The sequence below is a fragment of the Cricetulus griseus genome, chromosome 4 (assembly GCF_003668045.3).
Source record: "Cricetulus griseus strain 17A/GY chromosome 4, alternate assembly CriGri-PICRH-1.0, whole genome shotgun sequence".
In the NCBI taxonomy this organism is placed as follows: Eukaryota; Metazoa; Chordata; class Mammalia; order Rodentia; family Cricetidae; genus Cricetulus; species Cricetulus griseus.
This window is the reverse complement of record NC_048597.1, coordinates 169,790,062-169,931,720: the sequence shown is the minus strand read 5'-3', so window position 1 is coordinate 169,931,720 and position 141,659 is coordinate 169,790,062. Positions and strand designations below refer to the sequence as shown.

General features: G+C 47.8%; 5 protein-coding genes across 11 annotated transcripts; 4 read left to right on the top strand and 1 right to left on the bottom strand.

Annotated features, from left to right (window-relative positions):
* Positions 1-11,634: 11,634 nt before the first annotated feature.
* On the top strand, positions 11,635-12,285 carry LOC100753503 (transcription factor BTF3-like). Its single transcript, XM_035443738.1, has one exon. It carries the CDS (start codon positions 11,725-11,727, stop codon positions 12,178-12,180), a length of 456 nt encoding a protein of 151 aa, XP_035299629.1. The 5' UTR covers positions 11,635-11,724; the 3' UTR covers positions 12,181-12,285.
* A 7,097-nt stretch (positions 12,286-19,382) lies between these two features.
* Positions 19,383-41,976, top strand: Loxl1 (lysyl oxidase like 1). Its single transcript, XM_027414915.2, has 7 exons — positions 19,383-20,963; positions 33,300-33,408; positions 36,449-36,586; positions 37,018-37,174; positions 37,680-37,775; positions 39,672-39,787; positions 41,657-41,976. The coding sequence occupies exons 1-7, from the start codon at positions 19,766-19,768 to the stop codon at positions 41,661-41,663; spliced, it is 1,821 nt and encodes a 606-aa protein (XP_027270716.1). The 5' UTR covers positions 19,383-19,765; the 3' UTR covers positions 41,664-41,976.
* Positions 41,977-65,817: 23,841 nt separating this feature from the next.
* On the bottom strand, positions 65,818-73,615 carry Stoml1 (stomatin like 1). Of its 2 annotated transcripts, XM_027414916.2 has the most exons (7): positions 73,418-73,615; positions 71,954-72,060; positions 70,028-70,177; positions 69,603-69,806; positions 67,859-68,054; positions 67,240-67,458; positions 65,818-66,755 (listed from the first exon to the last, which is right to left on the bottom strand). In XM_027414916.2, exons 1-7 carry the CDS (start codon positions 73,548-73,550, stop codon positions 66,562-66,564), a joined length of 1,203 nt encoding a protein of 400 aa, XP_027270717.1. In that variant the 5' UTR covers positions 73,551-73,615; the 3' UTR covers positions 65,818-66,561. The 2 variants fall into 2 exon arrangements, with proteins under 2 accessions (XP_027270717.1, XP_027270718.1); XM_027414917.2 differs by lacking the exon at positions 71,954-72,060 and having other exon boundaries at positions 73,418-73,553.
* Positions 73,616-76,578: 2,963 nt separating this feature from the next.
* Positions 76,579-109,858, top strand: Pml (PML nuclear body scaffold). 6 transcript variants are annotated; one of them, XM_027414918.2, is made up of 9 exons: positions 76,579-76,832; positions 78,587-79,047; positions 94,142-94,722; positions 95,627-95,697; positions 98,825-98,962; positions 99,368-99,629; positions 100,027-100,079; positions 105,989-106,139; positions 107,127-109,858. In XM_027414918.2, exons 1-9 carry the CDS (start codon positions 76,704-76,706, stop codon positions 107,909-107,911), a joined length of 2,631 nt encoding a protein of 876 aa, XP_027270719.1. In that variant the 5' UTR covers positions 76,579-76,703; the 3' UTR covers positions 107,912-109,858. The 6 variants fall into 6 exon arrangements, with proteins under 6 accessions (XP_027270719.1, XP_027270720.1, XP_027270721.1 ...); XM_027414919.2 differs by having other exon boundaries at positions 107,132-107,275; XM_027414920.2 differs by lacking the exons at positions 105,989-106,139; positions 107,127-109,858 and adding an exon at positions 101,279-102,036.
* A 14,638-nt stretch (positions 109,859-124,496) lies between these two features.
* Positions 124,497-129,431, top strand: Islr2 (immunoglobulin superfamily containing leucine rich repeat 2). Its single transcript, XM_035443737.1, has 2 exons — positions 124,497-124,747; positions 126,056-129,431. Exon 2 carries the CDS (start codon positions 126,061-126,063, stop codon positions 128,302-128,304), a length of 2,244 nt encoding a protein of 747 aa, XP_035299628.1. The 5' UTR covers positions 124,497-124,747; positions 126,056-126,060; the 3' UTR covers positions 128,305-129,431.
* The last annotated feature ends 12,228 nt before the right edge of the window (positions 129,432-141,659 follow it).

The window sequence follows — 141,659 nt, the reverse complement described above, 5'->3', positions numbered from 1 at the left end:
GAGAGAGAGAGAGAAGACCTGGCAAGCCCATGCCCTGTGACACACTTCCAACAAGATCACATCTACTCCAGCAATGCCATACCTCTATCCTTCCCAAACAGTTCCACTAACTGGAGACCAAACATTCTCATTCAATGAATCATACACACACTGATGCATTATTGGTTGACTCTGAGTTTATTATTAATGCTTTCCAACAGAGGAGGAGAGTCTAGAAATAATGTATGAGAAGAGAAACAGCAAACAAGTGAAAGCCTTCAGCCTACCTCAGCTGGATTCAGCCAAGAGAGCATGTTCAAAAGGCTCTTGTGAACTTACTGGGTGGGTTCTATGTAAATGATCCTCAAAAAGTTATACAGCCCTTCCCCTAGCCCTCTCTCCAAGAGCCCAGGCACAGGCCAGGTCTCACATACCTACCTCCAAGCTGCTCTGTATTTCTCCTTTAGACACTACCTCCTTTCCTGTAACTGTCCACGTGTCTCTGCACACTCCAACAGTCACCATCTGGACTGAAATCCCCTGTAACAAGAAGAGGAGCCAGGGAGACCCAGGTGAGGGGTGGAGGGAAATACTCGAGAAAAACATCTGGAAAGGGTTTCAGGTCCTCCAGAACCTTTGCCCAGGTTATCGGCTTTCTTTCTCATGTCTTCAAGTGGCTGGAATGTGATAGCTACAGAAGAAGGGTGGGGGGCCAGTTCCACAAGTCACAGAGAAGAGACAAGGTTTGGTGAGGAGAAAAGCAAGTGAGAGTTAGGGGACCACAAAGCTCAGTGTGGGAGAAGGCACCTCTCCACTCTGTTCCCCAGGTAAGTACCTGATTGGGCCAACATGCCCCAGTTCATACAGAGCAAGTGTCTTCCTCTCCACTTGTGAGGTAAGAGAAGGATATCCTGGCCCACAAGGAGGGAAAACTGAGATAAGGTAATTAGAGGGACAAATCCAACCCTGAGCCCCCTTCAGGATATACTTGTAGTGCTGAGAAATTGTTTCTTGTGTCCTAGCTGTGCTAAGTGTTGGCCTACAAGGCCTCAGGGCCTCCCACACTCAGAATGAATCACAGACCAATGTCAGACATGTGAAGACGTGACCCTCAGACCCAGAAAAGTCTCACCTGCCTCACTAGCTTGTGACATGGTCAGGTATGTCCCTCATCAAATGGTCCTGTCCATTATTGTTCCATACAGCAGAGACAGAACCCTGAGAACTAAGGCCTTAACCATTTGGTCAGGCAGAAGACAAGTGGGTCTCATTCCTTTCTCTTCCCTCCTCCCTCTCTCTCTCTCTCTCTCTCTCTCTCTCTCTCTCTCTCTCTCTCTCCTCCCTCACTCCCCAGCCCTCACTCCCCTTACTAGCTTAACTAGCCCACAGCAAACAGCTAAATATAGTCCCTTATTCTTTCACTCCTAAGAACTGTCCATCAACATTAATTTCTCAACTCAGTCATTCTCCCCATGAGCAGCTGCTGCTCCTGGAATGCTCTGAGCTGAACTCTGGCCCATCTTTGCTGGGATGGAGAAAGCACAGCTTGAAGGGGCAGCCTTTGGGAGTGTGAAACCAGCATAGACTTTGCAACCAGAGACTAGAGTTCAAGTTTCGTCTTTGCCATTTCCTAGCCATTCATCTTTAGGCAAGCTGCCAGATCTCTCTGAACCCTGTTGTCTCCATCTATATGGTAGGGCTAATATCACATGGCTCACGGGACTGTTAGGATGGTCAATTATGATAACAGACATAGAGCTTCTAGCTGAGGCCTGGCACAGGAACAGGGATAAACAGCTGTTTGTTCCCTTGCCTTTATGGAGAGCCATTCTTGCCTGCTCCACAATAGAACAGAATCTAGAGTTAGGCTGTCTAATAGTGACTTCATTGAAATCTGAGATCATTTGTAACAAAGTTTCTGTCCCAGACTTTCCTCTTTGACACTATGTAGCTGTCATATGTGCTTCCTGGGAAACCAGATACCCCGGCCCCATCCCCACCATCCACACACATATGAAACCAAGCAAGCTCAGAGATAGTTGCTACATGCGACATACAATGCCAATTCACATACAAGCATCCTCAGATATTCACCGACACACAGGCCAGGTACATCCAGCTATTCAAAACCACATGCATAGACTCATACCAGAAGCCACAAGAATGGATACAAATGATTGATACCCTGATACACAAGCTGTGTGGACTCACAGAGATACAAACAATGCACACAGAGGCACATACAAGAATACATGCATATTGACTGGCTTTGTGCAGGTACACTGTCCCATTGGATAGTAAAAAATCTGAGGCATGGAGGCATAGATCCTTGGAACACAGATCCCTAGCGTGAATGCCTGAAGCAGAGAGTCTTAGCTTGGGTCCTGCTCTCCCATCCTTGGCCAGGCTTGGACTCTGGTGTGAGAAGAGGCTTTGGCGCCCTCTGCTGACTATAGTGTTTACTGCAGCCTACATCAGCCTTAGGGAGAAAGAAAACCAAGGCTGCAAGCAAGCCAAGATGCCTAGGATAGAAAGATACAAAACAGAAAGGGAGTGAGGAATGAAGAAAAATGAGAAGAGAATCTGGGAACACTTTGTTCCTAAAGTCGCCATGGTTAGGATATACACCTACCAACCCCTCAGGAGCTCAAAATGGCCTTCTGGAGACTTCTGAGTAGCACAATGGACAGTGTGACAGACACAGGCCTCCGGTTGCAAATCCAAATGACAGAACTATACCCTGAGCCAGGCATCTTTTCACTTCTTCCAGAAAGGCCAAACCCTGGCCAGACTGTAAGTCTCGATGAAACATATGGACAAGGAGCCAGACAGACATAGGGATGGTGCCCTCACTGCCCACATTGTCTGTGTGGTTGGGTTCCTAGCCTGTGTCCTCATCTGTAAAGATCAGGAAGCACATAGTTGCCATAAGAGTGAAATAATTGCCACATAGTAATTCAACCACAAGTGGGGCTATTATTATGGTCATGTTGCCTTGGCCATGGGCTTCACACAAGGTGAAGGGTGGAGTTTTGTCCCAGGTCCTGCAGGTGTCATGACACCCCAAGAGGTGGGTGATGGATGGACAGTGTCACATGTCTGCAGAAGACCACAGTGTCACACTACCAGAATTCTGCTGGGAGTACCAGTCATGTCTGGCTACCATGCTCTTCTGCATGGCTCCTCTCTCACCCTCAGTTGAGGTTGCGGCCAGGGCTGTTCTGCTTACCTAAGGCTGTGTATCTGACCCAGACTCCACCAGGAGGTGGTCCCAGAGGCACTTCTTCCCCTTGACAGGACCCACAAATTGTCCCATGGACTAACACAGTCTGTGAAGAAAAGCAGCGCAAGATCTAGAAGCCAACAGGATGTACTCAGTTGACTTAGTCTTTCTTGCTGGGTGATGGGGATCCAGATGACATCTGACATTGAGGCTGCATCCCTCAACTCTGTTGTCACCTTCAGCTATTGCAACAGTCTCCCCTCAATCCCCAAATCTATTCAACTTCTCCCACCATTGTCACCCATACTCTCTTAGTTACTGTTCAATTGCTGTGAAGAGACACCATAACCAAGGAACTCTTATAAAAGAAAGCATTTAACTGAGGGCTCACTTACAGTTTCAGTGGTTTAGTCCATTATCATCAGAGTGGAGGGCATGGCGGTGTACATGGTGCTGGCGCAATAGCTGAGAGCTACATGCTGATCATCAAGCAGATAGAGAGGGAGAGAGAGAGGGAGAGAGAGAGAGAGAGAGAGAGAGAGAGAGAGAGAGAGAGAGAGAGACTAGCCTGATGTAGGCTTTTGAAAACTCAAAGCTCATCCCCAATGACACATTTCCTCCAACAAGGCCATACCTCCTAATCCGTCTAATCCTCCTCAAATAATTCTACCCCCTGATTACTTAGGAATCAAATATATGAGCCTGTGGGGGCCATTCTTATTCAAACTACCTCCTGTATCTTTGTTCACACTGGAGCTGCTTAACCCTCACCCTAGCTACACAGCCCAAAGCCATGGCATTCTGATCTAGACTATCCTTCCTCTCCTTCTAGACCTCTCTAAGACTGGGGAGGAAACAGGAGCCATATGGCTGCCTTGTTTTGGGTCCTAGTTCTCTGGTTGTTTCCCTCCACACACTCTGTGATTTGCAGCTTTTACATAGCCCATGAGAGAGGCTCCATGGTGAGGACATCAGCTGTCAGCTCCAGTCAACAATTTCACAAAGCACTCTCTTTCCACCGGTCATCTGTCCCCTATTTCCTCTCCCCTGGTCAGCAAGCTCAGAGGTATAGCACCAAGTCCCCAATGTAGCAGCTCTACCCAGGGAATGAGAAACATGTTTCTCCCATTACGAAATGCCATATGACTACAGGGAGCCAGTTCTACTCACACAGCAAGGGGAACAAGTGGTCACTGGCCAAGCCCTGTATTGTTAACTAAAAATTGAATACTATTGAGTACTGTAAATACTATTAGGCTGCTTCCCATGCCTGCTCCCTTTCTTGTCCTTTCAGAAGTGATACCAGGGACCCTCTAGTAGCCTACAGGCAACTCTGAATGCCCAGGACATGGCACCTTGGTTTTTTGCAGCTTTGGCATTCAGTTTTGGGTTCCAGCTGCAGTTCTAGAACAGGTGGAAAATCCAGCACAGCACAGAGACACTCCTAATGCCACAGTACAATCCCACAAAGCCCTCCTCCTGACCTGCAGAAACCTGGTCCTCCAGATACCCGTGGTGCTGGTGAGAAGCTTGTACCAGCAGGGGGAGCCAGTGGGCTTGGAAGCCAGGGGTGAGCATTCCCATGCCAGGACTGCCAAGATTCTGTAAGATGTGCAAGGTCTGGATGGAGAATGGTTTCTATTGTCCTCTAGAATGGAGTCGTGGTGCCAGTTTCTGAGACAGAGAATTGTGTCATAAGTCATAGGTGAGATCCTGGTAGAATTTACTGTTCCTGAGGTAGGAGGCCTAGGCTTACTGAGAACACATTATCTGGCAATATCTCTTGGGACAGGACTCAGTTTTTTGAAGGAGCTGACCAAGAAGTCTGAGAGTGGAGACCCACATGGCTGATAAGTCACTGTAACCAGGGGTGAAGACATGCTCCAGTGATGACCACTTCAGAACAACCCAAAGATGGGTTCCTTCCAGATACCATATTCCTCCTTCCCTGAAAGGGAAGGCAGGATTCTAGAGGGACTATACCTAGAGGAACAGCCTGGCAACTTGGGACACTGGGCACATGGAACTGGCCCTGCTAACAGGTAAGGTACCTTGCTGAGCAGACCCCTGCCACCTTCCTTAATTACAAGCTTCAGCCCTTAGATGGTGATGGCACTTGGAAGCCCTTACATGAAGTGAAGAAAAGCAGGGGATATGTTCACACACACACACACACACACACACACACACACACACACACACACCTACAAATGCTGGGAGCCTTTGAAAAGATTCTGCATCATGAAAGTAGATGGATGTGTCTTTCAAAGTGAGATAGACCAAAGGGACCCACCTCTCCTCCCTGGCTGGGGAGTTAGTTGAATACTGCTAAGTACTGTGAAATGCTATTAGAGTTGTTAGTTCTGTTTTGGATTTCCATTAAGTCTTTATTATAACACACTTTTAATGCTTTCTATGAATGACTAAAACTGTCAAGAGCAGGAATTTGACAGGGCCTTCCATTATGCCTGGTAGCCTTGAGTGGGGTGCTGTCAGTCAAGCAGCTTTCCTGGCAACCAGCCAGATTACCATAAAGGCAGCTTAGCAGCTTGGGGCCCTTACAATCACTCTGAGGTTGCTCTAACAGCTCCAAGGCCCACGTAAGACATGCTCCAGTCATGATCATTCCAGACAGTCTATATAGGATTTAAAAGGCAGCAATTTAAGATGAGTGTCTGTGAACTCTAAATGACCCTGCAGCCATATTCAGCTAAACTAGGGTGTGTATGTGTGTGGGGGGCGGGCAAGGTACACCTTCCCTGATGGCCTAGCAAGAAGGCGTGTGATTGATGCATACCACAATCCTGTACTTCCATGATGAACTATGCCATGATTGGTACATTGTTCAGGTCACTTTAAACATTTTGTTTGTGTGTGTGTGTGTGTGTGTGTGTGTGTGTGTGTGTGTGTGTGTGTGTGTGTGTCCATTGTGCACACGCATATGTGTGCAGGTGCTATCTGAGGCCAGAAGAGGGCGTCAGGTCCTGTGAAGCTAGACTTAGAGGCAGATGTGAGCCTCCTGATGTGAGTGCTGGGAACCAAACTCAGGTCTTCTGTAAGAGCAGCAAGTCTTGTTAATCGAGAACCACTTCTCCAGCCCCTCAGCTTAGCTTTCAAGTCAGCTAGAGACGTCTTCCCATGCCGCTCCAAAGTTGCAACATTATGCCCTTTACAATGCTTCTCTCTAGTGTTTTTCCTGCTTGATTATTTTTATCTTTATCATTAGCAGAGCAGGCTGAGCCAGAACACAAAGAAGAGATGTGGCAGTGGCAGCTGCAGGGGAGGGGAGGGACAGCAACAATGGAGGTGGCAGTGGCTGCCCTGGCAACAGCAGTAGTGTTGAAAAGGTAGCTCCAGAGAGTGATGGTGGTAGAAATGATGGGGCAGGAAGGCAAAAGAGATAAGGGGTCACAGAAGCACAGAGAAGGGATGAGGGGGGGCAACGGGGCTCAGTGGGTAAAGGTGCTTGCTGCCAAGCCTGCCAATCTGAATTCAATCCTTGGGCCCACATGGTAGAAGGAGAGCACCGACTCCAACAGTTCGTGTGTGCTACTGCTCATGCCCATATACTATAAATATTTTTTAATTATGAGCGATAGCATGAGAGGCAAAGAGCCAAGGGAAGGCTGTGAAGGGTCAGAGATAAGATGATGTATACTCCAGTCACTGGAAGCGTTCCCAGGAACTGCCCAAGCCTTATGGGCCAAGGATCCCAGGGATGTAGGCCTGAAAACTCTATTGGAGGCTGTAGGAGCCAAGGGTCCCAACACCCAAAGCCCACCAGGAGCTGTAACACTAAGCGGGATCTACTGCAGCCAACATTACAATAGTCACCAATAGTTAAAGCCTGGAGCAATCAGCCTCCAACTGAAGTACCCAGAAAGGGCTCTGACATCCAGAGTCTGGAGCTGCTGGCCTGAAGCTCTCAGGGCTCTCCACGTCCCTCAATTGCTTCCCAGATCACAGACACTGTACTTTGGGGCCAGAGATGGACAAAGGGGAGAAGATTCTCCTTGCATATCCACAATCTCTGTCTGAGTAGAGCAGAAGCCCCTGCCAACCAGGTGGGGACCAACAGGCAACAGAAAACAATTTCCAAAGATTTATCACGAAAATATGAAACCTTTCAGATGACATCTGCTTTGTACGAAGGTTGTTCTGTGAAATCCTGAGCCCCAAGCACTGAGTGTTGAATTCGAGATGAGAAGGCTGCTGGCTGAGGGGCCTGGGGAGGGACAGACAGGAAGCCTGTAATGAAGCTGGAAAGGCGGCAATGGGATTTAAAATTCTGTCACGACGGCAAAGAGCAGAACTGAAAGGACAGAAAATTGAATCTGAGAATGTGGAGCACCAATATGAGAAACTCGCTGAGAAAACAAAAGAGAAGCCCAAAGGGATAAAAAGCAAAGCGAAATATCTGATAAACAAAGCGAGAACCAGGAAGAACAGAGAAAAAAATAACATTCCTGAGCTGATGGAATAAACTGGAGCCTGAGCACTGAAAAGTTCCTTGACTTCCAAACCACACTGATCAAAGGACATGAACAATAAATAGCTAGGCGCAGTGGCCCCTGCTTATAATCCCAGGACTAGGGAAGAAGAGGCAGGAGGATTGCTGCTAGTTGCACGCCAGTCTATTCTACACAGTGAGTGTGCAGCCAGTCAGGACATTATAGTGGGACCCTGCAAAAAGGAGGAGGAAGAGGAAGGGGAGAACTTACCAGAAGAATCTCTTAATTTCAATGACAAAGAAATCATTCTGTCAGCACCATGTATCCCCATGTAACATGGGGAAAACATCTACAGCATTTCTTTTCTTTATTTTTTTCTGGGATGTGTATGTGGGGGGCAGGCTCTTTTATCCTGTAGCCCTGGTTGACCTGAAATTCAATAAATAAACCAGGTTGGCCTTAAACTCACAGAAATGCACCTACCTCTTTAAGTGCTGGGATGAAAGGCATGCCCCAACACTTTCTCTCTTTCTCTTTCTTTCTTTCTTTCTTTCTTTCTTTCTTTCTTTCTTTCTTCCTTCCTTCCTTCCTTCCTTCCTTCCTGTCTGTCTGTCTTTCTTTCTTTCTTTCCTTTTCTTTCTTTCTTTTTTTTTTTTTTGATTTTTCAAAAACCAACACAGCCCTAGCTGTCCTGGAACTCACTCTATAGACCAGGCTGGCCTCAAACTGACAGAGATCCTCCTGCCTCTGACTCCCAATACTGGGATTAAAAGCGTGTGCTATCACTGCCTAGCTTCTACAATAGTTCTTAAAATGTATATTTGGGAGAGGTATTCCACAGAATGAATTTGGGAAATGCTAAATTAAGCAAAACAAGACCAAATTCTACACTGAGACTTTCTTGGGGTTTTAAAACCCCAGTCCACATGTTACTAAATTGCCAGTGTAAAGAATAGTCCTCCAATCTAAGTTGACTATAAAACCTGATTTTACAGTTCAGGCAGGAGGACCCGTGCTGAGGGCAGGACACTCTGATGACCAGTCTGCTACAGGGTTTACTGTTGGGATGTAAAATATTAACAATTTTCCAGGTGTGTTGATGAATGAAAACAGCAAAACAGGTCTTTCCTACATGCCAGAATGTAAGGTATATGTCATGGATAGTTCTGGTGTTAATGGAGAGAAAATTCAGCTTTGCTCTTAGTAAACAAACAAGAATCCAAATAACTAAAACCATAGTAACAAAAATGATTGGGTGGGAAATTACTATATAAGAGACCTGGAAATAAATGTTATAAACCTGCTGAACACATGAGTTTGTCAGGGGCTCAGATTCACACCTGAGCCACACCCTTTGCTGTCAGCCCTGTGCCACAGGAGGCTGACACATGTGAATTGCATCTGTCCCCTGGGGCCCTGGTTCCTGGATGAGTCAAACTCTGGATGAGTTTGACATGGGAGGAAAGGATTGGTGTGTTCTGCTTGCCTCTTTGGGTGTCCCTTATCTTGGGTACTCAATAGCTTTGTTCCTTCATAGCATCAGCCCTTCCTTGAACTCTAAGGTGTCCATACTTCCTGGGCTCTAGTCACACAGGTCCCATTATTACTGGTCCCCAAGTGCCTTGCCATCTCCTCTTTGACCCTGTAGCCTGAAACTCACTAGTATAGCCTGCCTCTTTGTTAAGGTCTCATCAGTTAAACAATTGTTGGTGGGTGTTTCTTGACAGTACCCTGCCTCAAAGATTTCCTGGTCCTTTCTGTAGTGTCTAAATAAGCCCGATGCTAAAACCTAATAAATGGCACAAAGCACAGAGTGAATGAATGAGTCATAGAGCAATCTCATTCACCAGGATGCCAAATTCTAGTAAGAACACAATCCGATTAAGTTCAACCTATATCCAACAATATGTGAGAAAAATACACTCAGCAAGCATTGCTGTGTGTTTCCATAGGGGACTGCAGCAAACTGATTTATCACTGCCATAGGTCAAAAGAGAAAAGACAATCTCTCATACTGAATAGAAGTTTGGTAAACTTAACTATTTCTACTCGTTAAGCCAAACTATACTTATCTTACAAAGTAAGAACTATAATAAATTTCTGGCTGGGAAGACGAGCTTACTGTGCAAGTGTGAGGACCTGAGTTTGATCCACTAGAACTCATACAAAAAAAAAAGCCTGCTAGGGCAGTGTAAGCCTGTAATCCCAAAATGGAGGACACACACAGAGAGAAGGAGCCCCAGGGCTTGCTGGCTGGACAACCTAGCCAAATTTGTGAGCTCCAAGTTCAGTGAGAAATCTTATCTTAAAAATCAAGGCAGGAAGCTGGGAGTGGTGGCACATGCCTTGAATTCAGTGGATTTCTGTGAGTTCAAGGTCAGCCTGGTCTAGTGAGAGCTATATAGTGAGACCCTATCTCAAAAAAAAAGAAAAAGAGAGAGAAAGAGAGAGAGAGAGAGAGAGAGAGAGAGAGAGAGAGAGAGAGAGAGAGAGGAAAGAAAAGAAAAGAAAAGAAAAAAATGGATCTGGCTGTTAAGAGCACTGGTTGTTCTTGAAGAGGACCTGGGTTCAATTCCCAGCACCCATCTGGTGGCTTACAACCTTCTGCAACTCCAGTTCCAGGGGATCAGACACCCTCTTCTGGCCTCCCCTCAGGAATTGCATGTACACAGTGCACAGGCATATATGGAAGCAAAACACTCACACATATAAAATAAATATGCATAAATCTTAACAAAAATAAGATGGAGAGTGATCAAGGAAGGCACTAGGCATAGATCTTTGCCTCCACATACATGTACATACATGTGCATGCACACACAGTGCATACACACATATACACACAGGAATACAATAAATTCCAAACTGATAGCTAAAACCAACAGAATAAAGAGCAGAAAGGGTTCCAATTAAATATGAGTTGCTTGCTGCCATCTTTTATGTAATACTGTTCTAAAGGTCCTATTTAATGCAATTAGGACATAAATGGAAAGATTGGTGACAATTATCTGCAAATGTGGCTGCTGTGATATTGTAAAATACCCGCTTGGTCACCTGCCATATTTCCTGCCTCAGAAACCCCTAAGACCCTCAGGATCTCCCAAGTGATATGTTTTTGGTGTAGTAAGGAGTTGCTCATGGTTGGGATTTTTAGGTAGCTTTGGGATGAGAACTGATGATCACTGGAAAGACCTAGCATGATGACTTATGACTTTCAGTCCCACCTGCCAATGTACTAGAGGAGCTGAAGATTGGGTTGATCACCAATGGTCATGTCTACATAATTAAACTTCCATGAACCCCCCAATCCTGGTTTTGGAGGGCTTCCAGCTAGCTGAACATGTAGAAGTTCCAAGAGGGTGGTCTGAGAACATGTCATGGGAAACCCTGTAGAGCCTGGTCAGGGAGAAGTTCCAGAACTCTCTTCCAGCTGGTGTTCGAAGCAGGAGACAGTCTCATGCAACTGAGACCTCCACTTGTGGGAACTAACACTACCTCAAGGTAGAGAGCACCAGAACCGATGGGACCTAGAGAACAGCTGGCCTCACTGAAGGCCAACTCTCTCTCCTGGTGTTCACATTTCTGTATTGTGAGACTACACCTGGAGAAACTGGTTTTGTTTTTCTTCTATATCCTCAAATTTGCCTTCCTAGAAAAACAAAGAAAATTAATGCAAACTAATAAAAGGAGCAGAGTTGGGAAAGTGGTTGGTACAACACAGCTGTGGGATAGCTTCTGGCTGTTTCATTTTCTACAACTTGTCAGAAAACATATTGAATAAAAAGGGCTGTGAGTTGTCCGTTGCTGTATAACTAGTTACCTCAAAACTGAGCAGTTTAAAACCCCAGTACCAATGATCTCACAGACACTGAGTTCGGGAACCACAGCTAGGCCTCTGACTCATCTGTATCCAAGGTATCAGTCAAGGTCCAGCTGTCATCTAGAAACCCAACTGGGCTCTAGCTGCCATCTTTCGTCCCCGCGTGTGTGCGTCTTATCTCAGCTGGTCTGCCCGAGACCCCTGAGCGTGAACCCTAGTCCCCCACGCAGCCCCATTTCCACTCCGACAAGATGAAAGAAATGATCATGAACCAGGAAAAACTGGCCAAGCTGCAAGCACAAGTGCGCATTGGGAAAGGAACTGCTCGAAGAAAGAAGAAGATGGTTCACAGAAAAGCCACAGCAGACGATAAAAAACTGCAGTTCTCCTTAAAGAAGTTAGAGGTGAGCATGTTTACAAACCAAGGAACAGTGACCCATTTTAAGAACCCTAAAGTTCAGGCGTCTCTAGCAGCAAACACTTTCACCATTACAGGCCATGCGGAGACAAAGCAGCTGACAGAAATGCTTCCCAGCATCCTAAACCAGCTTGGGGCAGACAGTCTGACTAGTTTAAGGAGACTGGCTGAAGCTTTGCCCAAACAATCTGTGGATGGAAAAGCACCACTTGCTACTGGAGAGGATGATGATGAGGTCCCAGATCTGGTGGAGAATTTTGATGAGGTTTCTAAGAACGAGGCAAACTGAATTGAGGCGACTTCTGAAGAAGGTGACACTTGCAAAAGCCACAGGAGCTGCTATTTTATATCATGACTGCTTTTTAAAATTCTTTTGTTTATGGATCTGATAAAATCTAGATCTCTAATTTTTTAAGCCCAAGCCCCCTGGACACTCCAGCTCTTTTCAGTTTTTGTTTAAACACAATTCATTCTTTGCAGCAAATTAAGCTGAAGAAGCCTGGGAAGAAAGTTTGGAAAAGGGTTAATAAAATTCTTGGCCTAGTAAAAAAAAAAAAGAAAAAAAGAAACCCAACTGGAAGAGGACTAGCTCCCGAGTGCACTGCCATGGATTTATTGCCCAGTGCCTCATTAGCCACTGGCTGGAGGCCACTTCAGTTCCTAGCCACATGGGTTTTCTATAAGGCAGCCCATACAACATGGCAACGGTTTCATCAGATCAGAGTGGGCTGGATGGAGGGCCCGGGAGTCTTTAGAATCTAACCTCAGAAGCAAAACCTTAGCACTTCTGCCATATTCTGTGAAACTAGTCACCAGGTGTAGCCCCCACACAAGGTAGTGGCTCCCATCAGGCAGGGTTCCTTTGGAGCCATAAAGAAGACCAAGCACAAACATTCATCTATGAAGCACCGCACTAAATAACCACAAAAAGGAAAACCTCAGTAGTGGGAGATACATTGTGCTCTTGGGTGGAAGTGCTGTTTCAAATAAGCCAATTAACACTAAATTAATCTACAAATTAACCCAATTGAAATTCCCAGAGATACTTGTGTCTGCTCATGTGCATAGAGAAAAAAAAACCTAAGGCAGGTATTATGGTATACATCTATAATTCCAGTACCTCAGAGGCTAAGGGAGGAAGGTTGTATGTTAGAACACTCCATTTCAAAAACAAAAATTAAAAACCCAACCAAACAAAACACCTCATCTAGGGGCTGGAGAGATGGCTCAACAGTTAAGGGCACTGGCTGCTCTTCTGGAGGACCAGGATTTGATGCCCAGCACCTACATGATGGCTCACAAACAGCTGTAATTCCAGTTCCAGGAGATCCAATGCTCTCCTCTGACCTCCTCCAGCACAATGCATATGATGTACTTACATTCTTGCAGGCAAAACACCCATACATATAAAATAATAAAAAAATAAGATTAACAATAAATGAATATTATCTTTAAAAACAAACTCATCTAAGAAAACTAGTTTGAGATGTATCCAGGTGCCAAGAACAACTTGGACCATCTCCCTAGAAATTGCTAGCTGAGGACCAGGGAAATAACCCGAAAGTCTGAGGACCTAAACTCAGAAGCAGTAAAGCGCTTACCTTGCAAGTGTGAGCATCCAAGTTTGATCCCCCAGAACTCACATCAAAAAGCCAACCATGGCAGTATGTGCCTGTATCAGCATTGGGCATGCAGAGAGGAGAGGATCCCAGGCCTGCTGACCAGCCAGTTTAGGCAAACTGCTAACTCTGAATCCGGTGAGGAATCCTGTCATATATACACAGGGCATGAGCATACAGGGAGACAAGAACAGGGAGGGAGAGGTCAAAGGGGAACAGAGTGGGGGGAACAAGAATGGTTAATGGGGAAGGCAAAGAAAGACAAAGGTTCCCTCTCATATTTGGGAGGGACATGGAAGCAGAAGGAAGCCTATATGAATGGAGAGAGCCAATGGACATGTGTGGGGGAGGGTTGAGGTGGGGGAGCAGAAACTATGAGCAGAGTTCAATGATATATGTATGGGAATGCCACAATGAAACTCATTGTTTTTTATGCCAATGGGGAAAAAAGCAATGAAGAAGACACCTGCCTCAGAGGCCCTCATAGCCACTTGGCATCAGCCTGCAGGCTCAGGATCAGGTTCTGATGGCTGAGCTAAGGGTGATCTGAGCCAGTCCCCTGATCCTAACAGAGGGCATCTGGGGGAACAAAGGCTCAGACTCCCCTTTACTGAGGTGGCCCTGATCCCCAGTGATGTCCTGATGGAGACATGGAGACACGTTCCTTGGCTGGTACTCTACAGGCTGTAGCCTGACCTTATGGCCTTGATGATTGCTTGAGGGAGTCGGAGGAAGGGCCTAGAACAGTGCTTCCTATCATGTACAGAGGAGGCTTCAGGGTATTTTGTTTTCCTTATTTCTTACTAGGAATTTTAAATTTCCTATAATTAACGGGTTTCTTCTGTGATCAGAAATAAAAATTTAATAAAAAAAAATGAAGGGAAAGGGGCAGGGGAAGTGGCTCAGGTAAGGTACTTGCTGCACAAGTATGAAGAGCTGTACTCGGCTTCCCAGCGCCTGTGTAGAAAGCTGGGGCTCGCTGGCCGGCTAGTCCAACGAATCCATTGGCTTCAAGCTCAGTGAGAGATTCTGCCTTAAAAAGTGAAGTGGGCCAGTGAGCTGACTCAGTGGGTAAACGTGACTACTGCCAAGCCTGGTGACCTGAGGCTTCGATTCCTGAGACCCACGCGGTGGAAGGAGAGAACTGACTCCAGCAAGCTGTCCTCTGACCTCCACACACACAGATTCATATCTATTCATACATACATTCAAAGGTCACAGGGAGCCAGTGCCACGCCCATCTTCACCTCTCCCTAGGTCTGTCACTCTCACTAGACGGGGGCTCTTTTGGAGACCTGGTGGTTCTGCCCTGTCTCTTTAACTCCTATGGCCAGCACAAAAGCCACCCAGGGGGCATACTGAATGAGAGGACTAAGGAAGGAAGATGTGAGAGAAACCAGGGCACACAGAAGCAGTGAGCATGGGTGATGGGAACAAATGGGGATCGAAAGACAGAGAGACATGGAGGAGAGACCACGAGCAAGTGAATGGATGGATGGATGAGTCTGGAGACGAATAGAGAAGCCCAGAGAGATCTGGGGAAAGGTTAAAGACACAGAGACAAAAATCAAAGTGGGGGGAGGGAGGGAGGGAGGGAGGGAGAGAAAGAGAGAGAGAGAGAGAGAGAGAGAGAGAGAGAGAGAGAGAGAGCCTTAGTTTCTCTGCTTTCCCAAGAGTTCTGAAAGTTCTGCCTAAGGGCCTGGTATCTTATTTGATTTTTGCCAGCTCTCCTTTGGACAGGGAGCTCTCTCGCCTCTTCATTCTACACTTGCTGGCCCATGTCCATCCCTAGAATTTTGACAGATGGGGCTCTCCCACCCAGGCCCCAGCAATCACACCAAGTACCTCCACCAATACAGGCTTCCTGAAAGTGACCCCTACCTCCTCCTCACCAGCCTCCTTTCTGCAATTCTGGGTGGGGTGAGAGGTCAGGATTGTTACCATTGTTCACCAGGGGAGTGTCTCAAGGGAGAAGTATGAGGACAACCAAGAGGGCTTCCTGCCTCCTTGGAGTCTGGCCTTGATGCTCCCTCACTATCCTGTTCCAAGAACCCTCAGGAGGGGTCCAAGGAGAGCTGGGATGGAAAACCTAGTGGGAGTGGTCAGAATTACAGAATTCTCTTGGTTCCTAGAGGAGGGTGGGTTCCCCCATCACTTCGTCAGCCCTTGAAAAGGGCTCACCCCCCCCCCCACTTCTGTTCCAAAGTTGCAGCCCTAAAGAGACATTTCCAAACCAAAGGGCCTCAGCCCCCTCCTTGGCCCCCTCCATGACTGCCTTGGCTCTGGGGACCAACCAAAGTTCCCCCCACTTCCTCAACCATTGCACCAGATGTGGCTGCGGGGGATGGGCGGGCACAGGGCCCAGCTGGCAGTGGTCACTTGGTGGTCCTCTCCCTGCAGAGTCAGCATTTCCTGTGCCAGCTCCCTGGCCTCCTCGCTCAGCACTTCCTCCAGCCCACTTTCCAAAGGCAGCAGATGGGGCAACACAGTCCCCAGCCACCAGCTTTGAGTCCCAGTACAGTACAAATTCCATCCGTGGTCTTTCCTGAGCTGACTAAACTGGGCAGTTAGTGACAGGGAGGACAGGAGACACAGCAGGCCAGTGTGAGTGACAGACAACAGTAGACTCTCAGGGCTTGCCCTTATCCCTTCAACCACAGAAAATTCTGATGCACAATTGGTTCCCTGGTCCCCTCTTCTACAAAGCAGTGGGACATCTCCCAGCTCCGATGTCTTCTCTGTCCCCTAAACCCTCAGCTGAGCAAGCCTGCTGCTGCTTTCTTGTTTTTCCCCAGCTCTAGGATCTCCCAGAACCCAGAGCTTCTTTCATGTGTGTGGGGAAGCATGTGTGCGCAGTGTGCGTACACATGTGTGCATGTATTTGATGACCAGAGATGTTGTCCACCTTTTTTTAAGGACAGGGTCTCTTCTTGGCCTGGAATTTGCCAGTTAGGCTAGGCTGGCAAGCCACAAAGCCCCAAGGATCCTCTCATCTCCTCTCCCTATCCCCAGGACTACAAACATGCCCCACTGTTCCTAGTTCTTTTCACATGGGTTCTGGGAACCCATGACTGCAAGGCAGACCCCCTACTGAGTCATATCCTCATCCCCAAATCCTGGAGTTTCATCTCAGGGTTATGGGATAATGGTGCTCCATGGGAACACTGACATGTAGCTCACTGAGCACACAGTAGATAAACCTCCTTTAGCCTTGCACGAGTCCTCCAAAGGTCCCTTGAGACTAGTTCCTAGTGCCAGGAACTGGCAGTATGCCCCATCACTCAGTCACATGCCTATGTTTAAAATCATGGATGGGGACCACAGCAGGGCCCAGGCTGGGAAAGGAGCTGCCTCCCCTTAAGAAAGCTATGTCCCAGACTAGCCTGGTGGGTCCAAGCCCTCATCTGACCTGTGCTCTGCATCCTTGTGTACCCGACCTAGGTCTCCTTCAGATCCCCACATGGCAGGTTTCAGACTAGGAATGCAGAGACTCTGCCAGGTTCTGAGGCATGTGGAGAGGTAGAGAGAAACTGTTCTCCTGGGTTCCAGGAAAGGGAGGAAAGGGAGAGGCCCTGCTCTGCACAAAATGAGATGAGAAGGTCCCTGAGGCTCCATGATTAACCAGCCTAGCCTAACTGGCATGTAAGAAAGATGGACAAAAACCTTCCCTGGGCAAGGAAAGATGAAGATGGCTAAAAACAAGAAAGGGACAGAGAAAATGAGGTGTGGGCCACCCTCCAGAGATAAACTCCTCCCTTCTCTCATTAGTCAAGAGGAAGAAAACAGTGGCCATATGTCTGGCGCTGTGCTGGATATTGTTCATAATCCCCTCATTTCTTCTTCCCAAATCTGCCACAAGAAAGGTTTTATCCACCCTCCTCCCCAGGTCTGAGGCAAGACTGTGAGGTTGCAAGAGAGCTTACAGCTTCCCTGGGGAGTGGCCAGCTAGGCCCAGGCCCTGGCTGAAGCCCATCCTGGGGACCCCAGGACTCTGGCCCACAGTCCTGGCCCAGGGATCCTGAGCAGAGGCCCAAGCTCTGTTCGGAGCAGAGTTTATTCAAACAGAGCCTAACAGGAAACTTGGCTCTTCTGACTCACTCTGATTCGACCTTATTAAGAAAAAAGAAAAAAGAACCAGAGCCAACTCCAGCTAGAGTTTCACGCCAAGTGCTGGCTCCCAGCAGAGTGCTGAGCATAAGGGCCTATGCCCTGATCTCCCCACTCCAAAACCCCAAGGCTGCGCCTGTTCCCTGCTCCCCCCACCCGGCCCTGCCAACAAAAAAGTGTCCTGTTAATACTCTTCCCACCTCAAAACTGTCCCATATCCTCCCTCAAACCTTCCTCCCCTCCAAGCCAAAGGTACCCTAAGGCCTGTTTCCACTTCTCCTCCTCTGCTGCCCATCTGACTGGCTGCAAGGCCCTACAGGACCCCAGGGATTTTAAGCAGCTGAGGCCAACACTGCAGGGGGCAAGCAGGAGGGAGGGAAGGCTTAACCCTGCAGGTCCCAGGCTTCACTTGAGCCAAGCCATGCTTGTCATCAGTCTAATCAGTCAGTGTTGTGGGAATCCAGACGTTATGCTGAGAGCTAGAGTGACACTGGGAGAAGTGGTGCTGCAAGCCCCATTCCTCTGGCTAGATTATAGATATCTAATGTCCCAAACTCAGAAATGGAGCCTCAGTCCTGAAAAACAGTCTAGTGGGTCAATAAATGTGTCATGGTAAGGATGGAGGGCAGAGGGGTCCTCGTTCCCAAAGAGTGCCATTCTGGCTGTTTTCCTCCTTAGATGGGTTCCAGGAGCTTCCAAAACAGAGTCTTCAGGCTTGGGAGACAGATTCTTCCTCCTTTGTTTATAAGTCTGGGGGGGGGGGTAATTTTTGCCCTCCAGCTCCCAAGGCCATACCTGCCTAACATAGCCTAGGGGAGGCCTGTAGAGCAGCTTTTTGAGTGTAACTTCTTGGGTACCAAGTAAGGAAGTTGAACTGTCTGAGATCTATCTTACTATCTCTGCCCTTCGCAGAGGGAGCAGAGAATCTGCCAAAACAAATGGAGTTATGTGGAATAATCTTCCAGTCATCAAATGCGGCCACTAGATCAAAGTTGGAAAGGAACTTACTTAAGATTTGAAAGCCATGGCTCTCCTAAGTCCTCCCTCTCTGCTGGTTTATGCTAAAGGTTTCTCTGCCTTGCAGCGACCTTATTCCATGCCAAGGCTGCCAGCTGCTGGACTCACCTTATCCATGTGTATATTCAGATTATTTCTGGCTACGATAGACTCAAGAAGCACAGGACATAAACCACGGGGTGCATGAAGTCAGTCTCCCATGAGCTTCCAAGTCCTGTTCAGCCCACCGACACACACACACACACACACACACACACACACACACCGTGGTCTCCATGCCTATAAACTGAGACCTGGTGGAAGAGCTGAAGGTCCAGTGTCTTTGTACTTAGGACCAAGTGCCAAGTGTCCTGGGAATTACAGGTTAACCCCAGCTAGAGGTAGGCATCTCCCCAGGGAGGCTCACCAACAAAGATGTCTCTTAGCAATAGGTTTGGAGAGGACAGAAGGCATCCCAAGAGGCTTGGGAAGAGATAAAGTCAATGAGGAAAGTGGAGTTCAGAAAAACTGTTCAGAGCAGAGTGGAACCAGCAGGGTAGTGCCGACATCCTAACCCTGCTGTGCTTGCCAGAAACCCCACTTAACAGGGCTGCGTCCCCGGGGGCCCCCTCCTACTCCCTGCCTCATTCCCTTCCTCAGAGGCAGGTCTGTGGCTTGGCTGGAAGCAGCAAGGACTGAGGGAGCACGGCTGTGGGACAGGCCACATAGCTAAAACCCGGCGGGCCATAGGGCCCCGCGGAGGAGGCCCCAGCAGGCGGACCAGGTTCCTGAAACCTCCAGACACTTCCAGCCTGTTGCTTATTCATTCAGAGTAGGAAAGCGCCAGCCTAGCGAGCGGCCAGCCAGTGTGGGGCTGGCCATGTAAGGGCCCCAGGAGGTCCTGCCCGTCGTGCCCTGCAGAAGCCTCGTGCAGCCCTGGGCACCGCCCCTGCCCTGCCCTGACCCCTTGGCCTCGAAATGCTGTCATCGGAGGAGCCGTCCCGCTCGGGACAAGGCCAGGATGGACAAAGCTAGAGCTTGGGCAGGCAAGGAGCCGTCCTGTCCTCGAGGCCGTGGGAAGAGAAAGAAGCACGAACCCGGGCCCACTCCTGAGAGCCTCTCTGCCCACCCGGCCTCTGCAGAAGGGCCACTATGGCTCTGGCCGGAGCCGGTAGCCAGCTGGGGACCCTGGTGTGGGGTGCCTGCCTGTGCGTCCTGGTGCACGGGCAGCAGGCGCAGCCAGAACAGGGCTCAGACCCGGGACGCTGGCGACAACTGATCCAGTGGGAGAACAACGGGCAGGTGTACAGCCTGCTCAACTCGGGCTCTGAGTACGTGCCCGCGGGGCCCCAAAGAGGCGAGAGTAGCTCCAGAGTGCTGCTGGCAGGCGCGCCCCAAACGTCTCAGCGGCGCAGCCAGGGGGGACCCCGGCGTCGGCAGGCGCCATCCCTGCCCCTGCCTGGGCGCGTGGGTTCGGACACTGTGCGTGGTCAAACGCGGCACCCATTCGGCTTCGGCCAGGTGCCCGACAACTGGCGAGAGGTGGCCGTCGGGGACAGCACAGGCATGGCTCGGGCCCGCACCTCTGTCTCCCAGCAACGGCACGGGGGCTCCACCTCCACCTCCGTCTCGGCCTCGGCCTTCGCCACCACCTACCGCCAGCCATCCTCGTACCAGCAGCAGTTCCCCTACCCTCAGGCGCCTTTCGTGAGCCAATATGAGAACTACGACCCCGCATCGCGGACCTACGACCAGGGCTACGTGTACTATCGCGGAGCAGGCGGAGGCATGGGTGCGGGGGCGGCGGCTGTAGCCTCGGCTGGGGTCATCTATCCTTTCCAACCCCGGGCACGCTACGAGGAGTATGGAGGTGGCGGCGAGGAGCAGCCCGAGTATCCGGCCCAGGGCTTCTACCCAGCCCCGGAGAGGCCCTATGCACCGCAGCCCCAGCCCCAGCCCCAGCCCCAGCCCCAGCCTCAGCCTCAGCCTCAACCCTCTGACGGCCTTGACCGTCGCTACTCGCACAGCCTGTACAATGAAGGCACCCAGGGCTTCGAGCAGGCCTACCCTGATCCCAGCACCGACGGAGCACAGGGCTCCACCGGGGCAGGTGGCACCTATGCTGGTGATCCCCGCCTCGGCTGGTACCCTCCCTATGCAGCCAATGTGCAGCCCGAGGCCTATGTCCCTCCACGAGCGGTGGAGCCACAACCCCCGTTCCGTGTGCTGGAGCCGCCTTACCTGCCTGTGCGCAGTTCTGATGCGCCCTCGCCGGGTGGGGAGAGGAACGGCGCCCAGCAGGGCCGTCTCAGCGTGGGTAGTGTGTACCGACCCAACCAGAATGGTCGCGGTGAGTACTGTCCTTGGTTCCACATTCTGGTCACAGGTGAATGCTGCCTCAGGGATTCAGATACTCTGTCTCTTACCAAAGGTCTCCCGGTAGTGGTTGAGCGAGAACCGTGTGGCCAACAGCAGTGAGCCTCTCCTCCCATGCCCTGAATCCATCCATTATCCATCAGGGTCACTGCATTCTGACTCTGGCTTTGGGGTAATTGAGGAAGGACTAGCTAAGCTTTAAGAAGTACTTTACAGATCTGGCTGGGGTCATCTAGGGACAAGTAAGGAAAGCCCGTCTCCCTGCCTCTCCCTCTTCCAGTCAGGGAATCTCCTAAGACTCTTAGAAATTACTTTATGTCAGATGCAAAGATTGAGGCAAAGATCTTGGGAGCTATGGACCTTCAAGGTCAAGAGGCCTTAAGGATGCTTCTGGAGGTACAGCAGTGTCCCCATGCCTGGACCTCTGTGGGCTGGCTGGTCATTGGTGAGTTATGTAGGAGGGCAAAGAGCAGCACTTGAACAGACATAACTTGCAGACCCCAAGGGGTGTCCAATAAGGCTGGGATGCCAGAGCCCACTGGCCAGGGCATACAATTCAACTGAGCACTAAAAATCTGGGTAATGAAGATAAAGTAACATTTTGGTGCATTAAAAATCCATTATGAACAAATATGTCCACATTTTAAATAGACTCAGTAACTGAAATATCAATATGGGTCCTGTCTTTATTTGAAACAGGATATTTGTTCTTTGCAGATATTTTTATTATTGATTTTGATTTTTAAAAGTATCATGTTAAACATTACTTCTCTTGGGTACTGTGTTTTTTGATGTTCCCTAAAACATAACCCAGACCAATATTCCACTGCTTCTCTTTCATTTTGGCTCTGAGAGAGAGTCCCAGGAAATGTCTGGAGACAGGCCACCCCCTGGCTTTCCCCAGGGATGAAGATGTGACCTATTCTTGGGAAGGCCAGGTCATCTGCACACAAGGGTCGGGTGGAACAGTCTTCCTCTGCCAGATGGGCAGCTTCCACATGTGCTATTACTGTGACAGGGGCCAACTGTTGTGTCTGGCCAGCGCTGGGTGGACATCAGCCCGTCCTCTGCTGTCCTAGAATCCCCTTGCTGATGCTCTCCATACAGGGCTGTTCTCTGGTCAAGGTTTCCACTGAGTTCTCAATGCATACGCAGTACACCCTCAGGAGTGCCTTCTGCCCACAAGTCTCTGCTCCATACCAGGGTTGCAATACCAGGGCTGTCAGGTGAAGATGAATCTTTGTGACCCAAGGGTGGTGGAGCCCAGCCCAGCCTTGGCTTCTTAGCCTCTGTCAGCATGGGATAAATGCTCAATCTAGCCAAGATGTCCTAACTGAAGAGCTGCTGCTTGGGGGCTCCTAGGGCTGAAGGCCAGGGGAAGGAGAGTCTGGAAGTTATATCCACTGCACAGCCCCAAGTCTAATTCTGAATCCCACTTTGAAAACCGCAGGAGCTAGGGGATAATCAAAACTGGAGTGGGGGCCTCCTATGATGCAATGCCAAACATCGATGGTAACAATGTATTGAACCCTTTGTCAACAGCTTGACACCACCCACAGCAGGCTAGTATAGCTTTATGCTGACTTGACCTGGGGCTCCCTAGAGGAGATGGTGCTTTACCTATCAACTGCTTGACTTTTGTGGCTGCTTTTCTTAGAATGCAAGACCTCAGCTCAGCCAGGAGGGCTCCACCTCTGAACTGAGGAGAAAACCAAGGCCTCAAATGCCACAAGGCTGGCAGAGGCAGGCCAGGGACTGCACATCTGGGCCTGCAGCCAGTGGTTTTTCTAGGGCCCCTCTGTGGCCTGTAAATTTTCAAGGAAATCATTTGGTTCAGAGAAGGATAAATAGGGCAAGGCCCATGTCTGGAGTGGGGTACTTGGTGCTCAGCAGGCCCCAACTACTGCCCCAGAGTTCCATAGTTCATTTTGGATCAAATATGCTTCTCCCCTGTAGGCAGTATTCTTGGTACCCAGGCTGGCATGCATTAAATTCAGGCTCTGCCCTGAGAAAAGCCCAGCAGAAAGGACACACTGGTGTGTGAATAGGCCAGTATTGGGAGCAGACTCTGTGGGAGCTACAGAGGAGGGTCTCTCTCAGCCTGGGCGAGCACCTACTCTGATGTGGGCATAATTCAGCTCTGCATGGAGTTCTAAATTCCACCTCAAAAAATCTAAGGAGCTGGGCCAGGTGATGGTGGTGCATGCCTTTAATCCCAGCACTCAGGAGGCAGAGGCAGGCAGATCTCTGTGAGTTCCAGGACAGCCTGGTCTACAGAGGGAGGGCCAGGACTGCTAGAGCTACACAGAAAAACCCTGTCTTGAAAAAAAAAACAAAAACAAACAAAATCACAGGAGCTGGGAGTGAATTAGACTGGGGACAGGGACATCAGTAGTGGACGCTGAGAGCCTCTACTCCAGAGGCTCAGGGAGGATGTCTCAGAGGAGGTGTCCACGCATAGTTCAGGGGAAGGTGATCTGCATTTTTTAAGTTCCTTCTTCCCTCATCATGGAGAAAATAGGATATGGGGATGGAGTTAGGATACATGCTAGTGTGGGGTTCCCAAAGAAGCCAGAAAAGGGACATTAGACTCCCCTGATATTATTGGTTCCTCCCTCCCACCCTGCTAGTCTAGGATCATGGAAAATCCCAGCCCAGTGAAGTCCAAGCCATGTACTTGAGATCAGCCCCCCAGGCCTGGTGTGGGAGCCCAGGGCGGATTCTCCGAGGCTGACTTCATCCCTCCTGGCCACACACCCAGGGGTCTGAGGCCCAGCACTGGCAGCCTGTGCTTGTGTGTGGGTGTGGATCTGTCCTTACAACACCAAACACATGTGAGCACCGCCCACGTCCCCCCTTGTGTATGTGGCTTCCAAGTCTCTATCCTGAGCTTAGTTTCTGCCTCAGCAGCCTTCTCCTCTTGCCTCTACTGCTAAGTACTGGGCTGCCCAGGGTTTCTGCTGTACTGTTGTTTCCAACGCTAGAACAGACCACAAAGGTGACACAGATCACATGTCCTAGGAAGACGAGAAAAGAGAGCCTAGTAAGATGGCACAGTAATACCATACGAGATAAGAAGTGGGAGGCAGGACAAGAGCCCCTCCCTTTTGCCAGCTGGGAGTCTGGGGTACAGCCTCTCTCTCTGCATTCACTGGTGAGAGTTAGGCTCCAAGGGATCTCCCACTTTATCTCTAATCCTCAGGTCTCAGCCACATACTGTTAATTGTCCCATTCCATAGATGGGATGAGGGGCTCACTCGCTGGCTTTTGATAGTGAACCCAGGACTTAAGTCCATGTGAACTCATCCTGTGTTCAAAGCTATACATTGTTTTTAATTTTTTTTCTATGTGTTACTGCATATCATGCACACTTCAGTCATTCCTTCATTCATTTGTTCATGTATTCAATCATTCAATGGCTATTTAGGTACTGGTTGTGACAGAGAATGTTGTAGAAGGTCATACAGGTAAGTGGGGTGTGGGTGTCTGAGGGAACAAGCAGGGTTCTGGCAGCCTCCTTGTCCCCACCCCCCCCCCACTTCCTGTCTCCTGGCTCACTACCCTCTCATATGGCCTCCACTCCCCTGCCCTCAGCCTGGACGTCTCTGCGGAGCTGGCTCTTGTTTAAACGGACGTCTGATGGTAGCCTCCACTGCTTGTAAATGAGTTATGCTTTGCCAAGCACTCTTCCCATTTTCTCATTTAAGCCCCCCAATAACCTTAGGTATAGTTACAGTATAGGACAGTGTCATCACCCACTTTATACAGGAGGGATTTGCAGCTCAGAGAAGCCAAGGCACAGTTATGAGCAGTCAAGCTGGACCTAGGAAGGGTGTCTACACTCACTGCCCTGCCCTCACTTCCCTTTAGGGAAGTGTTTTACAGGGACACCTAACTCAGTGTTCAGTGACTCTTGTCTGAACTTCTGAGGGAGGGGGGACCCAATGCTTTGTTGTTGTTGTTAATGTGTTTTGTTTTTGCCTTGAGGTTACAGACATTGTCCCCTCTCCCCCCCAGTTGTTGGGGTTGATCCCAGAGCTAGAAGTGGAGAGTCCATAGTGCTTTTGCTGGCACCAGGCTACTGCTAGGCTTAGCTAGAAAGTTCTGCGCCCCCCTTTCTCCTGATGCCCTGTGGGGGGATCCTCAGAGACCTCTGGACTCAGGAGGGGCACCTCTCCCCATGAGCACCCTGTTGGAGTCAACCCCACTTCCTTTCCAAGCCAAGAACACATGGAAAACTCCCCAGGCGATGGCTAGAACAAGCAGGAGAGGAAGGGAACAGAAGGCCGCCAGAAGTCCAGCCAGGCAGCCCACACCTGCTTCCAATTCCTGTGCCCAGCATTCCTGTGGAGCAGCAGTGGGGGTGGGGCCTGGAAGGAGAGGCTGAGCCTTGTTCCCACCCATGGCCTGACCTAACTGCCTCCTCCCCACTGCAGCTGGACCCAGGAGTGTTTTGTGTGAGTTCAGGATTACAGAGTAAGGGCTGGGCCTGGGGCCCTTGCCCCTCCCCCCTTGTGATAAGCCCTGGAAACCAGGAATCTAACTGTTTTCCAGGAAGTGGGGAGGGAGTCAGAATGCTAGACAGAAAGGAGAGCACCTGAAGGCCATTGCTGTCAAAAGTGTCAAACCTTAGGAGACAGCCTACCCTTCTCCCTGCTAATAGGTCAACTGGAACCATGGGTTTCCCAAGCCCCAAGAAAAAGGGTTTGGAGAACTATGTCAGCTTTGCTTGACAATGAAGAGAGGCTTCCATAGGCAGGTGATCCTAGACTCTTTGTGGTTACAGGCATTCACACACCTGCTCACTAAGTGTCTGCAGGTGCTGGTTCCTGAGCACCTGGGAAGGTAGGTTAATAGTGCCCTAGACCCATCCCTACCCTCTCTAGCTCCCAGCCAATCACTAAGAAAACAGACACCTAGCCTAAGTGTCCAGCTCCCAGCTTCCTACTGTACATATGGGGTACCCAGGCTGGCAGCTCGGTGCAAGCAAAAGATGACACTGCCCGTAAACCCGACTGCCCTCAGGAGCTCCTGTCCAGTTGAGGATTGTAGATGGCATCTCTTGAGGCCGTGTAGTCATCTGACTGGTGTATGTTAGCCTTACTGTGTGCTGAACACTTACAGCTGGGTATTAGTGAAAAGAAACATGAAATGTTTGCCTTTATGCCATTTACAGACATAGTTCATAGGTAAAGTGGTAGGTGCTGTGGATAAAATAAAAAGGAGATCAGGAATAGGGGGCAAGGGAGCAGTTTACAGAGTTAACCACCACAGGCCTCAAGAAGGTGACATATGAACCAAGACTAGAAGGAGGCATATGAGTGAGCCATTCATTCATCTGTAGGTAGAACATTACAGTGCGTGCGTGCGTGCGTGCGTGCGTGCGTGCGTGCGTGCGTGCGTGTGTGTGTGTGTGTGTGTGTGTGTGTGTGTGTGTGTAGCCAGTACAGAGGTCCAAAGATGGGAATTCCCAAATGTGCTCCAGCCTACTTAGGTTGAGTGAAATGAAAATAAGGAGGCAGAGGCAGGCAGATCTCTGTGAGTTCAAGGCCAGCCTGGTTTATAGATCAAGTGCCAGGACAGACTCCAAAGAAAACAAAACAAAACAAAACAAAAGGAAAGGAAATAGAGATGGAATAGGAGACCGGCCAGAAAGACTAACAGGGCTCAGATGACAGGATATCTGGATATCGGAGGCCACTGTGAAATCTTTTGTCTTTTACTCTGTGTACTCGGGAACCACTTGCAGTAACCTAATGGCTGTTTTGGGAGTGTGTCTTTGGGAAGAAAGGCAGGAATGTGAGTGTTGTAAGAGGAAGCAGGGTTGTAGGGGAGGAAGTCAAGCTTGACAGGTGGGCTCTGGACCTAATGATGGCACGGTGAGCAGAACCAACTGTGAGATGAGAGAGGCATGCATGCACAGATGTGCGCAGTGAGCTCAGAGTTTAGAGGTCAAGCTGCCGTATTAAGCAGCTGGTTACTGATGCTTACAGTTCACAGTGGCAGGCTAAGGACAGACCACAGGACGCCTTTGTTGCCATCCTGACATGTCTGGACTCCACTCTTTAGACAGTTGGGAGCCACTGAAGATTCTAGACCTGGCTCTGTAGTCATCATAGCCCCCTTTACCAGTCTGGAATTGCCCCTTCACCATGAGGCAGAGCGACTTCTGTAGATACCTTTGCCTCCAAGCTATCAAGAACAGGTGGAGCACCTCTGGGAGGGTGCTGACAACTTAATGTTCCAATTATTAGCTAATAATTTCCTGGGTTTGGGAGCTGCCAGCTCTGTCCCGCTCTGGCTCATCTTTATTCGAGTCTGAGCCGGGCGGAGCTTTCCGGTTTCCCCACCTAGGGGCTCCTCTGGAGTCTGGCTGTGTTCACTTGCCAAAACATCCCACTCAGCACATATTTCACAACCAACTGATGGGTTTCTGCTGGATTGTGTTTATCCTCCAGTCCTGGGCTCAAGAGATTAGGACTCTGTCGGATTCCACTTCCCATTCTCTGAGAGCCCCAGCAGCAGGGGCTTAGGGAACTTAGATGCCAGGAGAGGGTTATGGAACCCACAGAATCTGCAAAGCTAGAGGAAAACAGGTGAGGTCTAGACTTTCCCAAGTGCATACACACACACTGGGCAGAAGGGAACAGATTTCTAACGAGGCAGGAAGAGGTTGGTCAGCCAGTGGGATAATTTCCTGACTGTTGAAGCATGGGCTGCTGAGGTCGGGAGAGGTCTCGGGCTCTTGCCCAAGGCTGGAGAATGGATTGAATAGCTCTGAAAAAAGTATTTTTATCTCCAAGTGTTTATGGATCTATCCAACCTGTGCTCAAGACCCAGTTGGTTCAGTCCTCCCAGCATCCTTCAGTTAGGGAAACTGAGCCTCAAGAGGGGACTGGGCCACTGTACACTGAGAAGATCAACACAGTGGCGAACTAGCCTCTGGGGTCTTATGCACCAGAATACCCCTCTTGGATCCTGCCCAGGAAGAGGCTCATAGTCATTGCCATCCTGGGAGTGGTCTAGAAGGATCAGACAAACCTAGCATAGGAATGGAGGACAGGTAGGCTTGTCCTGGGGCCATTGGCTGCAAGAATCACTGTGACTGGTTCTTGCATGGAACCTTGGCTGCCACAGATGACTCGCTGAGGACAGAGCTGAAATGCAATGTTTGGCCTTTCTCTGAACTGGATCTTCATTATCTTGGCCTAGGGGCTCACCATGGCAGGACAGCTCTCTGTCTGCCTGCATAATGGCTTGGGACCTGGTTCACTCACACCCAGACCCTCCCCAGCTGAGCCCTGGGCTTTGAACATCCGAAGGGTCTTTACTGTCCTCTGATTCAGTGTTCCAGTATCCTGGCTCAGGCTGTGACAGCACAACCCTTCCTAGGGAGGAATGAATACAGAGGCCTGGCACAGGGATGCATGGAGACAGAGAGACCTGGAGAGGGCCACATACAAGCTCAGCCAGCACTGATAGGACCCAGCCCCCTCAGAGGGGGCAGCAGAGGAAGGCTGTCCACACTGCCTTTGGGCTGTAATCCACTCCCACCTCTGACACTGAGACTAGGGAGAAGCTGAACATGACTGAAAGTCCCCTGTGGGTTCAAAAGGGAACTGGTCGTATGTGCTCAGCAAGCCCGTAAGAGCATGTCAAGCCATCCATTGTGCCATGTTTGTGGAACAGAGCTCAAGGCCACTCCCTTCCAGGAGACCAGTCAGATGAGATCCTGGGGAGGCAGACTCCTCTTTCACAGTGTCAAGCTGTGCAAAAGTTCCTGAAGGTTTACAGTGACTGAAAAAAAAAAATCACAACACAGTACAGATCCTGTAAAACTACCATGTATGTTTTATGTATATGAATGTTTTGTCAATGTGTATGTATGTGCACCACATCCTTGCCTGATTCCTGAAGATATAAGAAAAGTATCAAATTCCCTGGCACTGGACTTACACATGGTTTTGAGCTGCATGTAGATGCTGGGAACTGAACCTGGGTCCTTTTTCTTCTTCTTCTTTGTTTTTAGAAACAGGATTTCTCTGTGTAGCCCTGGCTGTCCTGGAACTCAGTTTATAGACCAGGTTGGCCTCAAAGTCAGAAATCCATCTGCCTCTGCCTCCCAAGTGCTGGGATGAAACACATGAGTTGCCATGCCCAGATCTCATTTGTGTTTTCAGCACAGCCCCATCTGACATGAGCTATACAGGCCATAAAAATCTACAAGTGCTCTGGGACATACCTAACTGGAATGGAAGTGAAGCCTAAGGGAAGATGAGAGAACACAGTACACAGACCATGGACCAGTTTTGTTTTGTTTTGTTTTTTTCCCTGAACTAATGAGACATGAAATTTATCCGATTCTCCATAGTTAGAAAAACATGATAGTCTCACAGAAAAGTATCAGAAACCATGTGTTGAGTCTCCAGGTCCAGACCTGAGGGTTGGGTGACAGACTCTAAGTTTGTTGGAAAATACATCCCACTCCCACCCTAGCTCAGAATTTACCCCATAACTGATGGGACCCCTGAATTTGGCCCATCTTGGAAAGGGGATGACCATACTAATTATTCCACATTGTCTACCTTGCCTGTGCCCTACAAGCTAATAACAGCAGACTAGACTCCCCTATCCCTGTACCTACTAACCTCCATGTAAGGCTTGCTTTATCTCCCTTTAATCATCATCCAACCTTCCCCCATACCCAAGTCCCAAAAAGGGAATGAGAGCCTAAGCCTGGCTGCTGTCAGAGTGTCCCCGGGGAATCACAGTCTGGAGAAGGAAGCTTTGTTCCATTCTGGAAAAACATACCAGCTAAGGGAAAGGCCTGTACTCCCTGGGACCTCAGCAGGGGATCCTGAGGGTGAGATGGGAGACCAGAACTAAACTTCCAGGACAGCAAGGGCATGATATGGGCGGGGCACAGCTAAGGTGGGAGGGGCTAGGTGAGTCATAGGGACTCTGGTAGTGGTCAAAATCAAAGACAATGCTCAAATCATGACAGGAGAAATTTTGTGTAACTACTAAAAAAAGGCAAAACCAATCTACAGTGATTTAAAAATCCTATAGGTGTGTGCCAGGGTTGGGGACATTTTCCTAGCTCTATTGAGGTGGTAGTTAATGGCAGCATACATTTGTCAGAACCTTGCCAAACTGCACTAAAAATCTGTGCCTTTGTGTGTAGATCATACTTCAAAAAGAAGTCTATTATTTGTATATATTTATTTGATTTGTATGAGTGTTTTGCCTACTTGTATGTGTACCATGTGTGTGCAGTGCCCACTGCAGCCAGAAAAAGGTGGTGTCAGATCCCCTGGAACTGGAGTTACAGATGGTCATGAGCTGCCATTTGGGTGCTGGGATTGGAACCCAGGCCCTCTACAAGAACAAGTGCTCTAAACTGCTGAGCAATCACTGCAGCCCCAAAGTTTATTTTTATAAAAAGAAGAATGACGTGAGGGAACTGAGACATAGGCTTTCCTGAGACTGCCCTGACTCATTGTGTGGATATAAGCACATCCATTGCTCTCTCTAGATGGGCTTCCAAAGGTATGGTATACTCTGGAGTCTTAAGGAGAGAGGCACACACTCATGGATGTGGACAGTTGTGTATTAAGCCACTAACCAATAAAGAAGCAGAGGATGTGGTTTGCTAGCAATGAGGAGGTAGACCCTGGCCTTAAGACTCCATCTGAACAGAAGGAACCTACAGAGGAATATAAGGAAATCCAGCTGCAGAAAAATCCTAGTATGTGCATCACGCCGCGTCATATGGTGTCACAGGATGTCACTTTAATCAGGGAAGGCTTCCTGAGGCCAGAGCCAGAGATCAATGTTGAGACTGACCAGCAGCCTGTCCCTAATCTATCTAGTATACTCTACTGATAACTCCTCCCAGAAGTTCCTGGGCCTACACCAAAGCTCTATTAGAATCAGAAAGGATAGCTGATGTTAAAACAATTCCTTTTGCAGGGTCTTTTCTCTTAGTGCATTGCTTTAGTTTACTATCTAGAGAAAGAAACTGAGGACACCAACACTAAGATTCAGAGATGTTGATAGAACCCATTTCAGTGTGTACAGGATCAGGGTTCAGCGTGTGACAAGAGTCTAAGTTTAGTGTGTAACTAGGATCTGGACTCAGTGTATGGTGAGAATCAAAGCTTAGTGGTTAGGTCTCAGTATGACCAGAGGGCTCAGTGTGTCCAGGATCAGGGATCTGAGTGTGATAAGTGTAAGTTCAGTATGTGACCAGAATCAGGATTCTATGTGTAACCAGGGCAAAGGCTCAGTATGTGATCAGGTTCTGGGTTCAATGTGTGACCAGGATCTGGACTCAATGTGCGATGAGAGTTAAAGCTCAGTGAGGGACCATGGTCAAGCCAAAGGATCAGGGCTCAGTGTGTGGCCAGAATCCATACTCACTGTATAACCTGGCTCAGGGCTTCCTGTGTGGTCACTGGGCTCTGTCTGTGGCCAGGGTCAAGCTCAATCAGAGAACAAGAGCAATATAACTGGCCCCAAGTGTCCCTAGCCTCCAACTCTGGCTCTTCTGACTGTTCAGGATTGCACAGCCAGCTCATGAAACAGCCTAGAGAGGAAGGGTCGGGCCAGGAAAGCTCTGTGGAGCCATCTGTGTAGTATTTGTTGAAACAGGGCCTGGGATGGGAGCGGCAGACTGTCTGGTGCTGAATGCTGGGCCCATGAGGCTTAAACCCAGCTGCCACGCCCACCTATTGCTGAGTTGCTAGAGGGTGGGGAAATGGGACCCCTCCTCTCTTCCTTACCCCTCTTCTAGAAGCTTCTGGGAACCAGTGGGTGAGAACCATCTCCCAGCTGGTTTGCAGTCCTGAGGGTCCCTTGGGAAATGACTGCAAACATTCCAGGGGGCTCATGTCATACAGCCTAGGCTGGCCAAGAAGTCGCCCGCTTTGCCAGGAGCCACCTCATCGTCACCCACCCTGTACTCTAAGCTTCTCCATTCCAAGTAGGTGAGGTCACCCTGGCTGCCCAGATCAGGCTGCCCTGAGGCTCAGGCTCCAGGGAGAACAGGTCCAGGGAAGGGACCCAAGGGATGTAAGTGTCAGTATGTGCATGCATGCGTACGTGTGTGTGTGTGTGTGTGTGTGTGCAGGCACACACCTCTGTCAAAGGCTGTGAAACCAGACTTCCCTTTGTCTGCCTCATTGTTAGGACCTTTAAAATGGGAGGTAATGGTAAACAGGGGGCCTCGTCCCACGACTCAAGAACCCTACTTTGCCTGCCTTTACCCTGTCAAGGCCTTTACTCCCCAAGAGCAGAGGGCTAAGATGCTAGAAAGAGCTTACAGTCTCTTTTTTATCATTTACTGGAGAACAGACTCCCAAGGGCCTTAAAGAAGAGAGAATTTAGGAGCCCCAGGCACCCCACTGTAAGCTTGATGTAGATCAATGATCAACCCCCACCATCAGTCCCCCCTCCCCTGTGCCCTCACTCCCAACATCAAGATCACTGTCCTTATCCTTTTATGGGATGGGTCTGATACCTACCTGTGGTTTCTGCTTATTCCTGGTAACTTACTCGAGCTTATGGACTACACTGGTGTAGCCTAGAGAACAAGTGGTCACAAAGAAAGGTTGGAGCAGTCTTTAGACTTTCCCTGGGCCCTACAAGGGAGGGGGCCATGCCCTCCCTGCAGTTGGGCATCAGAGGCTGCCCACAGGGAATGGTTGTGGGTTGGTTTAGATTCTGACAGCCAGAAGTGGCAGCAGGTGCCAGAAGAGCATATCCTGAGCAGCTTAGCTGGCACCAGGCTGACTCTGCTGGCTCAGGGAACATGTTTGCTTCCTGCCCACCCCCTCCTACCAATTAACACCCACCTAGCTCTGCCCATGAACCTTCTGGAGCCTACCCTGGGCTATAAGCCCAGGCTGTCCTGGTGGTCCTTGAAGAGGGCTGGCTACAGAGGTGAGAGAAGTGTCTTGGCAAGTACTCAAAGGTCTGAGGAGCAAGGACAGAGGGAACAGCTCTGCCAGGAATTCCTTAGTCTCCTTGGTCCTACCTAAGCCTTTACTCATGGCATGCCATCCCACCTACAAGACACCTTTTCCTTCCAGTTCCTGGGTCTTGTTCACATTCCAGATATTCTAGGATGTCTCCATACTCCCACACCATCAAGCTATAGAGGCAGTTAGCTGCTGCTGAGGTCCTTCAACCTAGGACCCACTGACCAGGGAGAATGGCCACATTTTGGTGGAGGAGGTGCTTGAAGCCAGCAGTAGACATTCTGACCCTCTTGGTACTTACTGTGCTTTTCCTCTTCTGCTCTCTCCAGGCCTCCCTGATTTGGTCCCGGACCCCAACTATGTGCAGGCATCCACATATGTGCAAAGAGCCCATCTGTACTCCTTACGCTGTGCGGCGGAGGAGAAGTGCCTGGCCAGGTAAGGAGAGCTGGGGGTGAACGAAGCATAGGAGCTTGCAATCGTGTGTGGGAGCCACCCAGAGCCTGGCAAAGTATCTGAGCCTCTCAGAGCCCCGATCTCCATCTTTCCTGGGTCTGGGAGTGAGGAAAAGGGAAGGAGTGGGTTCCTCTTACCCTACATGCATTACCCACAAGGACCTTGATTACACTGTGACATTAATCTTAACACCAGCCCTGAAAGAATGGGCTGCCCCATTAGGAAACTACGGCACAAGGAAAGGAACTGAAATTGGCCCATTCTGTATTTCTAGTGGTCAGTGTGGGTGTCAAGGAAGTTCTGGATGGAGGGCAGAGAGCTGCAGGGTGAGGATAGGTGTGGCTTTGTCTGACGCAGGTTGCCCGTCTGATCCTAGAAGGGAATGGTTAGGCTTGGGGGACAATGAGACCTTGGTATGTACTGTTCCAGAGAGAGAAGGAGACCATTGCCCTGAGCTTACACAGGGAGGGCACCCACTCTGCTCCCGAAGAGCTCATGTATGGTTTATCAGCAGTTCACATTCTGCTCAGCTTCTGTTCTTTGGGGGTCTCTCTCTGTGTTAAAAGACCTGGTTAAAGGGGACATTATTCTGCTGCTCTTCTGGACATGGATGCCAAAAGCATAGTTTCCCCCTTAATTGCCCAGTTAAAAAATATTTGTTATTTATTTATTTTTACATGTGAACTCTCTTACCTTTTACTTTCTAGGAAACCCTTTGGAATGTCAACATTTATTCATTTTAGACCTAGCCCCGTGGCCCCCTCAGATTAGCTGACCACAAACTCTCTCTCTCATCTGTCTGTGGTAAGATAAAGAACTTTCATCAGCATATCACTCAATTTACTGCTTCTTGGATAAAGACATCTGTCTTTAAAATGATACTAGTCATGGTGATGGGCGGAGCAATTGATTGACACTCTGGTGAAAGTCCCTTATATTATCACAGATGGGGACCATCCATGCAGCCACTTGGTTGACCTGACCATCAGGCCTTGTCTGTGTCCCTAGTCCTTGGGAAGAGACCACAGCATTTCTGCTGACATGTCTCCAGTGGTAAGGGCTCGGTCTCTGTGGAGGCCTGCTAGAGTCTGAATTGTTTTAGTTAAAGCCAAATTCTCAATACATCTTCTTGGACATCTCAAGTGCCCAGCCCTGAGTTCCAAATTGGATGAGGAGAATGGAGCCTGCCCTCTGTCCTGGGTGACTTCTCCAACTAGCTGAAGTGAGTGACCCCCCTCACTCCAGGCTCTGATGACAAAGCTAAGCAGGCCTCAGGAGTAGAGTGAGAGCCAGGATGCACAGCTCTGGGGCTGGGGTTAGAACTGAGGCTGAGTAAGGTCAAAGAGGGAGGGGCCTGCAGGAATGTGGCTCCAGGAAGGCTGGGTAGAGGATTACAGAGCTGGGGCCCTGCAGTGGGAGGATTCTCCAAGTCAGTTCAAGTGTGGACTGGAGCCCTGCGCCAGGTCCCACACTGCAGGCTGAACCCAGAGAAGGGAGGGGATTTGCTTCAAGTCTCGCCACGAGCCTGTGGCCAAACTGGGCCTAGACGCTAGATCCTGCTGGTTTCCCACGATGTTCTGAGCCGAACAGCAGGGCAGGATTTCACCAAGGCAAGGAGGATGTTTTGTTTCAACCCAGACACAGACAGATTCCAAGTCTCCTCCAGACAGGGCCAAGGGCCTTATGTCCTGGCAGACAGGAGTCTGAGCTGCCTGCTGTCCAGACATATTCTCAGAGAGAGCTAATCCCCACAACGGGCCACCTCTCACCTATGGCCTTATAACCGGGCCCCAAATGAGGCCAGCCAGGACAGCTGTCAGCAGTCAGCTGCAAAGAGGGGAGCCAGCAGCCAGGCTTCCTGGTCTGTGTGTGTGTGTGTGTGTGTGTGTGTGTCCTCTCACGAAAGAAATCTCTCTTTTCTCTTTCTTCCCTGCTTCTCATGGGAATTTAAAATCACACATGAATGGAGAGCAGGCTTCCAGAAGGGAAAGAGCACATTGCTGGTCCTGAAGCCAGGTCATTAAGGAGAGATGGTCTGATCACACTTGCACCAACCCAGGGTGAATTGACATCAGGGTGAACCATAGGTAGTATTGCAGAGCTCACGGTCAAACCAGGATGCTTCTAAGTACAACAGTCATGGCAGACTTCCTGGAGGAAGGGATGTGAATTGGAACTAGGAAGCTAAATGAGTTCTAGAGCTATGGCCATACAAATGGCATGGGAAGAAGGGGAAAGAGAGACAGTCCTTGAGCTGGCACTCAATCTGTAGTGGAGCAGAAGGGCACATGGGACCAGGAACATGAAGATTTAGCCCAAGATGCTCAGGACTGGCTTTCAGTCACACACAAAAGACCAGTTAGCTCTGTCCAGAAGAAGGAAGCGTTTAGACACTCCTGGGTGTGGCTGTCAGGCTCTATTTTTATTTATTTATTGTAATATGTGTACAGGTGATGTGTATTCATGTGCAAGTGAAAGCCAGAGGCTAACCTTGCGTGCCATTTTCCAGGTTGTTGGCAAGCTCCAGGGATCCTCTTGTCTCCACCTCCCCAGTGCTGGCATTAGAAGCACACAACTCCACGGTTGGGTTTATTACTGGGGTTTTTTAAGGATTGAACTCAGTTCTCAATGCTTTCAAGGCAAGCACTCTAGCAGCTGGGCTGTCTTCATGAGCCAGAACTGTTTATTTTTAAATTATCCTCCAAAGATTTTTATGTGATCCCAACCCCTCCCAGGGTGGTGGTGGGTGCTGTCCCTAGCTGAGTTGCCTGGAAGCTTGTGATCTGAGTCTGTTAACAGCTGCCAGTCACACACAGAGGGCCAGAGAGGAAATGGAGCCAGGTGGTGTCACAGGAGAAGAGGCCAGACCTCACTGTCATGCAGGGTCAAATGTCAGTATCTTTAGGGCAGGAGGGGATTGAGAGGACAGTGGCTAAGGGCTGGACACACAGCCTGTTGTAGTTAGCATACACTGACTTCTGGTGTCACAGTGCCATTCCAGTCTCCCTGCCTGTCCTCACAGCACAGCATATGCCCCTGAGGCCACCGACTACGACCTCCGAGTGTTGCTTCGCTTCCCCCAGCGGGTGAAAAACCAGGGCACAGCGGACTTTCTCCCCAACCGGCCACGCCACACCTGGGAGTGGCACAGCTGCCACCAGTAAGTGAGACTGAGTGGCCTTTGCTACTTCCTCTCCTGGTCCAGGGCCCTCAATGCCTGAGTCCTCCCCATTAGTACTCTGGGGTATGTGGGTGCTTATTCCTGCCCTAGGAAAGTATTGCTGGCCAAGGACCCTCAACAAAACTGAGTCGAAAAGAGTGGTCAGCCTTGGTAAGGGATGGAAATGTCTAGAATGCAGGATTTTGCTCATGGGAGATCAGAACAGGAAGGAGTCCAGAAACGAAGTAAGGAGCCTGAGGAGGTGGAGTTCTGAGGTGACCTAGTACCAGAAATACTACCCTGTGGGACTCAGAGCAGAGGGCTCAGTGGTTAGGAAGCCACCATAGGCAGTCATCTAGCTAATCTCAGTAGGGGATGTGGAGGAAAGAAAGCCCCAGGGAAACTAGGTCTTCTTCTCTCTCCTCCCACAGACATTACCACAGCATGGATGAGTTCAGCCACTATGACCTGCTTGATGCAGCCACAGGCAAGAAAGTGGCTGAGGGACACAAGGCCAGCTTCTGCCTGGAGGACAGCACCTGTGACTTTGGCAACCTCAAGCGCTATGCATGCACCTCTCACACACAGGTTGGGCTAGTGTGGCAGGGTGGATAAAGGAGTATAGGGATTGGGAGTGGGCCAGCCAAGCGAAGAATGGGCAAGTGCCAAGGCTGTGCCCACTTAGTTCTGGTTGAGGATCTTCTTGCCAGTCCTGAGACCATCCACAAGTCTCTCCCTTCCTCATCCCAGATAACATCATGTCTCATTTACCTAAAGAGGGTCAAAGGTCTATCTAAAACCATCTTTCCAGGGGTTCATCTACAAAATATCCATATTTCCATCTATCTTTTCATCTCTACCTTCAGCCATCTTTGTCAAGCATCTTCAAGCATCTGACCCTTCACTTCATGGCCCCTCTGTCTATGGCATCTCCATCTTCTGCTTGGCTCATCCATCCAGTGGCTCAGCAAGGGCCCTAACCACTGTGAGCCCAGGCCAGGGGGGAAGCACAGAGGCAGAAGCCCCCAGACTGCCTTGGATGGACATGGGGTGTCCCTGAGATAACCACCTCTCCTTTCATCACTCTTTCCAGGGCCTGAGTCCAGGCTGCTATGACACCTACAACGCAGACATTGACTGCCAATGGATTGACATAACTGATGTGCAGCCTGGGAACTACATCCTCAAGGTGGGCCTCACAGTCTGGAACATTCTCTCCAACTTGATGACCATGCTCACCATCTCTCGCTTCTAAAAGATGCTCCCTTCCCTGACTGTGTCCCCACTTCCCTAGTTGTTCATCTAGGCTGCCATCTGCAATGTTATCTGAGATTATGTTCCTCTCTGATGATGTGTGTCTCAAGCAGACAGGCTTCTCTTCCATTAAAGACCCCCAAGGGGCCAGGTGGTGGTAGTGCAAGCCTTTAATCTAAGCACTCAGGAGGCAGAGACAGGCAGATCTCTGAGTCGGAGGCCAGCCTGGTCTACAAAGTGAGTTCCGGGACAGCCAAAGCTACAGAGAGAAAACCTTTCTCGGAAAACAAACAAATAAACAAGCAAAGAAAGTACTCCAAGGAATCTTCAGCCCCATCATAGCTACAGGAGAGGTGATGATATCTGATGATGTCATCTAAGTGACAAAGACCCAGAACTGGCAAGCTCTCAGTTCCTTGCAGGATATATGCCAAACCCCAGGGCATCTGTGACCAAGATTCCTTCCAGCAGGAACCCCTCTTGCTACATGGAGTGGTATGAGCTTACCCCATCAATCATTTCCTTTGGTGCTGGGACAAGTAGAAAAGTGTGCCATTGACACACAGCCCAGGTTGACACACTCATACACTCTGTGTAGAGCCATGTCCTCATGACCTGATCCCAGGAAGTTAAATCTTAGCTCCTCATGCAAGCACATGGAGGGGCGGGGGATGAGAAAGATGGGGATGACTGTCAGCTTTCTTAGATCTGCTCCATACCAAAGTTCAGTGTGGGGAAAGCCGTGGGTGGTGGCTCTTCCCAGTAGAGAGGTGGCCCTCAAAACACAAAACAGAAGCAACTCATTGCTGCTCCACCTGAGCCCTGCTCCACCGGGTGCATGTGAGTGAGAGTCCTGCCTGATGAGTTCCAGGCAGTGGACAAATTGACCACACAAACAGTGTCTAGTTCAAGCCATGAAGAGTACACTCAGAGTTCAAGTAACATCTGTTCTTTTTAATTTTTAAAAATTTTTAAATTTCTTTTTTTTTTCTATACGGTGTTTTGCCTGTATGTATATCTGTGCACCACGTGTGGACAGTACCTCCAGAGACCAGAACATGGCCCTTGGATCCCTGGGACTGGAGTACAAAAGGTTGTGAACTGCCATGTGGGTGCTGGGAGCCAAACCTGGGTCTTCTGGAAAAGCAGTAACGTTCTTAAGAGCTGAGTCATCTCTCTAGCCCTGCTCCTTTTTTAATTAATTAATCAATCAATTAATTGTGTGTGAGAGAGAGAGACTGTAGAGGGAGCCCATCCGTGTTAGGCAGATGCTCTATCATAGAGTTGCACCCCCAGCTCAACTGCATCCTTCTCAAATGTCCTGCAGAGACTGGTCCCTACCCCTGCTAATCCAACCTGTCATGATTTGCCTCTGTAGCTCTTTCAGACAAGGAGCACAGGGCATGCTCGGACCATCTTCTCAACAAATGTTGGCTTCAGGGCACGTTATATACCCTGGCATCCTCCGGGCCCCCCATAGGTCACCTGGACAGGGATGTGAGTGCTGGAGTCAAGTAGACCAGGTGTTGACCCCTGTTCCAGCCCTCACCCTGGGGCAGAAACTAGCAACAGTGCCTTCTGCTGGTCCCTCCTGGAATGGGCTTTGGCTCTGGGGAAGTTTCTGATCCCTGGCTGAGAACACAGTTGATATTTTCTTGAACTTCCACTGTCCCTTCTTTCCCACCTTTGTCTCCTTGTCCAAGACATCTGTCTCCATCACCCTGCCTCTCTGTGTCATCTCTGTGTCTGCCTGCCTCTCTACTACCTTCTTTGGTGACCAGGTGGGGTGTATCTTCCTGACAGGCCCCCTTTTTCCATTTCTTTTCTCCAGGTTCATGTGAACCCCAAGTACATTGTTTTGGAGTCTGACTTCACCAACAACGTAGTGAGATGCAACATCCACTACACAGGTCGCTACGTTTCTACAACAAACTGCAAAATTGTCCAGTACGTGTTTCCCACCGCTTGACTCCTACCCCAACCACATTCCTGCCTGGGAAGCGGTGGACTCCCTGAAATACCTACAACTCCTGTGCTTTGGGCCATTGATGGCCGCACACAGCTATGGATATGTCTAGAAGGAAGACCCTTTGTAGAGAGCTAAGTGCTCATGATGGGGCTAAGGCTATGGGGTACTGACATGGGGTTCAATCCTGTGGCCCCCTAGGGTTTTCACACAGAAACTGGCAGAAGGTAGAACGGTCTGGACAAGGGCATGGGCTCTGCAATCCTAGTCTGCAGATCTGTGCTGATAACATCTTTGCTCTCAGAGCTACCTTCCTCACACACTTCCCACATAAGCTGGGGATGAGGACTTCAGGCCTGATGACAGCATGTCCATGTCCCCAGCACATGGAGGAACTCAGATCAGTAGGCATACTCATTTTCCATTTCTTTATGTTATTATCAAGTAGACTGGGTTAAAAGCCTCAGATTAGGAGTAGTTGAAATGAGCCAACCTCTGTCCCTGGCTCTCCATCATACAGAAAGTTAATAGATTCTGGTTCTGGGCTTTTAGTATGTGGTTGCTAAGCAGGGTCCTTAGCATCTGCTGTCCCAGGCCACCGAAACTCAGGCTCCTAAATCCCTCCTTCCAGGAAGTACTTTGCGGAGAGGCCCTCTGCCTACAAACTTACAACTCTTTTCTACCCCTATGACTTTAAAATGCTTGCTTGGATCAAAGCAATCGATATTCTTCTCCTAAGCATGTCCTAAGCATGCTTTAGGCTGAGTTTATCAGTTGAGGTCAGACTGTAGAAACTCCAAGTCTCAAAGAGGCATTTTAACCCCAAAGTGTGTGCTTGTCAAAGGATGGTAAGTATGAGAGGTTAAGCCTGTGGGGGTCAGGGCTCAGCGTGGGCCAGGATCAGGGCTTAAGTGTGTGACCAGGACCAGGGCTCAGTGTGACCAGGATCAAGGCTCAGTATGTGACCAGGATCAGGGCTCAGTGTATGACCAGGGCCAGAGCATATTTAGAGACAGCTCCTTTATCCACAAAGCTAACTATCACTCCCACTCATATGCTCACATCTGAAAGAATGGGTCCTGCCATCTCTGCTTCAGTCCAGAGATCAGGTTACTCAGAGTAGAATTAGACTACCATCACCCAGGACACCTCGAGTGGTTGAAATGACCAGGACCTGTTCTGTAAGGCTGTTTGCCTTTCATGGGCCTGAGTTCCCAATGCCTTCTTGCTCTTCAAGGCCTGTGAGGATATGTCTTGTGCCACAGGGACCCCAGAAGCACCGTCAGAGCACTCAGAGGGTAGACAGAAGCATCTGGGCCACCCCTGTGCTCCCCTAAGCCTGTGGCTGTGGAGGCCAAGGCCCTTGCTTCCAAGACCTCTTTACATAAGTGCTTGGAAAGCCCCAGGTCTTATTAGAGTGTCCCTGTGACCCTGACCACAGGCAGGCCGCTAGGCCAGCATACGCAGGAAGCTGCACAGAGTGTTCCCAGAAAGGCCACGGGACCGACACACATGGGTTTCCATTGTGTTTCTGAAGAGGGAAAAGGAGAATTTTTTTCTCCTTTTTAAGGGAAAAGGGAGTCGGGGTCAGAATTAGAAAATAACATCCAGAGAAGCATTTCCTGACAATAGCACCTAGAATCTGGGACAGCTGGCCAGAGGCATGCTGAGACTATGCCCTAAAAGGTGCTGGGCCCTGAAGGACCTTTTGCCCTGAGCCCACACTCCTGGGGAAGATGGAAACCTCTGCCTGCCCCAGCACAGGGAACCTCATTTAGAAAAGTGAACCTGTCAGGGAAGTGGGTCACCTTGCAGATGTCATGCCATTGACCAACCCTTTCTTTCCTTAGGTCCTGACCTCTGAGTGGACAGACCCTTCTTGTCTCTCCTTAAAAAGCAGGCCCTGCTCCCAGGCAGCCTCTCCCAAAAAGCCCAGCCCCCTAGCCCAAGGGCAAGGGCAGCTGGTGGCTGGGGCATCCCTCCCTGCCGGCCTCAGGGAGTGAACGTGGACCAAAACCACAGGGATTCTGGATGCCAGGCCCCATTTTGTACCTAACTCTCCTCTACGACATCCTTTCGTCTGTTGTTGGTTGTTAATTTTTATATTTTGGCCATTCCACACAGCAAGATTGCCCGGGTGCTGAATAAAACAAGGGTTTTCTAGTCTGGAGTTCTGTATTGACTTAGTGGCTAGGTGGACCACAGCTGGGTCAGGCCCGAGAGATGTTTTAGGGTTTCAGACTTTGTGTAGGAGCATGTGGAAAGGGTGGCTGTCAGTCTGCCAGGACTCCAGCAATCTTCCAGGATGCTGTGGGGTTTGGCCCAATGCCAAGATGGCTTCCTGAGTAGATGACCCCATCTCACTGAGTGAGAGCAGAAATGGCTGCAGCTCCCAGCTCCCCACCCGAGTCAACCACCCCTTTACTGGTCCTTCATTCCTTCTCAGTCTGTAGCCTCACCACTACAATCTGGCACTGGGGGCTAACTACAGCTAAACGCAGTGCTGGACACCCTCAGGACAACCCCAGCCCCTGCCCTGACCCATACAATCACAGGGTATACTCTGTACCCGGGGAGGGGCAGAGGAGCCTCAATGGGCCCAAAGGGAGAGGACACGTGTGTGGATTCTCAGCAGAGGGGATGACAGGCAGCGCAGGTAGTGAGATGGGCCTGGAGGCTGAAGGGAGTAAAGAGAGTGTGAGAAGAGGGAGAGCCCCTCTGCCCTTCCCTGGATGTGGTATTCTAGAACTCCTGGACACCAGTCTGGACCAGGAAGAAGTGGGGAAAAAATGTCAACGCCTTTCCTCCTCTCCCACCAGCCCCCAAAATTCCCCACCACCACCTGCCTCTGCCACCCTAGAGAAACACTAGCGGGAAAGGAAAGGATACTTGGCTCAAGGCACAAGTTCTAGCTGTTTGAGTCTGGGCCAAGCATTCTATATTGCACCTCAGATTCCATTATCAATGAAATGGAACTGCTCTCCTGCCTGGCAAAGATACTGTCATGGAGAACCAACAGTCATTGCTACAGGGAGGTACCAGGTGAGCTAGTGTCAGCACTTGCCCTTCAGCCCGTCTGGACTCAGCTCCTTTAAGACCATCACACCCCATCCTTGGGCTCTGTTGCTATCTTGACTTGGGGTACCAGGCAGCCAAGAGGTCTTCTGGTAAGTTGGTAGGAAGATGTCGCATAAGGCTCCTGGACCCAACCCACTGGAGTGGTGGTTGGGATAGGCATGCGGTCAGGCAGCAGGACTGGCATGAGGTGGGTGGCCTGGCCAGTCATTCTGCATCCAGGCTGGACTAGGAGGCTGCTGAGCAGGAGCTCAGATGCAGCCTAGGCTTTGGATCACTTTCACTATATCACATATGCCTCAAAGATGCTACCTTAGGCCTGCCCTTGCCAGTCCTCTCTAGGTGCCCCTGGGTAAGCCAGGACGCAAGGTCAGAAGGACTCTAGAAGATAGAGTCAAAGGTCCTCAATTCCTAGATCAGGATGGGAGTCTATGCGAGAACATGGACAAGCAGGACTGGAACCCAGATATCTGAACCCCAGCCAGGCTACATGGCAAGTGTGTGCAGTTTTCTAAGTTCTACTTTCTAAGGCCTACTTTCAGTGATGCTAAAGGAGGCATTGGCCAGGAAACTGGACTGGGTAAAAGGGTAGAGGTGGGGGTGGCTTTTCCCAGGAGGCACATTTTAAACCATGGAGAAGCAGACTCCAGACATAGTGTTTCTATGTTCATATGAACCCCAAACCTGGAGCTCAGGCTCCAGATCTTGGTGGATGACTGCATGCCTGCCCTTAAGTTGGAGCAGACATGTGCACAGTCCCCACATGTTGGCAGGACCTTCTAAGATGAGTAGTGTGGGGTGGAGGCTAAAAGAGAAGGAAATCTCCACCTAACAAGACAGCTAGGACACACAGGACTCTGGGCAGCCGCTGTTCTTTCTGAAGAGCTGCCTTGGTCTGAGGGCTCTGTCAGGACTGCTCCTCCCTGTGGAAGCAGATGTGTGCTCCACTCACCTCAGAGAAATGGCTCGTGGGACATTTACCTGTGTGCAGGGTGGCAGGGTCTGTGGCCAAGTGAGGGGAAGAGACGCTAAGTGGCTGGCCAAGTGTGTGTAATCGGGAGGTATAGAACTGGAGGGGGCAGGAGAAAGGGGTCCCTTAAGGTTTATCTGACTATGTAACTTCGGGGAAGAGTAGCCACCATGGCCATTGTCTTGCTGTCACCTAGCTCTGGTCCTTCCCCAAGGCTCACCTAGTGAGAGGTGGATGACCTGGACCACTCCCCCAAGTTTCATCCAAACAGAGCTATGGTCAGACCTGTGGAACAGGCTATGAGGCTCAGGGACTTGGCCCACCTATCAATCTCTAACATGTCCTCTCAAGAGCCAGTCTAAATCCCATTCCTTGGAGCCTGGGCTTTCCCATCTTCCCTCTGAGTCTGGGAGCAATGGATAGCCCCACCCAGGACCTTCCCACCCCTTTGCTTCATGAACAAACATGAGGGAAGAAGAGGCTCCAGGACCTCCATCAGACACAACCACTGAGGGCACACAGATATCATCTCTACTCCAGCCTGTCTGTGCTTCACTGACTGGGTAGATCCTGGGCACTGGTTACAGAGAGTCTCAAGGTCCCCTGCCCAGCCACCTGCACTGTCCATCTGGATTCAGCCTTAGTACTGAGTGCTCACCACCTCTCCCAAGGCTTATTGGAACAGTTTGGCCTAAACTGGGCCCTGCAGCCTCCCCTTGGTCTGGCCTGCAGGATCCATTATTTTGTACAATGGGCATAGACCTGGAAGGAATTCAGGAAAAACAGAGAAGAGGCCTTAATTACTCTGTGGTGGACATCCGTCTCTCCACCTGTGTCTGAGGGCCTGACTTCTTGGGCCCCAGTGCTATTCCTTGTCTGGCAGAGAAGAGGGAACAGAGAAAAAAGAGAAAAGGAGGAAATAGCAGGAATGAGAAAAGGGAAGAGTTGAAAGCAAAGACCAGCCCAGTGGGGAAGAGGCAGACCACTTATTGGACTCAGGTCAGGACAGTGACCAGAGAGACTGCTGGACCTGTATCCTGCATTGCCTGGCTTAACAGCTACTATAATAGAGCTGGTTGGTGGTGGTGGTGCACGCCTTTAATCCCAGCACTTGGGAGGCAGAGGCAGGTAGATCTCTGGTTTGAGGCCAGCCTGCTCTACAGAGTGAGTTCCAGAGAAACCCTGTCTCCAAAATCAAAACAAACAAACAAAGATGCCATAATAGAGGCCTGTAATGGGGTCATTAGACTCCAAACCAGGGTCTGCGCCTGGAACCTTCAGAAAGACTTTCCAACTGAGACCAGGGTGTCTTGGTGCCTCCAGCAAGGTGGGTAAGCTACAAAAGCCAATGTGATGAGGTCAGTCAGACCAGGGTGCCTCTGTATCCAACTGTCCTGACCACACCCTGACCTTACCCCTGCTTCATGCCCCAGGATGCCAATGGTTCCAGGCTGTGGCCCCACCCAAGGGAGCAGCACCCTTTCCACAGACCCCAGGCTAATTTACCTAAGCATTTCCTTTCCCGTTTTAGAATCCCCATGAGGGACCCAGTGAGATCTGTAATAGAAGGTGGCTGATGATGTGTGAATGGGAGACGCAGGTCCGTTTCTTGTCTGTTACACGAAGGGCCATACAAATAGAGTCTCTGAAGTTTAACCCTAAAGAAAGAGGGGCCCAGGGCCCCCACTCCTCACCCTTTGCTTTGGAGGGCTCTGTTTCCAGAGCATTCGCCAAGATCCCACAGATGTAACTCACTCTGGACACCTGCTTCTTGGGCCGGACAGTGTTGGTGTGTCTCAATGCCTCCTGATAACACCCACCCATCCAGAGTAAGGGCTCCCTTTCCAGTCCCTGCCACACATCTCTCCTCATCATGGACAGGGGAACAGAATGTCCCTTGTATGTCCACACATGAGCCTCTCCTGGTCCCTGGCAGCCATAGGTTCTCCTTCCCAACGGCCTTCTCCGTGACCACATCCTGGTGCACCCCACAGCCACAGTGCATGTGAGGAAGCACCCACACTTCCCTGCAACCCCCAGATGGAGTTATGCAGGTGGTGCCGATGGGCAGGCTGGTGAGGTCTGGCCCCAGCTGGCCAGAGAGAATGGGAGGTGCTGCGCAACCTGAGACACTAACTGGAGTGCGCGTAGGCGCGCTCGCGCGCACACACACACATACACACACATGCAATTTTAAAAAGTTAGGATTCATACATGCTTATAAGTTAGAGTATTTCAACACTCAATACTCCCCTAGGAATATACTTTTAAATTGCCAAATCAATACCAAGGAGTACAAAGCACACAAAATGACCAATTACCCACTGAAGGATTTCAGAAGTTGTTAACTCTAAAAAGAATACCAGACCTAAAGAGAATTCTAGAATGAGTTCTTTTGAAGTGGAGGAATGGGTGGGTAATGTCTATGTTATTTAAATTCTTCCAGAGCACTATGCAAACATTGGGTTGATTTTTTGCTCCTTAGCCAATTTTATAAAGTCAATATAATCCTAACACCAAAATCTAACAGAGATAGCCATCCTGCCCACCCACGTTCACGTGACAGACACAGGCCAGGTTTACTCCTGGCAGCAGACAGCAGAGTCCTGGATAAAATGCCAGCACATGGAGAAGGGAACCATAGTGTGGTCTGACACAATATGGTATTTGGCTCACTCCTCTGTACCTCAGATCTATGCAACGGCAATGCGGTGGGCCAAGGTCTGAGTCCAAGCAATTTGGATACAGCATCTACTTTGTGTGGTCCTAAATGCCCCTTCAGGAAGCAGAGAAAGCCAGCAGAGCCAGTGTGCACAGCTTGTAAAAATATGATACAAAGGGCTGCCACTCAGATTCCTGCTGTTTGCTGGCAACTTGTGGTTAGCCCACTATTTCTCCTCCTTTTGGAGAAGTTTTGTTTTTTGAGACAGGGGCTCTCTCTGTAGCTGAGGCTGCCCTTGAACTCGTCGTGTAGTTCAGGCTGGCCTCCATCTTTCCATCTTCCTGCTTCAGGCTACTACATACTGGGATTAAAAGATTGTGGCTATCACACTAGACTGAAGAAGCTCTTAGGTGTCTTTTGTGGTACTTGTGACAGAGCCAGTGTCTTGGGTGTACTCTACCACTGAGCTATATATTTTTTTTTAATGAGAACTAGGTCTTATTAAATTTCTCAGTCTAACCTTAAGCTCACTTGTAGCCTAGACAGGTCTGGAATTTGTCATCTTCCTGCCTCAGCCTCCAGTAGCTGGGATGACAGGCATGTGGCACCAGGCCTGCCTTGCTTTGTGCCTTCTTCCTACAGGGTTTGATTACAGCTGATCTTAAGAGTCAGAGTCCTGACAGAGGTTTTCTTCCCTGTGTCAGTATGCATAATACTGGTCCTGGTTGGTGTTCTATCAACTTGACACTAACTAGAGTCCTTTTAGAAGAAAGAACCTCAACTTGGAAAATACCCCCCCCCAAAGATCGGCCTATGGGAAAGCTTGTGGAGGCATTGTATTGATTGATACTTGATACCGGAGAGTCTCGCTCACTGCCAGCCCTGGGCAGGTGGTCCTAGGTTGTATAAGAAAGCAGGCTGAGAAAGCATGAGAAGTGAGCAAGCCAGTAAGCAGGATCCTTCCATGGTCTGTGCTTAAGTTTCTGCCTCCAGGTTCCTACTTGAGCTCCTGTCCTAACCTCCCTCAGTCATCATTGTGACCTGAGAACTGTGAGCTGAGATGACCCCTTTCCTCCCTAAGTTGCTTTTGGTCATGGTGTTTTATCACAGGCACAGAAAAATAATTAATACAGACCCAAAACTTTAGGGCTGTGGCTATGGAATGTTGACAACCACTTCCTGGCCTCAAGGAGTTCCCATCTCTGGCAGCACCCCAGAGCCAGGCAAGAGAGTGTCTCAGCCTGGGCTGGGGTCCCCGCAGCTTGTCAGGGAGCAGACTGTCATTGCTCTTGGAGGCCACCAGGGGGAGCAGAACTCTGTTTCCTCAGGGCTAGTTCAGAGATGTGGTTTTTCTGGATATATGGCATCATTTCTAAGCTGCAACCATTGTCTCTTTTATTTTTTCTCAGTATAGCTAAGGAATATTAAGGAATAATTTGCATTCAGCTACATTTTCCCTCTTTATGTGTAGAGTTTGATAACTCTGATATTTTCTGAAAAAAAAAATACCCCCAAAATAGAAATGTGGAAAAAGGGGCTGGAGAGATGGCTCAGATGTTAAGAGCACTGACTGCTCTTCCAGAGTTCAATTCCCAGCAACCACATGGTGGCTCACAACCATCTGTTATGAGATCTGGTGCCCTCTTCTGGTGTGCAAGATATACATGGAAGAAGAATGCTGTATACATAATAAATAAATAAAATCTTTTTTAAAATGTGGAAAAAGTTAGTTGCCCTCAAAATTTTGTCTTGGGAATAGAGAAATGGCTCAGCAATTAAAAGTACTGGCTACTTTTCCGGAGGATCCAGGTTCAATGCCAAGCATCCACATGGTGGATCACACTGTTTGTCACTCTGGTTCCAGGGGAGCCAAGTCCTTTTTTGGCCTCCATGGACACCACGTGAACATATACCACCACATACACATTCAAGAAAGGCACTTATACAGATGAAATACAAACAACAAAAAAAAAACCCACTCCCTTCTTGCTTCTATTTTGGGAATCTTTCAGGAACAAGCACCCTGGCACCAATGAGAGTGGAAGAGAAGCATCACTGCAGGACCAAAGCCAGGACAGCTCCTGTAAGGCCTAGGTATTGGTCCAGTGCATATTCCCATTTTATAGTCTAAAACCACAAGATGGGGAGCAAGCAAGCAAGATTTTACAGAAGCTTACATGGCAGTCAGCAGGCTGTTACGGGCAATGACCCATTGTTTCAGCAATTTCTCCAGGTCATTCTGTTCCAGGTAACAGTGAAACCATGTTTAGCAATAGGTGGTACAGGCAGTGCTTTAAGAGAATCACTAAATAAATAAACAATTCAGTGTTTAATAATTGTTTTTTTCTGACTTATTCTATCTCACTTCCTGGTAGTCAGTTTCACAGCCACAGACCCCAAGAACCACTAAGTTGTTTTGTTTTGTTTTGTTTTGTTGTCCCTATACTTTTGCTTTACACAGGGTCTCATGTCAATAGAGTAATGTAGTATGTAACCTTTTGTTTCTAGCTTATTCACAAAGTATGCCTTGTGGCTTTTCAAAAAAATTTTACAATGTAAGTTGAAAATGTTGCTGTATTTATTTATGGGGTATGAAGTGAGGTTATGATTTAAGAACATGACAGAACAATTAAATCAAGCTCATTAACATAGCCATCATCTCAAATGCTAATCTTTTTATGATAAGAACATCCAAAATGCACTTTCTTGTTGACTTTTGTTTGCCTTTTTAGTCAAGGCTTCTAGCCTAGGTTAGCCCTGAACTTGCTACATAGCCAAGGATGACACTGAACTTCTCTTCCTCCTGCCTCCACCTCCCAAGTGCTGGAATTATAGGCGTGTGCCACCCTGCTTATGCAATGCTGGGGAGAACCTAGGTCTTCCTACATGCTAGGTAAGTGCTGAACCACACTTCAGTGCTGAACTGAACCACAGTTCTTCATGACTTTGGAATGCATATTCTATTCACTATATCTGCTGTGCTATGAAATTGTCACAAAGTAAAACCATATGCCTTATTGACACAAAGTTTTTGAGACTCATTCATATTGCTGTGTGGATCAGTACTTTGTTCCTTTTTTTTCCTTGCGGTCCTGGGTATGGGACCCACGATTTCCCCCATGCTAGCTGAATTATACTCCCAGCCCCATAGTTTCTGTCACTCATTTGTTTAGTCATATTCCATTTCATAGATGTACCATGATTTTCATGGCCATGCCAAAATATGTTCTTCCATTTACTAGTAGATTCATTTGTTGTTGTTTTTTCTCCCTAGATTTGGGCCTGATGGGGAATGTACTTCTGTGTATGTTTATCTCATTGTTGAATAAAGCACTGTTTGGCCAATGAGGCAGCAAGTTAGGTGGGACTAGGAGTCAAGGAGGATTCTGGGAAATGTAGTAAAAAGAAGTCTTACGATCTAGGCAGGAAATGACATAGCAGGCAGACTCATATATAAGCAAAGACAAGAAGGAAGTCAGGGTTAGGGACCTCCTGGTCTCTGCTCTGGAGTCACCATGTGATCCGCTGGCAAGAGAGGGCACCAGTGGAAGGCATCCTCTATAAGATAAGTCTTATTAAATATATAGATTTATGATAATTAAGACTGAACTAGCAGTTGAGAAATACTTGTCATTGGCCAAGCAGCATTTGTACCTAATATAAGTCTCTGTGTGTTACTTGGGACCTTAACATGGTGGTGCACGGAACTTGGGCGGCCTGGCCAAAAGTGTCCACATGGCAGTTGGGCTCCAGCTGCGGCAGAAAGACTTATTGTTACATGGGCCATTATGGGAAAAGTGCTCCAAATGTTCTCACACAAACTTCTGTGGTGAGCATATGTATTTGTCACTTCTTCTTGGTTAAATAGTTAGCAATGAGGTCATTGAGCCACATGATGAGGGTAGATTTCACTGTCTTAGAACTACTGAGCTTTCCCTAGAGACGATTATTCCATAGCTCTTCAGCACACCAGCTCATCATTTTAAAGTCATTCTAGTAGGTACGGAGCCATATCTCACTGTGGTTTAAAATTTTTGCTCCCCTACTAATACTTACAGGTATCTATCTGTTCATGTTCTTCTGGGCCATCAGATCTATCCTTCATTCAAATCTCTGTTCAAATCCCTTCCCATCTTAATTGGTTTATTTGTACATTATTGTTATGTATTGTGCTAGTATATTTCTCTGTGGCTTGCCTTTTGATTTCTTGACTATAATTCTTGAAGAGCAGTGCTTTTCATTTTAGTGAGAGTTGATGTGTCAGGATTTTTTTTTTCTGGTATAGACTATGCTTTTTGTCCTATCAAAGAAAATATTTATTTAAACAAAATCACAGAATCTTTTCTTTGTAGATTTATTTTATGTGTATGGGTGTCTTGCCTGAATGTAACCTCTATGCACCATATGTGTGCAGTGCCTGAGGAGGCCAGAGAAGGGCATCAGATCCTCTGGAACTGGAGTTAGAGATGGTTGTGATCTGCCATTGTCAGTGCTGGGAACCAAATCCAGGTCTTCTAAAAGAGGAACAAGTGCTCTTAAATGCTAAGCCATCTCTCCAGCCCCCTTCTTTTCTATTTTAAACAGTTTTCTTAAGCACTGCTTTAAATTGTGTTCTGCTCATCTTGAAAAACTGTGTTTTCAGCCAGGCATCGGTGGCACGCGACTTTAATCTCAGCACTCAAGAGACAGAGGCAGGTGGATCTCTGTGAGTTTGAAGCCAGCCTGGTCTACAGAGCGAATTCCAGGACAGGCCCAAAGCAGAAACCTTGTCTCGAAGAACAAAACAAAAAAATTAAATAAATAAAAATAAAAATAAATTGTGTTTTCATTTTCACTTAATTAAAATATTTCTAATTATTCTCCTAATTTTTTTCCTTAGGACCATCAGTTATTTTAGAAGTCTGTTGTTTGATTTCCAAATATTTGGAGATTTTTCCAGATATTTTTTCTTTTACTGACTGATTTATAGCTTAAGTTATCATACTAGACCATATTTTGAATGATTTCAATTATTTTTAATTTATTGAGATTTGATTTATGGCTCAGAAAAATGGTCTTAGTGAAGTTTCACATTCACTTGGAAAGAATGTGGATTTTGCTGTTGCTGGGTGGAACAGCTCATAAATAAATGTCCATCAGATTAAATCGGTTGTGTTCTTTCAGATTGCCCATGACCCCTCCAGTTTTGTGTGCTTGTGCTGTGCTGAGTGAAGAGGGCCTCTCCATTCCTTCCTTCAGCTCCATTCATCTTAATTGTCTATATCCTGAGACCCTATTCTCCAGGGCACAGCCCTTGGGAACTGTCATCTCCTCTTCATTAGCCTGCTCCGTTATGTTCTGCCCTTCTTCACTCCAAAGTCTACTTCCTCTGACATTGAACAATTTTTTACTTGTTTACGTAACTGTATTTCAAGATAGGGTCTCCCACAACCCAAACTGACCTCAGACTTCCAATCCTCCTGGAAGTTTGAGGTCACTTTGGGTGAAAGGAGTCTCTCTCTCTCTCTCTCTCTCTCTCTCTCTCTCTCTCTCTCTCTGTGTGTGTGTGTGTGTGTGTGTGTGTATCTGTCTGTCTCTCTCCTCTGTATGTGTCTGTCTCTCTCTTCTCTTCTCCCTCCCTCTCTGTCTCTCTCTGTCTCTTTGTCTCTCTCTGTCTCTCCCTCCCTCTCTCTGTCTCTCTCTCTCTGTCTCTCTCTGTCTCTCTCTCTCTCTGTGTGTGTGTGTATCTGTCTGTCTCTCCTCTGTATGTGTCTGTCTCTCTCTTCTCTTCTCCCTCCCTCCCTGTCTGTCTCTCTCTGTCTCTCTGTCTCTCCCTCCCTCTCTCTGTCTCTCTATCTCTCTCTGTCTCTGTCTCTGTCTCTCTCTCTCTGTCTGTCTGTCTGTCTCTCTCTCTCTCTCTCTCTCTCTCTCTGTGTGTGTCTGTCTGTCTGTCTGTCTGTCTCTCTCCTCTGTATGTGTCTGTCTCTGTCTTCTCCCTCCCGCCCTCTCTCTCTCTCTGTCTCTCTCTGTCTCTGTCTCTGTCTCTCTCTGTCTCTCTCTGTCTCTCTGTCTCTCTCTCTCTCTCTCTCTCTCTCTCTCTCTCTCTCTCTCTCTCTCTCTCTCTCTCTCTCTCTCTCTCTCTCTCTCCCTCTCCTCTCTCCTCTTGCTCTCCCACGAGTGTAGTGGTAAGCGTTGTTACTCTTACTCTCTGCAAGGGTTGAGAAGCTGAGTGTGGATATGAGGCAGTGTGTTTACAGCCTTTAGGGTGCTGCTGGCTTCTTCTGGCCCAGCCTCCTCAGAGCTTGTGTCCTTGGTCTCAGAAGGTGGAGGGCCCCACGGTGTTTCTGCTTCACCCATCTCCAGTGTGCCTGGGACAATGTCCTGCCTCGCCTACAGGACAAAGCTGTCAAAACTTTTGTCTTGCCTCCTGAGCAGTCTTGGTTCCTGCCTCATCTGCAGCATGCAGCAGCCTTGGGGCCAGGGAACAAACACATTGTTTGGCAACAGGGAACCAGTGGGGTGTGGTGCAGTGCCTGTGCTGCAGCAGGCAGCAGGTGTGTGTGTGTGTGTGTGTGTGTGTGTGTGTGTGTGTGTGTGTGTGTGTGTGTGTGTGTGTGTTGTGTGTGGCAGTGCCTGTGCTGCAGCAGGCAGCAGGTGTGTGTGTGTGTGTGTGTGTGTGTGTGTGTGTGTGTTGTGTGTGTGTGTGTGTGTGTGTGTGTGTGTTACCACCAAGTGGTGCTCCCTGCTCTGAAGAGCTCACAGGGAGGGCACAGTCCTGAGCCGCCCCCACATTTCCTGCTCAGCACAACAGCTGGTCCTGTCTTCCTCAGGAAGAACTTGCCACTGTAATTCCGTTTCTTACTTGCCTCTGACCTCAATGCTGACCGCTTTAGTAAATTATGCTTCCATGGGTTATCTGGTCTTCCTGTTACAGTGTAACTGACAATTCCCCTGTGGTTTTCTACAATCTAAGAACCATTTTTCACATATGCAAATAATCAAAGGGGTTTTTCACACATCACATGTCCTACGCGTGAATCTTAACATCTTCTGAGGCAATGTCCCCAGCTCATAGTGTCTTATGGCTTTTTCATTTCTTGGCAGCCTGAGTCATAGCTGCTTCCTCCGATGTGCTCGGCTGTCCAGTACATTCAGGTGTATCCCTCATCCTTGGTAGCGCCACCAACTCTTCTCTTTCCCATCACACCTTCAACCCCAGTTACCGCATTTGACCAGAGCTCCAAAACATAACCAGTTCTTTTTTTTAAATCTTTTTTATTAGAAAGAAAATTATTTTACATGTCAATCCCAGGTCCCTCTCCCTCCCACCAGTTCTTTTTAAAACTAAAAATGGACTTGCCAGAAGCCCTAGAAATTCCAGTGTCTCACATTTATCCCAGAGAAAATGACATTTATTTCCCAGTGGACCTGTGCACAAATGTTCATAGCAGCTTTATTTGTTAATAGCCTATAATAAATAAAATACTTAGATATCTTCCCAAGTGTAAATAGCTAAGCACGATGGTTCATCCACATCCCAGCTTGCTACTTGGCAATGAAGAATGAACTACAGCTACATCCAGCAACTTGACTTGGATGGGTGGACCTCCTGAGACAATGCTAATCTCAAAAGGGTACAGTTGGCGGGAATCTATCTATACACCAAAGGGGTGACATGGCAGGCTCACAGACACAGGTGAGTTGCTCTTAGGGCCTAGGAATGGGAGAAGCTGCAGTAACCCTAACGGGGCAGTCTGAGGGAGCTGACAACTATGTGTTGGCAGCTCCTGGCTTCACATGTGAAATGACTGCGTGGGTCAAATGAGCACTGTCATTTAAACAAATGATCTTCTGATTCTCAGACACCTTGTCCGATATCTCAGTTCCATTCTAATGCTAACTACCTGGAGTTAGTTTCCAGCCTCAAGGTCTTAACGCTCAGTCCCACCAGATAACTCGTTTGAAACACTGGTCACTAGTGCCAGCTCCTACATTTCTGCCAAGCCAAACCCAATGGTGATTGGCAGAACGGCTCACAGAAAGCTAAACATGTTCTTTACTCCTCACTGGTTTGTGTAAAGGATATGACTTAGAACAGCCATATGGGAGACATGAGCAAGGGAAGGCTTCTTTGCCTGTTGTCTCAGTTGTCACAGGACGGTTACTATTGCTGTGATAAACACTGTCACCAAAAGCAACTTGGGGAGCAAAGGGCTTATTTCACTTACATTTCCACCTCACCATCACCAAAAGAAGTCAGGGCAGGATCTCAAAACAGGGTAGGGACCTGGAGGCAGGAGCTGATGCATTGGCCATGGAGGAATGCTGCTTACTGGCTTGCTCCTCCTGGCTTGCTCAGCCTGTTTTCTTTTTAGCAACCAGGACCATCAGCCCAAGGACTGTCCCATCTGCAATGGGCTGGGCCCTTCCCCATCAAAATCACTAATTAAAAAAATGCCCCAGAGGTTTGCCTACAGCCTGATTTTATGGAGGGAATTTCTCAATTAAGGTTTTCTCTTCTTAGATGACTCTAGCTTATGTTAAGTTGACATAAAACTAGACAGCACACCAGCTCAAGGTACAACCCCTCCCAACATCACCATGTGTGTACTGAGCTGGAAGCTCTCCAGACCTCAATATTTAAAGAGTTTTTTTAAAGAGTTCTATGCTGTTTGCATGATCACATAAAACATTTGTCATTGGCAAGTGATCTGTCCCTCTTCCTTCTCTAGAGGTCATAGTGAAAAGTTCTAATTTTAGTCACTTCCTCTTCCTGGAGAGCATCCTTCGAGCCTGTCACTAGATTTCTTTAAATAGCCACTTTATGGCTGGGCTTTGGTGGCACACACCTTTAATCACAGCATTCGGGAGGCAGACACAGGAGGATCTCTGCGAGTTTGAGGCCAGCCTGGTCTACAGATCTTTGCTTCCAGCTTGAAGACAACTTCTCTGAACTCTGCAGCCTTTTCAACTCCTTCTCAGCCATTCTGTAAACTGTACATACTATTGTGTGAAGTGATAACGTGTGACCTGGGAGTTAGCAACTAAGAGGTCTGGGAGATGGTTCAGTGGGAAAGGTACTTGCTGCTGAGAATAATGACCCGAGTTTGATTCCCCAGGCCCCAAATGATAGGAGAGAATGGCCTCTCACATGCTGTCTTCCAACCTCTACATGCACAGTGTGGCTTTTGTACGTGTGCACATACAGAGTAAATAAAAGAAGCCCTGCTTGCCTGTGGCTAGCTATAGAGGGTAACTGGGATTATTTTTGTTAATCATAACTAATGAAGGGACCAGCTCCCCATTTCCGCAGCTATAACAGCCGGACACGTGCTTTTCTTACCTTGCCTTGGTCACTAGAGGTTAGGTGCCTGCCTCGTGGCAAGGAACCAATCAGAAGATAGCTGGTGGTGGTATGCTTTACAGCTCAGGGTGTGCTTTATGGACAAGTGCACAGCAATGACACGCAGAGCATAGCAACCACCCTGGGAGGGCCTATGGGCCATAACAACCAGTTGACCAATCAACATAGGGCAAACCCTCCAAGCCTGGAGGCACACCAATCCTGAGCCTGTGCATACCCCTAGACACTCCCCTTATGCTGCCCTATAAGATCTCTATGCAGCCGCTTCGAACTGTCTTTTGTAGCCATCCGCCATGGTGGATGGACGAAAGACTGGAGCTAACATGGGGTTAGCTCGTTAAACAACAATAAAGCCTCATGCAGTTTGCATCAAGCTTTCGACTCAGCCTGGTGATTGGGGTGGCCTCGGTCCTGGGCTAAGATCCTGAAAGCCTGAGCTTTCCGGGAGTCTTACACTAACAAAACCATGTAGCTTGCAAATTTATTGGTTATTCGATAAATTCTGAGATTGTGGGAAAGACAAATATATCTGTTTCTGATATAACATACTTAACAACAGGGACATGGCTGTCTTCCTCCAGTTGGCACTAACTTGGAGGCAAGGACACACGAGAGATCTTGTCTGTCACTAATGCAGTCCTAGCCATCTGGTTGATCACTGCAGAAGCTTTCTTGCTTCTTGGGTGGTTGCTTGGGCTCACAATCTGGCTTCCTGAAGTCTGGCTGACAGTGAAATAGCTTCTTGGCTGTTGACTTTGATAAAGGGAGTGGTTTCCTGGGCAAAATGGCTCAGGTTGTGGGTCAGAGCTCTACTTACATGTTGTTTCATTGTTTGTTCATTCAAGCTCACCGGAGCATCTGCTCAGAAACTCCCAGTGTACATGGAGTCCTTATGGTGGCCCTGGTGCTCTACCTGACCTGGTCCCATTGCCCCTCTGGCTTTATCTGCCACTTGCTGCCTCTTTCCATTCTAGCCACACAGGCTCCTTGCTGCTCTGAAATGGGCCAGGCACTCTGCCAAAACTTGTAAGCCCTTCTAAGACACTCAGCTTTCAACACTATTGCTCATGTCTAGTCTTGCCAACTAGAATGAAAATTCCACAGGATTTACACCTTAGTTGAGCTGATTCACTGCTTTAACAGTGCCACCTAGAACATTGCCTTGCTCAGTACAATATCAGTGCCTAGTAAAACATTTAATTTTTAAAAAATATATATCAATTATACATAATGGGTTTCACGATGGCATTTTTATACAGATAAGTAATATATTTCAATCACAGTCACCCATTATCCTCTTGTCCCCCTTCCACTCCAGCAAACCACCCAGGTCTTCTCAACTAAGCTCCCTTTTACTTTCGTGTGTGTGTGTGTGTGTGTGTGTGTGTGTGTGTGTGTGTGTGTGTGCCCACGTGCATCTGTGCATGTATACGTGCATGTGCGTCTGGGTTACATATGAGTTACTTACAGGAATGTGAGTAAAAAGTAGGGACTCACCTTCCATAACAGGCTGTTAACAGGCCCAATTTTGCCCAGGTTTTGTGCAGGTAATCACAGCTGCTGTGTGCTGTCAGACCTACAAGTAATCATTCCACACCCCACTTTACCCTTCCTCTAGCACTTACATTATTCCAACTCCTTCTTCCACGATGTTCCCTGAGCTTTGAGGGGGTGATACTAATGCTCTACTTATGGCTGGACATTTGTTCTCTATACTTGACCAGTCATGGGTCTCTGAAGTCACTCCTGACCGCTACAGAAGGAATCTTTTCTGACCAAGTCAACAACAGAACTATTCTGTGGGCATAAGCAGAGCTAATTTAGAGGGCAATGGACAGGCTCATCATGCCCATTTAGCAAAATATAAGTAGTTTTCCCAGCCATTGGCATTTATGAATAAGTGAATGTGTGTGCACTGGATATGTTTAATAACATCAACTGCTTAAGAGTGGACCAGGCACTGTGCTGTTCTTTCATCTGTAATCTAGTTTTATTCTTTTTTATTGTTACCTTTTAATAATTTATTCTTATTTATGTTATGTGTGTCAGATTGTGTGAGAATCTGGGCACCACGTGCATGCAGGAGCCCACAGAGGCCAGAAGAAAGCATTGGAGCCCCTGGAATAGGAGGTAATAGGAAGTTGTGCATTGCTGTGTGGGTGCTGGGAACCAAATCCAGGTACTCCACAGAGCAGTAAGCTCTCCTAACTGCTGAACCATTTAATTCCAGCCTTTTATTTAGAAAGGATTTCTGTATATAGCTATGGCTGACCTGGAACTTGCTATGTAGACAAGGCTGGCCTCAAACACACAGATATCTACCTGCCTCTACCTCCTGAGTGCTAGAATTAAAGGCATGGGCCACCATAACTTGCCTCACTTTTGTGTTCTATGGCTTTCCTATGGGAAGATACCATTAGGACCATGTATTTACCCATCAGGTAAGGAGGTCCCCTCCATTGACAGGCAAAGAGCCCTTGAGGGCCTCAAGAGACCCACATAAATGGTTAAAAGCTAAGATAAAGGCTTGATTGTAAAGTGGAAAAACTAAAGAATAAAACAAATTCATCAATATTTAATCAAATGTTGATAAGATGTCATCCATTATTAATGTATGTCATTAATTTCATGTCAACGTCTTTCATTATTAAATGTAGCAGTCATATGAGTTGCATTATATTTGAAAATGATTTGTAGGGTTAGAAGATACTTAACTCTGTGAATGCATCAGGAATGAAAGGAGTACCTGAGGAGGCTGAGAACACCTCTTAGCTGGATCATTCCCATGGAAAAACCTACAAAACTCACACTGTATTATCTCAAAATGTGTTACACTTGATGTAGAAATCCTCAGTTTTAATGTTCGCAACCCATGGGGAAATGATCTTTCATGTAAATAGCCCACTTCACAGATTTAATCCAAAAACCTGCCCAGTTTCTCCGGGCTAACCTGCTTCTCGCTTCCTTTTCTGCCCTCAGCCCCACCAAACCCACCTAGGCCCAGGTATAGTAGGGATGCTTGTTTGTTATGAAGATGGGAAGTGGTCGGGCCAGGGGAACTCTCCTGGGTCCCCACATTTTCCCTCACTATTCTTAGAAACACCACCACCACCTGAAAGCCTCATCTGAAGAAAAGTCTGTTGTCCTCTAAGCACCACTAGGTGGCACCACACACTCCAGATTGTCAGGCTTCCTTTGGCATCAGACTAGGAGGCAGAAGGCAGGGAGACCTCTGGGTGTCCCTCCCTAGTCTTTCCTCTTCTAGAGGACTCTGGTGCCTCTAGGGTGACTAGCAGGCTTTATTTTCATCTCAGTGGTAAGCCTAGTGATTTGGGTACCCACAGGGTCTAAAGCCAGCTTAGATGCTACAAAGACAGTTTTCTCATTCTTAGCTCCAAGGTCAAAGTTAGGATACAGCCAAAGTGGGGACAGAGACCTATGACCCTAGAGGAATGGTCCTCAGCCTGTGGGTCATGAACCCTTTGGGGGTGTAATGACTCTTTCAGAGGGGTCATATATCAGATATCCTGCTATCAGGTATTTATATTATGAGTCATAGCAGTAGCAAAATTACAGTTATGAAATAGCAAAGAAAATAATTTTAGGCTTGGGGTCACCACAACACAAGGAACTGTATTAATGGGACACAGCATGAGGAAGATTGAGAACCACGGCCCTGGAGCAGCTCTGAGAGCACCTGGCTCCTCCCCTTCCTTCTTCTGGGGTCGTACTCCCTCCCACATTCTGCTCTCTCCTCTGTTATCTTACTTCTCCATTTTTCTTCTGTGCTGCCTCAGTATTTCTTTGTCTCCCTTCCTTTCTCAACAAATCAAAATTCATCTTTTGCCTATGTATGCACGTGGCAGGGGGCACATAGCACATATATGAGGGCGCACATGCATGTGGAAGTTGACATTGAGTGTCTTCCTAAATCTTTCTGCACTTTATTTACTGAGACAGGGTATTTCATTGAGCCTGAAATTCACCAATCCTGGCTAGTCTAGGGTTTCTGGAATTACAGATGGTCTCCGCCCATACTTGCCCAGTTTTTACATGAGCTCTGGAGACTCAAATTCCAGTCCTCATGATTATATGGCAGAAAGTATCCACAAGCCATTTCTCCAGCCACACGATTTCTTCATTTTATTCAGTCAGTTGGCTTTTTTTTTTTTTTCTTGTTTTTTCGAGACAGGGTTTCTCTGTGTAGCTTTGGAGCCTATCCTGGCACTCGCTCTGTAGACCAGACTGGATTCGAATTCACAGAGTGCTGCCTCCCAAGTGCTGGGATTAACGGCGTGCACCACCAACACCTGGCTCAGTCAATTGACTTTCAAAGCCAGCTGCTGGTGTCCATTAAATGATAGACACAGGCCAATGCTGGATATGCAACAAAGGTAGGTTGGAGTTCCAACTCCAGATAGGCAGGAGACCATCAAGGGTGACCCCTCAGTCTCTCTGGTCTTCAGTCTCCTTCCCCTCTCCAATCCCCACTCTGCCCCAGTCTCTTGTCTCTCCCCTGCTTCTCTTGTGCTGCAAAGGATCTGGGTCCATAGGGGTGGCTCTCTGTCTGTCCCACGCCCAAATCTGTACCCAGCTCTTACAGTAGAGTCAGACCAGACAGAACTAGAAGCCCAGAGTCTTGAAATGCTATTCTGAGACAACCCTGTCTCCTCCCTTCCAGCAGCCAGAAGACACAGGGAACCAACTCTGTCACAAATCCCTCAGGGAAACATGCACCCTGGGCCTACCTGCCTAACCCTTCTCACCTAGGAAGTGAGCTGGTAAGATGAGCACTCCCTTACCCGTCCCCAACCCTTCTCCCTTCTTGTCCTACATCCTAAGCTTTTCTTTCACTATCCCCATGCTGGCCAGACACCAGCTATCCCTCACCAGCCTTAGAAATACTGACCTCCCATCAGCACTACAAAAGGTTTGCTGTCATGGATGGACTCCACTGGACAGTTAGGACAGCAATTGGGAACCATCCACAAGAAGATGACACTGTCTCCCTGCATCTCCACCCCTCTATGACAAAAATCTCCCCAGCACCCCCCATCCTTGGGGAGTTTTTGGTCTGGAGGCTGACCAGGGATGGCCAGCAAATGACTCAGTGACCAACTTAACCATCAGTACAACCTTCTCCTGACATTGTTAGAAGCTGGGAAAGGGGCTGGGCTGCAAATACTTTCCTGTATGCACCCAGGTCCCCACCTCCTGTATTTCCTTCCCTCTTTCTCTGTTACTCCTTTGTTCTTCCCACTGTAGTCTGTTTTCTTTCTCCAAAATTACCACTAATCCCTGGCTCTTTCCTCTGGGTACGGCAACCTCTTAAATCACTTCCTCAAATACCTCCCCATACTAGTCATGGAATGAGAGGGCATTTTGAAGTATCAGGAATAAAGAAGGCATGCAGGGGTGCTGGCACACACCTATATTTCCAGCATTCAAAATGTGAGGCAGAAGATCCATTAGTTCAAGGCCAGCTTGGGAGACATAGGAAGACCCTGTCTCAAACAAAGTTGTGATGGGGGGGGGGGTACACTTGGACATGGTGGTGAACACATGTAGTACTCTGGAGTGGAAATAAATCTATAAACTTGAGTGCAGTTCAGGCTACAGGGCAAGACCTACAACAATAATAATTACCATCATCATATAACAAACCTTCTGGAATAATAACCAAGAAACTAAGAGCAGAGCAAAGTTGAATGGAGAAAGGTGTGGGAAACACTTCAATGGAGTGGTGTATTCAGAGACAATCTTCACAGCATTTCTCTTTAATCCTTAACAAATTTAAGTTATTATTATTATTGTATTATCAGTTTCAATGTATAAGTTGTTTTCTTTGCTTGCATGTATGTCTGTGTGCTGTGTGCATGCTTGATGCCTGAGGCCAGTAGAGAGTGTCAGATCCACAAGCCCAGAGTTACAGTTGTGAGCTGCCATGGAGGTGCTGAGTATTGAACCTGGGTCCTCTGGAAGAGCAGCTAGGGCTCAACTTCTGGGCTTTCTCTCCAGCCCCCTTAACATTTTTTTGAACCATGTAGTTAAATTAGCTATCATGGTGGTTTGAATGAGAACACCTTCATAGGCACATATATTTGAATGCTTAGTCCCCAGTCAGTGGAACTGTTTGGGAAGGATTGGGAGGTGTGACCTTGTTGGAGGTGTGTCACTGTGGGTGGCCATCATGCCCTGTATCTCTCTGTCTGTCTCCTACTTGCTGATAAAATGCTCAACTGCTGCTCGAGTGACATGCCTGCCAGCCTGCTGCCATGATCCCTACCATGATGGTCATGGACTCACATGCTGAAACTGTAAGCAAAACCCCAATTAAATGCTTTCTTTTGTAAGTTGGTCATGGTGTCTCTTCACAGTGATAGAAAAATAACTAAGAGACCTATTCAAAATGTACAGAAGTTAGCGTATGCCTAAGATCCTAGCACATAGGTTGAGACAACAGGATGGAAAGTCGAGGGTCAGACAGGGTTGCATATTTAGTTATAAGCCAGTTGGGGCTATGTACCCAGTCTTGTCACATAACACACTCACACACACACAGCAGCGGGGGAGGGGGAAAGTTACTTAAAAAGGACATCCAAATACCACATTGTAAATATTTACATATCAATTAGCAAGGAATAACTATTACCTCACTAGACTATTCTGAGGGGGGAATAGAAGTGTCTGGCTCAGTGCAGAGATATAGTAGGCACACAATGCTAGCTACTCTTTCTAGCTCCTCAAAATTCCCTGCACAGAGTCCTCATATTCCAGATTCTATCTACTTAAATTAGAGGTGTCTGCCTTTCTCTTCCACCTGTGCTCTAACAAGGTGTCCTCTTGACCTGTCTTTCCCTCTTTTAGTGGTCTACCCAGTGGCAAGCTCAGGGAAGATTCTGACTGCCTTTAGGTTTCTTTATGTCCCCTCCCCGGTGGAATGCCCAGTTTGCCCTGACTTCCAGGCCCAGGGGCATTTCAGCCTGTGGGCAACATCTCTGGAGTGCTGGTCACATCCGGAGAGGCACTAATGGTGTAGGTCTTACCTGTACCCACACAGACATCCACAGAAGTTTCCATTTCCCCAACAAATGTTATTCAGAAGTTCATTTTTAAAAAATGAGCTTCAATTTCAATTCTTTTTAAGCTATGATCTCATCTTTCCTGTCACTGACTACTCTGTCCTGGGGCACAGTGCCAGCTGCCATGAATCTGTGTATGAGGGATCATGGAAAGAGGCCTGGTGGGCACTGGCAGGTGAATGGCCCAGTGGGGACACATGGTAGCATAGGAAAGAAGTGGTACCCCTGTTCACTGCTACTCTATCATAATAGCCAGAAATTAGAAACAGCCCAGATGTCCCTCACCAGAGGAATGGATAAAAACAATGTGGTACATTTATACAATGGAGTATTACTCGGCTCTTTAAAAAAAAAAATGGCACTAAGAAATTTACAGGCAAATAGATGAATCCAGAGAAAAATAATCCTGAGTAAAGTAACCTAGACCTAGAAAGATAAATATGGTATGTATTCACTTATATCTGGATATTAGTCATTAAATAAATGATAACCAAGCTACTATCCAGAGAAGTAAGGCATACAGGGACTGGGGGGAGGGGGGAGGACACAAATGGATCTCCCTGGGAGGAGGGGCTGAAGGAAGAGGTAGTGGGGGAAGAGAATGGGAGGATCAGGTAGGAAGGGGATAGGATTGAGATGGGGAATGAGGGGAAAGACAGCTAGAATTGAATGGCATTTGAAGGGTGATATGTAAACAGTGCTGTAGGGGAAGCTGTAGCCACACCTACTTAGGGGCTGGCTACAGGTGTGCCTGACCACTCGAGGGCATGGTCAGGGTGATGTAGAGTGACTGCATTCTCTCTTTCGGTTTTACTTTGGTACTTGCTGGACAGACCGCTGCCACGCCGGCTGGCTAGGTCGCTCTGTAAGTAAGGCTTTTCCCTATTAAATACCCTTATATTTCCACTTGGCTCCGTATTGGTAATTTCTCACTATACAGTGCAGTGGAAACTTCCTACAATATGTGAAGGTGATCCAGAGGACATCTCTAGAAAATGAGGGATAGAGAACCCCTATTGGCCATCTCTTGTTACTAAATGAAGTTTGCAGGGCCAGGACGGGGTTTCATCCAACTGAGTTGTTAGCCAAAAGGGTCTCATGGAAATCCCTAAACAATCCAGGCTGTTGCCAAGACAAGAGGCTGCTCTCCACAAACTGACAGCAAGGCCCCATTGTTAAAGACAACACCCACACAATTCATTGAACAAGGAGGCATTGAGCTAGTGCTCATCTAGAACCTTCACTCCCCAAGTTCCAAGGTCTATGACATAGAAAGGTACCAACCCAACTACAAAACTTTTGATCTACAAATGTCCTGCCTGTAGTATATATAGGGCAACAGTGACACAAAGCTTGTGGGAATAACCAATTGATGTCTAATTTGACTTAAGGCCCGCTCCATAAGATGGAACCCATATCCAACACTGCTTGGATGACCAAGAACCAGAGTCTAGATAGCCCAGAGACCTAGGTTAAAACCAAATACTACTGCTCTTTAAAAAAAAAAAAAGTAACAATAAAATAACTCCTAATGGTATTCTGCTATACTCACAGTATAGTGCCTTGCGCAGCCATCATCAGAGAAGCTTCCTCCTGCAGCAGATGGGAACAAACACAGAGACCCACCGCCAGACATTATACAGAGTGAGACCTTAGAGACACAGCTGTAAATGAGATGTCCCCATCAAATGGCTCCCCTCAGAGCTCAGGGAACCTCACAGAAGAGGAGGCAAGAAGAGTGGGGGAGACAGAAGACACCAGGAGAACATGGTCCTCTAGAACAATTGAGCAAAGCTCACGTGAACTCAGAGACTGAAGCAGTAGGCACACCAGCATGAAGCTGCATACATGCTACTGCTTTCAGTTTAGTAATTTTACAGGACTCCTGAATTAAAAAAACAAATGGGTCTCTGATTCTTGTGCCTTCTCTTGGGGTTCTTTTATTGTCTGTTGGCTTGATTTGTCCAACTTAGATATGATGCTTTTTTGTTTTACCTTAATATATTTTATTTTGTTAAAAAATAAATCTTAGTCCTTTAAAAAAAAAAAAAACAAGTGGCAATAGCTGCATGGGGCAAGGGGGGTTAGAAAGACAAAAGACTGTTTTCTCAATAGCTGCAGGAGCTCAGGCAGGAGGGAAAGGCTCTAAGAAGCACTGGGTAGCCAGCAGGGCCCAGAGAAGTGGCTTTGGAACCCAGCCTCCGTGCGAAAGCCTCAAGAGAATCCCCACTATCTGTGGGGCCCATGAAGGCTCTGAGGGAAGTGCCCAGGCCAGGTGAAGGACCTACGACAACACAAGACAGTATCTGTCACTAGAAAGACAGAGGGACACACTGTAGGGCCTTGTACCAGTACAAGAGCCCAGAGAAAGGACTGGCACTGGCAGAAGACAAGCTGAGGGCTTGTGGGTTTGGTGTTTGGTTTTTCTCTACAAGCTTCTCTAGGGTGTTACATTCACTTCTTAGCCCTGGGTTGGGGCTCTATTAGTGGAGCAGAAGCCAGCTGAGCCCAGAGCCAGGCCTCCAGCTGGATCTCTCATCAGCCAGGGAAGCAACAACATCTGAGGGCAGCGGGAGGGCTGCTGGCAGTAGCTCCGACTCCTCTCTTGAACATGTTAAGCAACCCTCATCTTGCTCTCCAGTAAGTTACTATTTGTATTTATGTCCGACCTCCCTGGTAAATCTGCTCCCTCACTATAAAAAGAAACAGAGAGCAACCCACAGCTACCTCACCCTGACTTTCAGGGATGTGAGACACCCAGAAGGAAGAGCTTCAAATGCTTTAAGAGCCTGCTTCGGCCTCTAGCCTTGGCCCTTGGCTGGGCATAGGGTCTTATAGACCCTCCCTACCCCACCGCACCCCACAGCCAGCTGCACTTCTCCATTGCACACTCTAAGTGCCACATTTATTTGTCGGAGGCTCTCAAGCCTCAAGTAAGCACAGAATAGCAGGGCTCTCCCACATGCTGCCCTGAGCCCAGCTCCTCAATCATGCAGGATGGAACTGGGGAACGAGACCAGTGTCTTCAGGAGCAGTCCCACAGGAAACACAACTCTTCTCTGCCCATGCCCTCCCCTCCTCGCCTGTTCTGGCTTGCCAATAGCAAACTTGCCAACAGCAAACTTGCCAATAGCAAACTTGCCAATAGCAAACTGGGGCCACCCGGCCCCACTGCAGCACCCCCTTCTGGCGGCTGCCCTCCCCACTCTTCCCTACTCTCTGATCTCCCTGGGTACCAGAGCCACGGTCCATGCGCTTTGGTCTTTCACACTGGTGACATACAGGCTGCTTCTGGGCCTCTTGTCTGTCCAGTCAGGTTATCAGCTGGGTAGGACAGGCTGGGCTGTCTGTCTTCACGCTGTAGCAAGCTCAGGACTAGGCACTTTGTTGGGGATCGAATAAGCAAAGGCCTGTCCAGAGAACCACAATGGGTGAAAGCACAGGATGCCTGACTCAGCACTGCCCAGCAGCAGATGTCTCCCAGCCTGCTGGGCTCCTGGTTGGGTCTAAAACATCTTCAGGCCTCAATTTTCTGTGGCTCAGACCAATGCCTCCTATCCCAAGAGGCTTCTCTGGCTTGGCACCAGGTTCAGGGCTAGGTCATGGATGGACAACCAACACTGCTACTTCAAGGCCCTAAGGACAGCCTCCAGCTTCATGACCACAGCTAGGTCACCCTTCACCTTCAGCCGCCCACTCATGTAGGCCCCCAGGGGCCGCAGTTCCCTGCACAATAAGGCCTGTAGGTCTGCCTCAGCCATCTCCACCACCACATCAGGGATGCCATCAGGTGCTCCATGTCCCACTCTGCCTTGTCCTGTTGGGAGGAAGCACTGGCATCAGCAGGAGGATACATTGTGGGGAGAAGAGGGTAGCACATCCCACTGGGCATAGCAATTACTGGTTAGTTCAAGTTCTATAGCTAGGGGTATGGCCTAGACTTAATCCCCATCCCCACACATACAGTGGGGATAGGGCAGGTTCTAATCAGTGGCTTCAAGCCTTACAGACTGACTTCTTGTTGCTTCTGTTTGCGAATTTATGAACTAAGGGAATGATAATTTTGCTTCACAAGGTCACAGAGTTAAGTGCAGCGCCTGGTATGCAGTAGGCCTATTATGTATTAGCCTCCTGGTTACCTGACCAAACTGTGCTGCTGATCACAGGGAGACCAAAGCCTAGGTTGTCATTATGGGTTCATTCCAATCGGGTGGCAGGAGAAGTGGACAGTCTTTAAAGGACCATGGGTGAGGGCACAAGCAACCTAAGTGGGAAGGGAAGGACAGAGGGGACAGCCACACCTGCAGTAAGGTCCAGGAAGTAGATACTCTGGGTGCCACTGGGCAAGATGACGTTGAACTGATAGCAGGCCCCAACCTGGCTGACCAGTGCCTCTGACAGGAAAGGTTGCAAGGCAGTGAGAAGCCCCTCAGCCACAGGCTGCTTCGGGCTGGGCTCAGGCCCAGTCCCAGCAAGACAGGCAGGTGGCTCCACTTCACTTATCATTTCCAGGGTGTCGACTGGTGGCCACCAGGATTGAGAAGGAAGACAGAGAACAGGTCAGCATTCTGCAAAGGTCAGCATCACTCCAAACCTTTTGTGAAGCTTCTTCTTACAGCCCTTCATGCCCTGTACAATTGTCTCCTCGCCTGAGGTGCCTCTGGACTTCCAGCCAACATCCCTAAACCATGTCTAGGCCACTCTGGCCTGCAGCATGGCCCTCTTTCCAGCTACATTTGCAGGACTACAGCATCTTCCCACAGAGCTACCAGGGCCTCTACACACTTGCACACTTGGGCTCTTCTCCATACCTTCACTCCGGTCAGCTCTAGAAATGGTGTAGAATGAACCAGCTAAGCGAAGGGGACTGGGAGAAAAATCTGCTATATGATGAGCCAGTGAGCACTCCACACTCCTTACCTGGCCCTGAGGATGGAGCACCTCCAACTGCTGAGTTCATGCTTCCGCCCAGCAAGTGGAGGGCCAACTGTTGGAGGGTGCTGTCCAGGCTGGGCACAGCTGGGCTGTCTTGGGGTGGCTGCAGCACGGCCTCCACTGCCAGCTCTACACGGTCTACTTCCAGTCCCCAAGCTCTGGTCACATCATTTATCTCCAACTAGGGCAGTGAAGGAAGAAATGGAAGTCATTTCATAAGGTTTTTCTGAACATCTCTAGATGACTCACTATAGCCACATATGGACATGAAGGTTCTCCCTGGAGTCTCTCCTGACAGTGAAGAGGCAAGGTGGGCAGAGAGCAAGGGGTAGGGGGACATCAGGAGGGCAGTGTGGGGCCAAGAAGCTATTGGCCAAAATGCAACTGGGGAAGAGTTGGGGAAGTGGCAGGCTAAGGAAGAGGTGAGAGGGGAGTCCACAACCCCTACAGACAGGAAAGGGAAGCGGGAAATGCATACTCGCACGGACCAGGACTTGAGAGACATGGAATAGACATACAATGCAGCCCCTGAGATTTCCTTTCAGTTCTACTCTACCGGGAGATGTAGACAGACCCTGGGTAATGGACCTTCAGTGACTTTCACATCCCAGATGGATGCCTTCCAACCCGCCCCTCTCACCCCAAAGCAGCACTATTTTGTTTAAGAGTATTTGATCTTTTAAAGATGAGTTATAACGGGATGTGCCTGTATGCAGAACCTGGTAGCAGCACATCACCTGAGTTGTATTAGTCTGAACACTGCACTGCAGGTAGGAACAGATGGTCTAGCTCTGGCCCTTTACCATGAATGGTTCTCAGAACCAAGTGGAATAATTTCTGGGCCTTGGGCCCCCTCCTCTATTAAAGTGACAAACACTGGCCCTCTCACAGTGAAAATGGGAAGCTGAGACGCTGTTGGGCAGGTACAAGTACTCTGTAAGTCATAAAATGATGGGCCTGGGGCCAGTGGGCTCAGTGGTAGAATGTTTGTCTAGCATGCCCACAGCCCTGGGTTCCATCCCCAACTAGCATTGCCAAAAACAACAAAACAAAACAACCACTGTGCCATGAGGACTGCTGTTATGGGCAAAAGTAGTTTTTTGGTAGGAATTTCACTCTGCTTCAGTGGGGTGCTTGGTGAAGTTGGGCAAACACTAGGCCACACAGGAGAGGAAGTTATATGCAGGAGAGATATGCCACTGAACATTTAATAGACAGGAAGGAAGGTAAATTAGGTACATTCCAGTGTACTAGTTTCTCACACATGTAGAGCAGAAACAGGAAAAAGATTCAAGGGCCCCATGTCTCTGTTCTGTTCCAAACAAGAAAATAAGCCCATAAAAAGGCACATGCAGGAATCCCAAGCAGGTGGCTACACCAGGAGGGCCTTGATCCTCTCACCCACCAGAACAGAAACTGCAGAGGTCCCTAAGCCCAGGGCTGTGACCACAGCAACAGTGAAGGGTTAAACCTCAGCAGTCAGAGGCAGAGGCCCAAGGACTTCCACTAGAGCACTTCTTTTCAGAATACATGTATTCAAGATGTGCGTCACCTGGGTCATCTCTGCTCCTCAACTTGGGCCTTCACCCAGATTCTTTTCAGGTGGTAATGTTGGCACATATAGTGAGCCAAGACCCAGAGTAACTTGGTCCTTGTTCAAAGTCACCTGGCAGAGAAAGACAGGCCCTGCTGCCAGACTCTGAGCCACACTTTGTGAAAAGCCACCTACCAGAAGTTGGTCACCGATCTTGAGCTTCTCCATCTGGATCTCCTGCAGTGACTTCCTGAGAAGGGCCTTGGTCATGGCATTGCGGGCTGTCATTCGAGTGGCCGTGTTTAGGTCCTTCACAGCCATCACAGATAGCACTGGGTCCCAGATGCGGAACTGGACATCAGCTCCCACAGACAACACAGCCCCATCCTTAGAGGCTAACTGTTTCAGAAGACCACAATAGAGATGACATTAAAAGGACCAGGGGCTACTGGGAGGTCATACCCATTAAGATTATCCAGCCTGACCCACCTGCCTGGCAGCTAGCTCCTCAAAGACAAAATGGTATCTCCAAATAGGTAGAGTCAGGTATGGCTTGAAACTGGGGTATACCCATAATTCACTATGCACAGCCTCACTCCTTCAGCTGAGAAGGCCCTCACCTTACAAGGAGGAACATTGAAGGCTCGGGTCCTCAGATCCACCCTCTGGAAGGAGTCAATAAAGGGCAGGAGAAGAACCATGCCAGGCCCCTGGGGGGTACGGATCCGGCCCAGTCGAAACACGATCATCCTCTCATAGGTGGGCACGATCTGTTCATGATGGCAAAAGAAAGGGTTTGGAAGTGGTTTGTCTAGGCTGGCCAATGCCATTTGCCAGATCCCTCTCTGATCGGATCCTTACTTCACCCTGCCAGTCAAATATCCTTTGGTGTGTATGGTGTGTGTGAAGGCCAGGGGCAAACCTGGGCCACTTCCTGCTTTCCTTTTTCTCTGCCATGAGGTGAGAACTTCCTATGGTATACTGTGATGCTCTGCTCAAACACACTGGGTCAAGCAACCAAGGACTGACACTTCTGAAGCTGAGGGCCAAACTTAGCTTGCCCTCTCAACTGTTTCTGATGGATATTTTATCACACTGACAAAAATACTGGCACACTTAGCTGTGTTAGATGAGAGAACCCAGGCTCTGAGACACTGAACTCAGAGACATGCCTAGCCATCACACAGCCCATCAAGTGAAAGGGCCGTGATCTGAACACTGTTCTCAGTAATGGGGCACGTCTCAATCACCGCAAGTACTGACTTGATCCAGAGAAACTTTACATCTGTGGCCTGAAGCTAATCATTCTTCATTCCAGGGAACTGTTTGCTCTTGGATTAGCTGGGGGAAAAGGCCTGGCTGCTTTAACAAATGCCTAGAGCAAACAGCTTCACCACCTTCAGATCCCTGGAGCCTCTCAAGAAATAGTTAAATCTAAATTGTGAACTAAAGGCAAGAGAGGCCAAGCCACCATGGTCACAGGGCATTTATTTCAGCAGCACTGTAGAAGTAGGATCTGGGTTCATCTTAGTGCTCCTTCCTAGACCACACAAACATAGAGGCTTTCTAACTTCGCTGCCTCGGGCCGTGCCAAGGGAAAGGCCTGCCTGGGCTCCACATCACTGAAGCTCTCAGGGTGGTGCTCAATTGTAGCTGTATCTCTCCTCATTTCCTAGAAGCACCACCACTTACTTGAAATGAGGCCTCAGTTCTGCTGGGCAAACTGGGTGCTTTTCTTTCAATTGGGCCTGGGCGGAAGGTCCAATTGGCAAAGGTATGAGTCTAGATTTCAAGACTTAGAAAACTTATCTCTACTCCTTAATGGTTACCAGGGTGACTTTGGTTAAGTCTGGACCTCAGTTTATTCATTGGAAGTGTGGGAACTGTCCTAGTTTCTCCTGTAGCTGTTATAAACACTGTGATCAAAAGAAACTTGGGGATGGGGTCGGGGGGAGGCATGGGAGGATGGGAGGGAGAAGGAACTGGGATTGATATGTAAAATAAGGTTGTAAGGCTAGGGGGTGTCTCAGTGGTAAAATAAGATTGTTTCTAATCTAAATTTAAAAAAAGAAACTGGGGAGAAAAGAGTTCATTTGGTACACAGGCTACAGACCACCACTGAGGGAAGCTAAAGCAGGAACTCAAGCAGGAAACTGAGGGCAGAGACTTTGGAGGAACGAGAAAATGGCCATTACTGGCTTGCCCCACCTCCCCAGCTTGCTCAATTAGCTTAGGCCCAACTGTCTAGGGATGCCATCACAGGGGGCTGTGTCCCCTTACACTACTCAGACTCAAAATGCCCCCAAAGTCATGACCACTGACCATTTGATGGAAATAATCCCTTAGTAGAGGTTCCCAATTTATAGGCATGTCGAGTTGACAACTTGACATGATGAGCCTTCAAAAATTAAACCACCCTAACCTTGCCTGTTTCATAGAGGTGTGATAATATTTAGAGGCAAAGGGCTAAATATGGGGAATCCATTCATCAATGCCAACCCTTTCACTGTTCTCCCGACTCCCCAACAGCATCCAGGCAGCCTTACCTTGAGAGCAAACCAACCAGAAATGGGGAAGGTAAGCAGCAGCAGCAAGAACCCCAGGAAGCTGATGAGGCCATGGCAGAGACAGGAGGGCCAGCTCTCAGGTGCATCTGGGGATGAAAGAGCAGAAGCAACCACAGAATAGCAGATGGGCTTGGCAAGACAACTTCAAGTACAGTATCCCATGAGTACAGTGGGCCATGCGAATGTTTTACCTGACTTCTGCCTAGGAGGTTCCCCATAGCTAGTTAGGGACCACCTATCATAACTAACTGGTCTCAAGTGCAACACTCCACACAAGGCTTTTCTCTCCTAGGTAAGGGCCACTGAATCTGAGCACACAGTTCATGTGATGCTCTCTTTGCTGGACATAGCAAGAATAAACAACTCCTTATCTAATGTGTATTGTCCATCCAAACCTGGAAGAGAACACTCATGCTAGGTGGAACTAACACTGCTGCTGTTACACACATTCTTCTACCAGAAGTATGCTTTCAAGGGGTCCTTATGGAGAAAAGGCCTCAGTGAAAAGGGACAAAATGGAAATTGTTCATCAATAAGAGTCACAGTGAGACTAAAGTGTCCCTTTCTAGTTTAGTCCTTACTCCCACTTTAATACACTAATTTTAAAAATGTATATTCCCATTCAAGCTGTTTGAAGGGAAGAGCCGGGAAGATGAGGCTAAAGACAAAGATTCTAACCCTTGGAGAACCAAGAATCGAAAATGGGTGTTAAGCAGACAGCCCCAGAATCTAGGGTGAGGTTTGCTGTCTGCTCTCCTCCAAGCCCTAGACAGGAAGGCATTTTGATAGACTATTTGTTCTATACTTCAGGGAGCACCTGCCTGCAGGGCTAAGTTCCAAACTCTGACCTCTTCAGGAAAGGACTCTTTGGTCGGAGGCAATCCTAAACGCAGAGGGCAGAATACGAGAAATTCATTCATCAACGCCAAAGCGTTCAATGTACTATCAATACAGAAGAACCACAGAGGGTTCAATACTTCAAGGTCAGGCTAAGAAGTATGAGCCAAAGGAGCCACAGAAGGCTCTGGAGTAAGAAACAGCCAAAGCAAACAAGCTGGGGAGCTTGCAGGCCTGCCTTTTTTGTTCTGTGCATCTTCACCAGTACACAGGAGACTCCTGGTCCCTGTGCTACTTACTACCCTAGGGTGATATTTCTCTGCAGGTGCTTTTAGGTTGCTCGTGGCCTCCTCCGCCTAGGATTCTGATTTCTTTTTATGCACAATGGGCTATCCTGAAAACCGTAACGTGATGAGCTGAGGTTCGGGAAGACGGGGCTACGCTGGTTCCGAAGCTGCAGCTGGTGGCCCAAGGGAGGACAAAGTAGCAACATCCCAACGCCTTTTCTGGTACCCTCTCCGCATCCTATTCCCTTGACACTCCCTCCTCCTAAATGCAGAGAGTACAGGTCTTTATTATTGTACGCTGTGCTGGGCAGCCACTCACCGGCCCCCGGCCCCACGCCGCTCGGCTCTGGGGACAAGCAGCCCTTCTGCGAACCCACAAAGCCGAAACTTGACTGCTGGAAACGATCAAAATCCCCTAAGGGTAGCGCCCGATAGCCAGACCGGCCGAACATGACTTCAGACTGCGGACACGCCCCGCGCCTCTACCGGGCGCCAGCCCTGCCCAGCCCGCTGCAGCTCCGCCCCGCCTCGCCCCCTGCCGCTTCCGGCTTCCCTTGCGCCGCTAAAGACGGTGGCTACGCAGGAGCAGGAAACAGATCGGGTCCGCACCCACGTCCCACAGCGCCCCCTCCTCTGGGAGGCCCGAACTGCGGTCGCACAGTTTGGGCGCTTGGCCTTGGTTCTAATCTAGAGCTTCATGAAGGGTCCTGGCCACCTCAGCCACCTCTTTCCTGACCCTTTACCTGGCCTTAAGAAAGGAGGAGAGGCTTAAAAAGAGCAATTCAGGAGCCTTTTTTCCAGAATCAAGGAAATGGCATCTGCCTTACAGCACTCCTCCAAACTCAACGCGCGGAGGGATGTGCTTTATCCAGATTTAGGCTTTATCCAGATTTAGGCTTTCTCCTGGGCATGTTTGGCAAATTGGTTTTTGTTTCTCCACAGTCCAAAAAACAGAGCCTGTCATACAGAGCGCTGTATTTATTTGCTTAACGATGGCAGATCCAAGTCACCGTGGACAAGGTGAAGTCAGAAGGCCTGAACGTTGGTATAAAAGAGAAATTCCACTTTCAGACACCTCAGGAAGCATAGTAGTATGTGGTGGTGGTGGAGGTGGTGGGGGTGGTAGAGGTGGTGGTGATGGAGGTGGTGATGGGAGTGGTGGATGTAGCGCAGATCCATAAGATGGCAGAATTATCACATCATTACATCAGACCCCTTGATCCAGGTACTTGAGGTAACTTGTCTTTTCATGGCTTTAGAAAGCCCAATGGAGGGAGCAAATATACTCCAATAGGATTCTGGGGAGGCTGCCAGGAAGCCATTTTATAAAGCCAACAAAGAATGAAACTTTCTAAATCTTGCCTCCCTAGATCCCTGCTATAGCCCATTTCCAAGTCCCTCTGTCTATGACTGCTGTGCCGGCAAATTTTATGTCGACTTGACACAGTCTAGGGTCATCAGAGAGGAGGAAACCGCAATTGAGAAGATGTCTCCATAAGATTGGACTGTAGGCAAGCTGTAGAACATTTTCTTAATTAACGATTGATGGGGGAGGGCCCATCCCATTGTGATTTCTATAAGAAAGCAGGCTGAGCAAGCCATTGGGAACAAGTCAGTAAGCAGCACCCCTCCATGGTCTCTGCATCAGCTCCGGCCTTTAGGATCTTGGCCTGTTTGAGTCCCTGTCCTGGCTTCCTTCATTGATGGACCACAATGTGGCAGTGTAAGCAGAATAAACCCTCTCCTCCCCAACTTGCTATTTGGTCATGGTGTTTCATCATAGCATTAAAAACCATAAGACAAGTTGATACCGGGAGTGAGGTTTTAGTTAACTCCAGATGTAGTCATGTTGACAACCAAAAAGAGCCATCATAATTCCATCCCTTGTCAACTTGACACCCAATCATGTTTCCTTATGTTGTGATTAATTTCCAAATGAAAACAATCAGCAGGTCATAGTAATGCCTAAACATAATAACTATCCCACATACAATTGCAAATACTTTATATATTTAACAATGTTATAATTACACCTAACATAACTATCCCTCATACAACTGCAAATACATTATAAATTTAGAATAGGTGGCAATGTCTCTTGAGGGACATTCTTTTAGTATCTCAAACTTAAATATGATAACCATTGATATTTTCTTAATTGATGTTAGATCACATGATAAAGAAACTGAGGAAAGAAAACACAAATATTTGTACAGATTCTTAACAAAATATGGCAGAAATATCTGCCCACTGCATTTTATTGTTCTTAGCTTGATGGCCTAATTTTAGAGGTCAAGGAATACAGGTTAGCCTGGAAGTATGGGACACTTTCAAGGCCTCTCATAGACTCTAGGATGTTGGGTCTCTCTTCAGCACCCCTTCACCCCAAGTCTAAGTTTACAAAAGCAGGAACCTGTCACCATCCCTTCTGATCTGTTTCATATAGAAACACAGCATAGGATGGATGTACACAGGAGCCAGAAAAGTGGTTGGGAAAAGATGAAGTTGGAAGCCAAAGGCACTGGCCAATAAGACTACCTGCAGGTATGCCTTTTCCCTCACCCGCTGAGTTCTGAATTTCTTTTCACTGGTCAAGAGCTAACTTTCTATCTCCTTGCTCTCTCCACTGCTTCCCCCTGCCTCCCTCACATTCACCAGACTCACTGTCACTCAAGGCACCATCCTGTTCTGTCTTTCACCAATGTCCTTCCACCTGACTCAGGTCCTCCTCTGCAACCCCCAGTCACTTCTCATAAGCCTCCTGTCTCAAGGCCATCAGAGAGACACAGCTGAAGCCATGTACCAAACCTTCACCAATCTCCCGCCTTATGATCAATTTCCTCTTCTCTGGGACAATTCTTCAGGTGCTCCATCTCAAATCTGAAAATGGTCCTGACTACTTCCCAAACAGGCTCTCCTGTTTCAGACCTCCACCCCCTTCCAGGTGCTCATCTCTCTTTAAAGTGTCTCCGCAACGGTGAATCCTATTTTACCGTATGTTCCGTTTGTCAGCTGAGGAATGACTTTCCAGGCAGACATATACAAATACTGGGTCAAAGTCTTCACTTGGGGTGACTTGGGGGTTCTCCCAAAGTGGGGTGTATTTCTTAATAAAGAAATAGCCTGTCAAAGAGGGGTTCTTAACTAGGGAGGCACAAAGCTGTGCGGTGAGCTGAATAGCTCACAGAGAGATCTGCAACAGGGAAATGCCTCTGCCAACTCTGCATCTCTTCCAAAGTGCATATTGTGTGCGTGGCAGGATCTTTTTCTCGTAGAGCAATCAAACTCGCGATGTTTCTGCTTACAGAGCTATGCCATCACGCTGGGCTTGCTCGTTTGTTTGTTTGTTTGGTTAACCTCTCTGGTTCTACCAGAGGTGGCTCCAAAACTCCCCAATCTTTTCTAACTCCCGAAGGGTGACTTCAGAACCAGCCTCTCCGCCCCTAGACCCGCCCCAGTCCTGTCTCACTTCCTCTCGGGGGGCGGGTCCACGGCGGGTATCTCCCCGCTGGACAGCTGAGGCGGCTGAGTTTCGTTGCTCAAGTCTAGGATTCACCTCCCGCCCTCACAGACCCAATCCAGGAATCGAAACTGCACCGGTTTCCATGCAGAAGGCGCCCGCATCCTCTGGATCTCCCTGCCTCCAGCAGGAATCCATCCTGACCTCTACGCCCACCATGCCTTCCCGGGAGGACCCCTCCGAAGACCATGAACACAGCCAGAGCCCCACGGAGGTACTACTGGGTTAAGAGATGAAAGCCTGTTAGGGTTTTATTTGTTTACGTTGGTGGCGAGTTGAAAATGAAGGTTTTTATAGAGAAGGTAACTTAGTGTCCTAGAGAGACACACACCAAGGTCCTGACCCTCCTGTGTGGGCAGGGGTAGGAAGGATAGCATAGAATAAAAAGTTACCAGATTGAGTTAGGGAAGCCATGGGGATAGTTGGGTTGTAATGAGACGGGCCACTCCTACCCCGCAGAGCCTTGTCCTTTAGCTTCTACCTCAGATGAAAAACGTCCAGGGAGAAGGCCAGGCCAGGCCAGGAGTCCCGTTTGCTCTAGCCTGGAGCTAAAGGCATGCCCCAAACTTGACAAAATAATTTACTCCCCTCACCTGCAGCTGTGGTAGCACATGGCAGGAGCAACAGTACTCGAGATACAGGTGCTGGAGGATGGCCAGCCTTTTCTACAACTACAAAGAGTGTTCAAGACTGCCAAAGGCGACACAACAGGACCCGGTTTCAAATCAATATAAAAGAAACAAGTAAAACTTGGCCTCAACCAAAGTGTTGTCATAGCTAAAACCAGGGTGGCCTCTCTTATTTCTCTTACTGATTTTCATAGATTTACTTTATTTTATGTATATGAGGTTTAGGGTTTTTTGTTTCATTTTCTTGAGATAGGGTCTTGGCAGGACTGGAACTCACTGTGTAAACCAGGCTGGCCTCAAACGCGTAGAACCACCTGTCTTTACCTTCTGAGTGCTGGGATTAAAGGTGTGCACCCTTTAATGCCCTTCTCCTGTCACTTCTCTTAAGGAAGCTTAGTTCTTGGTTCTTCTGGAAGTTTTACCTCCACCTGCCATACTTATCTCCAAAGAAACTACTTCTATCCCTTTCGTCTTTATTCTTTTTCCCCCATCCCCTTCACAAAAGCTCAAATAACGTCACATTGCCATAACTTTTTAATTATTAGCATTATATAACTAAGGATTAACAATACTAGTTAATATTTATGGGTATTTCTCATGTGCCAGGCACTATACTGAGCACTTTGTACCCTTTAGACAATAGCTATACTTCCTGTTTCTATGAACTTAACTATTCTTAATATAAATGAAATTGCACAATATTTCTCACTTTATGGGAAACGTGCTTCACTTATAATGCCTTCAAGGTCCATCCACGTTGTTGCATGTAATCAAAATTTCATTCCTTTTAAAAGATGGATGATATTCCATTACATGTGCAGACACATTTTGTTGATGCATTCATGTGCTAATTGACACTTGGGTCGCTGTGACTATTGTGGTTAGTGCTGCTGGGCATGTTAGTATATAAATATCTGCTTGGAATTTTCCTCCAGTTCTTCTGAGTATATATGAAAGATGGAAGTTCTGATCATGTAGTAGATCTATGTCTAACTTTTGGAGGACCATAAGCACTTTAAATGAGGTTGGTACTTTAGTGAGTCCCTTGCCAAGGGACCTGAGTCCCTTGAAGGCAAAGATGTATCCAGTCTTGTATCTCAGGGCCTATTAGTGAGTTTAGCGGTAAGTAGATAGGTTCCCGGTAAATTGTGCAATGAGAGCTGCAAGGCCTGGGTAAATGAGGAACTGGGGTGCTGATACGCCAGAGCATAACCCAGTGACTTCCCTGGAATGGAATGCGAGGTCCTACCCTTTCCAGCTTCCTGAGACCAGTGGGGGAGGGGGAGGAGCAGGACTCCTGTACTTTCTGTAGGCCTCATTTCCCTCTTTGATTTACCAGCAAGCCATGAAGGAGGAATTCCAGTTTCTGCGCTGCCTGGGCTGCCAGGCCCAAGCCAAGTGCCCCAAGCTGCTGCCTTGCCTGCACACGCTGTGCTCTGGATGCCTGGAAGCGCCGGGCTTGCAGTGCCCCATCTGCCAGGTGCCTGGGGCCGGCGCTAATGCAGAAGCCCTAGATAACGTGTTCTTCGAGAGCTTGCAGCGGCGCCTGGCGGTGTTCCGGCAGATCGTGGATGCGCAGGCAGCGTGCACCCGCTGCAAAGAGTCCGCTGACTTTTGGTGTTTCGAGTGTGAGCAACTCATGTGCGGCAAGTGCTTCGATGCACACCAGTGGTACGTCAAGCACGAGGCCCGGCCCCTGGCCGAGCTCCGTGAAAACTCAGTTTGCGAATTCCTCGACAGTACGCGCAAGTCCAACATCTTTTGCTCCAATTCCAACCATCGCAAACCTACGCAGACCAAGTAAGTGGGGCATCTTGGAGCCAAGGGTGGGAGCTTCAGGCAGCTTGTCATTCAACATGGGGTCCGCTGGCTTGTAGTTTCTAATGCCCCTCTGAAAAATATCATGGCGCTGCGGAATCATTCTTGCACCCTTACCTAGTACGTCTTTAGTACAAATTTTTTCAGAGTGCCATTGCAAGTGAGGTGTAAAAACAGTACGTTTTAATACAGGCCACCAAATTTTAGATGTCTTAAGAATGGATATTTCCTCAGGGGCCCCAGGAAATCTCAGTAAGGCTGGGTGTTAAGATAAGGAGCAAATAAATGGTGTCCGAAAAGTCGAAACTATGTCATCGGAGAGTGCCATCTGAAATTGTCTATATGAAAAGAACAATGAAAAAGAAATGAAAAATTCACTTACAATTATTTTGTTAGATTATTTTAATTTCATGTTTATATAGCTCACAAACAGCATTTGTACTAGATAGAAGAGAGTGCCATCTCCGTTCCATTTCCATCATCTTAGTTTTCAACACTTTGCCTCCTCCATAGGGCAGCTGCCATTACTAAATTTGACTGCCTCTTTTAAGTTTCTCTGTGAATATACTTGCAGGTAGGGTAACTTTATAAGGGTGTGTTTCTTCCTGTTTAGCCAATAAGGTAGTATATGATCAGTGGACTTTTTGACCATTCAGAAGTGGATTGCTTGCATACGGTTCTGCTTAATAAGGCTAGTAGTCATTGGGAAATCGATGAAAACAGAAAGCGTTTTCTCATTTGGGACACCCCTTGACCTACAGACTGTGTACTCCAGGAACTTGCTTCCTTCCTGAGTCTTGGAGGATTGGAGGCAGTCCTTCCTGCCTCTTTGCTGAATTCCTCAGCGTATATTTCGGCTTAATTTGCTTCCATGGTGCACTGTTAAGATCAAAAGACTTTCTGTCCATTTATTGGCCCCTGTATTTCTTCCTTTGTGAATTGCCAGTTTGGAGCCCTGTTTGCTTTTCCTTTGAGGCGTTTGTCCCTCTGTAAGAATCCGTTACAGTATTATTTCACTTAGTATATGGTATCATATTTGAAATAACTCTTTAGTTTTAGGCAATCAGTCTCTCTTGATGTAGTCCAAGGAAGAGCCAATGCCTATGTTAGAAACAATCTCTATATGTCCTATGGTCTTTTTAGTATGACAAATTCAATGAATGTCTTTTCTTTTGAACTGGATTTTGGTTCTTAGGAGGAAAAACTCAATTTGGATCTTGATATACTATTAATTTCATTCCTAGCTGGGTTATATTTTGAAATATTTTAATTATGCTATTCTCTGTATGAAGTATGTATGGTTTCTGCATTAGGTTTTCTTGTCTGTTTTATACTAACCTCTTTAAATTGTAATTTTTCATTTCTTTGAGCATGATAATACAGTCCTTCATAATAGAGGGGATATTTGATTTCCCCAAGCCCCCAGAGAAGTGCTCATCTTCCTGCAAACTCTAAGCCACTTCAAGATTACTTATAAGCCAGGATGTCTTTAATACCAGCACTGTTGTAGCAGAGGTAGGCAGATCTTTGTGAGTTTGAGGACAGTTTAGTCTACACAGCAAGTTCCAGCCTAGCCAGTGCTACATAGTGAAACCCTGCCTTTAAAAAAATTACTTATAATGCTAAAAATATAAATGCCATGTAAATGGTTTTTTTTATTTAATATTTGGGAATAATGATTTTTAAAGGTCTTTACAATATGAATTGTGTATACGTGTGTGTATGTGTATTCACATGTATACAAGAGTGCCATGTGTGTGCTCATGTATGTGGAGACCAGGAGACAATTTTGGATGTTGTTCTTTTTTTTTTTTAAACTAGTGGTTATGGAAAAACTTTTTTTTTTTTTTTCACCAACCCTAGTGCCGTAAATAGCCCTCAATTTCCCTTTGGCCACAAGTCAAAATAAACCACCCTAGCATTTGTCATTGAGCTGGCATGTAACTCATGCTGGGGAGCAGCACAAGAGGGGGGCCTTAAACTGGGGTTAGGGTCTGCCCTCAGGTCACTGGCATTTGATCATCATGCCTGTGGAGTGGGTTGTGTCAGCCAGCTTTCATGCCATGCCTGTAGTGTGCCATGTTCTCTAATAGTATTGGTGCATGAGTACAAACAGGCCCAGCCTTGCCTTCTTGGGTATCTGTGGGGTGAACAAACAAAACGAGCAGTGAGCAGCAAAGGCTGCGGGGTGACAAGGTAGGGAGCCTGTCTCACTAAGCACCCTTCATGCCTGTGTTTTTACAATGACTCTGATTACAATGTCTCTTCTGTTATGGTCCCTTGGCAGTGCTACCTGCGCAGGACATGAATATCTAATGTGTGGTCAGAAGGAAGAAGAAAGTCATAAAGGTCTAGATTGTAGAAAACCACCTGCCCAGCCTGGATGGACAGAGAGGCAGCTTCTAAGAGGGTGTCATATTGACTTGGATTAGCAGTCCTTCTAGGAAGGAAAAAAAGGTCAGAAGGGGGAAGGCTTCATGTGCAAGATAGCGAGACCACTAGAGAATCTATGAGTCTTAGAAATTATACTATACTGGGGTTGGAGAGTTGGCTCGGAGGTTAAGATAAATTCCCTCACCCTCAGAGAGATAAACTTATCTCTCTGGCTGCTCTTCCAGAGGTCCTGAGTTCAATTCCTAGCAACCACATGGTGGCTCGCAGCCATCTGAAATGAAATCTGGTGCCCTCTTTGAACCTGCAGGCACACATGCAGGCAGAGCACTGTGTACATAATAAATAAATAAATCTTAGAAGAAAATAAAAGAAAGACATTGTGACATTGCAGTATACAGGGACAGGAAAGGTAAGCTGGGGTCAGACACACGGGTCCTGGAAGAAGTTATGATTCTATTCCATACTTTCCAGAACATTCACCCTGCTCAGCTTACTCCTTTTTTTCATATACACACTCGTATCTTGTCGTTGAGAACCCTTCAGAGTGATAATGAGACAATGGACTACACTGTTGGAAGCTCACTGCTTGAAGTCATGGCTAGACCCTCTCCCTGAACTCTGGTTCTTTGTCTCAAATGGGCAACTTTGACAATTGTTAGGCCAATATTTATTTATTCAGCTACATTCTTATTTCTATTTGACTCCTGTTCATAAGAATTTTGACAGGACGTATTTCATATGTTGGGTATACTCAGAAACTGAAGTATAGAATCTGGAGGGAAAAGGAAGCCCCCTTAGGAAATTGAGATCTGTGAGAAGGGGGAGAGGAAGAGAAAGACTGGGTCCCACACTGTCAGAACCTGTGGGACCTGGAGGCTCACCTGAGAGGCCTTTCACCTATGAGTGACAGGGATCTAGGGCTCTCTGTGTCTGGATATCTGAGCCTAAAGTTTCATGGCTTGGGGTGAGGGAATTTATCCAGGGCTATCAAAGTCTGTAGGCAGATACTATAGTTGTATGGAGAAAGTGGAATACTTATTAATCAAATTAAAGAAGTGTAACGGGGGCCGAGCAGTGGTGGCACACATCTTTAATCCCAGCACTGGGGAGGCAGAGGCAAGCGTATCTCTGTGAGTTTGAGATCAGCCTGGTCTACAGAGTGAGTGCCAGGACAGCCAGGGCTATACAGAGAAACCCTATCTCAAAAAACAAACAAACAAAAAGAAGTATGATAGGATCAGAAGCCCATTGGAAAGTCTCCAAGATAAGAAGCTGGAATGGTTGGCAACAGGTGTCAGAAAGGCAGCTCCAGGCAGGAACCAATAACATCCAATAGCAAAGCTGTGACAATGCAGGGAAGAGCTGGGATGCCACTGACGGGGGACATGTTGATGGTTCCGCTTAGCATTGGGACCGTAGTGAGGCAAGCCAGGTGCCAGGAGTACAAACTTGAAGGAGACTCTCACAAGCCTGGCCCACATTAACCCTCTGGGAGAAGTTACCTAAGTTTGCACCCTGGATGCCTTGCTGACACTTCCTTACCAGCCCTGCCTGTCCCCACCCTCCCAGCCATCTTTTAGTGCATTCCATCTTCTTGGGGCTCGTGATGTTACTGAGATTGATTTCTGGCCAGGGAGGAGCACCGCCACGTGGCAGAAGAAAGGCTGCTGCCAGCAGTTGCGCACCATAGCAGAAAGGATAGTAAATGACTCCTTTCTCGGTTTCTAAATACACTGGCCCAGGAAACTTGGTTTTAGACCCAGGAATAATCATGCTGCACTTGATAGGATACTATGTGTATAAAGAGATTCCCCACAGACACCTGGCCCTTGTGATGTTTCAGAGACAAAAACAAGGAATTGAACATAACTCAAGGCAAGATCAGGGTTAGGGTGTTAGTCCCTGGAAAGGCTGGCCTCTCTTCTCCAGCAGTGGCATTGGGCTTAGCTGCTCTGAGATGGGGTTGGGAGACTTTGGACAGTGTTGAAGAATGGTTAGCAGTGAGACTTAATGGTAGCAGGCTTTTCTTGTTGATTCCTAACTAATAAAATGAAGCCAACTGGAACCACATCTGTGTGTCTGTCCATCTGCTACTGAATAATCAGTTAGGGAGGCATCCGTTTACTTCATGCTGGGCATCGAAACAGCTGTTGCCAAGCAAATGAGAACTGATGTTAAAGGCTGTGTTGAGTATGCACAGTACAGTGCTCCCTGGTGAGGACTCATAGGCCCCGGGAGATGGCTTCAGATACAGTGCCAGGCAAGTTGAAGGAGGGAGACCTTGTATCTGACTGTGAGGAGGATTACAGACAATTTTAAAAACATACTTTGGAAAGGTTTGTTTGGTTCCATGAGTTCCATGAAAAACAATTGTAAAAATGAGTGAGAAATGTTTAGCTTCTGGAGTGTAAAATGGTTGATAGCTCATATAAGCCAGGGAAGGTGGGCTGGCATCTGACCCCCAACCCCTGATTAGATACATAGATTGTGTCACCCGGAAGGTCTCCCTATTTCTGTGGCCTGGCTTTCTGTCAAGGCCACTCCATTTACAAAGGGCTCTTTCCCCAGGGTTGCCAGAGATTTTCAAGAGCTAAGGAGGTTACATACAGTTAGCCTTGAGTCCTGGGGGACAACGAATTGAAAGCTGAGTCTCAGTATTGTCACTGGTGGATCAAGTACTCTCCTCGACAAGCTGCTCAGAGTGCCAGGGGCCATTCAGCTTGGCCTATGCCAAAGTCATGCTTTGTCAAAACTCATGGCTGTGTCCTCTTTAAAAGGAAGTTTGATTCCATTCTGGCATTGGGAGGGGGAAATCCTTCAATGTGCCTCAGAAAAAATGGCTACTGCAAAGGAATCAAAGAAAATAAAATGCCAGGTATGGGCAGAAATGAGGGCAAAGGACTGGTTTGTAGCCGGCATCATGTAAAGTACCCTGACTCCTTAGGAGTTCTTTTCCCGCAGAGGCACAGAAGCAGTGTTCTGAGTTGATTCCACCTCCTTTCTCTACCTTCCCGTCTTCTGAGATGTTCCACCTGGGGTGTCTTGATCCTGAACCCCCTGCCAAGACTGTTTCCACTGCCCAAAGGAGGTGGAAATGGGAGGTCAAGGAGTTCATAGGCGCTAACCTAGAAGAAGGCTCTTCCCACCCAGGGATAGAAGGAGGAGAGACTCCTGACTGCAAAGTGTGGTCTCTCCTGCACTTGTCGGCCTCCCCGTTCCTGTGGCCTGCGGCTAGCAGAAGGATTCTGCAGGTAGCTTATTTAGAACTCAGAGTGTATTTTCCTTTAGAACTCCACTGTTGAAAGGAAGCATGCTGTTAAAGCAATATAAAGTTTCATTTTCCTTGGATTTAACAGAAAAACAAATTAGACTTTCCAACTTCAGTGTATGTTTAGAGCCTGGGGATGTAGCTCAGTGGTAGAGTATCTGCTGAGTTGCGTGAGACCCTGGGTTTGATCCCAGTCACCAAAAAGGGAAGAAAAAAGAAAGGAAGGAAGGAAGGAAGGAAGGAGAAAAACTGTCTTTCCCAAAAGATTCCTCTAAGATCACGTTTTTAAAACCTCAATGCCTAGCTTTAAAAAAAAAAAAAAATTATTGGAGGAGCTGGCAAGATGGCCCAGTGGGTAAGAGCTCTTGTTCCCAAGCCTGATGACCTAAGTTTGATCCCAGAGGCCACAGGATAGAAAGAGAGAAATGACTCCTGCAAGCTGTCCTCTGTTCTCCACACATAAGCTGTGTCCTCTGACACACACCCAGTAAAGGAAACTATTGAAGTCTGAGAGTTTGTTTGTAGTGAAGCACTCCATCTTTTAAGGGAATCTGAGCCATAGACAAGCTGAATGCTCAGTTCCCATCCTTACAGTTTTGTTTCCACCTCAACACAGGCCGTTTTACATTAGCATCACGATCCCCAAATTGTTGAATTTTTTTTTCTTTTTTGCCACAACTGGAAATAGAATCCAGGATGAGTGTTTACTGCCTCTGAGCTACAAGCTGTCAATACCCAGAGTCTGTGTTTTGATTGAGCTCTGACTGAAGGGACTTTGTCAGGAAATGTTTTCTTTCAAGGAGGACTTCTGTGTTCCAAGTTGCTTGTGTCTCTTGGTTTTGAGAATATCCATGGTTGCTTTTATACTTGAGTGACATTTTAGCTAGGTATAGTGTTCCTGGGTCACATTCTTTACTTCAAATGTTGTACACACTGCTGAATTTATTCATAAAAAAAAAAAAAGCCGAGGGCCAAGGGAAAATAGATTTTCTTTTTCTGTGTGTGTGTAAGCATGTGTGCAAATGTGTGTGTGGGGGGGTAAGCATACCCATACATGTACGTACATATGGATGTGAGAGGTTGACACTGGCTTTCTCCTTTCAATAGTCACTTTTCTTTTTAAGGCATGAACTGTTGTGCCAGAATCTCGGAGCCGAGAGACCAACCCAAGGAGTCAACACTCTGATGCAAAAGCAAAAAGTTTCTTTTTTTATTTCAAGCTGGCCACCTAGGATCTCACTGCATGGCAGGCAAATGAGATGCCAACCAGATAAAAGGAGAAGCTTTTAAAGGGTCAGACCATAAGGTTGAAGGCCACAAATTTCAGAGTTTCCATGGTTACTTCAGGTCATACAAAGTACAGGGTAAAGCAGTAGCTATATATTTTAAGTGAGATACATTTGAGTGAGATAAGACAGGGCTTGCAGGGTTACAGGGTCACAGGGTCTGTCAGTGATCCCCTGGGCTTGAGGGTCTTTACGACCAGCAATTAGCAAAGGAATGTTAACTGGAGTGGTGGGCAGTTACCTCCCCTTCTCTGAGAGCAGGGGATCAGGCACCAGCCATGGCACTCCTGATTTAAGGAGTTAAATTTTCCTCCACCATTAGATGTTCCCTTTTCAGGGCCCAAGTTCTTAAACGTTTATTAATTTTATTTTTTTAATTTTATTTATTTATTATGTATACAACATTCTGCTTCCATGTATATCTGCACATCAGCAGATCTCATAACGGATGGTTGTGAGCCACCATGTGGTTGCTGGGAATTGAACTCAGGACCTCTGGAAGAGCAGTCAGTGCTCTTAACCTCTGAGCCATCTCTCCAGCCCACGTTTATTAATTTTAATTTCTGGTTCCTCAGAACATGGAGCTCATCCTCTGGATAGATTGGAGATCCAAAGTCAGGTCCTCCATCTCAGAAAAGGGTACCTCCTTTTCTGTCTCAGTGCCCAAAGATGTTTTTTATTATTGAAATTTGTTAATTAACCAATGTCTGGCTAGTTTTATGTCAACTTGACACAAACTAAGAGTCACTAAAGAGGAGGGAGCCTCAACTGAGAAAATGCCTCTATAACCTTGGGCTGTAGACAAGACTGTAGGACATTTTCTTAATTAGTGATCAGTGTGAGAAAGCCCAACCCATTGTGGGTGGTGCCACTCCTAGGTTGGTGGTCCTGGGTTCTACAAGAAAGCAGGCTCAGCAAGCCAGGAGGAGCAAGTCCATTAAGCTGCACCCCTCCGTGGCCTCTGCTCCTGCTCCTGCCCCCAGGTTCCTGCTGTGTTTGAGTTCCTGCCCTGACTCCCTTCTGTGATGAACAGTGCTGTGGAAGTGGAAGCCAAATAAACCCTTTCTTCCCCAAGTTGCTTTGGTAATGGTGTTTCATCGAAGCAATAGAAACCTAAGACATCCAAGTTGTCTTGATGGTGAGCATTTTGTATCCAGTTATTCTGGACCTTGCCAGACACCATCAGTCTAAAACTTCTGTGACAGTTTCTTCTGTCACTCTTCACTTTCTGCCTTCTTTTCCTTTCCCTTGCTTTGCTACCACTAATACCACACTTTTTAGTTTATTTTTAAGGGTTTTCTTACTAATAACCTAACAATATCACTACATTTCGAAGGGAACTTACTAAACATCATTTGAGTGGGCAACCAAAATTAGAGCTGCCATATACAGGCAAAGCCACAAAATAGTCATTTTTACAACTTACTTGATAATTCCAGAACTGCTTGTGTCACACAGGGAATCATTGTCTATTTTGTATATCACCAGATTCTGTTAATGTTTAATGATGTGTTTTGTAACAAATGCCTGGCATGGCATATCCTACACTGCAGACATACTCTGCCAAAGCTGTTAAGGTTAGTGTGGTATTTCAAGATGGGCATGAGTGAACGGCAGAGTTGGCTGTTTTTATATGTTACTTATCTAATAGAGTGGCATGCTGTTGTCTTAGTCTCTTACTAAATATCTTTTTTTGACTCATGGCCTTAACAGATTATTTTGAATGTTCTTTTTTATAAAGATGTATTTATTTATTATGTATACAGTGTTCTGCTCTCATGCATGCCTGCAAGTCAGAAGAGAGCACCAGATTCCATTATGGATGTTTGTGAGCCACCATGTGGTTGCTGGGAATTGAATTTTGGAGTTCTGGAAGAGTAGCCAGTGGTCCTAACCTCTGAGTCATCTCTCTACCCCGATTTTGGATAGTGTATTTTGCCATTTTGTTTAGTGAAAATAGATTAGACTTAAGTAAAAATAACTCAATCACTGTGCTCATCTAAAGAATAAAGTTTGTATTATTTCTTTGTGTGCATGACTCTGTATGTGTACACATAACTGTGTGTGTACATGACTGTGCATGACTGTGTGCATGTACATGACTGTGTGTGTACAGGACTCTGTGTACACATGACTGTGTGTATGTGTACATGACTGTGTGTATATAAATGACTGTGCATGACTGTGTGTCTGTGTACATGACTGTGTGTACATGACTGTGTGTGCATGACTGTGTGTGTGCATATATAACTATGTGTGTGCCTGATTGTGTGTGTATATATGTGCATGACTGTATGTGTGTTTGTAGACTGGAAGTTACAAACTTCCAGTTAGTGTCTTCTTCAGTTGCTCTCCACCTTACTTTTTGAGACAGAGTCATGGAACCATGGGATCCCTAATTCAGCCAGACTGAAAGGCTGCAAACTCCAGGGATCCACCTGTCTGCCTTTCCAGGCTGAGATCACAGATGTGGGCCACCATGCCTTGCTTTTTATTTGGATGCTGGGTATCCAAACTCAAGCCCTCTTGCTTGTACAGTAAACACTTTACCAACTAAGTATTCTTCCCAGTCCCCAAATTCACTTTCTTTCTTGCAACATTTATTGGCAAATTTCGTTAATATTTATCAGTATGTAATTATAATGTATAATTACAAAACTCGGTGAGTTTTTCCCTCAGTCCTTTAACCTTGTTCAAAAAAATTGGGTGTTCTTTATTACCATGTGACAGATGTGAGGCGCTTTTGGTTGTGATCGTGAAGGGTACAGTTTCCACACTTCGTCTTCTCCTTTGAGAATTACAGAGTGGAGGGACTGGGGAGTCTTGACTGGAGCAGGAGGGACCAAGATAGGCCAAGCTTTGGATAGTGTTTCAGACCAGCAATAACTGGGCAAGAATGAAGACAGTAGCAGTGATGTGACAGGTGAGGAGCTGGAATTTTCTGTTACCATCTTTTTGTCTTATCCTCTGCCACACATAGCTGACCTCATAAGGCTTTTGAAGTAGATGAAAGTAGATTCAGTCAATAAGAATTACCGATGAGGGCTGGAGAGATGGCTCAGAGGTTAAGAGCACTGGCTGCTCTTCCAGAGGTCCTAAGTTCAATTCCCAGCAACTGCATGGTGGCTCATAACCATCTATAATGAGATCTGATGCCCTCTTCTGGAATAAAGCCATACATGCAGACAGAGCACTCATATACATAAAATAAATAAATAAATCTTTTTTAAAATTACTGTTGAACTGTTATTGGAGGCATCTTTGATGATCCCATAGTCTCTGGCTTGAGAATGGTGATGCCATTCACAGCCATAAGGATGTCAGGAAGAGCTGGCGGACCCAGCTTGCTACCTACTGAATGAATAATGTGCCCAGTGTTTTAAGCCTGATCATTTGACTCTCAATACTCTTCTAGTTCCGTGCTTGTTTTAATAAGTGCTGACTGGCTGAGAAAAATCTTCATTGCCTTCCTCCCACAGATTTTTCAAACATTCCTTAGCTATTTGGTTCATCATTTCCTACATAGGACATTTATAATCATTTGACTAAGTTTTTTAAAATCTCATAATTAGATTTAAATGCCTTTAAAACATTTATGCTATCTGCTTTTTTTTTTTTTTACTTTTATCTGAATTTATTTTATGTTGAATTTATTCCCGTGCCATAAGTTTTTGTTTCTTCAGTTTCTTCTGGGATATCTTTTTCTTCTGTGCAACCTCCTCTTCTGGCTTTGGAACAGTATGTTCCTTTTCTGTGGGGATCTTCTTGATGTGGCAGGGGGAGCATATATACCAGTTAATCCTGCTGGGAACCCTGTAAGTTCGTCAGCACATCTTAGGGGTTTTGTTTACCTGGATGTGTTCAATGACCAGAGAATCTATGTCTAGACCCTTATGGTCAGCTCTACTCTCTGCATTTTTAAGCATGTGCAGCAAAAATTCAGCACTCTTTTTTTTGGCGACCAGCCCTGTGTCCAGCCCTACTGTTTGGCCTGAGCTAACCTGCCAACTCCGTCATTATACCACCAGAATGGCACACATTGCTTCTTTAAAGTGACATCTTTTAGATATTTGGTGGCTTTTGGATATTCATAGCCTTGATGTCCTTCCTGGGCAGTTTCATGGGTGTTCTTAAAGTGAACCCTAAGATCTGAACCTCTTAACTTGCATGATTTTGTGGGGTTTTCTGGGTCGAGAGAGTAGGGAACCATCTTTATAGATCACCTCAGGCCACCTACAGAAAGAGCCATATTTGCTATCTTGAGAATCAATAATCTTACAATATTTAGTCTTTCTAATCAGAAACTTCATCTACTTTTCTGGGCTTTTAGAATCTTTCTTATTTTAAAATTACATTTATCAAAAAAATTACATTTATCTGCCTCTGCCTCCCACGTGATGGAATTAAAGGTGTGTGCCACCACCACCCAGCTCATTTATCTATTTATTAATATTTTTAAGTTTTCATACAATACATTTTGATCATATTCCCTCCCCTTTCCCAACTCCTTCTAGATCTTCCTCCCTCCTCAACCAATTGTGCATTCTCTCTCTCTCTCTCTCTCTCTCTCTCAAAAAAAAAAAAAGAAAGAAAATCCAACAGAAAAAATGAAGCCATGGAATCTGTTTTGTGTTGGCCAACTACTCCTGAGCATGAGGCCTGACCTGAAGTGTGCTTCAGATACCCTGTGTCACTTCATTGAAAAAGACTAATTTTCCTCTCCCAGAAGCCATCTCTTGCAAGTGCTTCTTGGTTAGGAGTTGGACTCTGTGCCTTCTTCCTGTTCTCCATGCCAGGACATTTTACTAATTGATTGTGTGCTTATGCCTGTGTGTATTTGCCATGGCACAGATGTGGAGGTCAGATGTCAACCCAAAGAAGTTGTGAGCCTTTTTTTTTTTTTGACACATGAATCACATGAATTGTAGGGATCTAACTTGGGTGGTCAGCTTTGATGACTCATCTTTATCTACTGAGCCATTTCACTGGTCCTACTTTTCTGCTTTTTAGACTTATTTTTATGAGTTTTTGCTATTTTCTTCATATAAATCTTACATATTTCTTGCTAGCATATCTAAGTGTTTTGTAACAGTTTTGGATTAGTGTTGAGAATGGGACCCCACCTACCCCAATTTGTTTTTATTTCCTTTGATAGAATAGAATTAAGATCTCTCTCTCCCTCCCTCCCTCCCTCTCCTTCCATCCCCTCCCCCTCTCCATCTATTTCTGTCTCATTCTTTCAATTCTGGTGTAATATAGTCATTTTGCTGAGTAATTTCTTGTTGACTCAGTGGTGTTTTAGTTAATTCCTTTGTATATTCTAGGAGGAAGTACCTGGCCTTTTGCTCTTCTGGAGACACAACTCTCTGTCTTGACTAAATCTAGGTTCTTGGCACAGAACCCTGTGTAGGTGCCCATCTCACTGCTGCCTCTTTCATAGTGCCAAGCACACAGTCTGTCCCTTAGAGGAGGGGGAAGGGACCACTTGGCTAAAATCATTCCTGGGTCTAGGTGGCAGCCCCTTGATGAATTACCATGATTCCTGGTTATCCCTAGCCTTCAATGATAGTTAAGGGCTTTGGAAGTTCAGTGACCTGCAAATGGCATGGGCCTGAGTTACAGCCTTCTCTGCTTCATTGCTGTTTACCTCAGTCTGGCTCTATCTCTGGTAACAGGATATTATTATTATATATTATATAATATATAATATATATTATATCTCTCTGTTATTGAGATCAGACTCCATGAATGGAAGAGCTGCATGCTTGGGGCTATTCTGTTCCTACACTCTGGGCTCTCTGGGAATCCTTTGCTGTCTTGGAATAAGTCTCCAGTGTCTGATCAAGTGCCAAAACATCATCACTTTGAGTGGTCTGGGGAGGGTGAGAGCTGATGAAGCAGAGGACCAGGGTCTGACCAGAAGCTCTCTGTTGATAGTTCCGGATCATGGTGGTCCAGGTAACCAAGGCCAACATGACCCCAGGTAAGGCGTTTCCCCAGATCTCAAGTGAGCTTTTTCTTTACATTACAGAATATCTTTAGAAGTAGCTGAAAGTGTTGTTCCTGGTAACTTTTGAAGCAATAGCATTACAATGGTTAAGAACTTGGACCAAGGCTGCTTGCTACCTGGCTCCTATGTTAATTTCCTATTGCTGCTATAACAAATCGACACAAACTCAGGAATTTACAACAATGTGGATCCCTAATTTTGTCCCTCTGGACTTCAAATGTTTGAAATGGGTCTGAGATGAAATCAAAGTTCCAGCAGAGCTTGGCTCCCTTGGCAGACTTGGAGAATCCATTTTCTGGCTTCTGTGCTGCCCATATTCCTTGGTACACCTTCCCTTCCATCTCCGAAGCCAACAGGAGATTGTCACTCCAGCCTCTGCTCCCATCAGGTTTTCTCTCAATCTCCTGCCTCCTTTCTTTCTTTTATTACAGCTCTTGAGATAACACCTAGATAACTCAGAATAATCTCTCAATCTTAAAATTCTGTTTAAACAATCTTTTTAAAAGATTTATTTATTTTTTGTTTTGCCTGCCTGTATGTATATATGCACATGTGTGCTTGGGACCCACAGAGGTAAGAAGAGAGCCTCAGATCTCCTGGAACTTACAAACATTGTGAGTCACCGTGTAGGTGCTGGGAATCAAACTGGGATCTCTGCAAAAATACCAAGTGTTCTAAACTTCTGAGCTGTCTCTGCAGCTCCTAGAATCTCAAGACTCTTAATTTAATTACATATTTAAGGTCCCTTCACCTTGTAACATATTCAAAAATTAGATAGAATGGGCTGGAGAGATAGCTCAGAGGTTAAGAGCACTGACTGCTCTTCCAGAGGTCCTGAGTTCAATTCTCAGCAACCACATGGTGGCTCACAACCATCCGTTATGAGATCTGGTGCCCTCTTCTGGTGTGCAGATATACATGGAAGCAGAATGTTGTATACATGATAAATAAATAAATAAATAAAATCTTTTAAAAAAATAGATAGAATGACTATAATAAATGCTGTGAAAGTCTGTTAGCCTATATACTAAATTGATTAATAAAAACTATATGTATATCATATAATGCTGTGATATACATTGTAGAACTGGAAAAATCCAACTAATTAGAATATCTATGACATCACACATTTACCATTAATTAATTTTTTACATATGTAAAATAGTAAGATAGAGATATGCATCTAGCAATCTATTATTTGTACTCTATTTCATAGAGAGAAAGGCACCCTTACATTAGGCTAACATGGATGTGATGTTATTAAATCACTGTGCACATCAGTCAAAAAATAAAAAGGAGAGAGAAGAAAGGCAGAAAGAAAATGCACAAACAGGGAATCACGTGAGTGTTTGTCAAAGGGGAGCCTGTTGAACTAAACAATTGTCCATGTAGCTACAATGGAGCTATTAAAAAGAATACATTAGCCCCGTCCCTATGAACCTAAAGGAATTTCCTGAATGAAAGAGTAGTGAAGGAAGTTAACAGGTAACTGTAGTATGATTTTATTTTTTAATAACAAATATTATCCCTTCACATTGTTTAGCTGTAGTCTTGGTTTCTTTTTCTTCATCTGTGGAATATAATAAAAGCACCCTGCCAGTGCTTGCAAAGGTGGAGTGGCATGCCTGGCAGGTGCTTCCGAGTTTGAATGTGGAGAGGTGAGAAGAAGAAACCTTCCCATGCTCAGCTGAGGCCTGAGCGAGCAGGGCGGGGTCAGAGATAGTGTTAGGGGATGTTAAGAAATGGCGGAAAGTGATTATTTCTTCATGTATGTGTCTGCGTTGCAGACATGTGTGGAGAAATTGTTACTGTGGTAGTTTGTTTACTTTTTTAAATGTGTGTATGATTGTGCGTGCACTGTGCTATGGCACGCATGTAGAGGTCAGAGGACAGAAGTCAGTTGTTACCTTCCACCATATAGGTTCTGGGGAATTAAACTCAGGTTGTTAGGCTTGCTTGAGAGCACTTTTACTCCCTGAGCTTGCTGGCGCTGTGGTAGCTTTTTACTGTCTGGTATTCTATGCATAGATCCAGTATCATAACCATCCATAGACACTGAGTAAGGAAAAGCATAAACTGAGACATAGCATGTCCGAAGTGGGTCTTTCGTGTCCACAGCATCTACTGCCGAGGCTGTTCCAAGCCTCTGTGTTGCGCATGCGCGCTCCTGGACCGGGGCCACAACCATCTCCAGTGCGACATTGGCGAGGAGATCCAGCAGCGGCATGAGGAGCTGGGCACCATGACGCAGGCGCTGCAGGAGCAAGACAAGACCTTCGACAATGCTCACGCGCAGATGCGCTCCGCCATAGGCCAGCTGGAGCAAGCACGTGCAGACACTGAGGAGCTGATCCGAGCTCGTGTTCGCCAGGTGGTAGAGCATGTGCAGGCCCAGGAGCGCGAGCTCCTCGAAGCGGTGAATGTACGCTTCCAGCGCGACTACCAGGAAATATCTGGTCAGCTGGGCCGCCTGGAAGCTGTGCTGCAGCGCATCCGCACTGGTGGGGAGCTGGTCAAGAGGATGAAGCTCTATGCCTCCGACCAGGAGGTGCTGGACATGCACAGTTTTCTGCACAAGGCACTGTGCCGCCTGCGCCAGGAGGAGCCCCAGAATCAGAAAGTCCAACTGCGAACCAGTGGCTTCGAGGAGTTCAAGACGTGTCTGCAGGACCTCATGTCCTGCATCACCCAGAGAACAGGTAAGTGCTCAGGCCACACTTGCGGACAGCTGGTTTGACATGGGTCCATGCTTCACTGTTGCCCCCAGGGGAAGGCGAGACAGAAAAGATGATCTCCATTTGATTAGGTTCCAGAGGGCAGAATAAAAGGATATAATGATCTGGTGTGGCAGGCACCCGGAGGAGGCACTTTGCTAACTTACAAGACGCTATGGAATAGACGTGACTTACTTAATCAACCTTGGGGAACGTGAAAATTGAGAAGCTGCCTAGCTGAGAACCAGATGTGGTATCCCTGCAGCCCACTCCCGGGGCCTCTTAAGTTCCCTATGCCCAGGAGAAGAGAAGTCAACTGGAGTGCAAGGAGAGAAGGAGGCTCAGAAAACCTAGCAATGGGGTACTTGGTCAGACACTGAAAGGAAGAATTTCCCTAGAACGAAGCAGCCAACTCCCAGCCTCTAGGTCCTGAGTACTGAGTACCGGCACTGAGCTCTTAGGTTCATCTTGCTTCTCTCCATGTTTCCTGATGATTCTGCCCTTCTTCATCCCAGAGAGCTCTCTCCCTGTCTGCAAGTCCCACCTAACCTCTTTCTGCCTAGCTATAGACCATTTAACTCTATTAAACCAAGGAGAGCGAGCAACACATCTTCGCATTGTACAAAACGATTATTCCACAATTCCCCAAAGGTGAAAAGATGTGCACTTGGGATTTAAAGTCAAAGGTATCACCCCATGCTACCTTCCCCTCTCTGTTCTTGTTGGGTTCATGCCTACAGCAACCAACTCCAGCTCCTCTGTGGAGACATGATCAGTAGCGAATACCCAGGAAATGCAACAAGGAACCCCTCCCTGTCACTGTCCCAGCCCAGAATCCTCCTCATTAGGCTGCCTTCATGCTCTCTGTTTTGTTTTGTTTTGTTTTCAGATGAAGCGGTAGCCAGGAGAGCCAGCCCACAGCCAGCTAGTACTCCCAGGGAATCTTCGGACCTTGAGCAGGTGAGAGGAGTTTGATGTGTGAGGAGAAGTGTTAGGCAAGTGGTTGGGAGTCCGGATGTCCTGTGACAGCAGGGAAAATGCCTGAGGGGGGACAGCAAATGACTGAACTGGAGCTCTCAGGAGAGTGTTAAGAAAGTGGTGAGGAAGGGTTGGCTGGCATTCCTAAATGCCTCAGTAGCTCTTGATGGGCCATAAGCTAGTTCAGGAGGGGTCAGACCCAGGGCTGGGCAGGAAGTGAAGGAAGTAAATTTAAAGAATGGTCCTGATGGATGTGACACAAGGATATCCCTGAAGCTCACACTGAATGTGTGAGCCATTTTCTGAGGCTGGCATAGGTGGACCTCCACCCCTACCCACATGGTTCTTGGATTTAAGGCTAGCTAGGAGTCAGAGCTCAATCCCACAGATTCCAGGGCCGTCATATGCCTAAAGCCTACAGTTTCTCAGGATGGGAAGACATCTTTAGGTGATCTTATTTTGGTGCCTTTGGGGACAGGAAATTGATTCATTCTTAGGTGGTACTCCTTCCTCTGACTGCTCTGAGTTAGTGTTTCCCAGGGTAGAAATGCACAGGCATCCATTCTCCTCCACCTACCCTCGTAGGCATGGCTCCCTGCGGCAGGATCAGCCCTCTCAGTTCCTTCCTGAGCCTGCCATCTTTCTCCTCCCTAGCTTGGTCAGTCTGTTGTGTATATCTGCATGTTAAGATGTAGGCCCAGGATCAAGCAGATCTTCTGGTGGGCAATAAGGGTATTAAGCCTTGAGGTGACCCATGGGCAAGAGATTGCTGTGGGCTACAGCAGTCGGGAAAGGCTTCCTGGGGGCAGGCAGGACTTGGAGAATTTTAGAGCTACAAGAGAGCATGGAACCACAGCCCCTTGCAGAGATGCACACCCAGAGAGACTCAGCTGGGAAGCATTTTGGACTTGAAGTTTGCTCTGCATCTGGGTGATGAGGGTAGGACTCCAAAAAGAGGTGGGTAGCAGCGTATGGGCACAAAGGTCAAGGAGGCAGGCCTAGACCTATCTTAGGGTAATATGACTGCGTCAGTCCTGTCAGGAGAGGCAGCTCTGGCCCTCACAGCACTGCCTCAGAAGGGATTTGTGATTTTAAAACTCTAACCCAGTTCTTCTCAACCTTCCTAATGCTGCGGCCCTTTAATATGGCCCCTCAAGTTATAATAGCCCCCAACTACAAAATTATTTTCGTTGCTAACTCATAACTGTAATTTTGTTACTATTGTGAATTGTAATGTAAACATCTGTGTCTTCCAATGGTCTTAGTCAACTCCTGTGAAAGGGTCCTTCACCCCCAAAGGGGTCAGGACCCACATGTTGAGAACTGCTGTTCTAAGACAACCATAAATCACCTGTGACTTTCCCCTCTTACTGTCTTCTGCTTCTTTAATGTTGGTGATTGGATGTTGAGGGAACAGAAGCAGAGGCACTCATCCTTGTCTACAGGGAGTTCCTGGCCTAAGTAGAATGACAGCCAGCACTTTCATAGCTATAAAGGCAAAGATAAGATGCTTAAACTTTTTGCTCTTGTTCTGAGGATCGAATCTGGGGCTTGGCACATGGTAGGCTTTACCATTGGACTGCCTGCCCAGCCTCATATATAAGTTTGCATTTGAACATCTACCTTTAGTACTTTTTTTTGGGGGGGGAGTAGTACCTAAGAGTAGAATTGGTAAGTCATGTGGTAATTTATTTCTTTTTATGTTATGTGTATAAGTGTTTTGCCTGCAGGTAAGTGTACCATATGTGTGCAGTGCCTGCAGAGGCCAGAAGAGGGTGTCAGGTCCCCTAAAACTGAGGTTACAGATGGGTGTGAGCTGCCATGTGAGTTCTGGGAACTGAACCCCGGTCCTTTGCAAGAGCAGCCAATGCTCTTAACCTCTGAGCCATCTCTCCAGCTCCCTTTTCACTTTTTGAGAAACTGCCCCTGCTTCCATTTTGATATAGATACTCAAAACACTGAGCACCAAGTCTGACCTGGAATAGTAATAAAACTGTGACATTCATTAGCCATCTTTATCACCCCCACTAGTGGAACCCTCTGTGTACTACATACTCTTTTAGATATGTTGAAGGTGTTTGGCCCGTTTCAGCCATATCACCATATGAAGCAAATGTTATTATCCCATTTTTTGGAAGGAGACTGAAGTCCAGTGAGTTTTAAATTATCCCAATGTGTAGCAGCTGCTGGACAGAGTTAAGACTTGGGGTTAGTGTCAGGCCCTGTCTGTATTAGCCCCACGTTGAGGGGCCCTATGTTGAAGACTGATGTTGGTGGGGGGGGGGGGAGCTGCGATCCGAACAAACCGAATGGCCCTGGGTCCATTCCTGAGTCAGGGAGTGTGTGATGAGGGAAGACTAGCTATCCTGGTTAAAGAAAAGACAGAGACATAAGATCATATCAGGAGGGCAGTGAGTTAATAGTCAATGTGCCCAGTTTATTCATACATCATCTTAAGTAACCATCCAAAGGTGGGGACAATGGCAGAAGACATCTATTATCTTGTATAAACGGCAGATAGTAATTACTTCCCTTAATCCTAAAGACACTCATAGCTGCACATACACTTGGCTGTCAGGCACGCCAGACCAGCACATATCACTAGCCTTAAGGATGAGTGTAAAACTCACCTTGGCCTAGGTCTATTGTTATTTAGATAGGAGCTATTCACCACAGAGGCCAGGATATCCTGCAGCCATTAGCTGACATCTTAAAAACAATAGAAGTCCAGGCTCTCTGAACTCTACTGTACTCTGCTGGGTAGAGGCAAGCTCTGGGAGGCTGGGCTTGGATTTTCTCACTGCTGCAACTCCACCACTGTTGAGGTGCTGCTCTCAACAGGAAGCAGCTTGTCTCTAGAGGCATGCAAGCTAGGCTAGTTGTCAGGCATGTTCTGAGGAGTTGGCCTTGTGGTCCCTGAGGTGTCTTCCTGCCCTGTCAGGAAATTGAAGTGGTGCCTGGGTACCAGCAACCCAAGGTCAGAAGGAGGTGACATCATGGAGGGTTCGGGAAAAACTACTTGTCCCAGACCTAGAAGCTTATAAGTGAGGCAGATTGTTAGGCCCAGGGTCCCTGGCCATTTCTGACTTTTTGTTACCTGATTTTACAGCCCAATGAAGTACAGAGGGAACTGGCACAGGCCCTGAATATGTCTGAGACCCACTCTGTGGCTGTGGTACAGTCAGTGCCTGGAGCACAGCCTGTGCCAGTGTATGCCTTCTCTATGAAAAGCCCCACCTATAGAGAGGTAAGTCCTCCTACTCAGCCCAGCCTCATCTGAAAGGGTCAGACTCCAACCAACAGTGAGGCACAGCTGGATGAGAATCTGTGCCTTCCCAAGGTCTTTATTTGCTCAGATTGTGCCCCGTGTTCTCCGTGTTCTCCGTTGGCCTGGGATGCTCCCCTCCCAATAAGCCTGAGCCACTCTCAACCCAGTTGAGATGCTGACACAGCCAAAGCCATGAGGTCAACAGAGATCCTTGGTCAGTGTGCATGGCAACCCAAAAGAGTTTCCTGTTTGCAGAGATATGGTCACCAAGGCCAAAGGAACAGGAGCAAAACCATGCCACAAGCCCCTGGCACTCACCTCAGGGTCCTCAGCCCAACAACACTGGAGACACCTGAATCACCCCTATAACTCTCCACTGTGCAGGAGGCTTCTCAGACAGTCACCCCCAGGAAGAGGAAGTGCTGCCACAGGAATTGCTCTGGGAAGATCATCAAGGTGGAGTCCACAGAAGAGAATGAGGACAGGTTGAGCACTAGCTCCCCTGAGCAGCCCAGGCCCAGCACTTCCAAGGCCATCTCACCTCGCCATGTGGATGGGCCTGCCAACACTGATGAGAGTCCAGTCCTAGAAGAAGACACCCTCCTGCTCACCAGCAACCTTGTTACCAGTGACACAGGGGAAGCAGGTAGGGAGATCAGGCAGGCTGGTACTTGGGTAAGACCCTCATTCCCCCATCTCACATTCTAATCCCACATGGGCACTCAAAGTCACCAGGATTCCCTTGTACACATTACTCTGAGCTGCCATTGAGTATGGTGGAGGTCATTTACACTGTACTTTGCTGTGATTCCAGTGTGGGACACCTGAGGACCTATGCCCTAGTTCTGACTCCTTTCCTTCAAACTCGGCCAGTGCCAAACACTGTGCCTTAGAGATATATACACTCCATCTCCTCCTGATGCACACAGGTCAGGGCATCTGTCACCTCCAGCTTACAAGGACTCTCCTGGGTGGCCACTTCTCACCCCAGCCAGTGGACATTTCAGGAAGGACTTAATGCCACCACTTCCTCTCCATTTCAGAAGAGCCAATTGTGGTGATCAGCAGCTCAGAAGACTCAGATACTGAGAATCTGGTGAGTAACTTGGAGTTCAGCCTAGGACTCCTGCCTCCCCTCATTTAAAGCCCCAAAGGCTGCAGTCACAGCAGGTGACTCTCAGGCTCATCTGGCACATGGGAAAATTTCCAGCAAGGCAATAAAAAGCCTCTAAACTGTACCAAGGAGAGTCTGCAAGTAATGACTGCATGTTTATTGAACCATAGCCCTCTCATGGCATCAGGCAAGAGTGCCTCTGAAATGCTTGCTAGACTGCTTCCTTCAGGACCTGGCTGTCCTCTGGAATATCCGAAGCTCTTTTCTAAAAGCTTCCTTATATATTTTCTATCTGCTAAGTTCTCCATGAAAGCTGGACAAGAGTTTATTTCCCGGTTAATCAATGAGCCAGATATAGTGGTTCACTCCTTTAATCCCAGCACTTGGGAGGCAGAGGCAGGTAGATATAGATCCCTGTGAGTTCAAGCTTGGTCTAGTCTACATAGTGAGTTCCAGGACAGTCAAGGCTATGTAGAGAGATCCTGTCTGAAAAACAAACAAACAAAACAACCACAGCATCAGTGAGTGAAGGCTAGTGATGGATAGAGGTATCCATGGGTAACAAATAATGGACAGGGGATGTCTTCTTTGCTTTTCTGTGACCCCATGACAAAGACATCTTATAGAGGAAAGAGGTTGTTGGGATTTATAGTTTCAGAAGGTAATTCCATGACCATTATCATGGCAGGAAGATGGCAGCAGGCAGGCACACCTGATCCACAAGCACAAGTTACAGAGAGAGCTGCCAACTGGGAGTGACATGGGCCTTTGAAACCTCAAAGCCCACTCCCAGTGACACACCTACTCCAATAAGGCCACACCTCCTAATCCTTCCCATACTGTTGCTCCAACTGGGGTCCAAGTGTTCACACATCTGGGTTTTAGGGGGAACATTCTCATTCAAACCACCACAAGAGCACGTGCAAGATTTTACTTCATATTAGAAAACTTCCTGAAAGGCATCTTATGATGACTCTTCTGGGCCGGGAGGTATGTCATTAGAGACTTAGGCTCTTAAGCATCCAGAGAAAGCAGAGTTCTTTCTAGCCCACAGTCTGAGATTGTGTTGGAAAATATTCTGAGCCACCAGATACCACTGCAGCAGCCTCTTCACCAACCCACTCCTCCCAGCTGAGCACCCAGAGAGCCTCCCACCCACATTGGACCTCCCACTCCAACAGGGCCTGCAGTCTACCTCAAGGCGCCTGCCAGCCACCAGCTTGGTCTTCCCATCATCCCACTGAGAAAGCTGCCGGCTCTGACTCCGAGTCTTCCGGCCAGCCCACCACTTGCCAGAAGTATGCTGCGATATCCTCTATCAGATCTTCATTTTCTCACACAAAGCAAGGAGAGCCACCTGCCTTCATCACACCCTTGGTGGTCTATACCCCCCAGGGATATTATGCCCTGACACAGGCCTCCTCTTGTAGCTCAGGCCACCACCCCTGCCACCGTAGGTCTTCCCGGGCACCCTGCTGATGCCTACACACAGAGGGTGTCAGCACTCTGCTGAATGTACAGAGACTTCAGGACTCTCCCAGGGGCTCCCCCGATTTTAACCAATGGCTCTGAAACTTACCTTTTCCCACTTGCTCCTCGTGGCTTCTCAGCTTAATGCTTCTTCTGTGAGTGTTGCACAGGTAGCACATGTCCTCAGAGATTCTAACAAAGCCGCATGGAGAATCCCCAAGTTCAAGTCCCACCTTGAAGTCTTTGAAATTTCATTACCACCACCCAACCCACCCAAGAGGCCTCATCCCTACCAGTCCAGGCCTAGGCCCTCTATCAAATGGGTCTCTGAGAACCTGAGTTCTTCCCTCCTCTGTGGCTGTTTGCCACCCCATCCCACTATCTGCAATCTTGTGGCCAGATATCCCTGCAGACTCTCCATCCCAAGGCCTGGCAGGTATGACTGCTCAATAAATACTTGTTAAATGATCTCCGTTGTGAACCCTTATTCTATAGCCATCAGATTCTGTGTAGAATCTTCCCTGTGGGAGTGTTTGTCTTCGCCCTGTATGGAACTTAGCTTTTCTCTGGAGGAGATTATGGCTGTCTTCCTTCCACACTTATGAGCATCCAAAGTGGGCAGCGGGACATGGCCTGTACAGTACTGATATTACCTGGGAGCTCTTCGGTTGTAACTAACCTTATCTTCCCAGTTTGTCTCGGACCCCAGCCCATAGGGGGAAGATAGGACCATCTGCCCCCTAGATTTCCTTTCCCCCTCATGTCTTGCTTTCTTCCTGCTTGATTTCAATGCCCGCTATCTGTCCTGTGCTCCTTGACATCAGAAGGATCTTCAGCCTGCCATTTCAGCTGCCAAGCAGTGATATGGCCACGCTGTGTTCCTTGGCACCATCTCTAAATGGACTGCTCTGACTCAGACCACAGCCACTTGTGCCTCAAGCCCTCAGACCTACCATCACCATCATCATCTCCCTGTACTTTGGAGGGAGGGACAGTGCTCCAGGGCTACCCAGCCACATATCCTTGCTGTGAGGCCTTTGTTCTGCCTTTCAATGAGAAGCTGTTCTGTAGTATCGGTCTGTTTGGGTGCCACCTTTTCCTAGTGATCCAGTGGGGGTCTGCGCCATCTTGGCCTGAAGCTCTGTCTGAGGAGAGAGACTGAGCAAGGAGGAATGCATTGGAAGAGCTCGCCCTTACATCAGGGTCACAGATTTGGAGCAGAAGTCAAGTCCTAGTCTCTTGTAGAGTCCATGAGACGAGAACTGTTGCTTAAACCCTGGAAGGGTAGTCAAGCCCTGTGCCTAGCCAGTGCCGCTGTTTGAGGAGTCACAGCAGAAGAGTTAGGTACTCTCACCCATAATTGTGACAGATGATCAGACACCTTGGCAGCAGAAGGACCAAGCAGGAAGGGATCCAGCTAAGGGGGCAGGCTGTGATAGACCTAACAATGATGACTGGCAGAGGAAGGGAGGCCCATGGGCAGCCACTGGTGCAGAGATGCAATCATGACACCGATGAGTGTGCATATCAGAGAATGTGAGTTGGGTGCTTGGTTGAGAAGGTAGGGCCTGTTTGCCTAAGAGCAGAGCTGCCTGCAGAAGGTCTGGAGCAGCAGGCAGAAGCAGGCAATCAGATGGCCTGGCTTCCTAATATCTTTGTTGTGTCTCCAAGGCCTTCAAGACTGCATGAGCTAGGAGTTTGTGTCTGTACACCCCAGAGATGCCTGTGTCTTGCTAAACTGAGGCCAGCTGTAGCTGAAGCTTGAGTGCTGAGAAAGTTCCCCAGGATCACAACTCTCACTGGGCACTAATGGAAGATACTAGATGGCTCCTTCAAGCTGGATGCCAGCTTCCTAAAGGATTTGGCTTGTGTCTGTTCAGCTGATGATCCAACATGGAATGAACCCCTATGTAGACCCAGGGTTCTCAAACCTGGCTATGCACTGAGGAGTTTAAACAATTGCAGATTACTGGGTCCCACTCCCTCAGACTCTAATTGAATTGTTCCATGTGCAGCCTGGACTTTCAGAGCTTTTTATGCAACTCAGGCCTGGCCAAAATCAAGCACCACTGAATTGGGGGATTTAGTTGCACATGTAGGTGAGAGGAATGTTCATTTGTTTTAAAGAAAGTGACATTTACATAGAGGGTGTTATACATGAGGGACAAGACAGGCTGGCTCTTGCCTCTGGGAACAGGGAAGGAAAGAGCTTATAACCCATAGTGACACTTAGGTTCCGCCATCCCATCCCTTGGGCTCTCATCACTCCACAGTTTCTTGAAGTATTTTGCTCTTCCCTTTGCTGTTCTCACTCCTAGGCCAACCTCTATTTTCTCAGCTCTATTCCCTCTGTCTCCACATCCCCTTCTTCCACCAGCACCTGTCTGTCTGTCTGTCTTCTCCCTCCCCCTGTCCTCCTTCACACCCTATTCTGGTTTTTGGAATCAGATGGAGGAGTGAGGGCTGCAGATGTGACCAGAGGTTGCCTTGCTGAGCCAGGAGGAAAAGATTCTGGTGCCAGATGCTCTGTATGCCCTCCTGTAGGCTCTCCTCTTTAGAAATGTCTTGCTTAAGTGGTCCACTCCTGCAGGCTGGTTGGGAGTTAAGAGAAGAGGTGAATAGGGAGTTTATAGCTGCCTAGCTTAAGTACTGCAGTGTTCCTCTGCCTTAGTGCATGGCTGATCTCAGAGATGGGGGGCGGGGGGAGGCAGGGCTGTGTCTAGGCTAAAAGGTAGACCCAGCCTTTCCTCCGGTTACAGCACAGAGGAAGGGAAGGAGGCATCTTGTTAGTGAGACACCCACAGGTTCCCTCAGAGAAGGCAGACTTAGAAATGAGGCTTCCTGCCATGTGGTGTGAAGATGAAGGCGCTAACCGAAAAGTCCAGCTGTGTGGCACTCCAGGTGTCCTGCTCTGGAAGATTGCCTTTGAGGCATAAAGGAACATCACCAGAAGGAGATGGGAGTCATTGCCAGGAGTCAGGTAGAAGCGCCTGGGGCCACAAAGGGGCTTTTGAAGTAATGTTTGAAGCTAGAAGAAGACCAAGGAAGATGAAGCCCGTGTGTCATGCCAGTGGCAGCAGAATCGACTGGGCTAGTGAGCCGGCTCTTCAAAGGCTGGCAAGAGTGAACATTCCCAGATCAGGGAAGGACAAGGCCAGGGTGGCTCAGCTCTGCCCCCAAGTCCACTTGTGAGGATAGACACATACAGACAGAAACCCTTCTCAGATACCTCTAGCTTGTGTCAAGTTAACAAAACAACAACCAAGACAGCACTTATGCTTTCTCTCAAGCCAGAGGCATTAGCTGGAGGCCACAGCGAATAGAGGTCTCAGCCCCAGGTGATAACTCCATTGACAACCAGAGCAGTCTGTAAGAAGACAGACCAGGGCCGTCTCTCGGCTCTGTCCCAGCAGTTCCCCATCTGTCCCATTTGGCCCTGTCTAATGTCCAAAAGTGACATGCATAGGATATTCACAAGCTGTGCTGTTAAGTGACTATGTATTATCCTCAGACACTCTAACCTGTCTGTAGCTCCAGGTCCTTGAGAAAATCTCAGAGGTAGAGAGAGCCCTTCCCATCCTTGAGGCCTAGGGCCTTTGAAATGGTGTTCCAGCCAGGACAACCTTGCCACTGCGCTGGAGAGCCAAGCCTTTTTGCAAGCCTGGGGTGGGTTCCTGAGCTCCAAGGCTCCTCAGTGCAGCTGAGGTATGGATGTGGAGAGCTGAAATCTCCAGGATCTGAGGCTCCGAGCTGCTCCCACCCAGACCCTCTCCCAACCAGGGAATGCATGTCCACCAAGATGTGGACGTCAAGAGGCCAAGTAGCCCTTCCTTTCCCTAAACTGAAAGACACCATGGGTCAATCTGGTTTTGAGGGCTAGGAAAGCCAGGCTCCTGCCCCTTCCAAAGAATCGCTTGGGGCTGTGGATGAGACTCCTATCTCGTTCTCATCTGTGCCATTTGTTTCTTCTGAGTCTGCTCAGAGAGGAAAAATTTGGAGCAGATACCTCAGTCCTTGCATACCTGAGGCATTGGCCCCTTCCCTGAGCCTCCGCAAGCAGGCACAACTTGCCCCACCCCACCCTACCCCATCTCACACTTCACATACTTGTGCCAACACTGTCCATAGATTCATACCCCTCACACGTGCATCCCACGTACACATCTGTACACACACCCATGCTCACCTGTATGGTCTTGCCCTTTCACACCTCCCTCTCTAAGGAGTGTGACCCAGTTCACACCTGCACACGCATCCCCTCTACTCTACCCTCTGGTGCACACAGATGCTCTTACTGTGCCAGCTTAGTAACATTCCTACATCTTCCTGTATGTGTGCACACTTGCTCTAGAGTGCAGGGTCATCTCACCTGGTCCTTCGGGCCTCTGAACTCCTGACCTATTGGCTTTTTTGTGTTGCAGTCCTCCCTCGAGCTGGAAGACAGCAGCAGTGAATCCAGTGACCTCCAGCTGGAGGGCCCCAATTTCCTCAAGGCATCGGACGAGAGCCTCGCTGACCCCCAAGCGGAAGACAGGGCCCTGGTTTTCTTTGACCTCAAGATTGACAGTGAAAGTGGGTTCCCCAAGAGCTACACCATCTCTTTTACATCATCTCTTTTTTTATCTTAGTCTCTGAGTCCTCAGGAAAAGTGCAGTTAGAGACACCTGGAAGGCTCCAGCCAGCCCTTAGCACTGACAGGCTGTGGCAGCCAGGTAGACAGAGGACTCTGACCCCACCTAGGATATCTGATGTTGCCATATCTGCCTAAGTGGAACGTGGGTATGGGAGGGAGATATGTAATGCCATCGGTTCACGTCTGACAAGACCTTCTCTATACAGAGAGTCTGGGAACAGTGTGTGAGCTCATTGCTGACAAGTAATCCACACTTGACCTTTGGCTACAATCACACATTTCCCCAAACAGGGCCCAGCCCACAAAGGGATACACAGGGAGGCTTGCAGAACCTAGATCTCAGGGAGTTGTGACTCCTCCTCTTAGAAGCCCCCTGTCTTCCTCGCTGTCATCCTTGCCCAGCCCCTCAGCTCTGACCCTTTGTCCTGGCTAACAGTTGTGGGCCCTGCCATTGTGGCTGGCCTACCAGACAGAAGCATCAGGTATTTGCATAGCACACATCTGTAGGCTTCAGGGGGAGACTCTGGGCCATGCCCTTAGGGGGTACACAGGCCATTTCTGTTGTCTTCAGTCCTGGGCTGGTACTGATGGGGTTGGAGGTAGGAGTAGGATTATAGAAGGCCCAGAAGAAACCCTCTGGGGTCTCTGGTGGAGGTGGAGGCTGAGAAAATACAAAAAGGGCAGAGTTCTTAGGATTGAGCAAACTCTAGGAGGGCAGGAGGGATAGGGAAAACCACCTTGCCGACAAGTGAGCCCCCGACCCGTCCCATCAAAGCTAGGCAAGAACTACATTGGTTCAAGAACTATTTGGTTCCTGCCAGCAGGCCTCAAGGTGGGCTCTCTAGATAGTGGGTGAGCAGCCTGGCCCCTTGCACCCAGTGCCTCCTAAACCCTGGAGCCTTACCCTGCCCTTCTTTCCTGCCTAGCCCAGAAAATTAGCCAACTGGCAGCTGTGAACCAGGAAAGCAAGTTCCGAGTACTCATCGAGCCGGAGACCTTCAGTGTCTACTCTAAGGCAGTCTCCCTGGAGGTCGGACTGCAGCACTTCCTCAACTTTCTCACCTCCATGCAGCGCCCCATCTTGGCCTGCTCTAAGCTGTGGGGGCCTGGGCTCCCCATTTTCTTCAAGGCCCTGGATGATATTAACAAGCTGTGGGAATTCCAGGGTGCCATCTACGGCTTCTTGGCTGTGTTGCCTCTCATTCAGGAACGCATACCCGGTGCCAGCAGCTTCAAACTCAGGAACCTGGCCAAGACCTACCTGGCGAGAAACATGAGTGAACGGAGTGCCCTGGCTGCTGTGCTGGCCATGCGAGACTTGTGCTGCCTCCTTGAGGTCTCCCCAGGGCCACAGCTGGTCCAGCATGTCTACCCCTTCAGTAACTTACAGTGCTTCTCTTCCCTGCAGCCCCTAGTTCAGGCTAGTGTCCTGCCCCCGGCCGAGGCCCGCCTCTTGGCCCTCCACAATGTGAGCTTTCTAGAACTGCTGACTGCATACCGCAGCAACCAGCAAGAGGGTTTGAAGAGGTATGGCCGCTATCTGAGCCCGCAGACCTCTTCCTCATCGGCTTCCACCCAACTTGCTCAATACCTTCAGGCTCTGAACACCTACATGGAAGAACTGTCAGAAGGGTGTGCCCCAGCCAGGTCAGAAGGTAACTCTACTCTCTCTGGCCAGAGCTTGGCCAAAGAGGCCTCCGAGCAGAGCTGACAGAAAGGGATATCTGGCTTAGCCGGTAGCCACAGAGGGAGGGGCATCCTTGAGCCAGGCCCCACCCTTCACCACATTCCCAGGCCCTGCTCTCCAACACAGAGCTGTTCTTTAGTTCGGAATAGGTGCCCTTTATCTGGGACCAAACACTCTTTCTCTAAAATTCCTGCAGCAGACATCAAAGGCACCCCAGACCTAAGTCCTTCCTCTAGAAGACAGAATTAGGAAGACTTTACAAGGTGTGGCCTCTGGGCTCTCTGATTGGCCCTCATATGGCCCCAGGCACCTCACCTACAACTACCACGGGGGGCCTTGCAGCTCCTCCCTGATGCTCAATCAAAATGTCCCAAGTGATCTGCTGGTAGCTCCCACGAATAACACCCTCAGGCAGAGGTCCTCAACCTGCAGGTTGTGACCATTGGAGAACTCACATTTCTGGTGGTCTTAGGAACCCCCAGCCATAGCTGTAACCTTGCTGCTGAGCAGTGTCTCAATTGCTAAGATAATCAGAAATAAGTGTTTTCTATGGTCATGGCCCACAAGGTGAGAACCACTGCTCTAAGACAATGCTTACCACTATACCAGCAACCCCCTGGGCACCCAAAGTGCCTCTCAAACCAAATTGCCCTTCATGAATTTGGGTTCTCCCAGCTTCCACTGCCCAGAGACCAACTGTGCTCATGAAAAAAAAAAAAAACACTTCCATTCCAAAGGGGCCTTCTAGCATCAGAGAGCTAGAAGCTGTTGCTCCATCCATATCCCCGTTTCTACAGACTGACACTTCCAACTTTGTTCTTTGTTCATCAGGCCTTCTAACCCCCCTTGCACTCAGCCCTTTCAAGGGACACCCAGTAGGACACTTGCATCGAGACCTTTGGGAAGGTGGCTTTACCGAGGTCCCCAGAATCAGGCTGTCTGGAGTAGAGCCTGCAGCATTAACAGGTTCTCCGGGCAACGCTGTCTGCTCAGTTCTGAGCATCACTGCTGTCACAGACCACCTCCCCATCAAAGGGAAGTAGAGAAAACACCTGGCTGTGTACACTGAATATGATTAGGCCAGAGCTCTAGTGTTCTGTGAAATGAGCTGGCTGGCCTGCATTTTTATCTCAGAGTCCCCAGCCAGTTCTGTCATCCTGGTCTCTCAGTGTGGACAGCAGCTTGCTGGCGCAGCAGATAAGACCCTACCTCTCATGCCAAGCCACTGGTCCCCAACCTTATGATCATCTTGAACGTCAGCTTCCCTATGCTTATCTGAACTGTTGCTGGTGTTGTCCACCTCCTCACCCATTCCCTGCTTCCTGCTTCAAGGAATTTCCCAGATAGCCCAGAGGTCCGGTCTTGATAGGTTTGGTGGTCTCCACTTTCAAGTGAGCGATGCCTGCCCACACCTCTGACCCGTCCTGATGTTTGAAGGCATCCTGTAGAAGCCCATTTCTACCATGGTGAGACTGAGCTCTGACAGCAATCCATTAGAGCTCTGGTTCTGGGTGGGGCTGAGGATGTCGAGGAAAAGAGGCTAAGACCCTCGCCTGGCTATACAGGCAAGGCAGTGCTGGAGCCATGTCTCATACTGAGTCCCAGCCCCACCAGGCTGGCTGTCTTCAGTTTCAGCTGCTGCAGATTTATGACAAAGGGAGGAAAGAAGCCCTGTCCTGTCTGATGTTGCAGCCCTTATATGTGAATTTTTTTATTTTGGTTTTTTAAGGCAGGGTTTCTCCATGTAGCCCTGGCTGCCCTGGAACTCACTCTGTAGACCAGGCTAGCCTCAAACTCAGAGATCCACCTGCCCCTACCTCCCAAGTGCTGGGATTAAAGGTGTGCGCCACCACCAACAGGCTTATTCAGTAACATCATCATTATACCCACTGCCCAGGTGCCCAAGTCCCACTCTGGAGCTTTAATCTCTTAGTTTGACCTTTGACCAAAAATATCAAAGTTTAAATATGCTGTGTGTGCCATTTTCTTAAAAAAAAATTCTGTCAAGATTTATCCCACTACCACCAGCAACCATCAAAACCTTATTGGACTACAAGTTAGGGCACTGGAATTCAGTTCTTGGTAGCCAGTGGCCACAATGTGGCTGTTAACTCCCTGATTACAGGCAGCTCCTTTGAAAGTGAGATAAGGTGTATTGTATTTTACTTCATGAGGTCTTTGATAAGCTCAATGAGAAGATCAGTTTCCTGATCTTAAGGTCTTATTTCACAAACAAGATGAGAGTTAGCACTTTATAAGAAAGCCAACAGCAAATCTTAGCAAAATAGTAATATTAATACACACTATGTTGGGGCAGAGTGCCTAGGCCTGCAGGAGCCGATAAGAGTCTTGTAGCCTCTGAGCAATAGTTGACTCTGTGTTCCTTCCACACCCACTGGGAGAAGGACCTGGAGTAGAGAGCAGGCTTCCTGGAGCCCCTTGGCTCATCTCTATCCCAGCCCCTCTTTGGGAACCAAAGACTAACTAGCTCAGGCCCTTGTGAATGTTCCTTGAAAGTTTCCTTTAGCCCAGCCCCAGCCATGTTTCTCCAATCTGCACAACACCCAAATGCTACCCAGGTGCCTGCCGTTCTGCAACCCTGGGCCCTACTCCATCCACCTTCAAAATCTAACCTCTCAGCAGATCTCCTAAATGTTGAGTCTTCCTGCCCACCACATACCAGGTTTGTCCAGCTCTGAATTCAGGGTTTCTGTCTCACATTGTGTCTTTATTCTCCATGAAAGGAATGGCACAGCTAGGGTCCCTGGATGTGGTGCGTTAAACATTAAGTCAGAATGCTGAACCCGTCCAGGTAGAAGAGGAGCCAAGCTCACACTGATCCCATATTCTGTCAGCAGAGGGCGCCACAGCCCACCTGTCTGGCCAGAGGTTGCTGTTTGGAGGGCCATGTGCACAGCACTCCTGGGGTTGGTATCCTAGGTTTAAACTATACCAACCCTTGGTAGTGTGCTGTGTATTCTTCTGGGACCATAAGGGACAGCTTTAGGCAGCTGACCCATGGATAACAGTTTTCAAATGTTGAGCTTTTTATAATTACCTGAGCACCTATGAGAAATAATATTACCAGTCTTGCTGATTTCTGAGGTACAGTCTTTCAGAATGGCACTAACATGGAGTTCTTTAAAGGTCTACTTATTATCAATATTAAGTAACTATAAGCCCAGCAGGGACACAGGCACAGAAAGCCTGTAAATGTGGAAGTGTGTAGTCTCGGTTTGGGAAATGGTGGATAATCGGTGAAATTAGATGAATACTATGGGAGAATGAGACATGAGCCTGGTTAGGGGCACGGAGTTAAGCTAGCTGTCAGGGGGAGGTCCAGCTGAGGCTAGATGTGGAGTTAGATCAGGCTAAGGATCAGGTTTGGAATGAAGATTGGGGATCCAGTTAGAAGCAGAGTCAATCACTCTTTTAGTCTCCAGGTCTGTGTGACTTTAGCAACCAAGAAGTCCTTGAACCTTCTGAGAAACACCCACTAACATGGCATCCCAATGCATGCTGGATCCCTTTCTGGGATCATCTTTTAGAAGGGATTAGATGATCCTCTATTGCAGCTCACAACCCCAGTGGGACCAAGTCCCACCAATCATGGGAGGGACTGAAGCATGTGCAGATCTCACTAGAGCCAGGAACCCAGACACCCTGGTGAGTAGTCTCCCACCAGGAGGGGGACTGCGTGCCAGACACACATTGTCCACCAGCATAGGTAGCCTCATTGCCTCCTTCCAGCTACACTATTTCATTACACCTTTGTCTTCATCCTACCAGTGAACACCAGGAACAGCAAGGCCAATCTCTTGTTCAACGTTAGCTCTCTTGCCTATGGCAGAAGTAGAATTAACCCCACAGGGAGCCCATATCTAGCCCAGCACCCCCCCCAGCCCCACCACACACACACATAGCACAGGGTACCTGGCCTGAGCTTGGGGGTGGCTTCCTGATGGTCCAGTCTCAGGTGATGAGACGTGCAGGCCCTTTGAAGACCCTGTCTCCCTCAACCTTCTGGACCCACTGCTCAAGTTTATCCTAATTCTAATTTTTTAAGATTTTAGGGCAGTGTCTTGAGAGAAACCTCTTTTTGTTTCATTACTGCTGCCCCCCTAAGGAATCTTTAAGATAATTTTGCCCTACTTTCACGTTCCTCCAACTGAAGTTTCTTTTTCTTTTCTTTTCTTTTTCCGAGACAGGGTTTCTCTGTGAAGCTTTAGAGCCTATCCTGGCACTCGCTCTGGAGACCAGGCTGTCCTCGAACTCACAAAGATCCACCTGCCTCTGCCTCCCGAGTGCTGGGATTAAAGGCATGAATGTACATCATGCTGTGCCTTCTCTGGGACTTCAGATCCGTGACCTCTAAGAGGACTGTTTTCTTCATATACAGCCGTACTTAGGGAGTGCACCTAGCTGTTTAGAAAGTCAGAAGTCCCAGAGATGATTTCTGTAAGGTCGTTGGCTGTCCACCAGTTTCCCTCCCCTGCCAGGGATGTGCCATTTCTGGAGAGGCCCATCTCCAGTTACAGCACAACTAAGAAGTGGGACCCCCAAGCAGCCATGGGACTGCTCAGCCTTCTGTGGGGGTGGGGACATCTGGAGAGAAATGAAAGAAGATACATGTGAGATCTCTGGGACACATCCCTTTCAGCATAACCCGAAGTCCTACACAAGGGCCATGCTGAGCCTGGGGCTCAGGAATGGTTGACGGGACTACCATTTGCTTATGTGACTGAATTCATATGTCAGCTCCAGACCCACTGAGCCTGAGTGAAGATGTCTGTGGATAGGTCTAGAATTTCCACTCACTTTCCCCATCATACACACACACACACACACACACACACACACACACACACACACACACCAAAACAAAAAAACGGGAAGTTTGGAAGTTACTATCCAACTGTACAAAATGTGTTTGTTGTCAAATGAGGGGGAAAATTCCTTCAGTCTTGGCTCCAGGAACTTCCTGAAACTCAGCTCAAAGGAATTCTCTGTGAGACCAGCTGCCTGGAGTACAATACAGTTCATACATGTTATAAATATCCCCAACTGGATAGCCGGGCTGATTACAAAAACCAGCTAGCTAACCACAAAAAAATGTCCAAAAGGCTAGCCAGTCAGACCAGTGTGGTAAGACCAGTGTGAAATGGAGTTTGTCTGATTGTCTAAAACGACATGATTGTATGTGAATTAAGGGTGATAATAATAATGATAATAAGTACTGCCTAACTCCTAAGGATTAAACAAATGTCAACCTTTAGCAAATCAACAGCACAGCACAGTGAGACACCCACATCCCTTCTCAATAGAGAAGCCTGTGTGCTGACTCCCAGGACAGGCTTTTGCTCCCCCGCTCCTTTCCGCTCCCTTACCCCTTCTCTTCCCTTCTTATTGCCCCCTTTCCTGAGTCCAGTCCATTTAGAATCTAGGTGGTTCTATCCCGTTTCCAAGTCCCCTCAACAATGCCCTCTACCCTGACAGGGTCACCCCCTGGTGGCAGGCTGAAGGGATTTATAGCAGTCCTCACCTCCCTCTGGCCCCCACCTGGCTAGCAGACAGCCATCTGCAAGAAGGTCACTTTCTCACAGTGCTGGCAGACTTGTGGTTTGGATGGAGCCCCGCCCCCTTACACACATCAGAGCAAATAAATACATCAAGTTCGCAGCTGGGTCTGGAGATAAGGACCGTGGGAGATGAGGCACACATGCTCACACGATAGCTCACACAGGAGCCCCCCCCCCTCCATTTCCAGCCCTTTGCTGTCTTCTCAGCAAAGCTTATTTGGGACATTTGAAAGTGGGCTGTGTCTGGGGATTGTCTCCTGGGGAGGGACTAGGCTGAGGGACTCTCCTCAACTTGGATTTTGTAGGGACTGACTCTGGAAAAGGAGTAGCTCACAGTAGCCACATGCTGGGCTTTCCCCAGCCTCCTCTGCTGCTCTGTGTCCTCTCTCAGATTCAGTCTCACCTCTACTACAGGACAAGAACCAGGGATAGGGGATCTCCAGGCCTCTGGTGATGCTTGGTGACACTGAGACCCTTTCAGCCTGTCTTCACGGCTCCATGACAGCTCTTCCCCTAAGGTGGTACAGGCTTACCCAGACTTTCCAAGCTACTAGAACTGTGTGTGCAGGCACAGAGAGGAGAATGCATAGGAGTTTCTACCCCCAGCAGCCCTTGGCCCGTGTTTGATGGAAGCCAGGCTCCCTTGACTCTTTGGAGCCAGGGGCGGGGGGGGGGGCTCTGAGGGGCTGTTCTGCCTGGGGGCTTCTTGGGATGCAGACCCATAAACCACCCCACTGTCTCACTGCCTCCTCCTCGCCTGCTTTGCCTTCTGGAGTATTCCTTAACTAACCATTTGCACACAAAACACTGGGTCTGCTTCTAGAAAACAAGTTCCAAAGATAACGAAAGCAGCGAGAGGCTTAATTGAAGCAAGAGGAAATGTGGTTTGGCTCCATCCTTCTGTGTGTTCCGATCCACTCTATTCTAAGCTTTGATGGGGCCAGTGGATACAAAAGAGCTTTGGGGCTGAGGAATAGAGGAAAGGGAGACTCCCAGGTCCTGCCTTGGGGGATCTGCAGGGGAAGAACTCTGAGGCGCTGTTGAGTGTGGCCCTTTCTCCATGTGCTGTGAAGATCCAGAGGATGGTAAGCTGAGGGTGACTGAGAGAAGAGGGTATCCAGTTTCTACTGCCTTGGTAGATGGCCCAGTTACCTGAACTACTCACTGATCTGATTCTAGCCTCTAGGAGAGGTGCCCCACTTGCCTTCTGGACTCTCTGTGCCCACAGAACAATGTGCAGTGTTTGGGGGAAGGAATTAGTTCCCAGGCTCCAAATGCTCAGGTGACCTTGAGAGATAATAGCAGGCTGCAGTGAGGAGGCAAGGGAAATGCTGACACTGCCAAGGACATGAGAGAAGGGACAACCTCCTCCCAGTGACAGTCTGCCACTAGGAAGTCCAACTCAGCCTGAAAACCAGTGGCTCCCAAAGCTGCAGCACCCCCAGAACCAGATCTTGATAATGGTGGCTCTTGAAGGACCTTGGGTGAATGTAATCCATTCCCCTGGTTAGATTTATGAGACTGCATAAAGAGACAGAAGGTAGAAAAGATACCAGTGGGACCTCAACAGAAGAGACTATGTCAAAACAGTGACAAAACTTATGTGGGAAAGAGGTACCTGCGAGAGGGTAGGGGACACTTGGAGTTTACATAGGAAGACTGGGTAATGGAAAGTTAAATGCAGCTGCTGGGGCTCTATGTGTGCATTGCTTCTCCCTCCTGCTATTGCCACTCCATCGAGAAGAGACAGGCTATCATGGGCATAGATATAGATGTATCTCCTTTGTAGGGCCCATTGAGAGCAGTTTTGAGCAGAGCCCGCTCTAACTTCATAGGATCCTATTTTTACAACTGAGGCTTTCCATCACTCCTGACAAGAGTAAAAGACCGGGCGTTTGGGATGTAGTTCAGTTGGTAGAGCGTTTGCCTAGCAGGCACAAAGTTCCAAGTTTGATCCCCAGCATCTGCCTAAACAAGGAAGCAAAGGAAGGAGGTTCAGAAATCCAAGGTCATTCTTAGCTTAGCATAACATTTGAGACCAGAGTCTTACTGGGATAAAACACCATAACCAAGGCAATTTATTTTGGCTTTAGGTTCCAAAGGGGTTTGTGTTAGATTTCCGAGGCAGCAGAAAGAGACCCTGGGTCTGACCTTGCAGAGGAGAATTTCTTTCAAACAGTGAGGGGCAGGCACCCTCCTGTGGGAAAAGAGTTACCAGCCAAGGGGGGAAGGGGACCTTTGGAGTTTATGTTGGAGGTTTGGTTAGTGGAAAGTTAAACACAGCTTCAGAGAGCCATGTTCGAATCTGCAGTCTGTACTTCCTGCATCCAAACAAGGCCAATTTATCTCTAGAAACTGCCTTGCCCTGGCTATCGGGATGTGGGTGATAATGGGTGACCAAGTTAGGCAGAGGCAGTGAGGGGTAAATGGCTGTATCTCAGCAAGCCTCAGGGGGAACAGGAAGTTCATTGCTCTGGGTCTGGTAGAGTTTGTTCAGGGTTTATTTTGACAGTTAGGATCCATGGTGGCAGGAGTGGGGGCAGCCGAGGAAGAAGCAGAAGCCCAGAGCTCACACCTTGAACTGGAAGCAGGAACATAGAAAACACTGGAAATGGTGTGCTTTTGAAACCTCAAAGCATGGCCCCCAGTGGCATGCTTCCTCCAGTAAGGCCTTCTAATTCTCCCCCAAATAGGCACCAACAGGTGCCAGGTAATCAAATGCCTGAGACATAGGGGGACCATCCCATTCAATCCACCACAGCCAGCCTGAACTGCATGACACTTTCTCAAACAAAACCAAAAACCAGCCAAACAAATAAAAGAAAGGCTAGTAGCAGCAGTCCCTGGGCTCCAAACCCAGTGACATTTTCACATTTTTCTGCATCCTCCAGGTTCTTGTGACCACTGGTGCATTCTTCCTCCTGTTTGCCACCCAATGGTGTACTGCCTCTTTTTCTCTGCCATGGATTGGTGACAAGCTCAGGATGTAAAGTCATGCAGGAACATCTTTGAGCTCATAAACATATCCTGCTCATAAATATACAACGTCTGCTGCTACCAAAATAGCTTTGGATCCCAGCACAGGCATTTCCAAGAACAGACTCCCATCCTTTCAGGAATTCTGTGAAAGCAGAGGGTCCTCTGGTTTGTATGCCCAGCAAAGAGAGTTCCCCAAACCTGGTTACACACACTGCCTTGATCCAGATTGAGACCCCTACCTAAGCCCTACTTCTGGTCACAGATTGTGGACAGACCAACCTCATCTCCATGTGAATACTGACTCTAGGTCATCATAGCTATAGACAGCCACTGCAATTCATTCTGCCATAATTTTTAAAGCTTTAATCACTTATTATTTATACAGTGTTCTGTCTGCATGTATGCCTACAGGCCAGAAGAGGGCACCGGATCTCATTACAGATGGTTGTGAGCCACCATGTGGTTGCTGGGCATGGGAATTGAGCTCAGAACCTCTGAAAGAGCAGCCAGTGCTCTTAACCTCTGAGCCATCTCTCCAGCCCCTCTGCCATGATCTTAGGTTACTCTGAATTCACAAATCTCCAGCACTTCTAATGAAAGGGCAATTTGCTTGTGGGGAAACTTGGAATAGACTCAAGACTAGATTCTAAATCAATCATTCCATTTCCTTGGCCAGGGATTGTTTTAGAGATTGGACATGCTAAACTACTGTGTGCCAATGGGATCCAAAGAAAGGCATGGCTTTGGTGTTGAAAATAAGTCCTGTATCCACTAGCCCAGGACTTCTGGAACTTTCTATTCATGACCCCTTTTCACCCTCAAAATTTTTATATGTCTCCAGGTATATATGATAGGAGTACAAATCAAACATCATTCTGATAGCAAACCAGAAGGAAATTTATCTTAAAACAATTGTTTTATATATATATATATATATATATTATATTATATGTATAATTTTTAAAAGATTTATTTTCTGTATATGAGTGCTCTGTCTTCATGAACTTTATGCCAGAAGAAGAGCATAAAATTCCACTATAGATGGTTGTGAACCACCTTGTGGTTGTTGGGAATTAAACTCTGGAAGAACAGCCAGTGCTCTTAACCACTGCAGCCCTGAGACTCTCATATATATATATATATATATATATATATATATATATATATATATATATATTAGAAGCTAATACTAACTTTCATGAAAATGAGATGAGTGGGCTTGTTTATTTTTACATAAAAAGTTAAATCTTGGCCAAATATTTGACACCACAGATAATAGAGTATCTTCAGTGTTTTTCAGAGTTGCTTGGCATTTTGATTTATAATCACCAATGCTGAAAATGTCACTTTGCTTAAATACACAATACTAATGGCAGAAGTATATTCAGGGCCATTTTCCAAATTGTTAGAGGTGTTGTCTTAATCCCAAACCAAAATTCATGTAACGTTTTTTTTAAATGCCACTCAAGTTAGGAATTCAAACAGCAATCTTAAAAATCAAACATCCTAACCTAATACAATTCAAAGATATACTAATTTGATACACACTGAGGAGTGACTATAGAAAAATATTGTCTTTTTCTTCCGGATTGAAACATTATGTTTCTATAAAAGCAGAAAACTTTGTATGAACAGGAAAAAAAAAAAAAACCCTGCAATTGGTAATATACAACAGTCCTCAATGTGAGCCAAGGTGTTTCTGGTGACTTTGTTCATGTTGCGTGTCATGAGGGCTTGCACAGACCAATGTGTTTGTGTTGAGTGTTTAGAACCAAGTCTTCAGTGAAGTTGCAGGCTACAACTAGAAATACCTCATTCAGCAGAGGTTTGTTTTGAAGTAATTTTTATTGTGGCAAGTCAGAAGACTTTTCCTGTTGCTGAAGTTTTCACTACTCACACATTTGGTTATATGACCTCATATGAGGTCACAGCCTTCAGCTGAGCACCAGCCTGTTAACAGTAAGCATATTGTTGTGCTGCTGTTGAAATCATCTCACAACTTCAGTGAGCACAGCCAGCGATCCTATTAAGGATAACAGAGTCAACAACCCCTGAGGCCAGCTTTGCTTCCTGCTTTGGAAGGCGACACAGTTACTGGTCTCTACCCTTTGAGGTGACTTTTACCACTGGCAAATGGACCTTGCACAATGCCCCTCCCCCAGTATCATCCTGCCCCTGATCTCTTTTTAAGAAGATTTATCTTAATTACATGTATGCTTGTGTATCTGTGTGTGGGGCTGCGCACATGAGTTACGGTACCCAAAAGCATTGGGTCTCCCTGGAGCTAGAATTACAGGTGGTTGTGAGATGCTCAGTGTGGGTATTTGGGGATTGAACTCAGGTCCTACTCTTAAGCTCGGAGACATGTCTCCAGCCCTTAAATTCTTCCATTTTTAAAGATTTTATTTGTGCCCTTCCATCATGTGGGTCCTGAAGCTCAGGTCATCTCACTCAGTAGCAAACACCTTCTCTGCTGGACCGTCTTCCTCCATCGCCCCTTCTTCCTTTCCCAATTCTTTTTTTTCAAGATTTATTTATTTTAAATGTATACAGTGTTCTGCCTGAAGACCAGAAGAGGGCTCCAGATCTCATTATAGATGACTGTGAGCCACCATGTGGTTTCTGGGAATTGAACTCAGGACCTCTGGAAGAGGCCAGTGCTCTTAACCTCTGAGCCATCTCCCCAGCACCCCATGTCCCATCCCCTACTCTTGATCACATTGAGTGCTGCCATGGGGAGGCTGGCCACTTCAGGCCCGCTCTGGGTGAGCCAGTGCTGCATTGATGGAGTGGGGCCACTAGCCATGCTAGCCTTGCATGGGGAGTGCTGCCTCTCCCAGGAAGGAGTCCCCAGAATCAGCAGGACAAATGCACACCCAGACAAATTACATGAGCTACTGCCAGAAAAGCCATCGTTAATTTTTATGGCAATAAATGGTCTTGCCAGCATGTTGAGCTAATTTAATGAAAACACTGGGAGGAAGGTCGTGGGCTAGATCTGGGTTTGTTAATAATGTCAGGCTTCATTTGAGTCACTCCAGAAATCCCTCCCCATTGCCTCCAGCTACCTGCCACAGGTTGCTTTTTTTCCTCAGAAATCAACAGTCCTCTCATACACAAATATGGGCTCCCTTTTGTTTTTCTCTAGAAAATAATTAAAGTCCCAGAGCTCAATAAATACTTAAAGAGAATGTGATTTTAATTAAAAACCTTCTGCCCATTCTGTAGTAGCAAGGCTGTCTTCCCAGGCAGGCACACTGGTGACAGCCACACGCATCACAATCTGCTAAGGATGTGAAACCAAAAACCTGTACAAATAACAACGGGTGATTCTGACGCTGTACAGAGGGGACAGGTGGTGAAGAAAGATGTCTAGGGGCAGAGCCAAGCTCTTCTCCCAATGGGATAAGCAAGACAGAAGCATCAGGAGTTCATGACGCAGCATGTTCATCTTATCTAGACCCGAGTCTTTAAGACAACAATAGTGCCTGATTCTACCCATCTATTGGTGAGAAAAAAAAATACGAAGCACAAAGTGCCACGGACTGAGTACTTGGCAGTGTCTGGGCTCATTTAACCCCTCACAGAGAAACTTGCTCTTTCATCCATGTTCTTTCTAAAGGTTTATTTTTATTTTGTGATTACATGCATGTATATGCCTGTACACCACAGCAGTGTCTGGTGCCTGGGGAGGCCAGAAAGGGTGTTGAACTCACTGGAACTAGAGGTACAGATAGTTGTGAGCTGGGAGTCCAACCCAGGTCCTTTGCAAGAATGGCCAGTGCTCTTAACCACTGAACCATCTCTCCAGTCCCTGTCTGTCCTTTATATCTTAGAGACACAGAGAGATTAAGCCAGGGTCTCACAGTTGGTGTATGATGGAGTCTGGTGCTGGGAAGAGAAGTGATGGTGTAGAAATGGCCTGGCTTCCCCGGGAGTGACCTTTCTGGTGGAAATTAGGAAAGGAAAGCAGAAATGCTTGCTGGAACTCTCTCTCTCTCTCTCTCTCTCTCTCTCTCTCTCTCTCTCTCTCTGTGTGTGTGTGTGTGTGTGTGTGTGTGTGTGTGTGTGTGTGTGAACTTGTTAACTTGTGAACCCTGTAAAAATGTCTGGCTGGAGGGCAGCTGTGGGGAAGGTCTCTGGAGCAGGCTGGTATGCCGGGAATGTTTGAATGTTTGATGTCCGGGCTTTCTTGTTCTTGGAAGCTCTTCCCACATACCTTGGCACCCACGAGCCACATTAAAACACAAGGGTGCATAAGTTGCTGCAGAATCATGTTCACATTACCTGTCCTAAACGTTTAATCAAATGTCTATTACTTAAGTTTTCTTCTCCCATTTCCGCCCCCATTTAAGGCCAACAAGTTTCCTTTGTCAGCTCAGAAACATTTTAGAGGCCTCTTTCAAAGTAATGGGAGGCAGGGACAGGACTGCAAGAGAAGTATGCTGGAGGCTTTCTTTCTAATGCAACTACACTCACCGACTGACTAGCACCAAGAGAACGACGAACTGTTGGATCCTGGGCACTGGGAACCCAGTGGGCCACGAACTGGCCAAATCTGTGTTAAAGTAAGGAGGGCCGGTTGTGTTTTCACTGTGTGCAGGCTGGGGCACTGAGAGAAAACTTCAGGTTTTGGCTAAGCGCGCCTCACTACAGCATTGCCCAACAGCACCGCAAAGCCCCAGGCAGAGCCTTCCTTGGTGCCCAGGCCCGCACCAAGCCTTCAAAAGCCACTACCCTGCCTCTGCTTCCTGCAAGTAATATCCATCAGGGGGCGCTCGGGGATCATGGTTGAACCCCAGACCATTTGCGGACCTAGCGCTGGGAGCAAGTCCGTGGAGCCTAGGGTTTCAGCGCTCCCACCATCCGGACCATATGGGCACTCAAAGTTAAAGTAAATGGTCAATCCACAAAGCAGTCCAGGGCCTTCAGTCTCGGCCTCTGCGCCTATCTAGGGTCGGGACTACAGTTTAATAAAAAGCTTTTTGCCTGAACTGGGCAGATTGGGAATCTGGAGGCCTCCACTTTGGAGCTTGGCAACTTTGTGTCACTCCTTTCTTTCACTCCTACCGCACTCACCAGATTAAATGCCTGTTCCTTTAAAGATCAGAGACGGAGGCAGGGGTGGGAGGTGAGAGTTGTTTCTAGGCCGGGGCTTGCCTTGCCTAGCCACTGTATCATTATTAACATTATAAGCAACAGACGACAATTCTGGGCGGCGCCAGGGCTCTGCGCGCGGCCTTCTAGCCGAGCCCAGTGGTTGAATCAGGAATTACAGCTCCCACCCCAGACCCTACCGATGCTGCTAGAGGCGACTCCGGCTCCAGCCTTGTCGGGACCGGCACTAGGTTCTTCAGGGTTGAAGACTGGGTAAGGGGTGTCTTCTCCCCAGTGCAAAATTGGGCAACAGAAGCATTTTTGTGGGAGAGTGGGTGGGAAGCCGGCGGGGTCCACGGGATCAGTATCCGAGCCAGCGTGATTGCCACGCCCTTAAGCTATACTGGGGGTACTGCAACCGCCCTCTCCACAGCGAGTCCCCTGTTTTTCGAGCCTCTTCGGGAAAGCAAGCCAGAGTTCTCAGAGTTTACACGGACTTTGACTGGGCACATCCTTGCAATCCAAGGAAGTCCTGAGGAAGAGCTCATGAGCCCCTTTTCTCTTCCAGCTCTCGGGCCCCTTGTTCCTTCCAAGTTATCCCCTGGCCAGCTTGCGTCCCCTTCAAATTCAAAAAGAGCTGAATAGAAGTGAAATCGGATGAGTGGATGTCCACTAGCCTAGGAGCGTCCATGCCTTGAGTCTTCCTCTCCCCCGACCAGGAAAGCCCCCAGGACTCGCCATCCCAGAGCACAGTCTTAGTCCCTCCGCTGCCACACAGAGGTACAAGGTGCCAGGCACCCTCCTCAAGGTTGCTAGAACGTGAACAATGCAAAAGAACATCCCCTTGCTTTGCAGACAAAGAAGTCATTGCCAGGTCGGTTGTTCCAAACTTCTGGGGCCTTGGCTCAGGTTAGAGCCTTGCTCTGGACTGTCTCACGTGCAGAGTCCGGGACAAGGAGGAGTCAGAGTTCTCATCTCTCTCTGACCTCTCAAAGACATCTTCCCTGGACTGCCCAATCATCCTTTTCCGGGATCGTCTGTGGGGTCTCCAGGCTTGAGGAGGTGTGATGAAGTTCTAGATTCAGAACTTGGCTGAGATTGTGCTAGCCCCAGCAGCCGGTAGCCAAGAGTAGGAAAGAGGGAGGGACCAAAGTGTGTTCATATTTAATTTACAAAGGAGCCTCAAAAGCCCAGCCGGGTGGTCCCTTTAGATGAATCTCCCTCCATCTCCTCCATCACCCTTCCTCAGCTCATTAAAATGCTTAGCACTCAAATCGGGGTATTGATCTCCACAGAGGCCCCAAACACACTGCCATCGACCCAAGACAGAAGGCTGACTCTTGTGAGGGCTGGTGGGGGGGGGACGGACCAAGAGCACCCCAGGATTACAATGTTTACAAATAGCAGGAGGTGGAGTTTCTACACGTCTCTCAAAAACCTATGCCCCCTTACCAGTTTTGACTAACAGCTCTGTCTCCTGAGATGCCATAGGCAGTGGAGTGAGATGGTGAATTTTAGCCAAATGCCTAGACACCCTTCAAATCCTCCTGCTTGTCGCTAAAAGAAATGCCCAGGGTTTGCCAAATAGAACATTGAGTCCGAGAGTCTGCTGAGGCCAGCTGTTACATGAGGGTGTGAGATGACAGGGCTGTGGTTGCTGCCTAGGCTTTAATAGAAGTGTGTGTGTGTGTGTGTGTGTGTGTGTGTGTGTACACGAGCATGCAGGGGTTGATGGTATGCTTGCTAGAGATGCTGAAAGGATACTGGGTAGTGGGGTGTAGAAAATGCTCCCCAGTCTTAAGTGCCTAGCTCACAGTTCTCAAGAGGAGCAAATCTTTCGGTAGCCTTCCTGGTCCCTGTCGCCACTGTCAGTGACAACCTCAGTGCCCCATTAGCCTGCAGCAAAAAAAGGGCAGAGTGTGATACTTGCACTTGCGTGAGTTCAACCTAGTGATCTAGGGAGCTCAGACGGTACCCACCCCCACGGTGAGCACTTGCTAGCAGTGGAGTGCACCACTGATTTTGCCACAAAAGACCTGGCAGTGGAGTTGCGGTTAAAGAGGCTGAGCAGGGTCTCCGATGGGCTTGGGAGGTGGGAGTCTCTTCCCTGCGCCCCTGCAGGGTTGCACCTTCTCATCTAGCGAGGTCATCTGGCGGAGATTGGAGGTGGAGGGGAACCAGGGTTTGTATCTGCCCAGATCCAGGCAAAAAAGACAGGGAGGGTGAGGCTCTCTGCTAACACTATCAATTATGCATCGTGTTGAACGTGGCTTGGCAAGGGCGGGGGAGGACTAGCAGCGGCTGCAGGAAAAGGGTCCGGGCGAGCCAGGCAGCACAGTTCGCTGGTCCCGCTGGAGGTTTTCTGTGCCACTGCTTGTTTGGGGGGTGGAAAAAAAAAAAGTGTTTAAAGGCAAAGACACGCCCCTCCAGTCCTATGCCTTTTTCTTTCTCCCAAATTCCTCAAAGATGGTTTGTCTCACGTGTTGCGGGGCGTAGAACGGCTTGCATTCAATTAGCAGCGCAGCTCCCCAGCGCTGGCGGGATGGGAGCGTGAGGGTGAGTGAGCGCGGATATTTGTGTGCGCTGCAAAAAGGACGGTGAGTGTTGAGAGAAGGTGTGCTTATGAAAATATAGGCGAAGATAGAGAGAACTCAGAGCGTTAACGCGATTATTACATGTTGATGGGTAATGCTAACCTGTGAAGGTCGTGTGGAGGGGCTGTGTGTGTGTGAGTGTGTTGGGGAGGGGTTTGGAGGCATAACGAGAAACAGTGACAATGTCATCAAGTGTGTAAATGTTGGGGAAAACGGGTTTTAGTGGTGCGGTGGGCTAGGAAGGGCTGAGCCTGGGGCTGTGCGCATATGGAGCCCCTTGAGATCTACGGGACTCAGCCTGGGATGGGTGGGGATCTCTATGGCTTTAACAAATGTGAACGCGGCACGAGGTGGGAGACTGTGCGCGTTCCCGCCGAGCCCAGGGGGCGCGCAACGACTCTCCAACCTGCAATCATTGAGAAGTGGAGTGAACAGATAAGAAAGGAAATTCTGAAGTAGGACTTCAGGGCCAGGGGGAGTTCTTACACGTACCTGCCTCTTTCTCCCCACTGCCACAGCAACAGATGCCAGAAGGTCCCTCGGATCGTCATCTGAGTCTGGAGAGGGGCTCTCTGCCGGAAGGCAGCACAGTGCAAGTCTGAGAGCAGCAGGTAAGCGGTGGAGCGACCCCACAACCTCATCCCACAGGGTAGTTCTAACCTAGAGAGCACGCCTGGGTTGGGTGGCTCTCTGGAAGGGACAGGGAAGGGAGGTGCCTACCTAAGAAGCAAAAGCAAGAGTGGGACCTGCTAATCTCAAAGACAGGGCTGGGGGGGGGGGGGGCGGCGTTCTTTCTCCCTAGGCTGACAGGAATCTCAAGTTGGGGTAGGGGGTCTGTGTTAGAGTATTTGTGTGACTGGAGATAGGAGGTTCACTCAGGCATCTTGGGGTTGTGGAGAAAGGAATAATAGAACCTTGAGCTGTCTCCAAATTTATTAGCTAGAGGCTTGTCTCCCTAAAAACCTGTAGGCAAAGGGGTCCCCCTGGGCTCTGTGGAGTACAAAGAGGAATCTTTAGTGACTGTCCCCACAACATACTCTGTCTAGGCATGGGGGAGGATTTCTTTCCCAGATGGAAGAATAATTAAGCAGTCGTGGCTCTCCCTGAGGGGAGCTGCAGCCCAGGGTAGGCAGGCTAGAAGACATAAGTGGGTGGAGGCTGCCCAAGATCCCACGACACACTCCACAAGTTCTCCATATTGTTGGATTGTGGTTTCAGAGAAGGGCAATGTAGCACCAATGTCCCTGTGTGTGGGCTGGTTCATGTGAGGACTTGTGTCCTTGTATCTGTCAGTTCTCACTGTGAACAGACAAGTATTTTGCTTCCTGCAGGAGAACACTGTGGCAAATGCTGCATTGAACTGAGAGAACAATGAGGTCTCCAGGGTATATTGTGTAGATGTCTGGGTGCCTATGTTTTTGTGTCTATGTAATTCATTGTGAACCTCCTGATAGAGTCTCAGGGCCTTGCAGTTGGCAGCTGCAGGGAGATGCCTAAGCTTCCGTTGTTGCCTGTAAGGAAATGTGTGCGAGTGCTGTGCATGGGACAAAGGATCCCAGAGAAGACATCACTCATGAACGAAAGTCTTTCTGTATCTCCATTTCACCGCATTAAATGACGATATAGAAAGAAGGGTCAGTGTGGGGCTCATTGCAGACCACAAACATCGGACACTTTGGAGGGGACAGCACTAGCTGAGGGGATAGATTGGTAGATTGGGGAGGGGAGTTTGCTCCATGCCCTCTGCAGAAGCAAGACAGAGTCCTGAAAGCAAGCATTTATTAAATCTTTAGGCTTTTACTGAGCTCCATTCGTACCTAAGGTTTCTAGAGTATACAGGTTTAGGAGGTAGAGTTTGTTAGGGGAGGGAAGAAAGCTGTGGCTTAAGTGACCCTCTTCACCTGGACTTCCCTTTGTAGGAGTCATGATGGGGCCCTTCAGAGCCCTGTGTTTGGCCTGGGCTTTGCTAGGAGTGGCCAGAGCGTGTCCTGAGCCTTGCGCCTGTATAGACAAGTACGCCCACCAGTTTGCAGACTGTGCCTACAAGGAGCTGCGCGAGGTCCCGGAAGGACTGCCAGCCAACGTGACCACGCTTAGTCTGTCCGCCAACAAGATCACGGTGCTAAGACGGGGGGCCTTCGTCAACGTCACGCAGGTCACATCGCTGTGGCTGGCTCACAGTGAGGTGCGCACCGTAGAGTCAGGGGCATTGGCAGTGCTGAGTCAGCTCAAGAACCTCGACCTAAGCCACAACCTCATATCCAACTTCCCTTGGAGCGACCTTCGTAACTTGAGCGCACTGCAGCTGCTGAAAATGAACCACAACCGCCTGGGATCGCTGCCCCGGGATGCACTCGGCGCGCTGCCCGACCTGCGCTCTCTGCGTATCAACAACAACCGGCTGCGTACCCTGGAGCCCGGCACGTTCGACGCACTGAGCGCGCTGTCTCACCTGCAACTCTATCACAATCCCTTCCACTGCAGTTGTGGTCTCCTGTGGCTGCAGGCCTGGGCGGCGAGCACCCGAGTGTCCTTACCCGAGCCTGATTCCATTGCATGCGCCTCGCCTCCTGAGCTGCAGGGCGTGCCGGTGCACCGCCTGCCGGCCCTGCCCTGCGCACCGCCCAGCGTGCGTCTGAGTACCGAGACACCGCCTGAGGCGCCCGGCACCCCTCTGCGAGCAGGCTTGGCTTTCATGTTACACTGCCTCGCCGAAGGCCACCCCACACCCCGCCTGCAATGGCAACTTCAGATCCCGGGTGGCACTGTAGTCTTAGAGCCACCCGTTCTCAGCAAGGAAGAAGATGGAGGAGATAAGGCAGAGGACGGGGAAGGTGACAGAGATGAGGACCTGCCTACACAGACTGAGGCACCAACCCCGACTCCAGCACCTGCTTGGCCAGCGCCTCCAGCCACTCCACGCTTTTTGGCCCTCGCAAACGGTTCTTTGTTGGTGCCCCTCCTGAGTGCCAAGGAGGCAGGCATCTACACATGCCGCGCGCACAATGAGCTGGGTACCAACTCAACGTCAGTACGGGTGACTGTGGCTGCGGCGGGGCCACCAAAACACGCTCCTGGAACAGGGGGAGAACCTGATGCGCAGGCCCCGACCTCTGAGCGCAAGACCACTATTAAGGGCCGTAGTAACAGTGTTCTGCCCTACAAGCCTGAAGGCAAAACCAAGGGCCAAGGTCTACCCCGGGTCAGTGTCCTCGGGGAAATCGAGGCGGAGCTGGAGGAGACAGATGAAGGAGAGCAGGTGGAAGGTCAGATCCCTACAGATACAGTGGGGGAGAAGCACTGTGGCCATGGGGACCCCTCTCGGTATGTGTCTAACCATGCATTCAATCAGAGCTCAGAGCTCAAGTCGCATGTTTTTGAGCTGGGTGTCATCGCGCTGGATGTAGCAGAGCGTGAAGCTCGGGTGCAGCTGACGCCTCTTGCTGCGCGCTGGGGCCCCGGGCCAGATGGTGCTACCGGAGCGCGGCGGCCTGGAAGGCGGCCCTTGCGCCTACTCTATCTGTGCCCTGCGGGTGGTGGTGCAGCAGTTCAGTGGTCACGCGTGGAGGAGGGGGTCAATGCCTACTGGTTTCGCGGCCTGCGACCTGGCACCAACTACTCCGTGTGCCTGGCCCTTGCGGGCGAGGAGTGCCACGTGCAAGTGGTGTTTTCCACCAAAAAAGAACTGCCATCCCTGCTGGTTATCGTGACAGTGAGCGTATTTCTCCTGGTGCTGGCCACCGTGCCCCTGCTGGGCGCCGCCTGCTGCCATCTACTGGCCAAACACCCGGGCAAACCCTATCGTTTAATCCTGCGACCTCAGGCCCCCGACCCTATGGAGAAACGCATCGCCGCTGACTTCGACCCGCGTGCCTCCTACCTTGAGTCTGAGAAAAGCTACCCTGCCCGCGGCGAGGCGGGAGGTGAGGAGCTGGAGGAGGCCCCGGAGGAGGAGGGCCTTGATGAAGATGTGGAGCAGGGGGACCCAAGCAGGGACCTGCAGAGAGAGGAAAGCCTGGCGGGTTGCTCGTTGGTGGAGTCTCAGTCCAAGGCCAACCAAGAGGAGTTCGAGGCTGGCTCTGAGTACAGCGACCGGCTTCCTCTGGGAGCAGAGGCTGTCAACATCGCCCAGGAGATAAATGGCAACTACAGGCAGACTGCGGGGTGAGCCCCCAGCACGCCTGGCCTGCCCACCTCTTCCTTGGGTACCTCGTAGCCTAGGGACGGCAGGACTTTCTCACCCTCGCGGGACCCCACCCCACCCCCAAGCCTTCCGTTACTCTTCTCCTTAGCCCTCTATTAGGGATTTCTAGGAGTGGGCCGAATTCAGTGCTCCCCAGCCAGTCACCGTCATTCTCTTGGCGGGCTTGAATCCCCACCCCCACTCAAAGCACAGAGACAGGCGCTTACTTCCTCTAAGACACCACCCACGGACAGCGAGAAACCATCTATGCCTTCCATTCCACCGCGACGATCAGCGGAACCCACCGCACACCCCACCAGTGGGAACCATAGGAAACCCGGAGGCAAGGGGAACGCGCCAGTCGTTGGCCACATCTAGTAATAATAATGGGGTTGGTTCCGAGGTTTGCCCGGGATCCCCGGGACAGGTTCCCAACGTGGAGCGCTGTGGCTCTCACCTTGACCCCACTCCGCCTTTTCAAGGTTGCATGTGCCAGAAGCCGGCTAATTTTTAGTCTCAAAGTCCCTTCCCTACAATGATCCAAATCCCCGCCTATGATCCATCCCTACCCACCCCCGCCCCATTTCTGTCCAGTTGGAGCCAAGCTGAGGTCCTGGGATGCCTTTCAACTCAGCACACTGATTTTCTTATTTTCGTTGTTTTCAAAGACAGCGACATTTCTGGGTCTGGTGCTAACACAACCTTCCCAACGTCTGGGAAACTGGTTGTGAGTGTGTCCGGTGTGAGAGTCGGAATCCGTTTTCTTCTGTCTCTCTCCTAATTTTAAGTGCTGCGGGACCGCGCACCTCTTTTCCTCGCAGGTTGCGGGCTTGGTCCCCGGCCAGTTTCGTTGTCAATGTCTTGCAGGTGCCAGAGGCTAGTGCGGCCACAGCAACTCCATGGGGTCCAGACCCCAGCAGAAATGTGCTGGGGCGCAGGGAGCTGTGACTCCCGGGGCACGTCTTCCGTGGGGGCCTGACAGGGGCCAGAGCAGCAGCCGGTGCGAAGTGGGGGGAGGGAGCCCCTGGGTCCCCTCCTCCCGGGAAAAGAATGCCCAGCGTGTCATCCCCGCCTAGCGTGGGCTGTAGAAGTCTGTGTCCTGTAAAGCGTGAAGGTGTAGTGTAGAGGGGTGGGAGGGCCGGCGGGAGGGTGGGCGAGGAAGGTGGGAGGGAGAGGGCAGGGAGTGGCGCAGGGACTGGGATCAGTTTTTAGTTCTTCTAGGAAAAAGCGCGCGCGTGGGGGGGTGGGGGTGGTCAGGCGTCTGGACCTGCACTCTGGCTCTGGACGAAGTGCAGCACAAGCGTGGGTGGCCCCGGGAGGAGTTGACCCCGGAGCCCACGTCCTTTTCTAAATACTTCTGTATGTAAACTGTCAATAAAGTAATCGATTTGAACAGGATGGTGACTTTTTTTGTATAAGGGGAGGGGGAGGTCGGGGTCCAGTGGGAAGTTAGGTGACAACAAAGGAAGGAGGCTGGGGATTGAAGAAGGAAGCCACAGAAGCCCTTTGGGTTTCCTTTTGTGTGTGCCCGATGGTCAAATGATTTTTTTTTTTTTTTTTTTTTTTCAGGTGTTTGCTCCTGGCCCCTGCTCTGGAGGCTTCCAACTTCTGGGTGGAAAAGTGAAACCACATGGGGTGGGAGGAGGCTGTCAGAGAACGGGGAGAGCTCTCAAGGAGTTTAGGGCTGGTGTCTGAGTGTGTGTGCGCGCTTGCTTGCACTGGAGTAAGCATGCTGTTCTGTTCTCTTTGATTGAGACTGTTAATGTACTGGGGTCTCTCCGTCTCAGTTTCTCTACATCTCTGTCAGTCTCTGTCTGTCTGTCTGTCTGTCTGCCTCTCTCTCTCTCTCTCTCTCTCTCTCTCTCTCTCTCTCTCTGTGTGTGTGTGTGTGTGTGTGTGTGTGTGTGTGCTTTCTGTTTCTAAGTAGCAGCCTTTGAATTCTCTGGGAAGAGGGAGATAGCAAGGAAAAGATTGGGGTGAGGAATACATAGAGCTAGGACTGCTGTGGTTTGCAGAGAGGAGTCATACCACACATTTCAGAAAAGGGGGAAAGGCTCAACCACTGATAGTGATGCTGCTAGGGGTTGCTGAGGTGAGGCACAGAATCAGGTCTGAAACCACACCAACTTCATTGTTCTACGAATGGAGACAAGAAGCAATCAAGACTGGATGCCATGCTCCTGCTCAGCCAAAGTGCTGGGTTTGGGCTTCCTGTGGATTCAGCTGTGCCTGGAAAGGGCAGGATGTGGTTAGGAAGGGAGATGGAAGAGGAGAGAAGAAACATGAGAGTAGTAAGTAAAACTTCCATTCTTCCTAATCCTCCTTGCTTCTTGGTCTACTTGGACCAGTATAGGATGCAGAACAGGCCCAGGTCAGACACCCAGCATTTCATTCTAGCCTCAGGCTCCACTCTAACTTGCTACTGAATCCCTGCCTTGAAACACACTCATTGCCATGAATGCCACCTTCAGGAAGACTAGTCCCATGTCTGGGTAAGGACAATGACTGGCCTAATTCCCATTGCACCTGGATACAGGTGTGGCTGGGCCAGTGACTGCTTAATGGCTTTGGTCCCTCCTTGTCCCCTGGTCATGGCTCTGCAGTGAGAAAGGGCTTCTCCCTCTTCCTCCTTATTCCAAGGATTGGGTGTTCTCTTAAGATCCCCAGAAAGCCTGAGTGCTCAGTGGAGAAGGAACAGGGAAACTCAGAGTTCAATCCTTTGTCTGGGGCCAAGCTTCCAATCAGATGAACAGACACTACTCAGCTAGACTTGGTGCTCCCGAGGCAAAAGGCCTGCAGGCTCTGTACACGGAACAAGGTACAGAGGCCAGGGGACAGGATGCTGGGGCTTCCTCCTGGTTCTCTGTCTTCTGTTCAAATGTTTGCACATGCGCAGAACAGTCCATAGCTTCTGCCTCCCCTCTAAAAATCCACATCAGTTTTGTTCTATCATTCACATTCCCTTCTTCCCGTGTTCTCTCACAATTGTTCTAATTCAGTTACCCACTTGAGGCTGAATTTGTGGATCCACCTGTCCTCATCCAGAGCTGAGGAACTCACTATTTACCCACCATCATCACCCATGAGTCAATTTTTGAACAGCTTTTAAGGTGTCTCTCTCTGCTGCCACCCGTGTGACTTGACTTTGCCCCTGTGAGGACCTGTGGGGGTGGTGGAGATGTAGTCCTCACCCTATCCCTCACTCTAGAGCTCCACAGCACCTCATGCAACCCACCCACTTTGAGCACCTCTATGTGCTTGGGGTGCTGTGGTAGCTTTGGTTTCCCCAGGGTGTGTGGTTATAAAATGTATAAGGATATCACATGAGGATGGAGTCTAGGATGGAGTCTAGTGAGTTGGAAGTCTCTCTCTCTCTCTCTCTCTCTCTCTCTCTCTCTCTCTCTCTGTGTGTGTGTGTGTGTGTGTGTGTGTGTGTGTGTGTGTGTGTGTACTTTTGTACTGAGGACCTGGAGAATGGTCAGAAAATGCAATATGACAGCAGTGGCCTCAGAACTCAGAACATTATGTCAGGAGCAGTAATTGTTTGCGCTATAGAAACCAGACACCCAGGATGTGGCCTTGAATTCAATCAGAAACCTGTCTGCAGAAGGTGATTTGAAAGGAGGGCCCCACAAGTGTTTCCTGAGGATCAGTTAGAATGAGAGTCACCCCAGGACCATTAATATGAAGGAACAAAGGAAGGCAGGACATCTCTAATACATAGGGAGCTGGCGTGGGGAACCTCTGCTCCCAGATCTGGGTCCAGGATGCAGCCCTCCCTCTGTGGCAGACAGAAACTGAATTAATGTCTTCACAAACAGGGGAGGCCAAAAACATGGAGGTTGTTACTTTCTGACAGTGATGAGAAATTTAATTTCCCTTTTTAGTTCTCATTCAGAGCCATGCTTTTTGGTAGTTAAAGTGTGTGTGTGTGGGGGGGGGGGGAATCTTGCTGTGCTCTCACTCCTGGTTTCTTAACAGGAGATCCTAGATATGGCACCCTTCAGAGGGAAAGGACAGAGGCATGACTTGCAGTCCTGGGTAAGGGGGTGTCGTGCCAGCATGAGCAGCACTGAGCATGGAAACTGGGAGGCCCTGTCTCAGAAAATAAGTGCCTATTGGGGGACAGCTATACCCAGGTGTCAAGACATAACAAAGGCTCGATGTAGGGACAAGAAATTGCCACATTTGACCTAATGGATGCCTTTCTCTTATATATCTGCAACATAAAGATATTGACAAACCAAGCTGGAAAACCAGTTTGGAGGACACAGGGCCATTCCATTTGTAACATGTCAATTAATTGATTGGGTTTGAAACACACCCACCGACACCTGTACATCTAGTGACACATTTTTTTTTCCTTAGGGCTCAATAGGGAATAGTGTCACACTGGAAATGAAAAGCTCTATTGTGCCTGGCCTGGAGAACAGATTGCATTACAAAATGTCCTGCAGTATTAACATTTAGTTCAAAATATGACCAGCATTCTTAAGAAGACTTGACATTTTTAAAGCCATTCAAAAACCCCATGCTAAGCAGAGAAGAAATGGAATGAATTGGGTTAAGTGAGTTGGGAAGGTTTTATGTCACCCATTTGGGGAAATCCTAAGCAGTTTGAAGATGAGATGCTTTCCAAACTGTGACTAGTGGGTGTTCTTTGTTTGGACTTGTGAATGTAAGATTAATAACTAAATTTCAGTCCATATGGAGCAAGAAGAGTAGAAATGCTTATTTTTTATCAACTGTTTATGGCTTGAATTTACTCCCTCGTGTATGGAGTAATTTGCTTTTGGCAAACTAAGTGCGTTTTTCTCTTAGCGGCACTCTATTGAACTGGCCCTCAAATTGGGTCTAGAAGCCATTCAAAATACCCAACCATTTGAGAGAAAAACTGCCAGGGTCACAGTAATGAGAGAACTGACCAGTGTTGAAATGGAGAAGGATAAGGACTGGGAATTAATTACCAGATGTATTTTAATTACAGTGATTGGCAAAGTGTTTACACTGGATATTATGGCATTATCTACTATTAACTATCTACTATCAACACAAATAATAATGCTGGTTGGATGTTTACCATATTCCCATATTCCAGGCCCATATTCTGTTCTATAATAACTGTTTTATTAATCCTTATAGCAGTCCTGTGAGTGACAGCACTGTTATTATTCCAGTAGGCATTCAAAGAAACCAGAGAACAGAGAGGGTAGAAATTTGTTAAAGGTCACACAGCTGGTGATTTACAGAGTTGAGGTTTGCCTGGTCCTCTGATCCATCAAGCTGAACCCCTCATTTTCCTCTATTAGTTGGATTTTATGAAAGATACTACACTCTATATGTTGTTAAATTTAGTGATAATTATGGAGTTAGCCTAGGGAAAGAGTTTATCTTGCTGTCTTTTATTTCTCAAAATAGCATTCTATCCCTGACAATGAAAACACTTAAATCCAAGGCAGGAGAATTATCATTTTGAGGCCATCCTGGGATACATATTAAATTTTAGGCTAGTCTGAGTGACATAGCATGACCGTGTCCACACAAAACAAAACAAAACAAACAAACAATTTAAAATGTAATTCCCGCTTAAGCTATTGTCACTGCTCCTGATTTCCCACTGCAACTTGATGGTAGGGTCCTATTGCTGAAGACAAGACTAGCTTTGGTTGAGGAACAGAGGGAAACAAAGTTGGAATTGATCTGGAAATTTCTTCCTATTAACTGTCGTGATACAAAAAAGTGATATTCCAGGCCTATGGGGGAGAAAAGTCACCAGTGGACTCACTCAGAAGTGGACCCTGAATGCTACAATACCAACCAACAGACAAGGTATGCTCACAAATACAATAAAGACATGCCTTTTATGGGGTAACCATCTATTTTCTGACTGGATTTGAGTCCTGCTCCACAGAAGGAAATTTGTGCCTGATACCCCAAACCAGGTCCAACTCCCATGGCTGAGGAGGTCTTAGGCCTTCAAGTGGGGATCTGCTATTGTTATTTTGCTAAACAGACACATTGTCAAACTGCCCCCTAATGTTTATGTTTGAACCCATAGATTAGTGCTGCTCTCAATCTTGATCAGAGAAACTGAAGTAACCAGTGGTCAATACAGACTCATAATTGGTCAAAGTTTAGAGGAAGGGTGAGTTTGAAGCCCTAAATGAGACATTTGTGTCAAACCCCAGGGCTCAGGGCACATTCCAGAAGAGGGGCAGAAAGAAAGTAAGAGCCAAAAGATGGGGAGGAGTGTTCCAAAATGGGTATGAAATGGCTGCTGCACTATGGACTCAACAGCTATGGTGACTTGCACAAGCTCTGGTTAAAATCAAGCGGTCAATAATTCCAGAAAGGGTGGGGGAAGGATTCAAGAGACTGCATCCATAGCTGAGAACTTATTGGCATTTAATGGATGGTGGGGGAGGGGGGATCATGGAAGGTTGCCCATATTTATGCATGGGGCACTAACTGGACTCCATGCGTGGTGATGGAGATGAGGAGATGCTGGGGGAAGTCCAGAGAAATAGAAGGAGGTAGTTTGTGTAGATACCATCAAAGAACGAACACAAACTATCCTTTCAAAAGATAAACATGCAGTTCCTGCTTGAACTAGTACCCTTGTGTTGTCACTGAGAACGTGATAGTCACCTCTTAGGAAAATGCTTGGCAGGTGTATAAAAGTTAAAGAAATCTTATGATGTATCAGTTCCACTCTTGGATATATACCCAACAGATATGGCTAATTATGTCCGTCTAAAGAAGAGTCTTTTAGTGGACATAAGCACACCAATGCTCATCTTGTCTTTCTTTGAAATAGTCCTAAACAGTAGAGTGGAGGAAATAACCTGTAGTCTGTAATGGAACACTACTCAAACATGAAAAAGACTAACTGTAGCTATGCATAGCATTGATGTTATCGTGCCGAATGAATGAGTCAGCCACCAAGGAGAAAACAATGCATGCTGTCACGCACAGCAAATTTTAAAGCAGGTAAGGCTGGTGAAAGAAAAATAATGTTGGAAGACACAGGGCTCTGAGGGAACTTCGGAGGTTCCAGAAATGTTTCAGTTACCCATCAAGTTGCACTTTAGATATATGCCTTCCACTGTATTTATTATACAACAATTTTTAGTATGTGTATCCATGTATGCATGTTTGCATGTGTGTGACACATATGCACATGCAGAGGGCCAAAGCTGATGTCTGGTTCTTTCTCCATTACTCTCTACTTTATTTACTGGGGCAGGATCTTCCAGTTGAGCCCAGAGTTTGCAGCTAGACTGGCTAGCCAATTTACTCCAGTTAATCCCTGTCTTCACATGTGCTGGGTTACTGATGACCACCACTCTCGTCCAGCTATTTATGTGAGCTCTGGAGATTGATTCCCAGTCCTCATGCTTTCATGTAGAAAGTGCTTTATCCATTGAGTCCCCTCCTCAGACCTTGTTCCTCAATTTTTAAAAATGGAAAAATAATCCTTGAGATTGAATGTGGCAACACACACCTTTGATTCATCCCAGCACTCAGGAGGCAGAGGCAGGCAGATCTTTGTGAGTTTGAGGTCAGTCTGGTGATCTACACTTCAAGTTCTAGGCTATCCTGAGCTACACAAAAAATGAAACAAATAAAAATAATTGGGAATGAAACAACAAAGTTACTTGTACTCCTTTTTAATCTGCCCTGTCCAAGACAGCACCACCAGCCATGTGTGGCTGTTTTTAGCTTTTAGTTAAAATTAAATACAATGAAAATGTCAGCCCTTCAGTCACACCAGACACATCTCAAGTGCTTAACACCTACATGAAGCAAACAGTTACTGTGGTTTGGATAGAAGGGATAGAGAAAACTGATGAAATATGCAGAAATGTATTGAAAATAAATTATTTATGATTTCCCCAGCCAATGAAAGCAATAATTAACACTTTAAATTTCCTCTTGACTCTTTCTAAGGATTTTTATTGTATTGCACGAGTAGCAGATAAATGATACTTTTGTTATAAATGGTAAACACCACCACTCCACTTGGGGAGCTCTCATGGGGTTCTGTTCTGCACACACGAAACTATGCTCACCCCACAAGATTTCTAGGGCATCTCTCTTCCTCATCTCTAGCTACAGTGGTTCTAGGATAAATTAGATGGTGATCAAACACAGCACTGACAAGTGTCACTCTTACCGAATGTCCCTAGAGCAAGGTACTAGCCTGTTTTTGTCTTGTGAGCTTTTTTTTTCTTTCTTCTTTTTCTTATTTTTTTCTATTTTGAGACAAGATCTCTCTAGGTAGTCCAGACTAGTCTCGAGATCTCTACTTCTCCCATTTCCTGAACACTGAGAGCACAGGCATGCAGAACTATGCCTTGCCTCAGCAGTCATTACTCTGCAAAGACTCTATGGGGAATTGGCCTGTGGCCCAGGGTGAGACTCAAGGAAGCCCCTGCAAGGTGGAATGTAGGAGGCATGCATGCTCAACTAGCTCCTACTGGGTGGACTTGAGTTCTTTGGCTACCTTCATGAATGCCAAGGTAGAATGCTGCAAGTTGCTGGCCCCTGTTGTACTCACATGGTAATTCTCTCTGTGGTTGTTATAGCAGAGACATAGTTGAGGGCTGTCTGGTCAGTTCATCATCCTCTCCATGTTTACCTTTTGAGTTCAGTTCTTAATCCATGAATTTTAAAGCTTCTCCATCTTAATATACACGTGTCTAGCTATTAGTGCCCTCTTAAGAACTCCTACAGAACTCTGAGTTTTGATAGCTACTGTTTGCCTTGTCACTTAGTCTTAAATATTTCATTCCTTCAAGATTTGTTCTTGGGTTCTTGAATAATTTAGACAGATGCTTTTACATTTTTAAATGTATAGCTTTCTGTCATCTTAAAATCACATCTTTATTCTAATTTCAATGCATTGTTGTCACATAACAGAGGTTGCATATTGGTCATTATTTGTTGATTGTTAGGACCCATTCCAAGGCACAAGATATAGCCAATATTCACTCTAGTTTTAAAAGAATGTTTGTCTTGGCCCTGGCAAGATAGCTAAGTCACTAAAATGTTTGGCGTGCAAACATGAATACCCAAGTTCCTTCCCAGAGATCACATACAAAATCCAGGCCTGGCAGTGAGCCCAAAGCTGGGAAGGTGGAAGTGGACCTATCCTTGGGGCTCACTGAACTTAGTTTTCATGAAAACCTCCAAAGCAGTGAGAGACCCTGCATCAAAACAAACAACAAAACAAAAGAAAAACTACTAAGGAACAACATCCCAGGTGGCCCTCTAGCCTCCACCTGTACATGTGGGTGTGCAAACCTGAACACACAAAAGAACATGTGCCTTGGCCTTTTGAATTCATGATTTTCATATGTTCACTAGGTTTGGCATGTTATTGATTACAAGTTCTCTAAATTTTAGTGTGGTGTGCTTACTCTACCCATGTTTGAGAGAAGTGTTTTAAAATGTCTTTCATTTCCCCTTATGATTTTGTGGATTTTGCACAAGGTGCATTGGTCCTCAGCCAGCATAATATCCAAAAAAAAAAAAAATGCCACAAAGAGAAAAACTTGCTCAGCCTGCACCCAGGTCAACAGAAATAAAATGACCAGCTCTGGGGTGCTGCCTCATCTTTGATCTACTTCCCTGCCCCAGTCTCCAACCTCTGTCCTCCAGGCCCTTTGCCTGACTGGAACTTTATATAGAGGAATTATACATTCTTTGTCCAGATCCCATTGCTCAGCATTCAAGTCCGTGGAATTCATATGTGTCTTTCATTCTTGTTATTGTCATGTTCTCATCCTATTGTTCATGGACAGTTGTGCTGTTTCTTGTTTGGGGCTATTACAAATAACCCTGCTATTAATGTTCACATTGTGTCTTTTGGGAAATTTATCTATTTCTGTCGGAGTGGTATTTTGAGGCTATATGATGTGTCTATGCTCAGCTTTGGTAGAAACTCCTGGAGTTTTCCTGAATATATCCATTTAACTTGCATCAGCCTTGAGGGTCCTGCTTCTCCTGGCTGCTTTGAGCTTTAGGGATTCTGTTGGGTTGGTAGTAGTGCTGTGTCATGATTTTAATTGGCATTAGCTGATAACTAATGGAGTGTGGGTGTTTACTGTCTATCCTGTTATGCAAATCACACTGTAACTTCAAGGCCAGTCAGGACTATTCAGTGAGACTTTTGTCTCAAAAAAAGAAAAATTTAAAAAATTTAAAAATTGTCTTTCGAGCCGGGTATTGGTGGTTTAATCCCAGCACTTGGGAGGCAGAGGCAGGAGGATCTCTGTGAGTTCGAGGCCAGCCTGGTCTCCAGAGTGAGTGCGAGGACAGGCTCCAAAGCTACACAGAGAAACCCTGTCTCTGAAAAAAAAAAGTGTCTTTCTTCCTTTTTATTGGGGTGTATCTGTCTTTTTTTTCCTTTAAATTTTTTACACTTATTCAACACACACATGTGCTTTGGAGCACATATTGGTATCAGAGGACAACTTGTGGGAGGCACTTCTACCATGTGAGGCCACAAGCAAAGTCTTCTTTATCTGATGAGCCATCTTTCTAGTCCCCTCTTTCCTTTTCTTTCTAGGCAGGGTTCCATGTATTATAGGCTGGAGTAGAATAGCGAAGGATGGCCTTGTAGTTCTAATCTACCTGCCTCCACCTCCTAAGTACTAGGGCTGCAGGCATGGACCATCACACCCTATTCGGTGCACCGGGCTTTGTGCTCTCAGGGAAAATCCTAACTCTGCTACATCTCCAGCCACAGTATCTTTTTCTTACTGTAGGAGTTAGTTACATACTCTGGGCTATGAGTCCTTTGTATTTAAAATGCTTTTTTCCTTGTTTCTGGTTTCCTTTTAAAATTTTTAAATGATGTCTTTTTATGGAGTCTTTCATTTTAATGTATTCCAATTCGTCAGTTTTTCCTCCCATGGTTAGTACTTTTTCAGCCCGTGTTTAGGAAATTTTTGTCTAAGGTCTTCAAAATATTCTCTTATTTTATCCTAAAAGCTTTCTTTGACATTCATATTTGCAGCCCATCTGGATGTCGTTTGGTGTGTGTAGTGAATGTAGCCAATTCCCCCCCAACCCACGAGAATCGCAAGGGGGCCCAACCTTTTTTTTTTTTTTTAAATCACAAAGATTATCTTTTCCCACTCTGAAGCCCTCCGCCCCTTGTTGTTAGGTAGCCAGGGTCTGTATGAGTTTCTCCTGCTCCCTCTCATCTCCATTCCTGCTTCCGCTGTCACAGCCATTCTCTGATGCTCTCCTCGGCATCTCTGTCCATTTGGGAGGATCCTCTGATCATACTGAGCCCTGAAATAATTTTCCTACTTTAAAATCATCTGACAAGCCCCTTTGCAACCTCAGTTATACCCTTTGTCACGTAACTTAACACTTCCACGGGTTTGAGGGATTAAGATAACATATCTTTGTTTGCTTGCTGTTTGTTGAAGAAGGGCCTCCTGTATCACTTTTAAGATAAAGATGGCTTTGAACTTCTGATTCTCTTGCCTTTGCCTCCCAAGCACTGAGGCATGTACCACCATGCTTGTTGGTTTATGTTTGTTTGTTTGTTTGTTTTTGGTTTTGTTTTTTGTTTTTTTTTGTTTGTTTGTTTGTTTTTTTTGAGACAAGATCTCACTGTATAGCCCAGGCTGGCCTCAGACTTGTGATTCTCCTGAATCTGAGATTACAGGTGTGAGTGACCACACTTAGTGAGGATGTGTGTATTTTTTGAGGGTCATTGTTACACCTGTTACCGTGAGTGGGATCTAGTTTCTCTGCATCATCACCAGCATTTGGGATTGTCACTACTTTTGGTAGGTGTGTACAAGTACCTCATTGTAGTTTTAACTTTCATTTCCTTAGTGGCTGAAGATGCTGGACATCATTTTGGTATGTGCTTCTAATCCCCAGTTCTCAGGAGGCTTGGGGGGGGGGTCTTAAGTTCAAGGCCAGCCTAGGCTATGAAACAAGACCCTGTCATTTAATTAAAAAAAAATCTTGTGTGTATGTGATATGTGTTTCTGTGTGTGTGTGTGTGTGTGTGTGTGTGTGTGTGTGTGTGTGTGTGTGTACATGCACATGTAGGTCAGAGAACAACTTTCAGGAACTGGTTCTGTTTTTCCTGTGGGTCCCAGCTCAGCTTGTCAGGCTTGCTGTGGGAGAGCTGTACCCAGTTAGCCTTCTTGCTGACTCAAAAGACTAGTCCTAAAATAAAACATGCTCGTGCCTGCGGTCATTGTCTGAAGGGATTGTTTGTGATGCATTCAGCATGAAGTTGGAGAACTTTTTACAAATCCTAACCACACACCAGTCAGACACCCGGTTTGCAAATACCTTCTCCCATTGAGCTGCTTCTCTTTTGATCCCCTTGCCCAGTCTTTCACAGGATAAGCTCTTTTAATTTTTATGAGATCAAATTGACCAAGTTTCCTTATTTTTGCTGTTATGTCTGAGAAGTCTTTGCCTAGCACTAGATCCTAAAGATTTTTCCCTTCTTTTTTTTTCCATTAAAGATTTAAAGTTATAGATTTTATCTACATCCTGGATCCATTTCCAGTTGATTTTTTTTGTGTAAGGCTTGCAGTATGGTGGAGAGCACTGCTTGTTGAGAAGCTGTCCCTCCTCCATTGAGCTGCTTTGTGTCTTTGTTAGAAATCAGTTGGGCAGGTGTGGGTGGGCCAGCTTCGGGGTTCTCCAGTCTGTGCCACTGAGCTCTGTCTGTAATTCTCCACACTGTATCGATTGCTGTAGAAAGTAAACCCAAATGTCAGGTGCAGCCATGCCTCCCACTTTATTTTGCCTACCACAAGGCTATTTTAGCTACTCTGAAGGCAGTGTCTGCCTTTATACATTTGTAGAATAAGCAGTCTGTTTACAGAAGGCCTTGCTGAGACTTGCACAGAACTGTGTTAACCCACAGACATCTTTACTGGCATGAACCTCAGAATCCACAAACATGATACTGTTTTTTCGCTTATTGAGGCCAACTTTGATTTTGTAATTTTTCATCATTACAGATTGTATATAAAGTTTTAGTGTGTACATATATATGTGTGTATATATAATACATATATAATACATGTGTATATAATATATATATTATATATAATTTCCACTGGTTGGTTGTAAAATATATTGTTTGAAGTTTCAGTCTCCACATGTTTATTATCAGTATATAAAAGCACAATTATTTTTGCATGTTGCTCCTATGTCCTACAGTGTTGCTGAACTCACTATTCTAAAATGTTGCTCTTTCCTTGATTTTTCTAAGACATATTGATTTTGATTATTTATACTTTTGAGACAGTGTCTCACTATGTAGACCAGGCTAGCCTTGAACTCTG

Excerpts from the sequence above, each read along its gene's own strand:
- Pml (XM_027414918.2), top strand. The coding sequence starts at position 76,704 with ATGCAGAAGGCGCCCGCATCCTCTGGATCTCCCTGCCTCCAGCAGGAA. Across the intron at positions 95,698-98,824 it reads AATCTTCGGACCTTGAGCAG|CCCAATGAAGTACAGAGGGA; the intron begins GTGAGAGGAGTT and ends CTGATTTTACAG. Across the intron at positions 106,140-107,126 it reads CCTCAAGATTGACAGTGAAA|CCCAGAAAATTAGCCAACTG; the intron begins GTGGGTTCCCCA and ends TTTCCTGCCTAG.
- LOC100753503 (XM_035443738.1), top strand. The coding sequence starts at position 11,725 with ATGAAAGAAATGATCATGAACCAGGAAAAACTGGCCAAGCTGCAAGCA.
- Stoml1 (XM_027414916.2), bottom strand. The coding sequence starts at position 73,550 with ATGTTCGGCCGGTCTGGCTATCGGGCGCTACCCTTAGGGGATTTTGAT. Across the intron at positions 72,061-73,417 it reads CGGCGTGGGGCCGGGGGCCG|ATGCACCTGAGAGCTGGCCC; the intron begins GTGAGTGGCTGC and ends TTTCATCCCCAG. Across the intron at positions 66,756-67,239 it reads CTTCCTGGACCTTACTGCAG|GACAAGGCAGAGTGGGACAT; the intron begins GTGTGGCTGTCC and ends TCCTCCCAACAG.
- Loxl1 (XM_027414915.2), top strand. The coding sequence starts at position 19,766 with ATGGCTCTGGCCGGAGCCGGTAGCCAGCTGGGGACCCTGGTGTGGGGT. Across the intron at positions 36,587-37,017 it reads GAGTGGCACAGCTGCCACCA|ACATTACCACAGCATGGATG; the intron begins GTAAGTGAGACT and ends CTCCTCCCACAG. Across the intron at positions 37,776-39,671 it reads CTGGGAACTACATCCTCAAG|GTTCATGTGAACCCCAAGTA; the intron begins GTGGGCCTCACA and ends TCTTTTCTCCAG.
- Islr2 (XM_035443737.1), top strand. The coding sequence starts at position 126,061 with ATGATGGGGCCCTTCAGAGCCCTGTGTTTGGCCTGGGCTTTGCTAGGA.